The sequence below is a fragment of the Bubalus kerabau genome, chromosome 8 (assembly GCF_029407905.1).
Source record: "Bubalus kerabau isolate K-KA32 ecotype Philippines breed swamp buffalo chromosome 8, PCC_UOA_SB_1v2, whole genome shotgun sequence".
NCBI lineage: Eukaryota > Metazoa > Chordata > Mammalia > Artiodactyla > Bovidae > Bubalus > Bubalus kerabau.
In genome coordinates this window covers 110,432,511-110,576,689 of record NC_073631.1, presented here as the reverse complement: position 1 = coordinate 110,576,689, position 144,179 = coordinate 110,432,511, and the positions used below count along the sequence as shown (strand labels likewise).

The 144,179-nt window shown below is 43.2% G+C and overlaps 3 protein-coding genes and 1 long non-coding RNA gene across 8 annotated transcripts; 2 read left to right on the top strand and 2 right to left on the bottom strand.

The window, feature by feature from the left end:
- Positions 1 to 15,562: 15,562 nt before the first annotated feature.
- On the bottom strand, positions 15,563 to 16,516 carry LOC129658724 (olfactory receptor-like protein OLF3). Its single transcript, XM_055589570.1, has one exon. It carries the CDS (start codon positions 16,514 to 16,516, stop codon positions 15,563 to 15,565), a length of 954 nt encoding a protein of 317 aa, XP_055445545.1.
- A 25,529-nt stretch (positions 16,517 to 42,045) lies between these two features.
- On the top strand, positions 42,046 to 93,403 carry TCAF1 (TRPM8 channel associated factor 1). Of its 4 annotated transcripts, XM_055591189.1 has the most exons (10): positions 42,046 to 42,169; positions 53,891 to 54,036; positions 68,159 to 68,792; positions 80,692 to 81,686; positions 81,956 to 82,053; positions 83,582 to 83,795; positions 84,103 to 84,342; positions 85,821 to 86,158; positions 87,921 to 88,171; positions 90,467 to 90,569. In XM_055591189.1, exons 3-10 carry the CDS (start codon positions 68,173 to 68,175, stop codon positions 90,525 to 90,527), a joined length of 2,817 nt encoding a protein of 938 aa, XP_055447164.1. In that variant the 5' UTR covers positions 42,046 to 42,169; positions 53,891 to 54,036; positions 68,159 to 68,172; the 3' UTR covers positions 90,528 to 90,569. The 4 variants fall into 4 exon arrangements, with proteins under 4 accessions (XP_055447164.1, XP_055447165.1, XP_055447166.1 ...); XM_055591190.1 differs by lacking the exon at positions 53,891 to 54,036 and having other exon boundaries at positions 42,056 to 42,169; XM_055591191.1 differs by lacking the exons at positions 42,046 to 42,169; positions 53,891 to 54,036; positions 90,467 to 90,569 and adding exons at positions 56,066 to 56,180; positions 90,598 to 93,403.
- A 9,361-nt stretch (positions 93,404 to 102,764) lies between these two features.
- Positions 102,765 to 105,088, bottom strand: LOC129658723 (uncharacterized). Of its 2 annotated transcripts, none has more exons than XR_008717502.1 (3): positions 104,236 to 105,088; positions 103,617 to 103,925; positions 102,765 to 103,156 (listed from the first exon to the last, which is right to left on the bottom strand). It is a non-coding gene; the product is annotated as an uncharacterized LOC129658723 (long non-coding RNA). The 2 variants fall into 2 exon arrangements; XR_008717503.1 differs by having other exon boundaries at positions 102,765 to 103,145.
- A 5,723-nt stretch (positions 105,089 to 110,811) lies between these two features.
- TCAF2 (TRPM8 channel associated factor 2) lies at positions 110,812 to 129,074 on the top strand. Its single transcript, XM_055591187.1, has 8 exons — positions 110,812 to 110,909; positions 114,209 to 114,842; positions 118,137 to 119,128; positions 119,382 to 119,476; positions 120,725 to 120,938; positions 121,252 to 121,491; positions 123,504 to 123,841; positions 126,422 to 129,074. The coding sequence occupies exons 2-8, from the start codon at positions 114,220 to 114,222 to the stop codon at positions 126,662 to 126,664; spliced, it is 2,745 nt and encodes a 914-aa protein (XP_055447162.1). The 5' UTR covers positions 110,812 to 110,909; positions 114,209 to 114,219; the 3' UTR covers positions 126,665 to 129,074.
- Positions 129,075 to 144,179: the final 15,105 nt, after the last annotated feature.

The window sequence follows — 144,179 nt, the reverse complement described above, 5'->3', positions numbered from 1 at the left end:
TGAACTTACCAGATGTGTGATTGGGTTAGAGATTTAAACTTTTATGTAGAGAATGTGATCAGATTTTATAATTAGGATGTGTATTTAAGGTCAAATGTAAATAATTCATGAGGAAGTTACTTTTTGAACTATTACTGGTGGCAGGACTTTAACAGAATAGGTACTGGTGTGGTTGGAATCTAAGCTCCTCCCTTGGAGAGAAAGAAACGTACTTCCCTCACTGCACTTCACCTTACACTCATCATTAGCTGGTTGTCCTAAAATACAAATATAATTATACCTCTTTCACGCACCAACAAATCTTGTGATGTATAACTGCTTACAGAATTAAGAACATCATGGGCATGGAGTGTCTGAATACTCGTTCATTAGAACTTGACATGTTTTTTATTTATTAATTTTAGCATTCATTATCATGCATGCTTTTTAGGGCAAAGCATTTTACTAAAATAACCTGTTAATACTTAAATACCTTTCATGGATATGTCAGCTAGTTATTTTTAACCCATCAGTGTGTGTGTGTAAATATATATATATACACACACACACATCTATCTATATAGGCAATTCCTTGATTTTAAAGTAATTTAAATTCAAAATAATTGATATCAAAATATTTCTATTTTCTACAGTCATGGAAACCCTTTTAAGACTCCTGGCAGACTAAGAATATAGAAATAACATCTGTAAATGTATAGCTGAATAAAGAAGGGAAATGGACTTGTCTGATGGTTTTCACATACCTGCAATAAACACCATCTCCAACGTTAGTGTTACCTTGGATCAACTTTCAGCTGAATAGAGCTAGAGTCCTAGTGGGTCTCAGGATGCACAATTAAATAACTGGTAAATAGTGTGTGTATATCTAAATGCTTGATGTCAGAAAGCTAAAGCTTGATATTTTCAACTCTAAACAGATTCTAGGGATATGATGCTATCCGTAAACATGTGTTGTTCATTGATGTCAACAGGTAAAATGGACTTTTGTGGGTATTTATTCCCACAAAATAATTGTTTCTTTTCTTAATAGAAACAACAGAGAAAAACCCTCCTCACAAGGAACTAGGAACACAGCTCTTGTTCAAAAGCCAGGTTTGAAGATAAACACAGTTAAGAGTTGGTCTTGTTAATGCTTCCTCCCCCACAAGACAGTCTGTGTTCTTTTTTCAGTACTTGTCCCAACTCTAGTTGCTTTATCTTTCTGCAGGTACCTAATGGTCCTTTAGGGCTATTAGCATACATGCACGCAATGCTTCTTTAATGATAAGGAGCTATTTTACATGCTTAGGCCATATCTTCCTCACACTACACCTCTCAAAATGTTTTGAGTTTTCTTTGTCTAGTCAAAAATAAACAATCCAAGCTACCTGCTCAAGACATAGTGTTGACGAATGACGTACCCCTGTGGTTCATCTTAGACATGAGCAACACAAAGGAAGGACTTCTGCATGCCTGTGCTTTATGGTCTGTGGTGGATGTAGGGAAATTATTGTGACACAGTAAGTGATATAATATGAAGATGCCATTGAAACATTCTGTTACGAATTATCTCCGTCTTGCCCAATTATGAATTCTTGAAACTCAAAAATTAGTAATTTATTCCTTTTCTGTTGATATTATCCTGAATTTTTTAGATATAATTAGCATAAAATGGAGATTTTAAGATGTGAATTACTTGATCTCGTGACTCTTTAAAATAGATGATGCAAGAAGGAAAACTGAGATGCTTACAAATGGAGAAGAGATGAGGAACAATATAGAAACTAAAGGAAAATCAGCTATGAGGTTTGGAGAGCAAAGACCAATTATTCATTGCTAAAATATACCCTTTGGTGACCCTAAGTAAAAGTATCTCCATGTGCCTTGTCCCATTAGTCTGTTTATTAATACTGACAGTAAATACTACCAAAATGCCTTCTCTCTATGACAGAGAAATGGAAATAAAAAATTAGTTTTGAGATTCCCAGTACAACTCATTTTCCATGGCCTAACAACAAATTAAAAAGTTCAACTTTATTCAGTTGTGATTCACCTAAGAATTGTGTTTATTTAAGCTTAAAGCTCAGAGAAGGCAATGGCACCCCACTCCAGTACTCTTGCCTGGAAAATCCCATGGACAGAGGAGCCTGGTAGGCTGCAGTCCATGCTAAGGGTCGGACACGACTGAGCGACTTCACTTTCACTTTTCACTTTCATGCATTGGAGAAGGAAATGGCAGCCCACTCCAGTGTTCTTGCCTGGAGAATCCCAGGGACAGGGGAGCCTGGTGGGCTGCCATCTCTGGGGTCACACAGAGTCAGACACGACTGAAGTGACTTAGCAGCAAGCTTAAAGCTATTTGATCTTCAGTGTTGGCATTCTTGACAACCTTGGCTGGGACAAGTAAGAATCCTGAATACAAAAACACATTAAGGTAGCTCTCATAACCTGCCGATGTGTTTCTTTCATGTTGATCAAAATGACTCAGCGCCCATACCTCTATAAAGCTGAAGATTCCATGGACGCTTTCATAGACACTGTCCATACTTTCATTTAGAGAAATTTTCTCTGACTCATGACTGAAGAGTTGCTTGATGTAGACAGCGAGCATATCATACCTAAGAAGGAATATTTGCATCATCTTACTCTGTAGAAACAGAGAACCCATGGTCTTCAGGGTGGCTGATATCTCAAAGATGGGTTTAACACACTGAAAGAACAATTAATTTATTCTCATTCAGGTCCTGTGATCTCCTTCCAACCTGATTTGGTGACCTGATTTCACACAATCTTAGACCAATTATGAGACCCCATTTCTCAAACATGTGCAATCCTGACATTCACCTTTGGTTATATATTTCATTATAGCCTCAATGGATAAATCCTCACCTTATTTATATCTCTTGTCTTTCTCCCTGTTACTAACACCAAGATTTTCTTTTGCAGGGTAATTCCAGCTGTCTCCAAATCTCCACAGTGCAGTCTCTACAGACAATTCTTGAGGAACCAAGCCTGAGATGAGCTGGGAGACTTAGATCCTAACTCCAGTTCACTGTTCTGAGTTCCTAAGGTCTCTGCATAAGCCATTAATTGTCTTATATCTTAATTTATCTGTTATTAAAAAGGAAAACTATATCTTGGGTACAAAAGCATTCAGAAAAATTGAAATATGAGGCTTTAAGCAATTGACAGTTATCTTTTCTGGAAATATAATGTTCCTACTGTCTGCTAGTTAATATCAATACCTAACTAAAAATTTTATACTTTGGGGCTTCCCTGACTTCATCTTTATGTCAGTACTAAACCTTAGAGTTGAAAAGTTTGCAGAAAAAAAATTGTACATAAGCCTAAAACTTAAGCAAAGCAGTTATTTTAATACATTTGCAGCAATACTTAGGGTGAACAATTTCACCAGTCATGTTACATATCCTTGACCCAAAGTCTCTAACAAGTCACATCACTTCTGTTTCTATATTTTCTAAACCCACACTCCCACATGCTGCTGGTGACTCTCAAACATTAATCAGTGTCTGACAAAATATACATTTATGCTACCATCTGTGTCTAAGTTGATGTGCAGAGTTTTCTCTTCCAACAGAGGGAAGGACCATATAGAATAGATACTCCCAAATTCCTTGGGCTCCAGTAAGTCACATGGGGCTAATTGTGACTGTGAGGGACACTACTGGGAGGAAGTTGACAAGAGCTCCGAAAACAGCTCCGACACAGACCTAATGAGCTTTGGCAGCCAATTCACTGGCAACACAGGGCCAATGGATTCCCCTCAGGGGCCCCGTGCATTAGAGTGGTAATTGCTGCCCTTACTCCCAGTTCACAAGGGCAGGGCCTCCATGCTGCCCTTCTCCCTGTGGAAAGCTGTTCTCCATCCTTCTCCCACCAACATCTTCATTATAGCCCTGCTGCTGCTGCTGCTAAGTCACTTCAGTCATGTCCGACTCTGTGCAACCCCAGAGACGGCAGACACCAGGCTCCCCCATCCCTGGGATTCTCCAGGCAAGAACACTGGAGTGGGCTGCCATTTCCTTCTCCGATGCATGAAAGTGAAAAGTGAAAGTGAAGTCCCTCAGTCGTGTCCGACTCTTCGCGACCCCATGGACTGTAGCCCACCAGGCTCTTCCGTCCATGGGATTTTCCAGGCAACAGTACTGGAGTGGGGTGCCATTGCCTTCTCCGCATTATAGCCCTAGGTCATTCTAAAAAGTCAAAGAAGCCAGCTTACTGAGGTTTTAGGATGTTCTCCTATAACCCAAAACAAACTTTAGCCTTCAGTGTCCCAATCTAGGAAGAACTGACTGGGGCTGCATCTAGATCTAGTGTAAATACCAATTCTCCCCCTTTGAACTCCAGATGCCCTTATTTCTTCTTCTAGAAATGGGAGAGATGTGCTTCAGTCCCTGATGTATGTGCCGTCTAATTGGTTCTGTGAGCATGGCCAGGATGATAGACATTCTAGTACATGTCTCATGATGCTACTTAAGCTCCAAAAGTGATAGCATCACGTAGGCAGATTTGAAAACCCAAGATACGGAAGCAATCTAAGTGTCCATCCACAGACGAATGGATAAAGAAGATGTGGTGTGTATGTATATATACACAATGGAATACTACTAATACATAAGGAAACAAAATTTTGCCATTGCAGTAACATGGATGGTCTTGAAGAGAATTATGCTAAGTCGTCAGACAGTAAAAGACAATATTGCATCATGTAGCTTATATGCAAAATCTAAAAAATACAACAAACTAGTGAATGTACCAAAAATAAGTAGATTCATGGATATAGAGAATAGCCCAGTGATTACCAATGGGGAGGGGCAAAATAAGGGTGGAAGAAAAGCAGGTACAAATTATTGGGTGTAAGATAGGCTTAAGGATATACGGCACAACATGAGGAATAGAGCCAATATTTTGTAACAACTGTAAATGGAAAGTAACCTTTAAATTGTATAAAAATTAAGATAATCACCTATAAGCCATTAAATTATATTTATATTAAATAAAATCTAAATATACAATAAATTGACAAAGGGAGTTTTAGCAATTAATTTAAAAAAATGGAAAAGCAATAAGGTTGTCCAAAATTCTTGACAAAGAAGGATGAAACTTCTACACTTCTTCAAATTTTATTTTAATTAAAGTTTATATTTGTAGAGATTGTAGATTAACGTGTCATAAGAAATAATACAGAAGTACCTCTTATACTGATTTACCAGTTTCTCCCAATGGAAGCCTCTTGCAAAGCTACAGTACAATATCATAAGATAGTATGATAAACAATGTAATTATGTAATTATAGTCATGTGGTCAGAGAAGGCAATGGCACCCCACTCCAGTACTCTTGCCTGGAAAATCCCATAGATGGAGTAGCCTGGTAGGCTGCAATCCATGGGGTCGCTGGGAGTCAGACACGACTGAGCAACTTCACTTTCACTTTTCACTTTCATGCATTGAAGAAGGAAATGGCAATCCACTCCAGTGTTGTTGCCTGGAGAATCCCAGGGATGGGGGAGCCTGGTGGACTGCCATTTACGGGGTCACACAGAGTCGGACATGACTGAATCGACTTAGCAGCAGCAGCAGCAGTCGTCATGTGGTATGAATAATATAATATGATAATGTAGTAATATAATATCACAACATACTGGCATTGATACAGTCAAGATACAGAACATTTCCTTTACCACAAGAATCCTTCATGTTGTCCTCTTATACTTATAGCCACATCTGTTTCTGTCCAGCCTTTACCCTCTCCTTTTAACCTCTAGTTATTACCATCTGTTCTCTCTAATTTTAGCATTTCAAGAATTATATATAAGTAAAATCATACGTATATTCCTTGAGGACCATGTTCTTCATCAGTAACTTGGAATCACACACTGCCACATAGTGATCATAGGCCATCACTGCCAGAGGGAAAATCCCAAACTTACCCAAACCTGTTGCTGCTAAGTCACTTCAGTCATGTCCGACTCTGTGCGACTCCATAGACGGCAGCCCCCTGTCCCTGGGATTCTCCAGGCAAGAACACTGGAGTGGGTTGCCATTTCCCCCTCCAATGCATGAAAATGAAAAGTGAAAGTGAAGTCTCTCAGTCGTGTCTGACTCCCAGCGACCCCATGGACTGCAGCCTACCAGGCTCCTCCGTCCATGGGATTTTCCAGGCAAGAGTACTGGAGTGGGGTGCTATTGCCTTCTCCTTACCCAAACCTAGGGAAGAAAATAACTGGGCTTCAAAGCTCCTATGTAGAATTACTTGATGTTCTGCAAGAAAATGTACCAGCATCTGAGGACCAATGCTTGTGGTATAGAGATATCAGCAACAGAGAGGTTGCTGAGAAAGAAATACATGAGTATATTAAAAAGAGTCATGCACCATGATCATCTCAGGAATGCAAGGATAGTTTGATACCCATAGCTCCAACAATAAAAAATTTTAGTAACTACCTGGTTATGGTTATGGTGATGGATGGTAACTGCGCTTATTGTGGTTATCATTTTGCAATATATACAAACACTGAATCACTACACGGTACAACTGAAACTAATATAATGTTGTGTGTCAATTATGCCTCAGTTTTAAAGATAATTTAATCACCAAAATTTTTTAAGTAATAAAGTAAATAAAAATATACCATTCGGATGCAAATTGGTTATGCTAGAAAGGTTGTGTGTGTGTTGAGGGGTGGAGGGAGCAGTAGGACATATGTGGGAATTTTCCGTACTTTCTGCTTAACTTTGCTGTGAATTTAAAACAGCTCTAAAAAAAATCAGTTAATTAGTTGAGATTGTTCTAACTTCCACTTAGGTTGCAGAAAGCTAGAAAGAGCATTCAGATCAGATCAGATCAGATCAGTCGCTTAGTCATGTCCGACTCTTTGCGACCCCATGAATTGCAGCACACCAGGCCTCCCTGTCCATCACCAACTCCCGGAGTTCACTCAGACTCACGTCCATAGAGTCAGTGATGCCATCCAGCCATCTCATCCTCTGTCATCCCCTTCTCCTCCTGACCCCAATCCCTCCCAGCATCAGAGTCTTTTCCAATGAGTCAACTCTTCACATGAGGTGGCCAAAGTACTGGAGTTTCAGCTTTAGCATCACTCCTTCCAAAGCAATCCCAGGGCTGATCTCCTTCAGAATGGACTGGTTGGATCTCCTTGCAGTCCAAGGGACTCTCAAGAGTCTTCCCCAACACCACAGTTCAAAAGCATCAATTCTTCGGTGCTCAGCCTTCTTCACAGTCCAACTCTCACATCCATACATGACCACAGGAAAAACCATAGCCTTGACTAGACAGACCTTTGTTGGCAAACTAACGTCTCTGCTTTTGAATATGCTATCTAGGTTGGTCATAACTTTCCTTCCAAGGAGTAAGCGTCTTTTAATTTCATGGCTGCAATCACCATCTGTAGTGATTTTGGAGCCCAGAAAAATAAAGTCTGACACTGTTTCCACTGTTTCCCCATCTATTTCCCATGAAGTGGTGGGACCGGAAGCCATGATCTTCGTTTTCTGAATGTTGAGCTTTAAGCCAACTTTTTCACTCTCCACTTTCACTTTCATCAAGAGGCTTTTGAGTTCCTCTTCATTTTCTGCCATAAGGGTGGTGTCATCTGCATATCTGAGGTTATTGATATTTCTCCCAGCAATCTTGATTCCAGCTTGTGTTTCTTCCAGTCCAGCATTTCTCATGATGTACTCTGCATAGAAGTTAAATAAGCAGGGTGACAATATACAGCCTTGATGAACTCCTTTTCCTATTTGGAACCAGTCTGTTGTTCCATGTCCAGTTCTAACTATTGCTTCCTGACCCGCATACAAATTTCTCAAGAAGCAGATCAGGTGGTATGGTGTTTCCATCTCTTTCAGAATTTTCCACAGTTGATTGTGATCCACACAGTCAAAGGCTATGGCATAGTCAATGAAGCAGAAATAGATGTTTTTCTGGAACTCTCTTGCTTTTTTGATGATCCAGCGGATGTTGGCAATTTGGTCTCTGGTTCCTCTGCCTTTTCTAAAACCAGCTTGAACATCAGGAAGTTCATGGTTCACATATTGCTGAATTGGTTCCATCTTGACAGAATGTGGTCCACTGGAGAAGAGAATGGCAAATCACCTCAGTATTCTTGCCTTGAGAACCCCATGAACAGTATGAAAGGCAAAATTATAGGATACTGAAAGAGAAACTCCCCAGGTCAGTAGGTGCCCAATATGCTACTGGAGATCAGTGGAGAAATAACTCCACAAAGAATGAAGGGAGGGAGCCAAAGCAAAAACAATACCCAGTTGTGGATGTGACTGGTGATAGAAGCAAGGTCCGATGCTGTAAAAAGCAATATTGCATAGGAACCTGGAATGTCAGGTCCATGAATCAAGGCAAATTGGAAGTGGTCAAACAAGAGATGGCAAGAGTGAATGTCGACATTCTAGGAATCAGCGAACTGAAATGGACTGGAATGGGTGAATTTAACTCAGATGACCATTATATCTACTACTGCGGTCAGGAATGCCTTAGAAGAAATGGAGTAGCCATCATGGTCAACAAAAGAGTCCGAAATGCAGTACTTGGATGCAATCTCAAAAACGACAGAATGATCTCTGTTCGTTTCCAAGGCAAACCATTCAATATCACAGTAATCCAAGTCTATGCCCCAACCAGTAATGCTGAAGAAGCTGAAGTTGAATGGTTCTATGAAGACCTACAAGACCTTTTAGAACTAACACCCAAAAAAGATGTCCTTTTCATTATAGGGGACTGGAATGCAAAAGTAGGAAGTCAAGAAACACCTGGAGTAACAGGCAAATTTGGCCTTGGAATACGGAATGAAGCAGGGCAAAGACTAATAGAGTTTTGCCAAGAAAATGCACTGGTCAAAGCAAACACCCTCTTCCAACAATACAAGAGAAGACTCTATACATGGACATCACCAGATGGTCAACACCAAAATCAGATTGATTATATTCTTTGCAGCCAAAGATGGAGAAGCTCTATACAGTCAGCAAAAACAAGACCAGGAGCTGACTGTGGCTCAGACCATGAACTCCTTATTGCCAAATTCAGACTGAAATTGAAGAAAGTAGGGAAAACCACTAGACCATTCAGGTATGACCTAAATCAAATCCCTTATGATTCTACAGTGGAAATGAGAAATAGATTTAAGGGCCTAGATCTGATAGATGGAGTGCCTGATGAACTATGGAATGAGGTTCGTGACATTGTACAGGAGACAGGGATCAAGACCATTGCCATAGAAAAGAAATGCAAAAAAGCAAAATGGCTGTCTGGGGAGGCCTTACAAATAGCTGTGAAAAGAAGAGAAGCGAAAAGCAAAGGAAAAAAGGAAAGATATAAACATCTGAATGCAGAGTTACAAAGAATAGCAAGAAGAGATAAGAAAGTCTTCTTCAGTGATCAATGCAAAGAAATAGAGGAAAACAACAGAATGGGAAAGACTAGGGATCTCTTCAAGAAAATCAGAGATACCAAAGGAACATTTCATGCATAGATGAGCTCGATAAAGGACAGAAATGCTATGGACCTAACAGAAGCAGAAGATATTAAGAAGAGATGGCAAGAATACACAGAAGAACTGTACAAGAAAGATCTTCATGACCCAGATAATCACGATGGTGTGATCACTGACCTAGAGCCAGATATCCTGGAATGTGAAGTCAAGTGGGCCTTAGAAAGCATCACTACGAACAAAGCTAGTGGAGGTGATGGAATTCCAGTTGAGCTATTCCAAATCCTGAAAGATGATGCTGTGAAAGTGCTGCACTCAATATGCCAGCAAATTTGGAAAACTCAGCAGTGGCCACAGGACTGGAAAAGGTCAGTTTTCATTCCAATCCCAAAGAAAGGCAATGCCAAAGAATGCTCAAACTACCGCACAATTGCACTCATCTCACACACTATTAAAGTAATGCTCAAAATTCTCCAAGCCAGGCTTCAGCAATACATGAACCATGAACTTCTAGATGTTCAAGCTGGTTTTAGAAAAGGCAGAGGAACCAGACATCAAATTGCCAACATCCGGTGGATCATCGAAAAAGCAAGAGAGTTCCAGAAAAACATCTATTTCTGCTTTATTGACTATGCCAAAGCCTTTGACTGTGTGGATCACAATCAACTGTGGAAAATTCTGAAAGAGATGGGAATACCAGACCACCTGACCTGCCTCTTGAGAAATTTGTATGCGGGTCAGGAAGCAATAGTTAGAACTGGACATGGAACAACAGACTGGTTCCAAATAGGAAAAGGAGTACGTCAAGGCTGTATATTGTCACCCTGTTTATTTAACTTCTATGCAGAGTACATCATGAGAAATGCTGGACTGGAAGAAACACAAGCTGGAATCAAGATTGCTGGGAGAAATATCAATAACCTCAGATATGCAGATGACACCACCCTTATGGCAGAAAATGAAGAGGAACTCAAAAGCCTCTTGATGAAAGTGAAAGTGGAGAGTGAAAAAGTTGGCTTAAAGCTCAACATTCAGAAAACGAAGATCATGGCATCTGGTCCCATCACTTCATGGGAAATAGATGGGGAAACAGTGGAAACAGTGTCAGACTTTATTTTTCTGGGCTCCAAAATCACTGCAGATGGTGACTGCAGCCATGAAATTAAAAGACGCTTACTCCTTGGAAGGAAAGTTATGACCAACCTAGATAGCATATTCAAAAGCAGAGACGTTAGTTTGCCAACAAAGGTCTGTCTAGTCAAGGCTATGGTTTTTCCTGTGGTCATGTATGGATGTGAGAGTTGGACTGTGAAGAAGGCTGAGAGCCAAAGAATTGATGCTTTTGAACTGTGGTGTTGGGGAAGACTCTTGAGAGTCCCTTGGACTGCAAGGAGATCCAACCAGTCCATTCTGAAGGAGATCAGCCCTGGGATTGCTTTGGAAGGAGTGATGCTAAAGCTGAAACTCCAGTACTTTGGCCACCTCATGTGAAGAGCTGACTCATTGGAAAAGACTCTGATGCTGGGAGGGATTGGGGTCAGGAGGAGAAGGGGACGACAGAGGATGAGATGGCTGGATGGCACACTGACTCTATGGACGTGAGTCTGAGTGAACTCTGGGAGTTAGTGATGGACAGGGAGGCCTGGTGTGCTGCAATTCATGGGGTCGCAAAGAGTTGGACACGACTGAGTGACTGATCTGATCTGATCTAAAGCAAGAAACTTTTCAGTGAACTACAAAATCATAACTACCTGTGAAATCATTGGTTAACTGAGATTTCAGGGCAGCCAAATAGCATAAATCTCAAGAAGGATAAGTCCATCCAGGAAAAGGTAGGATGTGAGCTCTGACTTACATGGGTCACAGAACACAAGGGAAATAGGCCCCCAAACTAGTGAGTGAAAATTGAATCAGCAAATTGCTAAAGTTCAAGCGTGGGGTATGGTGAGTATAGAATGGCTGAGAGCCATGGCAAAAAGAGGAGTTCCACCAATTCTCAATGTTTTCTCCACAGATTTAGGACAGTCCTTGCAAGAATGTTTGCAGGAAGGTGAAAAACTAGAGAAAGCAGAAAGCCTTCTCCCTGGTGCAGGTCTAAGAGAAGGCAGCCACAGACACTGCAGTGAGCAGAAGGAGCTCTCCAACCACCAATCAGCACAGAAACACAAAACTCAAACCCAGCTCATCCCATGACTGTGTTGATTCTCATACTATCTATAAAACACGTGTCAAACTGAAGAAATGTGTACATTTCAAGGCACTATACTATTTATGTTAGAGTCTATTATACTATGTGACAAACATAAGCTGTAAATCTAAATTAAAGGTCAGAGGAAAAGGCAAAAAAAAAAAAAATGTAAATGTCACTGAATAAAAGGTTAACAGAAGAAAATATTCTGAAATGAAAGAAAATAATCCAAAAAGATATTTTTGGATTACAGGAACTATAACACAGGGTTTAAAATAAGACTCATACATAAGTTAAAAGGTCCAGAAGAAAGGATAAACATTGTCATAAATTCTTGAGAAATTTCAATATCGAACTGAAAACTACACAGAGAAATTAAGTTGAAATGCTAGGTGTGAAGGACATAGTCAAAGAACTAACGACTACTTATGAGTAGACTTAATAGAATCAAAAAATGATCAGTAAGAAAAAAGATGAACTGATAGAAATTAGCAAAACTGAAGCACAAAGAGGAAAAAATTATAATGATAAAAAGAGAAACGACTCTTCCAGGCCTGTGGGAAAATAGCAAGCTAACATGTGAAATTGGAAAATCCCAACAGAAAAACAGAGATAGAAGGAATACAAGTAATATTTGAAGATATAGTGACTGAAAAAAAATAGTGAAAGAAATTGAAAGCACAAAACCAAGAAATCAGCAAAATAGGGAAAAACAAAAACATGGACATATGATATTCTATCTAAAAGGTAAATGAAGATCTAGAAGGGAGCCTGAAATAAAGTTACATCACATACAGAAGTAGAACTGAAAGTAGAATGCTTCTCAGAAACTATGCAAAACAGAAGACAAGGAGGGATAAAGTTAAAGTCTGAGGTAGTGGTGGTGAGTGTGGGGGGCTGTCATCAAAGAATTCTTTGTGTAGAGAAAATATCTTTTGAGAATAAAAGAGAAATAAAGACCTTTTCAAATAAACCTGAATGAATATTTTCCAGCAGACCTAGATTTCAAGAAATGATAATGGAATTCTTCAGGGCTTCTTGAAGAAATAATCTCCATTATAAGGCAGGAAATCTAAAAGATAGGATTGTATATTGTATTGCATCAAAAATTAAGAGAGCTATTGAAGATTACTGGGGTCATGGGGAAAAACTAAGTGTCCAAGCTGAATAGGTTCTGTGATAAACTGAATAATGACCAACATCCTGAAGATGTCTTTGCCCTGATTATCAGAATGTGTGAATATCCTGCCTTTTATGTTAAAAGTTATTTGCACATGTTTTAAATTAAGGATCTTAACATGGAGGCTATTCTGGATAATCTTAGGGGTCCCACATAGTAAGATGGATCTTTAAGAGAGCACAATGATGGGAACAGAGACAATAGAAAGAGATGTGAAATGGAGGCAGAACCTAGAAGGGTGGGATGGGGTGGGAGGGGGGTCCATGGGGAGGGGACATATGTATACATATAGTTGATTTATGCTGATGTATGTATGGCAGAAACCAAAACAATATTGTAAAGCAATTATCCTTCAATTGAAAATAAATAATTAAAAAATAAAATTTCTAAAATAAATACATACAAATAAAAATATGGTAAACTGTGCTAAAAAATTAAAATATGGTAAACTGTGTTTGAGCCCTGGGTTGGGAAGATCCCCTGGAAGAGGGCATGGCAACCCACTCCAGTATTTTTGCCTGGACAATCCCCATGGACAGAGGAGCCTGGCGGGCTATAGCCCTTGTGGTTGCAAAGAGTTGGACACGACTAAGCGACTAAGCATAGCACACAAACTGTGCTTAAGGCATATGGGGGGGAAAAAGAAAGTGGAGGCAGAGGATCAGACTCAGAGAAAGGTTTACTGTGCTGCTGACCTTGAAGCTGGGAGAAGGGGTGACAAGCAAAGTGGAGGCTGGTGCAGGCAAAGGGGTCGTGAGATGAAGACTGCAGAAGAGTCACAGATATCTCAACCAGGCATAGAAATTCCCCTTCTTAAAGCACCGTGTGTATAATTGACATGCGTATACTTGTATTTTCCACTAATTTTCTTCTACTAGCTCCCCACTGGTCTCAGATGAAGTCAAAAGATAATCTTGCATTAGTGCCCTCTGTACCCTGATACTTCCTACCTGCCTGCTTCACCCTCACTACTGCCTCCATCTTCTATCTTCTCTGTGCTGCAAGTGAGGCTGTGGGCCATTTCTGAACTTCCATGCTCTCCCAGCTCTGCACCTTTCCCAAGCTGTCTGCACCTTGGTTTGGACTGTTGTCATCTGGATAACTTTCCCTTACTTTTCTGGTCTCCACTTGGACCCTTTCTCTTTTTAAGGTACAGTTAAATATCAACTCTGTTTGAACACTGAGATCGTGTGTTCACAAGTAGAACTGCACATCAACTGACTCAAAGAAGAGACAATGGAAGAAAGAACTTTGAGAAGTCTTCAAGGGAGTATGAAGATGAGCTGCTATTGTATTCTTTCTCCCCCTTTCCCTTTATTTCTTGTACAATTACTACTTCCCCTCTTTTATTTAGGCTTTCTCTCAGAGGTGAGGTCTACTCTAAACTAATTCAGCTCAGTAGATTTACAAAGATGAGCTAGGGCCCTGTTGTGTGGAGGAGGAAGGATGGAAGAACGTGTTTCTATGGAGACGGGAAGCTGACATCTGCACAGCTGACTCGACCCTCGTGGTTCACCAAATTAAGTCTGTCTTATTTTACATCAGTATTGGATGAGGAATCTTTCTTTTAGATTAAATACATCTTAAAAATTTTATACATTATTTCAAATTCTATGTGCCTATTTTGTGTCTAAAGTCTAGGAAAAGAGCTAAGATACTTTTCAGAGGTTGAAGAGTTTTAACATTTAAATGGTGCCCTGTCAAATTCTTCATAAACTGTGAAGCTAAATTACTCTCAGTTCATATTACTATCAGAAAGAGTTTGAAATGTAGCTGTTCCTGGGCCAATCCTAGCCATGTGTATATTCACCTTTAGTCATATTTTATCCAGGTAAAACAAGACCTTTACTTGACTATTCTGAGTCACCTCTGGGACCCAAAGGCTGAGTTTTATCTCCAGATCTCAAAGGTCAAGCTCAAAAACATTTTTAATCAGCCTTGATAGCAACACTCTCCTCACAACAGTAATTCATATAATTACTGGATATGGATATATATCCCACACATTATTTTTAGTGAGTCTAAAAGGTAAAAATGCTTTTGTTCCCAATGAAAACACAATAAAGCTGTAAAAAATTTTTGGATTAATAAGGACCAGTGATATTATGAGCAAAAATACTATGAATATTTATACACAAGTCATTTTGTAGACAATTTTCATTTCTCCTGGGAAGATTCTTGAGAGGAAAATTGCTGGGTCATGTGGTAAGCATATGGTTAATCTTATAAAAAATTGCCACTTTATACCCTTGACAGAAATTGCCACTTTATACTCTTAACAACAATGAGTTCACGTTGCTCCATATCTGTACCAGAACTCAGCACCACCAATATTCTTAATTTTAGTCATTTGAGTGGGTCACCTGGTTTTTAAAAAAGAGTTATGCATTTGGAAGTCAAAGTACATATTTCTAAATTTAAAAAGAGAACAAATAGTCCAAAGTAAGATCCATCAATAGGCCTATGATTACAAACAAAATTATAAAGCAAAACATAGTATTTTTTTCATTATTCTAGGGTCGTATGAATGGAGACTGATCAGTTCTATTACAGTAGTGCTTTATTTCTCTAAACATGCTGCCATGACATAGAGATATGCCCATGTCCCACACTCTAACCCAGCATCACCAATTCCTGGTTGCCAGGGCAATGAATTTGAAGCTTCATATCAGAGTTAAGTGGGGGAACACACAGGCAAAGCTTTTTTGTCTAAGCGATGCTCATGATTTATCAAGTCGCCACTTTTGATGTTAATCCAGATAATTGTCCTAGAAGTTTCTGCCAGGCCCCCTTCACCTCCTTATTCCTTAGACTGTAAATCATGGGGTTCAGTACAGGCATCAAAAGGGCATAGAAGACAGAGATCAGCTTCTCCTGAAGCACAGAAGGGCTGGAATTGGGCTGGATGTAAGTGAAAATGGTCATGCCATAGCACAGGACAACCACTGTGAGGTGAGAGGCACAAGTGTGGAAGGCTTTCTTTCTCCCCACTGTGGACTGGATCTTCAGGATGGTGGAGATGATCCTGATGTAGGACAGGAGGACCAGGCAGAAAGGCGTCATCAGCAACACAATGCTAGAAACCATGATGGCCACCTTGTTGGAGGAGGTGTCCACACAGGCCAGCCTGACCACAGCTAAGAGTTCACAGGATATGTGATCAATATACTTGTTCGTGCACATGGGCAACTGAAAGGTGATGGTGGTCTGCACGAGAGAGTTGACAGAGCCACTGACCCAGGATGTGACGGCCAGCCTAGCACAGAGCCCTCCGTGCATGATGACTGAGTATCTCAGGGGGTCGCACACAGCCACATAGCGGTCATAGGCCATCACGGCCAGGAGAACAAACTCAATCCCACCCAGGCCCAGGGAGAAGAATAACTGGGCTGCACAGCTCACGTAGGGGATCCCTTTATGTTCTGCAAGAAAATGCACCAGCATCTGAGGAACGATGCTTGTGGCATAGGAGACATCAACAAGGGAGAGGTTGGTGAGAAAGAAATACATGGGAGTGTGGAGTCGGCTGTCCAGTCTGATCAGAAGAACAATGAGGACGTTCCCCAGCAGGGTCAGCAGGTAAGTGACTGAGAGCAGGACGAAGAGAGTGACCTGAGTGGCCCAGTCACTGGACAAGCCGAGGAGAATGAATTCTCTCACCCAAGTCTGGTTATCTGCTTCCATATAAAACAGGATTATTAATCTGCAGAGAGAGTCAGAAATAACAGATGCTATTGAATTAAAGAATCATCTGAATAGCTTCTTAGAAGAATGCTTAACATAATGATTGGCCAACCTTGACCAGATATTCTAGACCATTTATGGACCAAGAAGACAAGCCTGATTGTACTATGTATTATATCTACTCTACATAAGAGAGAGGCTAGCACTTTCCTCTGGACATGATGTGATCTCATAGAGTCAGTTAAAGCCTTGGAAATAATGCCGAGCAATTTTTGGAAGCTCTAAGTTACTGCAATTTCCAGAAAGGGGAGAAGTGCAGATGACAATGGGAAGTAAAATGATTAACAAGGAAGATAAACATGGTCTGAAGTTCGCAGACTTCCCTCTATGTATCTACTACACAAAATATGGTAAAATGTATAAATAAAATATTTTTAAAGGATTTGTAAGAGGCAGATATATAACAAGTAAGACTGGCAAATGCTAGAAAAATCTGGAATTTGGGAACTTGAATGTAAATCTTTCTTTATGACTTACTAGATGCTTGATTGGGTTAGAAATTTAAACTTTTGCATACCAAATTTGATAATGCTGCATAACTTAAAAGTGTATGTATGCTTGAGTGTAGGTAACATGGGAAAAGTATTTTATAAACTTACTTGTCATCATACTTCAGTAGTAGCATACTACCAGGTATAGCATGAGCTGTGCCCTGTGAGAGACAGAGTAACAAATGTTGTGCTTTCCTCATATTCTCTCCACAGTTAAAATAAACGAAGCAGAACCTTGAATAGATATGAAGTCTACGAAGTTGGCTTGAATGCTTTGAAACTCCAGGAAATTATGAGTCTCTGAGATTTCGTGTCTTCCGTCTTTGGAAGGGGAAGAGGGCTATTTTATCTTGTTCTTTTTATTTTTCTACCCTATTTTTTTACTTATTCTGACTTGCTCTTTTTATTTTCCTATACATATGTATAGGAATATACATAACCTGTATATATGATCTAGCATGTATATACGATTTCAGTAAAACTGGTAGTATGAAAATAATTTCTTAAGCTTCCTAGTATTAAAAGAGGAAAACAAATCTTAACTTTTGTTGAGTATTTAGCAGATCTGCATAATAAGTAGACACTTGGTTTTTGAATGATTTTGCAAGCATGGATGAAGTGCCACCATCTTTCCTGGATGTTGGAATTTCAATCGTGAATATTACCCTTCCCCTCTGCTCAAACTGTAGTGCTGGAGAAGACTCTTGAGCAAGGAAATCAAACCAGTCAATTCTAAAGGAAATCAACCCTGAATATTCATTGGAAGAACTGATGTCAAAGCTGAAGCTCCAATACTTTGGTCACCTGATGTGAAGTGCTGATTCACTGAAAAAGACCCTGATGCTGGGAAGGATTTAAGGAAATAGGGGAAGGGGCTGGCAGAGGATGAGATGGTTAGATAGCATCACCGACTCAATGACATGAGTTTGAACAAACTCTGGGAGGTAGTAGACAACAGAGGAGCACATTATCTGTTCCCCTTTGTGCTGTACAAGCTGCCTGGAGAGCATGCAGCCCAAGTCTCCCTGTGCTCCTCTTTCTCACTGGCACACCTCTCTACTACAGCCCTCACATGACTACAAATGAAGGTCAGCATCACATCTGAGGGAAAGTGTGACTTTTAAAAGCCTAACAGTTCCTGCTTTGAAGCTACAATTGACCCTTGAAGAATGAGGAGGTTAGGGGTGACCAGCCTCAGTGCAGTTGAATATCCAAGTGTAATTTACAGACAGCCCTCTGCATTCCCATTTCCTTCACTTCAGCAGACTCAGCCATACTTTCATAATGCAATGCTGTACCATTTACTGAACTGTAGTATTTACAGTGAAAAAATCTGCATAAAAGGAGACCCACACAATGCAAAGCTGTGTTGCTCAAGGGTCAACAAATTCCTTTTGAACCTCTCTGATTCAGCCTGTGCCTACTGGAAAGCAGCCGATACTCTTTCACCAGACTGATCATTCTAAATTGCAAATTTAATTATAGCCTTAAATAGCTAACAGGTCTTCGGATATGTAATTGCTTACAGAATTAAAACACCCTGAGTAGGAGAATCATTATATTTTACATTAATTGTAGCATTCAATGTCCTGTGCATGTTTCAGAGCAAAGCATTCCAGGGAGGCCTGGCGTCCTGCGATTCATGGGGTCGGGACACGACTGAGCGACTGATCTGATCTGATCTGAATACTTAAACACTTATCATGGATAAATTGGCGAATTACATGTAACCCATCAAAGAGTGTGTTTATTTTTAAAATAAAGAGTGCGTTTATTTTTTTAATTGTTTTGGTTTTAAGATTACTTAAATTTTAATACATTGGTATTCAAATATTCCTGGTTCCTATAGTCATAAAGTCCTACCTTAGACACCTAGTAGATTAAGAAAATAGATACAGCATCTGTATTTATTCCTTTTACATTGAGTGTCTTCTTTGTGAACTGTTTAGACATAATTATTCTAAATAGGATTTTAAAATATGAATTAATTGAATTTATTGTGCTCCTTTAAAATATGTCATGAAAGAGTAGAAAACTGAGACCCTTAGAAATGGGCAGGGTGGGGGGGGTTGTTGATGAGGGACACAGAAATTATAGAAAAATCAGATATGACCTTTGGAGAGCAAAGACCAATTATTCATTGTTACAATATAACCTTTGGTGACCCTAATTAAAAGTATCTCTGTGTGCCTTCTCCCATAAGTCCAGTTATTAATATAACAAATAGAACCAAAATGCCTTCACTCTATGACAAAAAAATGGAAACAGAAAATGAGTTTTAAGATTCCTAATACAACATATTTTATGTAACTTAATACAACTAACTAGTTCAATTTAGTCAGTTATGATTTTTTGTTTAAATTTTTAAAAAGTGTCCATTTAAGCTTAAACCTATTTGATTCTAAACAGAATCTAAGGGATTCTAAACAGTCTTGGACAGGACAAGTGAAAGTCCTGAGGACAGAAGCAGAATTCTCAACTGTGGATCCCACATGCTTATATACCTGCAGATATGTTCCTTTCATGCTGATCAAAAAAAATGAGTCATACCTTTATAAAGCTGAGCTGTCCAGAGAAATGGCACTTTCATTTAAAGAAAGAGTTTTCCGACTTGTGATTCAAGAACTGATTGATGTAGACATTGAATGTACCCATCTTGAGAAGTAATATCTGCGTCATCTCCATGTAGGGAAACAGAGAGCCCAGGGCCCTTCAGGTGGTTGATATCTCAAGAATGGGTTTAACCTGTGGCGGATTCATTATGATATTTGGCATAACTAATACAATTTTGTAAAGTTTAAAAATAAAATAAAATTAAAAAAAAAAAAAAAGAATGGGTTTGACATGCTAAAAGATCCCTTAATTGTTTTTTCTCTTTGGGTTAACCTCTTAAGCCTGATATGGTTACCTGAGTTTTCACTTAATCAAGTCCAATGTCTTAAATTCAGCTTCTCAAACATGTGCAACCTAGCATTCACTTTTGGTGAAATATCTTTATGGTTTCATCATGAGAATTCTCATCTTCTTTATATGTCTTGTCCCATTTCTAAGACTAGAGTTCTCTTGAAGTCAAGTTCCCTCTCTCGGGCAAGTCACCACAGTGCAGTCTCTGCAGCTAATTCTAGAGAAATCAACCCTAGGGTGAGAGTTAGGAGACCAGCCTAGACCTAACTCCAATTCACTCCCTGCATGCTAAAGGTCTTTGATTAAACCATTAATTGCTTTACATTTTAATTTGCCTGTTATCAAAAGGAAAAGCATAGTATCATGAGTATCAAACCCTTCACAAATAATTGAGACTGGAGGCTTTAAAGCAATTTATGTTTTCTTGTCTAAACATGTAATGTGCTAATATTCCTACCATCTGTTTGTCAATACTAATATGTAACTCAGGGTTTCATAATTCTAGGTTTCCTCCTTAAGTGTCTTCATCTCTTTGTGAGTTCCAAACCTGGGAGAAGTCTGTTGAAAAATATTATATCCAAGCCTCTTGCCTTTGCAAAACAGGATTATTTTACTATATACTTTTGTTATGACACTTAGAATAAGAAGAGTTCGCCAGCCATGTTTCATATCCCTCCCATCCCTAATCTAAAATCTTTAACAAATCACATCAATTCTGTTTCTATATCTTCTAAACCCACACTTCCACATGACGTTGATGTCTATCAAACATTAATCAGTGTCTGACAAAATAAACATCTCTGCTACTGTTTATGTCTACGTTGATCTAAAGAGTTTTCTTTTCCAATAAAAGGATGGACCATATAGAATAGATACTCCCAAATTCCTTGGGCTCCAGTAAGTCACCTGAGACTAACTGTGACTGTGAGGGACACTACTGGGAGGAAGTTGACAAGGGCTCCGAAAACAGCTCCGACACAGACCTAATGAGCTTTGGCAGCAGCTTCACTGGCAATGCCGGACCAATGGATTCCCCTCAGGGGCCCCGAGTATCAGAATGGTAATTGCTATTTCCGCTCCCAATTTAAAAGGGCGGGGCCTCCATGCTGCCATTCTCCCTGTGGAAGGCGGTTCTCCATCCTTCTCCCACCAACATCTACGTTGTAGCCCTAGGTCACTCTAAAAAGTCAAAGAAGCCAGCTCACCAAGATTTTAGGATGTTCTCCTGTTACCCAAACCAAACTTTAACCTTCAGTGTCCCAATCTAGGAAGAACTGACAGGGGCTGCCTCTAAATCTAGTATAAATACCAATTCTCCCCCATTGAGCTCCAGATGCCCTTATTTCTTCCCCTAGAGACAGGAGAGATGTGCTTCAGTCCCCTAATATATGCACACATGGTCTCGTGGGTTCTGTGAGCATGGCCAGTATGACAGACATTCTAGTACATGTCTCATGACACTCCTTAAGCTCTAAAAGCAATAGTATCACATAGACAGATTTAAAAATCCAAGATACAGAACCAATCTAAGTGTCCATCCACAGACAAACAGATAAAGAAGATGTGGTATATATGTATATGTATATGTATATATACACAATAGAACACTACTCAGCACAAATAAAACCAAAATTTTGCCATTTGCAGCAACATGGATGGTCTAGAAGAGCATTATACTTAGTCAAGCCAGACAGCAAAGGACAAATATTGCATCAGGTTACTTACATGTGAAATCTAAAAAAATACAACGAACTAGTGAATATACCAAAAAGTAAGCAGACTCACAGATATACAGAACAAACCAGTGGTTACCAGTGGGGAGAAGTGGGGAGGGGCAGTATATGGGTGTAGGAAAAGGAGGCACAAATTATTGGGTGTAAGATAGGCTTTTCCAATGAGTCAGTTCTTCACATCAGGTGGCCAAAGTTTTGGAGCTTTAGCTTCAGCATCAGTCCTTCCAATGAAGATTCAGGACTGATTTCCTTTAGGATTGACTGGTTGGATCTCCTTGCAGTCCAAGGGACTCTCAAGAGTCTTCTCCAACACCACAGTTCAAAAGCATCAATTCTTCGGCGCTCAGCCTTCTTCACAGTCCAACTTTCACATCCATACATGACCACAGGAAAAACCAAAGCCTTGACTAGACGGACCTTCGTTGGCAAAGTAATGTCTCTGCTTCTGAATATGCTATCTAGGTTGGTCATAACTTTCCTTCCCAGGAGTAAGCATCTTTTAATTTCATGGCTGCAGTCACCATCTGTAGTGATTTTGGAGCCCAAAAAAATAAAGCCGGTCACTGTTTCCACTGTTTCTCCATCTATTTCCCATGAAGTGATGGGACCGGATGCCATGACCTTCATTTTCTGAATGTTGAGCTTTAAGCCAACTTTTTCACTCTCCACTTTCACTTTCATCAAGAGGCTTTTTAGTTCCTCTTCACTTTCCTCCAAGGAATAAGTATCTTTTAATTTCATGGCTGCAGTCACCATCTGCAGTGAATTTGGAGCCCCAAAAAATAAAGTCTGACACTGTTTCCACTGTTTCCCCATCTATTTAGTAGATTTTTTTTGGAACTTTCTTGCTTTTTCGATGATCCAATGGATGTTGACAATTTTATCTCTAGTTCCTCTACCTTTTCTAAATTCAGCTTGAACATCTAGAAGTTCATGGTTCATATACTGTTTAAGCCTGGCTTGGAGAATTTTGAGCATTATTTTGCTAACGTGTGAGATGAGTGCAATTGTGTGGTAATTTGAACCTTCTTTGGCATTGCCTTTCTTTGGGATTGGAATGAAAACTGACCTTTTCCAGTCCTGTGGCCACTGCTGAGTTTTCCAGATTTGCTGGCATTTCACTGATGCTGAAGCCCAAACTCCAATACTATGGCCACCTGATGCAAAGAACTGACTCATTGGAAAAGACCCTAATGCTGGAAAAGATTGAAGGCGGGAGGAGAAGGGGACAACAGAGGATGAGATGGTTGGATGGCATCACTGATGCTATGGCCATGAGTTTGAGTAGGCTCCAGGAGTTGGTGATGGACAGGAAAGCCTGGCATGCTGCAGTCCATGAGGTCACAAAGAATTGGACACAACTGAGTGACTAAATTGAACTGAAGATAGGCTTAATGACGCATCAGCAGCAGCACAACATGAGGAATATAGACAATATTTTGTAACAACTGTAAATGAAAAGTAACCTTTAAATTGTATAAAAATTAAGATAATCACCTATTTAAGCCACTAAATTATATTTATATTAAATAAAATCTAAATCTATAAAAAGTTGACAAGAGAATATCAGCAATTAATAAAAAAATGGAAAAACAATAAGGTCATCCAACATTCTTGACAGAGAAGGATGAAACTTCTATGCCTCTTCAAACTTATTTTAATTAAAGTTTGTACTTAGATTGTAAATCAATGTGTCACATGAAATAATACAGAAATATCTCTTATACCCTTTGACCAGTTTACCCCAATGGTAACATCTTGGAAAGCTACAGTACAATATCATAAAATAGTATGATACATAATGTAATTATGTAGTTATAGTCATGTGGCATGATTAATATGATAATGTAATAATACAGTATCACAACATGGTGGCATTTATATAGTCAAGATACAGAACATTTCCATCACCACAGAATCCTTCATGTTTTCCTTTTATAGCGACATCTATTTCTGTCCAGCCTCTACCCTCTCCTTCAGTTCAGTTCAGTTCAGTCGCTCAGTCTTGTCCAACTCTTTGCGACCACATGGACTGCAGCATGCCAGGCCTCCCTCTCCATCATGAACTCCTGGAGTTTACCCAAACTCATGTCCATTGAGTCAGTGATGCCATCCAACCATCTCATCCGCTGTCATCCCCTTCTCCTCCCACCTTCAATCTTTCTCAGCATCAGGGTCTTTTCAAATGAGTCAGCTCTTTGATTCAGGTGGCCAAAGTATTGGAGCTTCAGCTTCAACATCAATCCTTCCAATGAACATTAAGGACTTATCTCCTTTAAGATGGACTGGTTGGATCTCCTTGCAGTCCAAGGGACTCTCAAGAGGCTTCTCTAACACCACAGTTCAAAAGCATCAATTCTTCGGCTCTCAGCTTTCTTTTTAGTCCAACACTCACATCCATACATGACTACTGGAAAAACCATAGCCTATACTAGACCAACCTTTGTTGGCAAAGTAATGTCTTTGCTTTTTAATATGCTGTCTAGATTGGTCATAACTTTCCTTCCTTAACCTCTGGTTATTACCATCTGTTCTCTCTATCTATAGTTTTAGCATTTCAAGAATTATATATATAAATAAAATCTTACAGTACATCAATGAACAAAGCTAGTGGAGGTGATGGAATTCCAGCTGATCTATTTCCAATCCTAAAAGATGATGTTGTAAAAGTGTTGCACTCAATATGTCAGCAAATTTGGAAAACTCAGCAATGGCCACAGGACTGGAAAAAGTCAGTTTTCGTTCCAATCCCAAGGAAAATCAGTGCTAAAGAATATTCAAACTACCATACAATTGCACTCATTTCAAATGTTAGCAAGATAATGTTCAAAATCCTTCAGGCTAAGCTTCAACAGTACGTGAACCATGAACTTCCAGATGTGCAAACTGGACTTAGAAAAGTCAGAGGAACTAGAGATCCAATTGGCAACATCCATTGGACAATAGAAAAAGCAAGAGAATTCCAGAAAAATATCTACTTCTGCTTCATTGACTAGGTTAAAGCCTTTGATTGTGGTGGATCATCACAAACTGTGGAAAATTCTTAAAGAGATTGGAATACCAGACCACCTTAGCTGCCTCCTGAGAAATATGTATGCAAGTCAAGAAGCAACAGAACCAGATATGGAACAATGGACTGGTTCCAAACTGGAAAAGGACTATATCAAGGCTGTATATTGCCACCCTGCTTGTTTAAATTATATACAGGATACATCATGCAAAATGTCAGGCTGGATGAATCACAAGCTAGAATCAAGATTGCCAGGAGAAATATCAACAACCTTAGATACGCATTAGGTACCACCCTCATGACAGAAAGTGAAGAGGAACTAAAGAGCCTCTTGATGAAGGTGTAAGAGGAGAGTGAAAAACCTGGCTTAAAACTCACCTTTCAAAAAACTAAGATCATAGCATCTGGTCCCATCTCTTCATGGCAAATAGATGGGGAAAAAAATGGAAACGACAGACATTATTTTCTCAGGCTTCAAAATCACTGTAGATGGTGACTGCAGCCATAGAATTAAAAGATCCTCACTCTTTGGAAGAAAAGCTATGACAAACCTAGACAGCATGTTAAAAAAGAAGAGACATCATTTGCTGGTAAAGATCCATCTAGTCAAAGCTGTGGTCCAAATCTTCTTTATGGACCATAAAGAAGGTTGAGTGCTGAAGAATTGATGCTTTTGCACTGTGGTGCTACAGAAGACTCTTGAGAGTTCCTTGGACAGCAAGGAGATCAAACCAGTTGATCTTAAAGGAAACCAACCCTCAATATTCATTGGAAGGACAAATGCTGAAGCTGAAGCTCCAATACTTTTGGCCACCTGGTAGGAAGAGTTGACTTATTGGAAAAGACTCTGATGATGAAAGATTGAGGGCAGGAGGAGCAGGGGGTGACAGAGAATGAGATGGTCGGATGGCATCACTGACTCAGTGGAAATGAATTTGAGCAAGCTCCAAGAGACAGTGAAGGACAAGGAAACCTGGAGTGCTGCAGTCCACCGGGGTCACAAAGAGTTGGACACACCTTAGGGACTGAACAACAACAACAAAGGCTGGCACTAGAAGCAGTAGCAAGTCCAGTTTCTAGAATCAGTAGTGATGACACTGCCCTAGGGGTATCTGCAACACACAATACACCATCCAGGCTCAGGGAAGACTTTGGCGTGGTGTCCTTACCAGACCAGTTCTGCAGAATGAGTTTTGACCCTTCTGCAAGACACGGGTCAACTCCAAGACTGATTCTCAGAGACTCTATGAGTTATTTTGTACCCCTTAATAGATGCATTTTCAGCTTTAATTAGCTGGAGTTTCCATCTGTTGCTTGGCCTCCCCTATGGCTCAGCAGAAAATCATCTGCCTGCAATGCAGGAGGCATGGGAGACACAGATCAGATCCCTGGGTCAAGAAGATTTCCCTGGAGGAGGAAATGGCACTCCACTCCAGTATTCTTGCCTGAAAAATCTCATGAACAGAAGAGCCTGGTGGGCTACAGTCCATGGGGTTGCAAAGAGCCAGACACGATTGAGTGACTAAGCATGCACGCAATTTCAGCTATCAACACTGGATGAGTATGACATGTGGAAACTTGGTAAACAACAGGAGTGCGATAATGACTGGTTTTTTTCTTCTTTCCAGTTTTCTGTTAACATGCTATAAGAGAAGAAAGAAAAAAAAATAAACAATGAATTTCCTTTTTTGTCTATTTGATTTTTCTTTAAAAAGCTTGTGCCCAGGCTATAACTACAGGGAGGAGACCCTCAAAGAATGTCAAAAAGATTAACCCATGGAACTTCAAGGCTTCAGTCTCAGGTCACTGTCCTGCCCTGACCTGAATGCACCAACATGAGCATAACTTTGACCTATAAAAGGATGACTCACACAGATAATCAGGAAAAGTACTTCAAACTATCTGTCAACACCTGCCTTCTGTCCCTGCCAGAGTCAATTTCCTAGCTTAAGCACCAAGAGCTAAGTGGAATTGGTTTTGGTTTGCTATTTGGCCTGCTTTTCTATCTGCCTTCATTATCTGATAAAATCTTTAGTATTTCCCACTCTCAATCTCCTCAGTCTTTTTGTCCCATCTGCTTGAAACCCAGAAGATAGCTTCTTAGATTTGTAGAGACGTGCCTTTCCTAAACGGAGAAGGCAATGGCACCCCACTCCAGTACTCTTGCCTGGAAAATCCCATGGATGGAGGAGCCTGGTGGGCTGCAGTCCGTGGGGTCGCTAAGAGTCAGACACGACTGAGCGACTTCAGTTTCACTTTTCACTTTCATGCATTGGAGAAGGAAATGGCAACCCACTCCACTCTTCTTGCCTGGAGAATCCCAGGGACAGGGGAGCCTGGTGGGCTGCCATCTATGGGGTCGCACAGAGTCGGACACGACTGAAGCGACTTAGCAGCAGCCTTTCCTAAAATCATGAAAACACCCATGAGTAGTTCTTTCCGGTTGTTGTTCAGTCACTCAGTCGTGTCTGACTCTTTGCAATTCCCATGAACTGCATCACACCAGGCTTCCCTGTCCTTTTAATTTTTTTTCTACAGGCATATTTCATTTTACTGAGCTTCCCAGATATGCGTCTTTTTAATAAATTTAAGTTTTGTGGCAACCTTGCATCAAGCAAATCTATTGGCACCATTTTTCCAACACCAATTGCTCATGTTGTGTCTCTGTGTCACATTTCACTAATCTTTGCAATATTTTAAATTTTCCATTATTATTATATTTATTATGGGAATCTGTGATCAGTGATCTTTGATGTTATTACTGCAAAAAGATTATGATTCTCTGAAGACTTAGATGGTGGTTAACATCTTTTAAGCAATAAAATTTTTTAATCAAGGGCGGGAAAGCCTTTCTTCTTTGGCTTCCCAAGTGATTCAGTGGTAAAGAATCCTCCTGCCAGTACTGGAGATGCAGGTTCAGTCCTGGAGTTGGGAAGATCCCCTGGAGTAGGAAATGGAAACCCACTCTAGTATTCCTGCCTGAAAAATTCCATGGACAGAGGAGACTGGTGGGCTACAGTCTATGGTGTCTCAAAGAGTTGGACAAAACTGAGCACGTGTGCACACACACACAAACTTTTTTAAGACATAATGCTATTGCACACTTAATAGACCACAGTATAAGGTAAACATAACTTTTGTGTGTACTGGGAAACCAAAAAACTCATGTTTTATTTTTTATTTGAATATTCACTTTATTGTGATGGTCTGAAACTGAACATGCAATATCCCCAAGATACACCTGTATTTGTTTTGAAAATTTTTGTATTTTCTGTATTTTATCAATAGAGCAGGGATTTTTGCTTGTTCAGTAATATTTCCCTAGGGCCATAACAGTGAAAGAGTGCAAAAATTAAAATTGTATGCTGTTAGGGTGTATGTGACTGTAAAGGGGTGGCATGTGGAAGCTTTGTACTGATGGAGCAGTTCTGTATCTTGACTGTGGTGGTTACATGAATATACACATGTGATTAAAAAAAGCACAGAATTATATATACACACACACAAATGAGTGCATACAGAACTGATGAAGTTGGAACAAGCTCTGTGGATTGTACCAATGTCTGTTTCCTGGCTGTGATATTGTACTATAACTACATAAGAGGTTACCGTTAGGGAAAACTGGGTGAAGAATACACAGAAACTCTCTGTAAATTTTTTTACAACTTCCTGTGAATCTACAATTATTTCCAAAAACTTATTTTTAATAATTGATTAACTAAGTGCAATTTGCAAATATGTTTTTAAAAAGAGGAGAAGGCAGAAAAATTTTAATGTTAAGAGTAGCTTTCTTTGGATCTCATAATGAGGGAAGATTTCTTTTTATCTTTCTACCCTTAAATTCTTAATGGAAATATTTCACTTTGGGCTTTAATTTTGGGTTCATACCATATTTTTCCTTTAGATATTCTTTGAGTTTCCTGCCACAGAAGGAAGCCTTTAATAATCTTTGAAATTTAAAGATATAAACCCTCTCTCACCCCCAGCCCTAAGCTGAGCCCCAAATTGCACTAACCTGAGAGCCCATGCGTGGAACATGGTGAACCATGTGGATAATTAGGGAAACTGCTAATTATAGTCCCTTTAGACAGCCTTTTTCCAACTGCTTTCCTGCCTTCTTCCACTGCAGTCATCACATTCTCTTACTGGCATTTGAAGCTCGTTGCAAGAACAGGTTTGATTTTGTGTTAGTATGCCTAAAGGAAATATTTTCTTCTTGCCCCACCCACTCAAACAGAGTTCTGTGAGCAGGTAGGTGCATGGTGTTCCTAATGCCATTGGGGAGCCCAAGCCCATGACTAAGTCTTTCCATTCCTAGAAGGCAACTCAATTTTTATTGTACTCATTTATGTATTTTAGTGCAAAACAACCTCTTCCTTCTCCTGTGTGCTCCTTTACCTGAAAGCCCGTTGTGATAATTTTCAAAAGCCTGTTGAAACTCACCTCCAACTGTGCCGATGACTCTCGTGGTACTTCAGTGAGAAAGCCATGTTGGCCTTGATCCTTTAAAAGAAAAAAAAAAAACATATTTTAACAACACTAAAATATTTTTTAATAGTTCTGTAATTTCTTTTCACTCAGCTCTATGAGTTTTTAAAGCATAAGGGCCTCATGAGCTGCATCTATAAATCTTCTTGAACCAGAAGTGTCTCCACAGCAACGCGCCAGCTCCTCAGGCCTCAATGAAGCCCGGCAGGAATGAAAGAGGTTTCTATGGGCAATAATTCTCCTTTTAACTCTCTTTTCCAGACACTGATGTATAGAACAGTCTTTTGGACTCTGTGGGAGAGGGAGAGGGTGGGATGATTTGGGAGAACGGCATTGAAACATGTACAATATCATATATGAAACGAGTCGCCAGTCCAGGATCGATGCATGATACTGGATACTTGGGGCTGGTGCACTGGGACAACCCAGAGGGATGGTACGGGGAGGGAGGAGGATTCAGGATGGGGAACATGTGTATGCCTGTGGCAGATTCATGTTGATATATGGCAAAACCAATACAATATTGTAAAATTAAAAAATAAAAATAAATAAATAAAAATAAATAACTCTCTTTTCCTACTTTTTAAACCCTGCACTCTTTATCTGTCTCCTCATTGTTTCTCTGACAATGAATCTCCTTTTAAGCACATTCTGAACAGGAACAGAAGCACAGACTGAAACGTTTACCTCTAAGAATTTCAGGAACACAGCAAGTTGTCTAACAGGTGTCAGGAATGAGAGGACAGATGGACAGTTCCTTGGGTGGGGGTGGGGAGGAAGGCAGACAGAGCACTTCTGTGGCTGGAATCTCAGATCTTTCTGAATGTGTGGGACGCAGGAAGGTGTGTCCATGGGTTAAAGACTCTGTGAGCCCAAAGCAGGCAAAAGTTTTCTTGATCATCTGTTTCTGTTTTACTCTCTTTGTGTTACTCTTGTGCCTTATTTCTCATCTCAGTATCTTGCAGTCCTGAAATATTCCCTTTTTGCTCCACAGTGTGAAAACTGAGGTCCAGAGAAGAAAAAGGACAGAATCACATAGGTATTAAGGACAGGACACGGGCAGGAGTTTCCAAGTTCACTACCTCCCACCTGCTCTCTCTACTTCACAACCGCTGGAGCTGAGTACTCTCACCCACTGGTTATACCTGTTGGAGGGACTGGAGATGGTGATCACCACCCAGCACTCATGCACGTGGCATCCAGACCCAGGCGCAGTCTCCACTCATGATGGCAGACATGGACACAGCTTTCCCCCCTCGTCTACTTTGGCCATTCCACTTTCTTCCTACTCTCCCATCAACTTTTTTATCTCTTTTAAGAATTAAAATTGCATTTTATATATGATTTCCCAACAACCTGTTTTAGACAAATAGTTCTAATACATAAATTCTATTTTGTTTTTATAACGACTAAAAGGATTTTTCTAATTAGTCTTCCCTATAATGGGCTGTGTAAACTTGAAGAAATATACTTTCTGTACATTAATGTTTATGTTCAAAGTGAGATATTGGAAACCAATGTACAGTGTTCCTAGATATAAGTTAAAGAGAAGTGATACTGTGTATCAAGAAAAAAAGGCAAGAAAAGTGTTCTAAGTAATCACATGAAGACAGCTAACAGGAGAAGGCAATGGCATCCCACTCCAGTACTCTTGCCTGTAGAATCCCATGGATGGAGGAGCCTGGTAGGCTATAATCCATGGGATCGCTAAGAGTCAGACACGACTGAGCGACTTCCCTTTCACTTTTCACTTTCATGCATTGGAGAAGGAAATGGCAACCCACTCCAGTGTTCTTGCCTGGAGAATCCCAGGGATGGGGGAGACTGGTGGGCTTCCATCTACGGGGTCACACAAAATCGGACACAACTGAAGCAACTTAGCAGCAGCAACAGGACCTCAAAACTGCATAAATACAAATAGAACTAGCTCAGAGACCTTAGATATGTCATTTCCACCATATTTGGAAACAATGTTTGTGGGGTTATAAGTGGAATGAACTAAATTAAAACAGCATTGGAGGATGGTATTGTAAGAGAACCAAATGGATTTTTGCTAAAGAAACAACTTCTCAACTGCTTAGCAGACATCACCTTAATCAAGTAATGAACATAAACATTAGTAAAAGGAAAAATCAAAATCATGGAACATCCAATAGAATGAAGAGCAGTATCACTTCTGTGATACTCTTGCCAAGATGCAGCACCTGAAACTATCACAAAGAAATAGCAGAGAAAAGCAAAGTGAAAATATATAAAATTCCTGGTATAGTCTTCAAAGGTTTCAAGGTCATAATGAGAGAGACTGAAGAACTCTTCTAGACTGAAGAAGACTAAAGGGATAATGACAATTAAAAGCAATGCCTTGTACCATTTTACATATTCCTTTATATTTCTAATAAAATGATAATTGGGTTTTTTTCACATTTTAAAGGATCCAATATCAAAAGAAACTACCATCTTCTAAGCAGAGGAGTGTAAATTTACCCATCTGAAATATAGGCCTTAATCACCTTGCCATCTTTGTTGAGTTTTTCACGTATATAGTAACATGAGAAGTTGAATTTTAAATTTAATTTAGAAGTCTAATTGTAGTTACATTTTTCTTCAGAGATATTGCCCTGAAATTTAACTTTCAATAGAAATTTTAATTGAAATGAAGTTTTTGTTTATATAGAATAAAATTTAAGTCAAGGTATGGAGAATAAATTGATCATAAATGAAGCAAGTGTGCATAACAAGAAAAACTCAGAAACTCCCATATTTTCTTGTAAAGCAACAACCAAGTGCTTTATAGGACCTAATTCAGGTAGATTTACACAGAGAGACAGAGATGCATTTCGTTTTATCATCAAGATGCATGCAAAACCATTTCTAGCCACATATTCCAGGTAATAATCTCACTTTAAAAAGTAGGCACTGCCAAATCCTTCAGAGGAGATAATGGAATCCCCAAGGGTCAAGGAAGGTTAGCTGATCAATAATGAATAGGGCAGGACTTTCATTCAAATGCCCAACCTCTATTTGGGCTTCTCTGGTGGCTCAGACAGTAAAGAATCTGCCTGCAATGCAGGAGACCCAGGTTCAATCCCTGAGTTGGGAAGATCCCCTGGAGAAGAGAATGGCTCTTGAGAGTCCCTTGAACTGCAAGGAGATCAAACTAGTCAATCCTAAAGGAAATTAACCCTGAATATCATTGGAAGGACTGATGCTGAAGCTGAAGCTCCAACAGTCTGGCTAACTGAAGTGAAGAGCCGACTCATTGGAAAAGAGCCCGATGCTGGAAAGACTAAGGGCAGGAGGAAAAGGGAGCAACAGAGGATGAGGTGGTTGGATGGCATCACTGACTCAAAAGACATGAGTTTGAGCAAACTCTGGGAGATAGTGAAGGACAGGTACACCTGGTGTGCTACAGTCCAGGCGGTCGTAAAGAGCCAGACACAACTTAGCGGCTGAACAACAACAAGCTTTATTTAGCAAAATCATCCAATGGACTATTAAGACTTTGCTTAGCTTCCTGTGAATTCTGCCCAGGAGAGTAAAGTCTGTGATCTCATGCCCATCCAGTCTTCATGAAGAATAAAAGTTGAGATGGCCTCTCTACCTGCATCCTCTCCTGGCCCAAGTGGTGCGTCTTGCCGTCTCAGTCCTCTCTGCCTTTAGAAGCAAAGATACACCAGCAGTTTAACCTGTCGGTCTGTCAGCTTCAGACAGACTGACATCAAACTCTGGAACTGCACCTTGGGTCCAAGATGCGGCCTCAGCCATTCTATCCTGAGTCTCATATTTCTCCCTGGCTTTGGCTTCCTTCTCTTCCACTTCAATTATACATTAGCAAAAAGAACCCCAAATGGCTTCCAGGCTGGTTATGCCAGCAAGTCATTCAGTTGTGTTTGACTCTAAATGCCTCCTGGCTGTGCCTTGGATGAATCAGGCCACATTTTTAGGGCCTTTATGATTGCTACAGAAAATTCGGTATAATTTCATTTCATAATTAGAATTTTATGCCCATTCACTGATAGAAATCTGCATATACATTTTCTCAGTCCTTCCTATTTTAGATATCTGTATTCTGATTTAAGGAGAAGGCAATGGCACCCCACTCCAGTACTCTTGCCTGGCTAATCCCATGGACGGAGGAACCTGGTAGGCTGCAGTCCATGGGGTTGCTAAGAGTTGGACATGACTGCGAGACTTCCCTTTCACTTTTCACTTTCATGCATTGGAGAAGGAGATGGCAACCCACTCCAGTGTTCTTGCCTGGAGAATCCCAGGGACGGGGGAGCCTGGTGGGCTGCTGTCTATGGGATCGCAGAGTCGGACACAACTGAAGTGACTTAGCAGCAGCAGCAGCATCATTCTGATTTATATACCATCTCATTTCTTTAGCATTTCTTATCTCAGAACACTTCGGTGGAGAGTGGGAATACAGAAATTCTGTTGGATTGTGACTTTGTTTCTGGGAATTTAGAGAGCATTCATAGAATTGCAGATCTTAGTACTGAGGGGCCTTCAGAGACCATGGTCCTGCCCCTGACTTCAGGTAAGATCTCATTATCCCCACTAGAAGCCAAGAGAGCTCAAGAGACCTGCCTAGAGTCTCAGAATAAAGTTTCGGGGCAGTTAGAATTAATCCAATAAAATTAGGCCATTTGATCACTTCCATTGCATGTGAGTATCCATGGTTCTTGTCAGACCCTCAACTTCCTGAGAACCAAGGGCATTTCTGTACAGGTTAATGCCATTTTCTGATTTTCCTAATGGTTTTCTTTCTAGTTCCGAGAATTGCAAAATGACAGTGAGGGAGGGGATGTATCCTAATTAGAAAGGTGACAATGGAAGAGGGAGCCAAAAAAAAAACCGTCACCAGGAAGGAAAAGATAAGTAAAGGACTGAGTGTGCTCCCCAGGTGGTGCTAGTGGTGGAGAATCCCCCCCACCCAATACAGGAGACATAGTGGGTTCAATCCCTGGGCAGGGAAGATGCCCTGGAGGAGAAAATGACACCCCACTCCAGTATTCTTGCCTGAAAAATCCCAGGGACAGAGGACCCTAGAGGGCTACAGTCCATGGTGTGGCAAAGAGTCTGACAGGACTGAGTGACTAAATACACACACACACACACACACACACACACACACAACGGGCTGAGTAAACTTTGATGCCTCTCTGGACAAACCCCTGCTTTAGGCAGAAGACCAGGCCCATGGGGAGACTGCAGAGAACCTGTCCTGAGGGTGCAAGCTGGAGGGCAAGGGAATGGGGAAGAGTGACCTTCATTTTCAACCCAGCTGGAGGGCTGAGGGACACAAAGCCAAGATCTCATGGCAAAACAGAGCAAAAGCAGGAACAGGACACATTAGACACAGAAAATATTAACACCAGTGTGTGGCTGCAATCTCCACTCACTTCATTCTCCTACCAGGATCCTGGCAGCAGAGCAAACAAAAGGCAGCTCTGCTCCTGGGCACCTGCCCTCAGCACCCTCTTCTCTGAGAAAACCAAGGTCTGAATCCAAAGCCCCATAAGCAGAATTTGTTTCCACAGAGGCTCTCTGGGGAGACAGAGGCTTCAGCTGCAGCCCCCACCACAGCTCACTGCACAGCCTCAAAAACACCCCCTTGAAGTATCTGGGCCATTTTTAACCAGTGTTCGGCCCCAGAAGGGTCACTGGCACAGCCCATTAACAATTTTCAGGCAAAAAATAGAATCTGGTTAATAAGATAAAGCCTAATATTTTTTCCCTTTTGTGCTGAGTCCAGTTTCACATGCTCACAGGGGGCCACATGTAAAGGTCTTATACTCGGTTCCTCAGACCAGAGCTCCTAGTGTGGAACGGCTACCACCATCAGCTCAGCTCTGTGGCAGTGTGCAGAAGCACTTCACACGGCACTGCAGTCCAAGATGGCAACCGGGGACCGTGTGCAAAGAGGCTGCTCACAACACTGCAGTCCAAGATGGCGCCAGGAGCCGTGTGCAGAGACTGCCTTGCCTGGCGCTGCCATCTGGAGCCTTGTTCAGCAGGTATTGGGTTGGCCAAAAAGTTCGTTCAGTTAAGGAATACATTGTTCAACAATGGTCTTGGTTAAAATGAAAAATGTGTCTTTTATTTTTACTTAAAACCCAGCAAACCTTTTGGCTAACCCAATATATGAACTGCAAATCTGATTTTAAGCTAGTAAATCTTCATAACCTCCCCATGCTGCTGCTGCTGCTAAAGTCACTTCAGTCGTGTCTGACTCTTAGCGACCCCATGGACTGCAGCCTACCAGGCTCCTCCGTCCATGGGATTCTCCAGGCAAGAGTACTGGAGTGGGGTGCCATTGCCTTCTCTGAACCTCCCCATACCCTGGTTTATATTAGAAAATATGCCTTTCTCTCATTTTAGGCTCTATATGTGTTGGACTCAGAAGAAAAGAAAGGAAAGGAAAGCCCATTAGGCCACACATGTTTCTATCTGTACCAAAAGGGATCTCAGGTAATATGTAGAAAGCTTATATAAGGTTTAGAAAAGAAGACAGTCCACTGGAAGTCCAGAAGAATACATTTATATTGGGTTGTTGAGAGTATAAATATATAAAATATTTCTAGAGGATAAATTGGCACTAGGTATCAAAAATCTTCTAAATGCCATGTCTTTTGGCTCCTTACTTCTACTGCAAGGAATCCATCCTATAATCAGAAATGCAGATCAAGATGTAAGTAAAACAGATGCTTTTAACAAGATTATTTTGACTAGCAAATTTCTGGAATCACCTAATTTCAAAATGGAAAATAACTAAGTATAATTTCAGTAAGCGGAACTGTTATACAGTTATCAAAAATATATTTAAAGAATGTTTAATGTCATGGGGAAATTGTGGTGAAAAGAATACAACATAGAACTGCATACCACACACACAATAATTTGTTTCATAAGTATCTGAACATATATAAATTCAAGAAAGATACCTATATAGATATAGATAAATTAAAAGTGATTAGAATGTTAACCATAGTTATCTTTAGTACTGGGAATATATTTAGGTGACTTAAATATTTTTGTTCTCTGATTTTTTTATATTTTCCCAATTTTCTGTAATGAACAGGATAGTTTTGTAATCATGAAACATATGTTATTTCAATATGATAAACCAAAATATCGACAAAGTTTTATTTGTGTTCAGATTCTAGAAAGTTAACACAGCTCTAGTACTAAGCCTGGCAGACTTAAAACAAGAAAAGCAATCCATAGACCAATTTGTCCTCGGTTGCTATTCCACAGAACTCCGTCCCACATATTTTAATAGGTACACCAGAAATAAAAGTTCCATTTTTAAATAAATATAAACAGCTTATTGAAAATAGAACTTACTACAACAAAGGACATACATTCCACAAACGTAAGAAGTTAAAATATGGAAAGCTACTGGATCAATTAGAAAAAACATAACAAATTGAATAAGATGCCTCACTCATTCCGGATTTTATATATTTTAGTATTCGTTGTTTCTGTTCAGTCACTAAGTCGTATCTGACTCTTTGCAACCCCATGAGCTGCAGCATACTAGGCTCCTCTGTCCTTCACTATCTCCCAGAGTTTGCTCAAACTCATGTCCCTTGAATCAGTGACGGTATCTAACCATCTCATCCTCTGTCATCCCCTTCTCCTCCTGCCTTCAATCTTTCCCAGCATCAGGGTCTTTTCCAATGAGTCAGCCCTTCGCATCTGTGGCCAAAGCACTGGAGTTTCAGCTTTAGCATTAGTCCTTGCCCAGGGTTACATGCCTGAAATCTAGGCCTTGAATCTGAGGGAATGAGTACCTGGCTGAAAGCTAGTTAGAAGAAACTGAGTGGATCTGGAGCTTCCCACGCTCCCAGCCCCTGGTAGTACCATCATCAATAACTTCTATAAGCCAGGAAATGTCCAAGAGTGGATCCCAGGAGCACCCCAGCCTGAACACTGGCCAAAAGAGTGTCAACCTTTTTTTTTGATCCTGCTTTAAAATAGGTAACTTTTCTTCCCTTAGAAGGATGCTAGGTCATTTTTTCTTTCTCCAAACCACTTTACTTGAATTTCCAAATGGGATTTAGGGAGAGAGAGACAGCAAGAGAAAAGAGACTGCAGACTATATATTTGAGTGACTAGGAGAAAAATGACTCATAAGACTTTTTACAATTAAAGTAAAAAGTGTGATCACTTGAGAATTTTATAAAAGAAAACAGATGTTTTCCAGAAATGTGCTGGTTCACATAAATGCTCACTTCTGTTAGATGGTAACTGGAGGAATTTCCAAGTAAAAATGGCAGAAGCAGGCCAGGTCCCAAAATTCCCTTCCATCAATATTTAATGAAATTAACTTAAAGAAAGATGTAACAGCACAAAAGAAATATTTCTTAACATACAGCAAAGAAGGAATGGGGCACAACCTCATTTCACAAACTTCTGAAAGTGAACATAATTTAATAACAAATGCATTGCCCTTGCTGTATACCAGGCTCTCTTCAAGTCACGTCTTACATAAAAATAGGTATTTGAAGCCAGGTTCTAGATCCTGCCTCTACAAAAAATTAGATTCTGATTCATCCTGGAATGATGCTTAAATGCTACTCTCACTCACGTTTCCAACAACCCCATCACTGAGAAATTGTACTAAGGAAAGAAGGTGAGTGTACCAAATGCTAAGTATTCTCACTGATATTACCTAGTTCTGAGTCTGTGGAATGACATGGGAGTAGCCTGGGAAAAAGTCTGAGTACAATCTGAGAGGTAGAAACTTCTCTCTACCTCCACCATGGTCTTGGCAAAGAACAAGGAAACTTGTGGCACTCAAGGCCTTCCAGGGTTCAAACATAACATGCTCTGAAGAGAGGACATGCTGAGCCCAGTGGAGGAAATACTGGTGCAGAACACTTAGCAATATTCAGATGTTCTTGTTGTGGTGAAACATTTACCTGAGTAGTTCTTCAGCTTCTTTGTTGAACTCAGTTTAGGCTAAAAATAATACTGTTAGAGAATGAATGTTTGTGTCCCCCAGAATTCATATGTTGAAATCGTAAACACTAATGTAAAGGTATTAGGAGGTGGGGGCTTTGGGAGCTCATTAGGTCATGAGGCTGGAGACCTCAAGAATGGGATTACTGCCCTAGGAAGGGGATGAAGAAATCTGAGCTTTCTTTGCCATGTGAGGACATCAAGAAGACACTATGAACCAGGATGAGGGTTATCACCAGACACCAAATCTACTGGCAACTTGGTCTCAGATTGCCCAGCCCCCAGGACTATGAGAAATTGTTGTCATTCAGTTGGTAAATCGCGTCCGACTCTTTGCAACCTGGTGGACTGCAGCACTTCAGGCTTCCCTGTCCTTCACTGTCTCCCTGAGTTTTCTCAGATTCATGTCCATTGAGTTGGTGATGCTATCTAACCATCTCATCCTCTGCTACCCTCTTCTCCTTTTGCCTTCAGTCTTTCCCAGAAATAAATATCTTGCTTAATTCACCCAGTTGATCTTTGTAATAGCAGCCTAAACTATCTAAGACTGATACCTTTTATATTAAAAATACTATGTACAATATGATCCTCTTTATTATTTTTCCTTTATGCCCATCTCTTTATGCAATGCATTGCTTTCATAAAAATAAGGAAGTCATTATCTTAAAAAAGAGATGGCACTTAATATTTCTTAAAAAAAAAAAAATTCTCCAATTTAATCAGTCTTCCTCCAGTTTTCTCCCATCCTCCCACTGTTCCTAATTTAATTATATTTATTTCTCAGTGAAGTTCTTACTTAAGACTGAGAAAACTTGATTTCAACCCACAAAATATCCCAAGCATAAGCTTTAAATTTTTTCTTCAGTGGTGTTTGTAATAATTCAATTTTAAACATCTATTTCAGTCCCTATAAAATTTCATAGGGAGGGTCATATGAGGAGATGAGGAAGGCAATGGGGAGAGAAGGAAGCAACCATAAAGACTCTCCAGGAGTAGATTTATTTATGAGTTTTATCCCAGACTAGAGTGCAGAGTTACAATCAGTGTACTGAAATCTCCCTTTCTGCTGTACAACATAGATCTCTAAGGGGTGGTGAAGGGGAAAACAGCACAAGGAAACACAGGGAGTAAGACCTGCCTTGAGTTCATTCTTCACTTCTATAAAGAGAAGCCCCTGTGAGGGGCTTGTATTCAGGAGTTCCAGCAACAGAGCCATGTGGAGGCTGGAAGCAGTTGAGGCGGGTACATAGTACTGGACAGCAAGCTCCAGATGAGTAACTCAGGGGAGGGTGGGGCTGTATTAGAGCTCTCCAGAGAAACAGAACCAATAGGACAGACAGGTGAATGGATGGATAGATAGACACATAGATACATAGCTGAAGATTTATTTAATGTTAGGAATTGCTCCCACAATTATGGAGGCTGGCAAGCCTAAAACTCTGCAGGGTGAGTCTGGAAGCCGGAGGCCAAGAGAGTTAATGGTTAATTTCAGTTTGAAAGTCAACAGGCACAACACTCAGGAAGAGCCCACATTTCAACTGGAGTTTACAGGCAGGACAAAAAGCCACACGTCCCAGTTTGAAGGCAGGAAGAATTCCCCTGACTCAGGGCAGGGTCAACCTTTGTGTTTGCATTCACAACCTCTGCTCCCTTCTCCTTTGCCTCCTTTACTGAAAGCAGGCAAGACTTTGGCACGTCCCTGCCCAAGTCTGCTCTGGCGTTGAAGGGCAGACTAGGGGACATGACTTCTCAGAGGTTTCCAGAAGTGAGCAACCTGCCACCCAGGCCCAAAGAGGTAGTTTCTGACTACAGAGTCCTTTGAGGGTAGAAGGAAAAGCCAATGTCTGGGCAGGTATGTGCAGTTGAGAGGTGGGGCTGCTGGGGGACCTGGTGGATGCAGATGGGTGTTGAGAGATTGCAGACTTAGCCTTGAGCTTTCTCTCTCATTCTCTCCGCCAAGACAGCTGCATTTCTCTCTTGCCATATCCCTGCTCCTCTCAAAAATGGACAGCACACAGGCAACATGTCTGCTCACCCATACTCTCCCCAGACACACCTGCAGAGTCCACCATTTCCGGTTGGGGTTGTTTTTGCTGTGCAATTGGTCACAGAGTTTCAGAGTTAAAATATATCATCCAATTTCTACCTTTACATTAAAAAAAAAAAAAAAAAGGAATACTGAGACACAGGCAACAGAAAGGGTGAGCACGGGTGGGGATGGAGTATGATCACAGGGTTTCAGTACAAAATCCCTGAGGCCAAGATCACTGGCCCTCCAGGCTTTAGGGGATGTGCGTGTGTGTGTGCGTGTGTGTGTATGTGTGTGCGTGTGTGTGTCTTGGGGGCTGGCAGGAAACAGCCAGGGAAGCCTGTGAACCTCCTCCAGCTTGCAAAAACACAAGCAGACTACACAGACTTCAGCCAGCAAATTCCTGGCCAACGGGGACCCGGCTGTTCTGCTCAGCTCCTCTCCTCCCCCTGCTGCTGCCCCTCACCCCGGGCCCCTCACCCCTCCTCCTCTGACGTCACCAGCATGCCCTTTGCTGACTGGCTCTGGGCCTGGGGAGGAAAGGAGGGTGAGGGGAGCTCTGGCAGACTGGGATCTTATACTGACCGCCCCTAGGAGTTTAGGAAGTCCTTTCTCACATATGTCACGTGTATGTCAACAACTCTGAGCTCCGAGTAGCAGCAGACTTTTGAGTGGAAGAGAACAAGGCAAGTGTTTTGATAACATGTTCTACCTACATAAAAAAAATTATCTGGGGGACAAAGATGAACAATGCAAAAAGGAGGAGATGAACAGAAAGACCGAAGGGAAATGAGCATAAAAAAGGCAGTAGAATTTAGAATTGAGGGAGGGCTTTTGGATCCAGGGCACAAAGGAACTAACAGGTCAAACTTGCTCAGAAATAAATAGAAGAGAAGAAGCAGAGAACAGGATGTGACGACAGAAACAGAGGTCCAAGGGATAAGATTGTTGCCTGATGGAGCAAGGGCCCCAAGCCAAAGAATTTGGGCAGCCTCTCAAAACTGGAAAAGGCAAGGAAATGCATAGTCCGCTAGAGGCTACGGAAGGAACAATGAGCCCTGCCTACACCTTGATGTACCTAGCGAGAGGCTCGCTCACTCTCTGGACTTCTGACTTACAGAGCTGCAAGATAACAAACGTGTAGTTTCAAGGCACTGAGTTTGTGGTCACTTGTTAGGGCAGCCATAGGAATGGAATGCACACCCGGCTAGTAAGTAGAAGATTGAGGCAAGCACTTCAGAGTCCAGGTTTTCAACAGCCATGTCTTTCTTTCTCTGCCTCATGCCCAGTATCTGTCACCTATCCGTTGGTTAGCAAAAATTTTTCTTACCTTCCCTTTTATTTGCTTTATAAGACAACTCGTGACATTTTAAAACTATTCAGTGGTTATGAAGATAAGTATCAATAGTCAACTTCCTCATTCTTATCCCTTCTCTCCATAAAAGCAAAGTGAGATTGATTTCTTCTTATGGAAGAATGTAACTATACCCTCCATTTTAAGGCAACTTAATTCTTTTAATTAAAAATATGCCTAGGACTCATAGACTTAACTTGCCCTTGGAAATAATTGTGCATTATACTTTATGATAATGCATTATCATTTTCAACCGCTCACTAGTTCATAGTCTGACGGATTTACAGCAAATTGCCCTGCTGCACTCCCAGGGCGGGGGCATGGGTCTCTATCCTGGATGTGAGGCTGCATCTTCCTGCAGAAACTGACACAAAGCGGGACCTCTGCGATTCGGGGCGGTGGGCCAGGCTCCGCCCCCACCGCCGCGGCCGCCAATCAGCTCCCGGGACAGCCTCGTTTGCGTCCCGCCCTGTCCTTTCCACGTCCCAGGACTCGGTCAGCCACCCAGTCCCTTTTCGCCTGAGGCGCTCTTGCCCCCTGGGAACTGCGGCCGCCCCCTCCTAGCCGGTGCCCTCTGCCCCCAACCCGCGCTGCAGGGAATAGCGGGGCTAAGGGTGAGTGTGGGCCCACGATGGGTTCTGGACAAGAGAGGCCTGGAGGTGACACAGGCCACAGCGCGGGTGGCCGCGCGGGGAGACGGGCGACCTGGGGGGATGCCCGGGACGTGCGTTTGTGTGGGTTCCGGGAGGCGTGGGGACTGCCACGGGGCCTCTGCGGTCTTCGAGGGGAGGGCAGCGGACGAGTCCACTGGGAGTTGCTTGCTGTTTACCTCTCGGCCCCTTCCATGGTGAATCCCAACGGCTCCATCTCAGTCCCCTTCTTGCTGCAGTGTTTTTCACCCTTGCTTGTCTGGAGATAAGGGACCCCCTGATTTTCTTGTGCTTTTTTTGCGCTCCCGCAAGGAGCCATGGAGATCTGAACCGAAAGGACCCTTGGAGGCGATGCATTTCGCCTCCTGGGGACTTGCTCTTGAATTCTTTGGGGGTAGCTGGCTTCTGCAGAAACCCAAGGTTAAAGTCCTCTCCTCCCCCAAGTGCTCCAGGCGGCATCCGGAGCTGAGTGTGTCTGCAGCAGAGGAGGAAAGGGCGAGAGGCGAGAGAGTGGGTGCGGGGATCCGGGTGGACAGCTTCGCCTGCAATGCGTTGGGCCTGAGGCAGTCAGTGCTGAATTCAGCAGTTCCCAGGTAAACATCCCCCAGCTAGCCACTGAGTTGGCTCATCCTGCAATGGCGAGGCCTTTCGTATAGGAGAAAAAGATTTATGAATCAGATAATCTTGGAAACTTCTTGGAAGAAGTGCCAGTCCCAACTAGACTTAAAAGGGCAAAATGAATCTGTCTAGCTGACCAACCACCCATCCATCCTTCCATTCCTCAAAATATTTACTTGTGAATTGACTTAACTTCAATACTTTGCTTTCTTTTTTTCTTTGGTTTGATTTTTGTAAACATTAATAAAAGGTGTGCTTACATGCTAAGTCGCTTCAGTCATGCCCAACTCTTTGCGACCCCATGGACTATAGCCCTTCAAGTTCTTCTTTCCATGGGATTCTCCAGGCAAGAACACTAGAGTGGGTTGCCATTTCCTTCTCTAAATAAAAGATATATAAAACATACAAAGTGAATGCCTGACCTTCTCCTAGGTCAAGAAATAGAACATAGCTTAGAAGCTCCTCTGTATCCTCAGTCATGCCCATCCTTCTCTCTTCTCTGAGATATAATATCTATCCTGACTTTTGTATTAATCATGCCCTTGCTTTCCTTGATTGTTTTTTAGTCACTTAAGTTGTGTCCGACTCTTTTTCGCATGGACTGTACCCCACCAGGCTCTTCTGTTCAGGGGATTTCCCAAGCAAGAAGACTGGAGTGGGTTGCCATTTCCTTCTCCATGGGATCTTCCCAACTCAAGGATCAAACCCGCATCTCCTGCATTGACAGGCAGATCTTTACTGCTGAGCCACAAGGGAAGTGTCTAATATATTCCAAAACCATATATATGTGTTGGCTTTCCCTATTTTTTACTTTCATATTAATGGCATTATACTATATGTATTCTTGGGTTTTTGAGGTTCACCCCTGGTGATGATTTCTTCATTTTCACTGTTTATAGTTTGAGTAGCATCACCAGCTCAATGGACATGAATTTGAGCAAAGTCTGGGAGATAGCGAAGGACAGGGAAGCCTGGCATGCTACAGTCCATGGGGTTGCAAAGAGTTGGACACAACTTGGCATTGAACAGCAACATACTTTATCCATTCTACATTTATTGGCTATTGCTCATTTGGGATTTGTATTATTAATAACTGTCTATTGCTATGTAACAAATTACACCAACACTTAGCAGCTTAAAACCAAAACAAACAAACAGAAATGCTATATCTCACAGTTTCAATGGGTCAAGAATTCAGGAGGAGCTATGCTGGCAGTCTGACTCACTGTCTCTCACTGGCTATAAGCAAGATATTGGCTGGGGCTATAGTCATCTCAAAGCTGGCTGAAGGAAATCCCCTTCAAGCTCACCTAATATGAGTGTTGGCAGACCTCTTGGCCTCACTGGCTTTGGTTGGACACATCAGTCTTTTGCCACATGGGCCTCTGTATAAGACCTAGTCATACCATGGCAGCTTGCTTCCACCAGTGTGAAGGCTTCCAGACACAAAGGCAAGACAGAGTCTTTTTGTAATCTAAATTCAAAAGTGACATACCATCATTTTTGCCATCTTCTTTTTATTGGAAGTGAGTCAGTAGTTCCAGCCCAAACTCAAAGTGAGAAGGTTACACAAGACCTCATGAATATCTGGAGGCAGGGATTGTTAGGTCCCATTTTCCATCGTGGCCCAGAGAGTAAAGCATCTACCTTCAATGCAGGAGATTGGGGCTCAATCCCTGGGTCGAGAAGATCCCTAGAGAAAGAAATGGCAACCCACTCTAGTATTCTTACCTGGGAAGCCCTATGGACAGAAGAGCCTGGTGGGCTACTGTCCATGGGGTCACAAAGAGTCGGATACAATTGAGAGACTAACATATACACACACACATACACTACAAGGGATATTAATAAATAATGCCCTCTAACTATCTTGTACGTGCCTTCTGGTTCACTCTTGTTCCCTAGAGTGTACACTTAGGTTATACTACTGGGTTATAAGATTTCTTTATATTCAACTTTATTAGGTGATTGATAAACTGTTTCCAAAGTGTTAGGCCAGCTTGCACTCTCCAGCAACAGACGAGAGTTCCTCTATTTACACATATTTGTCACAATTTGGCATTATCAAATTTCATTTTTAGCCAGTTTAATAGGCATGAAATAGCATTCTATTTTTATTTCAATTAGCATTTCTCTGATAACTAATGAAACTGACCATATTTTCATATAATGATGAGCTATTGTGCTTTCTCTCTGGGAAATTCTGCTTCCTGCCTTTTATTCATTTTCATATAGGGTTGTTTGTCTTTCTTATTGTCTTATTGGAATGCTTTCTTTATACAATCTGGATGTTAATCAATACCTAGTTAACTGTACATGCTGCAAATATCTGCTTTTAGTTGGTGCTTAGCTTTTCTTTCTTTGTATGTCTTTCTATCTCTGCCAGTGAATTAAGTTTGAATTTTAATTTCAATTTTACTTTACTTTTCTCTAAAAACTTTTAAAGTTTTGAATTTGGTAATGTCGTAATCCACCTGAAAGTTTCTTGTTATACTATTTACTCCATATGAACAATCAACTGTCCCAGCACCAGTGATCTATATGAATCACATTTTTCGTATATGCATGAGTTTCTTTTAAACTGCCTACTCTCGTTCTTTATCTATTTGTCTAACTCTACCAATACAAAATTGCTTTTAACTACAGTAGTTTTATAATAAATCTTTAAATCTGGTAGGAAATATTCTCCTACATCCTTCTTCTGGTTCAAGGGATTTTTTAAAAATAAATTATTGGAGCTTTGACCTTCCATATAAATATTTAAACAAACTTGTCATGTTCTTCAAAACAGGAAACAAGCAAGGAGTTTGAATTTTTATTGATATTGCATTAATTCTATGTATCAATTTGGGGAGAAATGGCCTCTTCAAGGTGAAGTTTTCCATCTATGAACTTGGTATATAATGCCATTTATTTAGCTTATCACTATTTTTTTTTAGTGTTTTATATGTTTTTTAATATTTTTCATTGTTCCCTTTTGCTTACTTCTGTTAACTTTATTTCTAAGTACATTATATTCTCACTGCTATTATAAATATTTTGTTTTATAAAGATTATATTTTGTAGCCCATTGTTTGCTTCTGGTGTATAGAAATCCAATTTCCTTTTATATATTGTTTATGTATCAAACATGATAACCTGCATTAATAATTCTAAATTTACCTATAGCATCACATTTGCTACAAAAGCAGTCATATCTTCTGAAAATAATAACAGTTTTGTTTTTTCTTTTCTAATCCTTACACTTTCAGTTTCTTTTTCCTGTCCTATTCATTGGCTAGGACTTCCAGTGTAATGTTAAATAAAAGTATGTTGCTGTTCAATGCCAAGTTGTATCCAACTCTTTGCAACCCCATGGACTGTAGCATGCCAGGCTTCCCTGTCCTTCGCTATCCCTCAGACTTTGCTCAAATTCATGTCCATTGAGCTGGTGATGCTACTCAAACTATAAAATTAGCTATATCTCACAAGATTTGATATGAATATTTTGCTATCATGCTTTAAATATTTATCATTTCCATTATGGCTTCTTGTTTGAGCCATGAATTTTTTAAAATGTGTATTTTAGTTTACAATCTCTTCAGAAAGAATATTTTATCATCTTCTTGTTTCATCCTTAAGATAATAAAGTAAAAGATGTCACTATATCAGCCTTAAATATTGCATTCAGGATGGTTATTTTGTAAATGCTTTGTCCAATGATAAGAAAGTTCAGTTCTTCTTTTGGTAAGCACTTTTATTGTGAGTAAATGTTTTGTTGAATGCTTCTACTATGGGTATTGATTTTCTCATATTAATTTTTTCTCTAAGTATGTTATTTTGGTGAGGTTCAGTATTCAATTTTTAATATTAAATCAACTTTACATTCCTGGAATAAACTATGCTAAATATGTGATAACTTTTATATGTAGATATAATGATAAACATTAGATACTTGCATCTATATGTGGAAATTGAGATTAGCCTGTAAATATTCTTTATGGTACTAACCTTACCTTGTCAATACCTTTTCATAAAATAAGATGAGTAGTATTCTCACTGTTGCTGTTTTCTGGGGGAATTTGTGCAAGATTGGAATTATCTGGTCAAATATTGCTTCATATCACCAGCAAAACACTCAAGGTTTGGAATTTAGTTTGTCAGAGGTCATTAAACTTGTTCATCCAATTACTTGAAGGATTATAGGACTATTTAGGTTTTCTTATGGAGTCAGTTTTCATGAATTGTATTTTCCAAAATATTTAACCAAAATTAATGCAACAGATTTGTTCACATTTTCTCTCATTATCTATTTAAATATTTTCTATTTTTATGACTGCCTTTTCATTACTAATGTTTATATATTTCCTTTCTCTTTTTGGTTTGATTAATCTTGCCAGAACTTGGAATCCTTTGTTCACATACACATACATCTGTTCACATACACATACAAAAAAAACCCCTGTCTGTTCTCTTAATTATTGTTTATTTTATTACTTCTTCCTGCTTTCTTTGAATTTCTCTATTATGTCTTTTCTGAGCTTTTAAGGTGTATGCTTAGCTCATTAATTTTGAGCTGTTGTTCTTACATAAGCTCTTCAGGCTATAAATTTGTGTCACTGCTGTTTAGCTATATCTCACAAGATTTGATATGAATATTTTGCTATCATGCTTTAAATATTTATCATTTCCATTATGGCTTCTTGTTTGAGCCATGAATTTTTTAAAATGTGTATTTTAGTTTACAGTCTCTTCAGAAAGAATATTTTATCATCTTCTAGTAAATGTTGTCTAGCTAATTTATAATTAATTCAGAAAATTATGATACCAATTCCTTTGGACTATTGAAGTTGGCTTTATAACCTAGCAAATTGTCAGTTTTATTTGCTTGAAAATAATGTGTGGCCTCTAATTATATAATGTCTTACATATTCCTTTAAAACAAGTGTTTTAATTATGTAATCCATATGTGCCATACCTTCACCAATTTTTTATCTGCCTGAATTATCAATTACAAAAACAGATACATTAAAATCTTTCACTGCTATGGTGGATTTTAAAATTTCTCGTTGTAGATCTGTTTATCAAAAGTTCTTGCACAGCATAGGAAACCATAAATAGAATGAAAAACAAACCCACAGAATGGGAGAAAATATTTGCAAAACATGCTACCAACAAGGGATTACTTTCCAAAACACAAACAGCTCATTCAGCTTAATATAAAAAAAAAATCTATTCAAAAAATGGACAGAAGATCTAAATAGATGTTTCTCCAAAGAAGACATACAGATGACCAACAGGCACATGAAAAGAAGCTCAACATCACTTATTATTAGAGAAATGCAAATCAAAGATACAATGAGATAGCACCTAACACCAGTCAGAATGGCCATAATCAAAAAGTCCACAAACAATAAATGGTGGAGAAGGTGTGGAGAAAATGGAACCCTTGATTGCAAAAAGCACTGCAATGAACACAGGGGTGTTCATTGTATCCTGTATCCTGTCAAACCATGGTTTTCTCTGGATATATGCCCAGGAGTGTGATTGCTGGATCATATGGTAGCTCTATTTTAGCTTTTTTAAGGAACCACCATACTGCTGTCAATAGTGGCTATACCAATTTACATTCCCACCAACAGTGCTTGTATAGTTTACCATTTTCTTTTGGTGAGAACAGTTAAGATCTACTATCTTAGCAAATGGAGAAGGCAAGGCACCCCACTCCAGTACTCTTGCCTGGAATCCCATGGACGGAGGAGCCTGGTGGGCTGCAGTCCATGGGGTCGCTAGGAGTCGGACACGACTAAGCGACTTCACTTTGACTTTTCACTTTCATGCATTGGAGGAGGAAATGGCAACCCACTCCAGTGTTCTTGCCTAGAGAATCCCATGGACAGAGGAGCCTGGTGGGCTGCTGTCTATGGGGTCACACAGAGTCAGACACGACTGAAGCAACTTAGCAGCAGCAGCAGCATCTTAGCAAATTTCAACTATGTTATACAATATCATTAATTAATAGTCATTGTGCTATACATTTGATCTCCAGAACTTACTCAACCTGAATATCTGAAATTTAGCAATCTTTAATCAATATTTCCTCATTTCCAACCTCTCCCCAGCTCCTAGTAATCGCCATGCTACTCTCTGCTTCTGTAAGTTCAACTGTTTTATATTCCACATATAAATGAAGTTGGTACAGTATTTGTCATTCTGTGTCATTCTGTGCCTGCATTATTTCAAAATTTAACAAAATGCCTTCAAGGTTCATCCATTTGTCACAGATAGCAAGATTTCCTTTTTTAAAATAGCTAAATTAATTCCATTGTGTATACATACCACAGTTTCTCTATCCATTAATCCATCTGATAGACACTTATCAGATGGATTAATGAATAAAGTTGTTTCCATATCTTGGCTACTGTGAATAAAGCTGCAATGAATATGGCAGTGTGGATATTATTTCCAGATACTGGTTTTATTTTCCTTTGAATATACACCGAGAACTAGGCTTGTTAGATAAGATGGTAGTTCTATTTTTAATTTTTTGACAAGTCTCTATGCTGTTTTCCACAATTACTGAACCAATTACACTCACACCAACAATACACAAGCTTTCCCCTTCCTCCTCACCCACGCCAAGCCTTGTCATCTCTTGCCTTTTTGATAGTAATGCTTCTAACAGGTGTGAAGTGATGTCTTGTGGTTTAGATTTATACCTCCATGATGATTAGTGGATTTGAGTACTTTTCCATATATCTGTTGGCCATTTGTATATCTTCTTTTGAGAAATGTCTTCTTTTGAGAAATTCAGGTCCTTCGTTTATTTTTCATTGAACTACTTATTTTCCTGGCATTGAACTGTTTGAATTCCGTATGTATTCTGGATATCATTAACTCCTTATTGGATATATGGTTTGCAAATATTTTCTCCTATTCTGTCGGTTGTCCCTCTACTCTGTTGCTTCCCACCCTGTACAGACACTTTTTTGTTTGACATAGTCCCACTTGTTTACTTTTGCTTTTATTGCCTGTGCTTTTGGGGTCACATCCAAAAATTTATTGTGCAGCCCAGTGTTAAGCTTTTTCCTATGTTTTCTTCTAGTAACTTTACAGTTTGGGATCTTGTGTTTGAGTCTGTAATGCATTTTGAGTTGCTTTTTGTATTTGGTATGAGGGAAGCATTCAACTTTGTTTTTCTGCATGTGAATATCCAATTATTCCAACACCGTTATTGAAGAGACTATCTTTTCCACATGTGTGTGCTTTGCACACTTGTTGAAGGTCAGTTGACTGTATGGTTACAGGATACAAAATCAACTTAACAAAAATCGGTTGTGTTTCTCTGCACTAACAGCAATTTAGCAATTTCCTGAAAGAGAAATTTTAAAAAGAATCCCATTTATAATAGCATCAAATCAGTAAATCTTTGAGAACCACTTTAACCAAAGGCAAGTAGGTGGCTCAGTGGTAAAGAATCTGCCTGCCAATGCAGGAGATGCAGGAGACACAAGTTTGATCCCTGGGTAGGGAAGATCCCTTGGAGTAGGAAATGGCAACCCAGTTCAATACTCTTGCTTGGAAAATTGCATGGATTGAGGAGCTTAATGGGCTACAGTCCATGGGGTCTCACAGAGTCAGACATGATTGAGCACACACCCAACAACAACAATTTAACCAAGAAGGTAAAAGATCTCTACACTGAAAACTGTAAAATGCTGATGAAAGTAATTGAAGACACAGATAAAAAGATATTCTCTTTATGGATTGGAAGAATAAATAATGCTGAATTGTCTCTGATTGCAAATTTATATATAGAAAAGCTTAATAAATGAATTTAGTCATCTGCAAACAGACATATCTATAGACAAAAATAATTTAACTTCTTTCCATTTTGGATGGCATATGTTTTTCTTACCTTGTTTCTCTGGCTAGAACTTCGAGTACTATATTGGGAAAAAAAATGAGAGAGGGACCCCTTATCTTGTCCCTGATCCTGGAGGACAAACTTTCAATCTTTTACTCTTGAGTATGATAACTATAGGCTTGTTATATATGGCCTGTATTATGTCGATGTATATTCCTTCTATATCCAGTTGGTTCATAATTTTTGTCAAGGAGGGTTGTCGCCCTCCATCTGGGTGACAAAGTCAAATGCTCTTTCTGCATCTGCTGAGATGATTTTATACTTCATTTTGTTAGTTGAAATGATTTCCAGATATTGAAAAATTCTTGCATACCTCTACTAAATCCTAACTGATGATGGTGTATGATTTTTTTAAGGTACTGTTGGATTCACTATGGTAATGTTTTATCGAGGATTTTTACATCTATATTCATCAAGGATGTTGGCCTGTAATATTCCTTTCTTGTAGTCTTGTCTGACTTTGGTATCAGGGTATGTATAAGGCTCAATGCACAAATTCCAGTGTATCTTGCAGCTGTGCTATTGTTATTGAATATTTTTACGCTTTTATATCCCATAAAATGCTTTTGTTTATTCAAATAGTCAATATTGACTTACATTTGCCTATGTATTTACTCTTTCCAGGATTCTTGATTCCTTCCTATTATGTACTTCCATCTGGGGTCATTTTTATTAATCTTGAAGAACTGCTTTTTATATTGTATTGCTAGCAAATTCTCTCAGCTTTCGTTTATCTAAAATTGTCTTTATTTTGCCTTCACTTTTTGAGGGATATCTTTGCTATGCATGGAGTTTTAGGTTGGCAGATTACCTTTTTTCTTTTTTTAAAGCAATACCACTGTGTTCTGGGTTTCTATCATTTCATTTGAAAAGCATATGCATTATTGTTCCTCTAAATGGAAATCATCCTTGATTTCTCACTAACTTACAGATATCCTCTCTAAGATTGGTTTTTAGCATTTGACTATAATCTGCCTAGGTGTCGTTTTCTCTTTATTTATTCTGCTTATGGAATGAGGAGGGTTTTTTCAATCTGAGTTTTGATGTTTTTCAGCCCTTTGGGGAACTTTCCGTCATTAATTATCATTATATTGCTTCTGTTTCATTCTTTCTCCTTTTCTTCTGGGAGCCTAATTACATGTCATCACCTTTTACTTTGTCTCATAATTCTTATTATATTCTTTCTATATCTTTTCGTCTCCTTATGCATCATCCTTTCTTTCCTCTGTGTGTTATTTTTGAATAGTTTCTACTGATTCCTGTTGCAGTTCACCAATTCTTTGGTCATGTGTATTTGAATTCCTGATTTCAATGATTATTTTTATTTCTAAAATTTCTATTTTAACATTTTATCAGTTTTAATTCTATACTGGAATTCTCCAGCCTGTTTCTCTTATTTTTGAACACATTCCATTAATCACAGTTATTTTAAATTCAGTTCCTGTCTAAGAACTCAAATGCCTAAACCACTTGTAAGTCTGTTTCTATGTTTTGTTTTTTCTCTTGAGTTCTTTACAATTCATCCTTATTTTTAGCCTCCTTCTAAATTTTTGATTAGACACAGACATCACGAATGAAAAATCAGGAAGTTCTAGTTGATGTTATTTTTTTCCAAAGATGATTTTATTTTTTTTGAGGTGGGAGACAGATAAAGTAACAGAAGATTACTTTGACAGTATCAAAGGTTAGTTTATGCTTTCTTAGAACTGATCCATTTCAGATTTTTCTTCTACCCAAGAGCATAGACCTTACATCTTATGCATTGTTCTTATTCATATGCCTTGGTTTTTCTCACCTCTCAACTGAAAGCAGAGAGTGTTGGTAAGAATCACTTTGATGGGGCTTGATCTCCATATTTCCATAAGACTAGAACTACTGAAATGACTGCTCAGTTGATTGGCATTTTGGCCACTATTTTCTGCAAGTTTTTTGGGTCTCTCCCTGTGCATGCATAGCTTAGAAATCAGTCAGTGACTTAGGGAAATTTGTACATAGATTTTTAGATTTACATCTCTGAGGTTTCTTCTTGTCTGAAATTTCACCCTTTGAGTCCCAGTTCATTTGGTAATCTTGAACCAGTAAGACTGACACTTCCTGCTTGGCCTCAATTATCCTGCATTGTGAACTGGAAAATGCTCTAAAAGAAAAAGCCATAGCGAGTGTACAGTTCATATCCTGTGTTTTCCTTGCTTCAGGATTGTAGCATCTCAAGTTCTGTTTATATTGTTTGCTCTTCAAAGTCTTCCCTTGTTTCCTATATTTTACCCAACTTTTATTGCTGTTTTTAATGGAAGGGTTGTTCCAAACAAGGAATTTTCTCAATGATAGAACTGAAAGTCTCTCACCATTTTGTCTTACATCTCAGATTATTTATCTAAGATTATTTTATCACTTCTTGAGATATATCCTTTAGAATTTCTTTTAAAGCAGACCTTTTGGTGATAAATTCTCAATATTTGTTGGTCTGAAAACATATTTAAGACTCTTATAATAGAAGATAGTGACAGGCTGGCGGTAGGGGTGAGAAAGCAGGGAGGGTAGGTTTTGGGTAGCTTCCAGGATGGTATGGTGCTACTTTGAACATTTTAGTACATGTCTTTTGGTGACATATGTATGCATTTCTGCTGGATATATACGTTGAGTGGTTTTACCAAACAGTCTTATTTTTTTACTTCAAAATATTTTTTTAACGTTTAAAAAAATACAAAATTTCTAGAGGAAAAAAAACTACCTGTCAACCCTTCCCACTTCCTAAGGTAGCCAAATATATCCTTATTTTTCCTGTTAGAAAAACAGAAACATACCAAAGTAGGATCATTAATGTTTCATTGAAACAGCTTTATTATTTTATATAAAGATCTATCATTATTTATTAACCAACTCGCTGGCTGGTAAACAGTCTCATGGATTTCTTTTTTGACAAATTGCCCTGCCTCCCTGCCAGGGCTGGGGCAAGGGTCTCCATCCTGGATCTGAGGCGGCATCTTCGCACAGAAACACACAAAGCGGGGCCTCTGCGGTTTGCGGGGGTGGGGGGGGTGGGGGGGGTGGGGGTGGGTTGTCGTCCAGGCTCCGCCCCAACCGTTGCGTCCGCCAATCAGCTACCGGGACGGTCTCCTTCTCCCTCCCCCATTCCCACTGCGGCCCACCTTCACCCGCAGGTTCCACCGCCGTCTCCCCCAGTTATCAAATCCTGGACTGTGTGCCCCCTCTCCGTGTCACATCTCTGCAGAGGAGCCCCTTCCCCCTCTGAAGTAGCGGGTGTGGATATTGCTGGACAACGGGTGAGGATATTGCTGGACAACGGGTGAGTCTTGTACAGATAAGGTTTCTGGCCACGGAGCACAGACGGAGGTCCCTGCGGCTGGGCTGGGCTGGGAGAGGGAAGCGGCCGGGGGCGTGGGGACAGTGAGTCCAGCGGGGCTAAGAAAGCGATCGGGTTTTCGGCCTGAGACCACTTGGGCCTAAAAAGCCAAACATCTTTCAAAGAGGATTCCCTGAGGTTTCTCCATGTTTGTTTATGGCTTTTTTTTTCCTCTCCTACTACTCTGGCTCTTATTTCTTTAGTGCTGTATTTCTCGTCCAGAAAGGTAGCCATCAAGAGTCTAATGCATCCTTGCCCTTTCCAAACATTTTTCATAATAGACTCTCAAAACAACAGATAAGCACAGAAAACAACACAGCAGATTTATCAGATCACCTTTCCTTCAGCTCCCTCTTTCCCTCTCAACGTCAATCCCTCGCTCCCTCTGTGTATCTCTTTTTAAGAAACAATACGAGGTTTAAAGCCTTTTCCCCACCAACTCTCCCACCGCCATCCTCAGAGGTAAGTTAGGTTGTATCCCTCCCATGTATAGTTTTGTCCTTCTATTATTTATTTGTATGTAAGTAATATATGCATTCTTGTTTTGAATTTTACATTTTTTATGAAACTCGGTGTTTTGGGGTTTTATATTGGTGCTACTAATCTTGGTATTTCAGACCCAAAAGGGTCTTAGCAAACAAGTCAGCCACCCTCCCTGTTTAGCTGAGAACCCTGGCCCCTGCAGAAGGTAAAAGACTTCCTTGCCATCACCCCTCCACTGAGCAGGATCCTGAATTTGGGATCCCTTGATTTCTGGTGTTACCAGAAATTTCTGGTGTTACCTCTATGTAAATCCTGCCAGTGAGCTCACCTAACACACATGATCCTATTGAATATTGTTCATACAATTTAATTTAGGAAAAGGGGGTTGAAGGGAGATGGGGAGAGAAAAAATGACTTGGATTTGGACCAAAATCTTACTCAAGGTTAAAAGGTATGCATTTTCCTGAAACATTGTATGCTATCAAATGTTTGGATGACCAGAGTATTTATTTTATTTAACAAGCATTCATAGTCTTACTGTTTGCCAGACATTGATCTAAGAACTTTCTGGTATTCACTCACAGATTTAAGCCTTGGACTGTGACATAGGTACCAATTTTATCATCCCCATTTTATAGGTCATGACACTGAGGCACAGAGAATTAAGTAACTTGTGCAAAGTCACCTAGCCCATAAACTATAGCACTAAGATGGATTCCAGATCATCTGGTGACAGTCTGAGTTCCTAACCATTGTATAGTAACACCTGAGCTCGGGGAAGTCACCACACAAAGTAGGAACTTGCAGTTCTGAGAAGGGACAAGCAACTGTCAGCTGGTCATCAGAAAGGACTTCAAGAAAGAGAGAGGATTTGAAAGGTACACAGAATAAATTTCAGCCAATTTTGGTAGCTTGACATATAATATATTCTTATCTTTAATTTACAAAAGTAACACATAACCGTGCATATGATGCAGAAGTATGTAAAAGTTGCCCTTCGATATTCCTCGGATTAAACAATATTAGCAGGGAGAGATGAATCTGTCCTTTCACGCGCCATAATACAAATATACGCAAGACTGCTTTTTATTATAAAAACGAGAGCCTATTCAACAATTTCTACCACTTTTATTTTTCCCTAGGCAATATGCCCAGTACTTTCCTCCTACGAATTGGAGATTTAAGCTTTTCATAAGAACTGAATAATATTCTGTAGGCTGTATCCTATGGTTTGTTCAGCCTTTTCCTTTACTAATGAATAGTCAGAGAAGTATATGTCTTTATTAAAACGGCCACCCCCACTGTCCGGATGGGGGCCACCGCAATGCCAAGCCCACTGGGCCGGCGACACAAAGAAGTGCTGTCCCCTGCCAAGCGTCGCCCCTCGGGCTCGCGGCCCCGCCCAGGAGGAAGCGGGTTGGCGGGGTGGGCGGCGGGGAGGAGACTGGTCGGGAGCCCCTCCCCTCCTCCCCCTCGGGCTCCGCCCAGCTCGCTCGCCCAGAGCTGTTTGCGAGGACGTGCCTTCCCCGCAGAACCAAGGGCCTTTCTGTGCACGCATCCCTGCTTGCTCCAGCTGCCTCCGTGGAAGTTGCAGGGGCGACCTGGTGAGTGGCCCTCTCCCAGCATCCCGCAGGCCGGACCGGGGAGGGGGGTGGCCGTGCTCTGAGATCGGGTAGGGGCAGGCAGACGCCGGAGGCCGAGGGGCGCGGGCCCGACGGGGGACAAGGTTGCGGGTACCTAAAAAGAGGGGCGGACCCCCTCGCTGTTGCGTCCCCCTTCCTGTGAGTGATTGTTCTCGGCTCTCGGGCTCTGCGTCCCTCCTGCCGCATTGCTTCTCTCCGGGTTCTGACATCTGATGTTTGTTTAATTGCTTTGTGTGGTCGAGTTACGCGCAGGCCTGGCCTTAAGAGAAACAAACAGCCTCTCATCCGCAGCTTTATCGGCTGAGCCTGCCGTAGCCCCTGGGTGGTGGCAGGGCTTGCTCAGGAACACACCGGGAGCTGGGGATGGAACACCACTTCTGTCCTCCTGCCCTTTGATCTTTGCAAACACCGTCTCTGGGTCTGAGATCCCTCGCCCACTCGCATTGCCCCTTCCCCCCCTCCCCCGAGACTGGTTGGGGTGTGTGTGTGTGTGTGTGCGTGCGCGTGTGTGTCTAACAGGGGCGGATGATCTGTGTCCCTCCAACCCATCCTAAGCTCCCTGCCCTCAGGCCTGGAGAATTCCATGCCAATGCACTCGAGCTTTCCGTGGTCTCCCCTCCCCTCAATCCTCCGCCTCCTGCTTCCCCCATCTCTACCCCCTCTCCACTCCTCTGACGTCACCGACATGCTCTTTGCTGACTGGCTCCGGGCCTGGGGAAGAAAATCTGGCCGACCTAGAGCCTAGAAGGGGAAAGTGGGAGAGGGATCCCACACCAGAACTTTAGTGCTGACAGCCGCCGCAGAGCTAAGGACTGACCTCTCCCACACTGTCCATGTGATAGACACCCTGGAAAGCAGGCTGATCAACAGTAAGAAGCGGCAGGTAGATTTAAAAACAAAAAACTCAGATCTCATTCCTGGGCCCATACTCTTCCATTACTGGATTTTCCTGGGAGTTACCGAGTGAGAAAAGTGAGCAAATATGAGTGAGAGAAAGACACAGAGCCCCCGGAGGGAACTTGGGGATTAAGAAGAGAGTGCATTAAGGTTGAACTGGAAGAACAGAAAAAGCAAAGTCTTGAATGCCTACATTTATGGAGATGGGGAAGGAATTGATTCTGGAAGGCCACAAGAGTCCCTTGAAAGATATTAGTAATGGTCTGTCTTTTAGGCTAGGTGATTGGCATAAGGAAGTTTAATTTTGTGTATTGTTCTATGATTATTTTAACATCGTATTCTTCCATGTGCATTAGTGTGTGTGTGTTCAGTGGTGTCAGACTCTTTGTGACCCTTCTAACGATAGCCCGCAGACTTCTCTGTCCATGGGGTTTTCAGGCAAGAATACTGGAGTGGATTGCCATTCCCTTCTCCAGGGTATCTTCCTGACCCGAGGATCAAACCCACATCTCCTGCATCTCCTGCACTGGCAGGCAGATTCTTTACCACTAATACCATCTGGGAAGCCCTCTATGTGCGTTACATAGTCTTTTAAATGTATGGATTAAACCATTTTAAGTGAAAATCAAATCAATAGATTGAACTGGTAATATCTAAAACAGAATGTGAAAGGTGTTGAACCCACCCTGATTATGGCTACTATTAGCAGAAGATGGTGGACACTGGAAAAGATATTAGACATGTAAAGAAAAAGAAACAAAAGGTTGATGGTAAAAATGGACCAAGACCTGTAGAGTTGGTGTCTGTGATATGAATCATTTTTCAAGGCCAGAGTAGCTATATGCTGTAGAAGTGATCCCAAGTTTGCCCTTCATACCCACATCCATCATTCAGTAGAGTACCTGTTCATTCCTGGGGGTGGAATCCAAATATATAAAACACGTCCCCTGACCTCAGATACTTACTCTACTTTGGGGACTTAAAATCAAGCTATAATGTAGGTGTGATACAGTATCCAAAGCTAGCCCTCTACCTTCTCTCTCTTACAGATACAGCTCTTAAAATGAGACCCTGTGCATGTACCATGGGGCCTCTTTGTAGTAGAGGCCAGGGACTTATAAAGCTCTATCCCCTAAGTTACAAATTGTGCCCAAGATACCTTCTGCTTTAGAAGTACCTTGGGTTTCATTACCTAGTGGGCCTGGAGAAAGCAGGGAAAGCAGGATCCATAAGGAGAACCAAAGATGAAGAACTTAAGGGGAGAAATAAGGATTCCCCCAGGCTGTGTCCACCTGTGCTCATAAAGCTAGGGGGGCAAACAGGAATTCAAACACAAGAAGGAAGCGTTTGGTTTAAAAATCATGTGTTGGGGTCACTGTTAGCTGGTTAAAGCGGGGATGGAATTAGCTGCAAAGTTCAAGGAACCTCCACAGAGGAGGAAATCAGATTTATTGGTGGACAAATGCATAACTTATCAGGAGATGAAGAAAGATGTTTTAGGATGAGTGAAATAGAATCAGTTGATGAATCTAATCATTTATATATTCAATTGTTTAATGGGTTTACTTGATTGAATTTGTATTATCTGTGCTATTTTGGGGCTTTGCAGGTGGCACTAGTGGTAAAGAACCCGCCTGCCAATGCAGGAGACATAATGAGACTTGGGTTTGATCCCTGGGTTTGAAGATCCCCTGGAGGAGGACATGGCAACCCACTCCAGTATTCTTGCCTGAGAATCCCATGGACAGAGGAGCTGGTGGGCTGTGGTCCATAGGGTTGCAAAGAGTTGGACACAACTGAAGTGACTTAGTGTGTATGCACATGCTATTTTTAATTATTATAGTAATACATACAACAATTCAAAGGAAGTAGATGCTCCTCAGAAAAAAGCTATGACAAACCTAGAAAGCATATTAAAAAAGCAGAGACATCACTTTGTTGACGAAGATCCATATAGTCAAAGCTATTGTTTTGCCAGTAATCACGTATGGATGTGAGAGTTGGACCATAAAGAAGGCTGAGTGGTAAAGAATTGATGCTTTCAAATTGAGGTGCTAGAGAAGACTCTTGAGAGTCCCTTGGATAACAGGGAGATCAAACCACTGAGTTCTAAAGGAAATCAATATTCATTGGAAGGACTGATGCTGAAGCTCCAATACTTTGGCCACCTGATGCAAAAAACTGACTCACTGGAAAAGACCCTGAAGCTGTGGAAGATTGAAGGCAAAAGAAGGGGGCAGCAGAGGATGAAATGGTTGGATGGCATCACTGACTCAATGGACAAGAGTCTGACCAAATTCCAGGAGATACAAAGCCAGTGATCTAGGACAACCCAGAGGGATGGGGCAGGGAGGAGGGGGGTTCAGGATGGGGAGACACATGTGCACCCATGGGTGATTCATTTTGATGTACAGCAAAACCCACCACAATGTTGTAAAGTAATTATCCTCCAATTAAAATAGATAAATTAATAAAAAAAAAAAAAAACTCCAGGAACTAGTGGAGGACAGACGAGCCTGGTGTGCTACAGTCCATGGGGTCGCAAAGAGTCAGGCATTACTTAGTGACTGAACAACAACAGACTTGTATAAGGAGAAAGAATACTGTTCACCTCTTCCTTTCCTATGCAGTCAGTGTTAGCTTGTTAAAATGTGGCCTCCATAGATTTTCAGGACGAGAAACCCAAGTAAGACCGTAGGTGTTGCAAGTGGGCATGAGAGGGCAGACACACTGAAACCATAATCACAGAAAACTAGCCAATCTGATCACACGGACCACAGCCTTGTCTAACTCAGTGAAACTAAGCCATGCCGTGTGGGGCCACCCAAGACGGACGGGTCATGGTGGAGAGCTCTGACAGAATGTGGTCCACTGGAGAAGAGAATGGCAAACCACTTCAGTATTCTTGCCTTGAGAACCCCATGAATAGTATGAAAAGGCAAAATGATAGGATACTGAAAGAGAAACTCCCCAGGTCGGTAGGTGCCCAATATGCTACTGGAGATCAGTGGAGAGATAACTCCAGAAAGAATGAAGGGATGGAGCCAATGCAAAAACAGTACCCAGTTGTGGATGTGACTGGTGATAGAAGCAAGGTCCAGTGCTGTAAAGAGCAATATTGCATAGGAACCTGGAATGTTAGGTCCATGAATCAAGGCAAATTGGAAGTGGTCAAACAGGAGATGGAAAGAGTGAATGTCGACATTCTAGGAATCAGCGAACTAAAATGGACTGGAATGGGTGACTTTAACTCAGATGATCATTATATGTACTACTGCGGGCAGGAATCCCTTAGAAGAAATGGAGTAGCCATCATGGTCAACAAAAGAGTCTGAAATGCAGTACTTGAATGCAATTTCAAAAACAACAAAATGATCTCTGTTCGTTTCCAAGGCAAACCATTCAATATCACAGTAATCCAAGCCTATGCCCCAACTAGTAACACTGAAGAAGCTGAAGTTGAACGGTTCTATGAAGACCTACAAGACCTTTTAGAACTAACACCCAAAAAAGATGTCCTTTTCATTATAGAGGACTGGAATGCAAAAGTAGGAAGTCAAGAAACACCTGGAGTAATAGGCAAATTTGGCCTTGGAGTATGGAATGAAGCAGAGCAAAGGCTAATAGAGTTTTGCCAAGAGAACACACTGGTCATAGCAAACACCCTCTTCCAACAACACAAGAGAAGTCTTTACACATGGACATCACCAGATGGTCAACACTGAAATCAGATTGATTATATTCTTTGTAGCCAAAGATGGAGAAGACCGGGAGCTGACTGTGGCTCAGATCATGAACTCCTTATTGTCAAATTCAGACTTAAATTGATGAAAGTAGAGAAAACCATTAGACCATTCAGGTATGATCTAAATCAAATCCCTTATGAGTATACAGTGGAAGTGAGAAATAGATTTAAGGGACTAGATCTGATAGACAGAGTGCCTGATGAACTATGGAATGAGGTTCGTGACATTGTACAGGAGACAGGGATCAAGACCATCCCCAAGAAAAAGAAATGCAAAAAAGCAATATGGCTGTCTGGGGAGGCCTTACAAATAGCTGTGAAAAGAAGAGAAGCCAAAAGCACAGGAGAAAAGAAAAGATATAAGCATCTGAATGCAGAATTCCAAAGAATAGCAAGGAGAGATAAGAAAGCTTTCCTCAGTGATCAGTGCAAAGAATTAGAGGAAAACAACAGAATGGGAAAGACTAGAGATCTCTTCAAGAAAATTAGAGATACCAAGGGAACATTTCATGCAAAGATGGGCTCAATAAAGGACAGAAATGGTATGGACCTAATAGAAGCAGAAGATATTAAGCAGAGGTGGCAAGAATACACAGAAGAACTGTACAAAAAAGATCTTCATGACCAAGATAATCACGATGGTGTGATCACTCACCTAGAGCTAGACATCCTGGAATGTGAAGTCAAGTGGGCCTTAGAAAGCATCACTATGAACAAAACTAGTGGAGGTGGTGGAATTCCAGTTGAGCTATTTCAAATCCTCAAAGATAATGCTGTGAAAGTGCTGCACTCAATATGCCAGCAAATTTGGAAAACTCAGCAGTGGCCATAGGACTGGAAAAGGTCAGTTTTCATTCCAATCCCAAAAAAAGGCAATGCCAAAGAATGCTCAAACTACTGCAAAATTGCACTCATCTCACACGCTAGTAAAGTAATGCTCAAAATTCTCCAAGCCAGGCTTCAGCAATACATGAACCGTGAACTTCCAGATGTTCAAGCTGGTTTTAGAAAAGGCAGATGAACCAGAGATCAAATTGCCAGCATCCGCTGGATCATTGAAAGAGCAAGAGAGTTCCAGAAAAACATGTATTTCTGCTTTATTGACTATGCCAAAGCCTTTGACTGTGTGGATCACAATCAACTGTGGACAATTCTGAAAGAGATGGGAATACCAGACCACCTGATCTGCCTCTTGAGAAATTTGTATGCAGGTCAGGAAGCAACAGTTAGAACTGGACATGGAACAACAGACTGGTTCCAAATTGGGAAAGGAGTATGTCAAGGCTGTATATTGTCACCCTGCTTGTTTAACTTATATGCAGAGTACATCATGAGAAACATGGGGCAGGAAGAAGCACAAGCTGGAATCAAGATTGCCGGGAGAAATATCAATAACCTCAGATATGCAGATGACACCACCCTTATGGCAGAAAGTGAAGAGGAACTAAAGAGCCTCTTGATGAAAGTGAAAGAGGAGAGTGAAAAAGTTGGCTTAAAGCTCAAGATTCAGAAAACGAACATCATGGCATCTGGTCCCATCACTTCATGGGAAATAGATGGGGAAACAGTGGAAACAGTGTCAGACTTTATTTTTCCAAAATCACTGCAGATGGTGATACAGCCATGAAATTAAAAGACGCTTACTCCTTGGAAGGAAAGTTATGACCAATCTAGATAGCATATTTAAAAGCAGAGACATTACTTTGCCAACAAATGTACGTCTAGTCAAGGCTATGGTTTTTCCAGTGGTCATGTATGGATGTGAGAGTTGGGCAGTGAAGAAAGCTGAATGCTGAAGAATTGTTGTTTTTGGACTGTGGTGTTGGAGAAGACTCTTAGGAGTCCCTTGGACTGCAAGGAGATCCAACCAGTCCATTCTAAAGGAGATCAGTCCTGGGTGTTCATTGGAAGGACTGATGCTAAAGCTGAAACTCCAAAACTTTGGCCACCTCATGCAAAGAGTTGACTCATTGGAAAAGACCTTGATGCTGGGAGGGATTGGGGGCAGGAGGAGAAGGGGATGACAGAGGATGAGATGGCTGGATGGCATCACCGACTCGATGGACGTGAGTTTGAGTGAACTCCGGGAGTTGGTGATGGACAGGGAGGCCTGGTGTGCTGCGATTCATGGGTCACAAAGAGTCGGACACAACTGAGCGACTGAACTGAACTAATAGTCAAAGCTATGGTTTTTCCAGTTGTCATGTATGGCTGTGAGAGTTGGACCATAAAGTAGGCTGAGCACCAAAGAATTGATACTTTCGAACTGTGGTGCTGGAGAAGACTCTTGACAGTCCCTTGGTCAGCAAGGAGATCAAACCGGTCAATCCCAAAGAAAATCAATCCTGAATACTCACTGGAAGGACTGATGCTGAGGCTTAAGCTCCAATCCTTTGGCCACCTGATGTAAAGATCCAAGTCATTGGAAAAGACACCGATGCTGAGAGAGATTGAGAGCAGGAGGAGAAGGGGATGACAGAGGATGAGATGGCTGGATGGCATCACCGACTTGATGGACATGAGTTTGAGCAACTCAGAATACAGTGAAGGACAGGGAAGCCTGGTGGGCTGCAGTCTGTGGGGTCTCAAAGAGTCGGACATGACTGAGCAACTGTGCAACAACAGTAAAATTCCTAGTAACAGACTTATGTGTTTCTGATACTTAAGAACATGGACTGCAATACTAGATTTCCTGGGATTGAGTGGTTAATTGATCTCTTACCACTTATGTGACTTAACCAAGTAGCAAATCCTCTGGCCATCAGGTTTTCTGTTTTCTTTGTTGTTTGGTTTTGGCTATTTTTAAAATTGGAATAGTGTTAGCACATACCTTACTGGTTTATTGTCAGAATTAAATAATGTATATAAAGCATTCATAATGAAGCTTGGAGCCTGGTAAGCACTATGTCGTTACTACGCCTAAAATTACTAGTACTACTATTATTAGTATCTATCCATATAAAAGTGGGTTTGTGTCCTACATATTGCAGTGATTTGAAATTTTTACTTCACATGTATCTGGGACATTCTTCTAGGTATGAAAACTGGATTTAACTCTATTTGTAATAGCTTTGTAATACCGATTATCATACTTTACTCGAACATTTCTCCCTCTCAAAACTTGTCTTGCCACATTCACAGCATTGCTATCATATCAGGGCTGACACAGTAGCCTCACTCACAGTGCAGGAAAGGGGAAAACTGACGGAGAGGGCGTGCTCCGGTGTTTCTACCCAAACCCCACTCGCCTCAGGCCACCACCCCTCTAGCCCAGGAACCAACTCAGCAGGAAATCACCCCTCTTCTCCCTTGTTCCCTACTTTTCAAACCTCCAGGCCACCTGTCCATGCCTTTGGTCACTTCTCCACAGATACTTCTTCTCCCATGAACCAGCTTAGAGTACAGCTAGAGAGAAAATTACAAGTCCCCTGCTCTAGGCGAGTTTGGAGTATCAACACTACCGGCAGTGTGGCAGCTGTTGCAGAGTGTGTATGGGTGGTGGGTGCACCCTAGGGTCTCACGGTGGGCACCATGGCCTGTCTGGGGGCTACGGGGAAGTTGGATCAGCGATCCTGCACCCTCAGGAGTCGATAACTGGTTCTGGGAAGCCTTCCTTGTCATCTCTCCATCTCCACGTCTCGGTTTGTCGTGTATCTATCTACATTTGTAGTTTTGTGTAGCGGTGAGCAACCTTGTACATGTGTCTTTAATACTGCTGCTCTGATTTTTGTAAGAAAGGTTATTAGGTTTGCTGGTCTGAGGATGGGCACACCTTTGAAACTGAGTTGCCCCTGTCAGATTGCTTTCAGATTCTTAGGCCTTTCACAGACCTTGCTAGTGTTTCCAAAGCCTCTGGGACATTGGGATATCAATTATCTTCATCTTCTCCTCCTCCTCTTCCTCTTTCTTCTTTGCCCCCTACCCCACTTCTTTTCATATAAGCTTATGGAAAAACATATACGTTATTTCAATTTCCTGTGAGATTGAGCATATTTCCATTGATTAATTGGCTATTTAAGTTTCCTCTTCTGGACGGCAAAGCGTTTGTCTACAATGCGGGAGACCCGGGTTCGATCCCTAAGTCGGGAAGATCCCCTGGAGAAGGAAATGGCAATCCACTCCAGTACTATTGCCTGGAAAATCCCATGGACAGAGGAGCCTGGTAGGCTACAGTCCATGGGGTCGCAAAGAGCCGAACACAACTGAGCGACTTCACTTTCGACTTCACTTTCTGCGACCAGCTTCTCTTAGAAGGGGAGGATTTCGGTGGCTTGAAAGATGTGGGAGTGGGAACCGGAAGAAAGAGAATGGAAAGAGAATCTCAAGTTAAAGCAGGGCAGGCCCAGGAAAGCCAAGTATCCTGGAAGCTGATGGAGACACGCTGGAAAGTGAGGAGCAACCAGACCTGGAGGCCTTAAACCCCAGGAGGAAGCTCAGATTTTCCCCTGTGGGCAAAGATGAAGCTCTGGGTCTTCTTTTCTGGGAAATAATACAATCTGTGACTGTAGAAGAATAAAGGTGAGAACAGATACTGATGACATAGAAGCCAGATGCTTTTGTCCAGGAATGAATTACTGAGGACCTAAACTAGGTTAGCGGAAGCGTGTGTTGGAAACCATGATGGACAACGCTATGGCCAGCTGGATGTGGAGCAGGAGGGAGAGGAGACACAACTGTGACTCCTTGTGATTGCTGTCCCAGCTGTTTGTGGACCCCAGGAGGAGCAGGGGCAGGACAAGCCCTTATTAACCAACTGTCTGCTGATTGTATCTTCTCTGTGGGGTGCAGATTACTCTTTAACAACTAGGGACCTCGAGCTTATGGAATATACCCAAGAGGAGCTAATTTGGAGGGGGAAAAGTTAAGACTTTGTAGTTTTGAGACAGTTACAAATGGCAGAATGTGCTTTCAGTAGGGGTCTTGCATTTATTAGTTATGTCAGGACCAGGGCCTTTGCATCTGTGGCTTGGGGAAGGCACAGACAAGGGCTATGCCAAGGATTTTTTCAAGAACCCATCAAAATACTTAACTAAAGATAATCAGTAGTGTTAGTATTGGCTCTAAAATATGAAACCTGTAAAAATCAAAGTCAATAAATACTTAATCCAGTGTTGGTAAAAATCTAACATTAGATTTTTTTCACTTTATAAGAGTTTCCTATTATACACATACTTAAATAGTTACTCTTAATCAAGTAATTTTAAGCAAAGATATATATATATACACACACACACACACATATATATGTATGTATAATAATTGATACTCATATACATATAAATATATATATATTTATATATATATGGGCTTCCCTGGTGGCTCAGAGTGTAAAGAATCTGCCTGCAATGCACAAGACGAGGGTTCTACCCCTGGGCCGGGAAGATCCCCTGGAGAAGGGAATGGCAACCCATTCCAGTATTTTTGCCTGGAGAATCTCATGGACAGAGAAGCCAGGGGAGCTACAGTCCATGGGGCCGCAAAGAGTCTGGGTGACTAAGCACACACACATGCATTTATATGCATTTTATATATATGGTAGTTTGTTGTTTAGTCGCTAAGTTATGTCCGACTGTTTTGCAACCCCATGGACTGTAGCCCACACAGTGTGTGTGTGTGTGTGTGTGTGTGTGTGTGTGTGTGTGTGTGTGTATGTGTATAAAATTACTCTTAATCTAGTAATTTTAAGCAAAGATATATATACACATATATCTGCATACACATATATATATAATATACTCTAGATCAAGTAATTTTAGGCAATGTATATATATATATAAAATAAATAATGGAAGGGCACTTAACCAATGCTATTCCTTTCATCTTCAAAACAATCCTGTGTGGTAGATGCCATTTTTCCTACTTAATGAATGAGGAAACCAAGTCTGAGAAGTGTTGCCTGATCTCAGTTAGTAAACAGCAGAGCTGAGATTCAAACCCAGACAGCCTAACTCCAGAGTCTAAGCGTGTATTAATAATTGCTTTGCCATCATACCTTGAGTGAGACAAGGAAAAAGAGGTAAGGGCCAAAGATAAACACCTAAGGAATCTCTGCATTTTCAGAAGAGGGAACGGGAGGCCAGGAAGGAAGCGGTTCGAGAGGTTGCAGACAATGAGGCTGGCCACAAGGTTAGAGGTGGTAAGAGCCTCAGGGACCAGGGAGCAGCATTGTCCAGAGCCACTGAGTGGTCAGTGAGGATGGTGAGGCCTGGTTGTCCTGACTGTTAAACACGTCTGTCCATGAGGGAAGTGCTTCAGTAAAGGGCACATAGAGGAGGTCAGACTGCAGAGTGACCTTAAGCAGGGAGCTCAAGGTGAAGAAGCAGAGGGTTTTTGTGACTGCGCATCCATCGACATATACACCTTTTGCTGCTATGTCTGGGTGCAAGTAATAATCTGCTATCAATTCATAATGTAACACTTTCTGCTTTTGGCTTTCTGGGCCCACGCTGAGATTAATATGATCAGTGTGAGCGCCGAGTGGGCTGGAGTGGGGGTGGGGAGACAGCACGCTGCACCACTGTGTTGCTTTCCTGTGGTTGCTGCAGTAAAGTGCCACAAACTGAGTAGCTTAAAACAACAGAAATGTATTCTGTGGCAGTTCTAGAGGCTTAGATGTTTGAAATCCAAGTGTTGACAGGTTTGGTTCTTTCTGGAAGTTCTGAAGGAGAGTCTGTTTCATGCGTCTCGCCTACCTCTGGTGTTCACCAGCAGTCTTTGGCATTCCTTGGCTCATAGAGACATCACAGAGACCCTGATACCTGCCTACGTGTTCTCATAGCCTGTGTATCTCTCCCTGGGTACCTGTGTCTCAATTTCCTCTTCTTTTAAAGGCTCCAGTCATTAAATTGTGTGCTTAGTTACTCAGGCATGTCTGACTCTTTGCAACCCTTTGGACTGTAGCCCACCAGGCTTCTCGGTCCATGGGATTTTTCAGGCAAGAATCTGCCAAGACTCTATTTCCAAATAAGGTCATACAGGTACTGGGAGTTAGTACTTGAACGTATGTCTTTGGAGACACAGTTCTGCCTTTGTTCTTTACTTCTGTTTGTTTCCTTCTGTGACAGAAATGCGTGGAGCTCACTTAGTTTGACAGTATGAGTGTTAATGGACAGGGCACAACAGGGTCTCCTGGGTTGGAGACACCGACAGCCCCGGTGAGTGCTTGAGGCTGTTCACAGCGTCGGTCTCATCTGCTCAGCGGGAAGAGCTGCCCTAGCTAGGGAAGAGTGAACTGCTTGGCTCGTTTGTTTGTTTACTGATTCTTCACCAGGCTGAGTCTTTGCTTTCCTCTCTGCAGAAGCCGGTCCAGCCATGGCGACTCCGTCCGCTGCCTTCGAGGCCCTTATGAATGGAGTGACAAGCTGGGATGTCCCCGAAGACGCCATCCCGTGTGAACTGCTTCTTATCGGAGAAGCCTCCTTCCCGGTGATGGTGAACGACATGGGCCAGGTCCTCATCGCAGCCTCCTCCTATGGCCGAGGCCGCCTGGTGGTGGTGTCCCACGAGGACTACTTGGTGGAGGCCCAGCTCACTCCCTTTCTCCTCAACGCAGTGGGTTGGCTTTGCTCTTCCCCTGGGGCTCCCGTGGGTGTGCACCCCTCCCTCTCACCTCTGGCCAAAATCCTGGAGGGCTCTGGAGTGGAGGCAAAGGTTGAGCCGGAAGTGAAAGACTCCCTGGGCGTTTACTGCATTGATGCCTACAATGAAACCATGACTGAGAAGTTGGTCAAGTTCATGAAACGTGGAGGAGGCTTGCTCATTGGAGGCCAAGCCTGGGATTGGGCCAACCAGGGCGATGATGAAAGGGTTCTCTTCACGTTCCCGGGGAACCTCGTGACCAGCGTGGCCGGTGTGTACTTCACTGACAACAAAGGGGACACGAGCTTCTTTAAAGTCTCTAAGAAGATGCCCAAGATCCCAGTCTTGGTGAGGTGAGTGCATTAGCCCAGTGGGACATTGGTCCCATATTAAAAAGCAGACAAATGTCTCCTGTCTTCAGGCTACTCCAAGGCTAACAGAAGAGAATTTGGCATTCAAACGTAGATTCATCATAAGTCAACCAGAGTGTTAAAATACCCTGAGACACAGGAAGGGCAGGGTCCCTTGTTGCTGCTACATTTTCAGGCCAGATTACTTAGCTCTTGGATGGGAGAAACTCCTTAGTAACCATTGTGTCCCCCAGCATCTAGCTTATAAAATGTATAGTGTAGTGTAGTAGTGTTACTCACTCATCGTGTCCCACGCTCTGCGATCCCACAGACTGTAGCCCACCAGGCTCCTCTGTCCATGGGATTCTCCAGGCAAGAGTACTGGAGTGGATTGCCATTCCCTTCTCCACAGGATCTCCCTGACCCAGGGATCGAACCCCGGCCTTCTTCATTGCAGGCAGATTCTTTACCATTTGAGCTACAGGGAAGACCTAGTAAAATGTATATATTGCTGAATCTCAGGGTTGGCATGACTGATCCAAGAAGGTCATAGGTCAAGGTTGCTTGCAAATGAAATATAAGGAAAAGGAAAACAAACCAAGTCTAGAGAGCTTTCAGAAAGGTTTTGAAATATCCAGCCAGATGGGATTAGGATGGAAGTAAGAGCTAGAGAGTGTTGGAGAAAACTCTTGAGAGTCCCTTGGACTGCAAGGAGATCCAACCAGTCCATTCTGAAGGAGATCAGCCCTGGGATTTCTTTGGAAGGAATGATGCTGAAGCTGAAACTCCTGTACTTTGGTCATCTCATGCGAAGAGTTGACTCATTGGAAAAGACTCTGATGCTGGGAGGGACTGGGGGCAGGAGGAGAAGGGGAAAACAGAGAATGAGACGGCTGGATGGCATCACTGACTCGATGGACGTGAGTCTGAGTGAATTCTGGGAGTTGGTGATGGACAGGGAGGCCTGGCGTGCTGCTATTCATGGGGTCGCAAAGAGTCGGACACGACTGAGCAACTGAACTGACTGAAGAGCTAGAGAATTCAAAAGCTGAGATACAGAAAGGTGGCACATCTTTAATCTTAGAGATGATTTTATCTCTGGGAGCAAAAGACATGATGATGGAGAATGAAGGAGGCAGGTGATGGATTCAGGGACAAGCTTCATGGAAAGTTCTTTGAGGACATCACCCATTGTGATGTTCCATTGGAATGTGAATGGAATGAACCTATTCCATTCACATTGTCCTCCAGCACCTCATACGGTATTGAACATGGTTAGTAGGTGTTCAGTAAACACGTATTAGATGGATGATTGGATGGATGAAGAAAGAGATGAGAAGCTGGAGTAGTCCTAGCAGTAGAAAAATCACACCAGGCCATGCCTTATATTGTACATGAAAACTCTCAGCATCCTTGGAGCAAAAAGCATAGGTATTTCTGATGGGTGCAGAGTGAGGTGAGGGCGGACTGGGTGAGGAGGGCACACCAGATTTAGTATAGAGACTTTGGGGAAGATCTGTGGCCTCTCCTTGGCATGGCACTCCTGGAACACCCCACAGCTCCATACTCACATGTGCAGTGAGGAAAGAGTTATTCAGAGACACAGAGATTGATCAGGTTGATCAAACTTCTGTTTACAAAGATCTCCATTCTAAGGAACAGCAAGGTAAAACCTGAGCCTCATTCCATTAACAGCATAATCCCCTTTAGTTAAGTTAGTTTCCTTAAAAGATGTTTTTCTCTATCAAAATCATACCTGTTTTTTCTTTGGTTATGTCTGTATCTCTCTGAATCTGAAATTTTTTCCTTTTTGGTTAAATCATGTGTGTGTGTGCATAGAAGTGGACCCACACATTTCAAACCTGTGTTGTTCAAAGGCCAGCTGTATTTTTGAATTATGATTATTCTTCATGGCATACTCTTTTAAACTACTTTTTCAATATTGCTGGATCCTTACTTTCTAATTTTTATTTTAAAATTATTAAATCATAAACCCACAATGTAACTGTTTTCATCTCTTTCCTATTCATTCATAATTTTATACCCTTGTCATCTTAATATACATGCTGTTTTGAATTCTGCTCATACACATTTTTCATTCTGTGTAATTATTAAAATTATAAAATAGATTACATTTTATGTAATCTTTAAAAATATAAAAACAATTATATATTATTACATTCTGTGTAATCTTTAAAATTGGCAATTATGTGAATGCCAGTATATACCTCATTTATTTAATCATTTGGTTTCTACTGAAGATTTGGATCTTTCATCAGTCATCTTGTAACTATGTAATACTGTATTACATATCGTCAGTTCATTTTAGAAGTATCAGACAACACTAGACACCAACATGCTTCTATTAGAATTCAGTAACAGAGGTTCTTTCCATCACTGGCCATCAAGTTCACATTGAAAGTCCCTGTGGATTTAGTTACTCTGCCCAAATGCCTTGCTATTTATTTTTAAACCCACATTTGAACATGCAAGTGTGAATTAAGATAGCTTTGACTTTGTTACTTGCACATTTCTTATTAAAATACATTCTAAATAAGATCTTAGGGTAAACTTTCTAAGAGTAAACTGTCCACAGGCCTTATCAAAATGAATCAAATTTTCAACAGAAGAAATTACTACTTTTATGATCATAAAAATAAAACCCTAAGTGATAAAGCCTGATGATCCACTTTTAGGCTGGTAAGAACAGCCACAGATGTCAGGACACAAGCCTCAGAGTCACTGCCCTTACTTCCTGCCTAGAAAGCACCATGGTCTCCTTGTAGGGTACCAGCCACCATGTGGCAGGAGGAGAAAGGGACAACAGAAGATGAGATGGTTGTATTGCATCACCATCTCAATGGACATGAGTTTGAGTAAGTTCCAGGAATTGGTGATAGACAGGGAAGCCTGATGTGCTGCAGTCCGTGGGGTTGCAAAGAGTCAGACACGACTGAGCGACTGAACTGGACTGAAGCCACCACGTTGCCTATATGACCACACCACCGGGACTCTGTTTGCTGAGCAGTGTCTACTCTTCCTTCCACTTATCCTCACTGGCCTCCACTGTACCTCCAGCTCTGAAGGCAATGGCTGTTGTACTTTGTGTACAGAGCCACCTTCTTTCTATTACACATTCATTCAAACAAATACTGGATCCACTGTCATAAACACAGCCTCATTTCAAGACTCAGGATTCTAGTAAGAGATATCATATCTACTGGGAAAAGCACCATTTTAGTGGAGGCCAGCCTTTGGTTCAGTTCAGTTCAGTCACTCAGTCGTGTGTGACTCTTTGAGACCCCATGAATTGCAACACACCAGGACTCCCTGTCCATCACCAACACCCGGAGTTCACCCAAACCCATGTCCATTGAGTCGGTGATGCCACCTATCATCTCATCCTCTGTCGTCCCCTTCTCCTCCTGTCCCCCATCCCTCCCAGCATCAGGGTCTTTACCAATGAGTCAACTCTTCGCATGAGGTGGCCAAAGTACTGGAGTTTCAGCTTTAGCATCATTCCTTCCAAAGAAATCCCAGGACTGATCTCCTTTAGGATGGACTGGTTGGATCTCCTTGCAGTCCAAGGGACTCTCAAGAGTCTTCTCCAACACCACAGTTCAAAAGCATCAATTCATTGGTGCTCAGCTTTCTTTATAGTCCAACTCTCACATTTGGTGGCTCAGATGGTAAAGTGTCTGCCTACAATGTGGGAGACCCGGGTTCAATCCCTGGGTCAGGAAGATCCCCTGGAGAAGGAAATGGCAATCCACTCCAGTACTCTTGCCTGGAAAATTCCATGAACAGAGGAGCCTGGTAAGCTACAGTCCATGGGGTTGCAAAGAGTCGGACAGGACTGAGCGACTTCAATTTCTTTCTTTCTTTCACTCACATCCATACATGACTACTGGAAAAACCATAGCCTTGACTAGATGAACCTTTGTTGGCAAAGTAATATCTCTGCTTTTTAATATGCTACCTAGGTTGGTCATAACTTTCCTTCCAAGGAGTAAGCATCTTTTAATTTCATGGCTGCAATCACCATCTGCAGTGATTTTGGAGCCCCCAAAAATAAAATCAGCCACTGTTTCCACTGTTTCCCCATCTATTTGCCATGAAGTAATGGGACAGGATGCCATGATCTTCGTTTTCTGAATGTTGAGCTTTAAGCCAACTTTTTCAGTCTCCTCTTTCAGTTTCATCAAGAGGCTCTTTAGTTCTTCTTCACTTTCTGCCATAAGGGTGGTGTCATCTGCATATCTGAAGTTAATAAGTTCCTAAATAATGTCTGTTGCTTGCTCTAAAACCTTGAGCAACAGATAAGCCTCATCTTTAAAGTAGGATTAATAATGACTACCTTTATGAGTGGTTGTAAGAATTCAGTGAATTAAGAAACATGTTCAAAGTACCTAAAATACTTTAATTGTTTTGACATCAGCCTTCATGTTACGGTATATAAGCATATGAGGTCATGAATATCGTTTCCAACCATTGAGATATACCTGGCATCCATCGTTATGCTTCTTTGCCCCAAGTCATGTGTGCTGCCCCAGTTGTATAAGCTATTGATATTTTAACTGATACTTTTCCTATTTCCTCCATCAAACTGAGGCAGCAGCAGCAGGACCAGCTGCCATGTTTTATCCTCTTTATGCATTTAACCAAGCAAAGACTAGACACGGAATTGGCTTTACCAATAAAGAGATTTATGCTGATTAAACATATTATTAGATAATCAGTCTAAGGGAGGTTCTGGGAGATTCAACCACAATAGTTTGCTCTGTTTTTGGATAAGAAGGCCCTTGTCCCATTTTAACACAAATCTCAGGCTTCTGTTAAGAGTTCTTGTTCTGTGTTTGTTCATTCATCCATTCATTTAGGCCAGCATTTTTGTTGAGTATATGCTGTAATCTCAGGCATTATTTCCTATTTCAAGAAAATTATTTCCAGAGATCTGAGAATCAGAAGTGCAGAAACATCTCCAATAACCAGCTTGGAGGAAATACAAAAAGCAAGTACCTGTTGTAGGAAGAAGGCTGTGATATCTAGGTTCAGTAGAACTCAGAAACCTGAGGTTGCAGCTAGCAATTTACACACCGTGAGTTAGCGTGTGCTTTCCACTCTTTCTCCCTTTAAATGGAAAGTACTTGAGTATAATAGAAGGTCCTTGTCCTCATTTCAGCTATTACTCCATTGAGAATGGTTTTCAGTCTTCAGTGATCTGTGTATATTCACAATCATTAGAGATACGAGAAAAGAATGTAGAACAACAGTCATGCTTTGAAATACCACATGCTCCAAATTCCTTGGCTTGAAAACACTCCTATGAAACCTGAACTGGCAGACATTAGAAATTGATGCCCAGAGAAGGCAATGGCACCCCACTCCAGCACTCTTGCCTGGAAAATCCCATGGACGGAGGAGCCTGGTGGGCTGCAGTCCATGGGGTCGCTGAGAGTCGGACACGACTGAGTGACTTCACTTTCACTTTTCACTTTCATGCATTGGAGAAGGAAATGGCACCCCACTCCAGTGTTCTTGCCTGGAGAATCCCAGGGACGGGGGAGCCTGGTGGGCTGCCGTCTATAGGGTTGCAGAGTCAGACACAACTGAGGCGACTTAGCAGCAGCAGCAGCAGAAATTGATACCATATATAGATAGATAGATAATCTCCACTTCATTTTGAAAGATAGTCAAGGGATATTATATATAAAACAATCTTTTGAATTCCAGATTAAGAAGATTTCAGAATTTTGAAACGTGACTATCTATGTGAAATAAGTAACCTGCCAAATTACTGAAGATAATCAACATGACTATGAGTCCCCAAGTAGTTCTGAAAACAATTGAACTCAGGTCTCCTGCATTGCAGGCAGATAAAATATCTGAACAGATATTAATAAACTTATTTGTAACAAGGATCCACAAGTCCTTGGAAGTCATTGCTAGGATAGATAGAATGCTAACTGCCAACGTTAAGTCAGGTCATGACCCAGCGAGGTGGGGTGAATATACATACCTACCAAACCTTGCACTTCTTACTACATTCCTAGCCATTTATAATAAAATTGTATTAACTGGTTCTCACAAAACTAGAAGTTTTTAGAGAGTGAATTCAAGTGGGAAGATGTGCCACTTTAGAAAAGAAATTGCTAAATCACAATTCCGTTTTCTTTTCCTTTTTATAAACATTTTCCCTTCTGCAATTTCAAAATAAATGCTTACTGGGAAAAAAAGAAATAGTCCCAAAGGATGAAAAGTAAAAAGTGAAAGACCTTCGTCCCCCACCTCTGCCTCCTACTAATTCTTCTGTCCAGAGGTAATCACTGCATACAGTTTGCACTGCGGCATTTTTGATACTAACTCTACATGAACTCTTTCAGAAATAAGAGGAGAGGAAAGTTTTTGTAATTTGATTTATTAAACCAGTATTTCTCTGATACTAAAGCCAAAGAAAGACGTTGCAAGACAAGAAAACTCAGAGCAGTGTCCCTCATGAACATAGATGCAAAAATTCTTAATAAAATATTGTAAACAGATTACAATATGTAAAAAGGATAATACATCATGACAAATAAGGCTCATTCTAGGACTGCTTGGCTGGTTTAACATTCAGATATCAAATTAATTCACAGTTTATTTTCTTAATGCAAAATAAATGAGAAACATCATATAATTCAATAGTTGCACACAGACAGAAAAAAAGAACTGACAAAATTCAATATCAAATCATGATAAAATTTCCACAAAGCAGAAATAAAAGGAAACTGCTCAGTGTGATGAGTCCTCTTTGAAAAGCTGATAGCCAAGAGCATACTTTCTGGTGAAATACCCTCAGATTGAGAACAAGGCCAGGAAGGATATTTTTATATAACATCGTACTTAAGTTTCTAGCCAGTGCAGTAAGGCAAGTAAAAAGGCATAGAGGTTAAATTTAAGAAGCACACCTATGTTTTTTTGCAGAAAACATGATTTTCTATGTAAAATATTCTTAAAACTCTGCAAAAAAAAAAAGCCACTGTAATAATTGAGTTTAGCAAGGTTTCAGGATATAAAGTCAATATACAAAAATAAATTATATTTTTATATAGTAGTAACTGGTCATTGAAATTAAAAATACAATATCTGTTAAGACAGGGTCCAAAATCATGAAATACTAGCAAATTTAACAAAATGTGTCATACAACATGTATGCTGAAAACCACAAAACATCACTGGGAGAAATTAAATAAAACCTAAAGAAATAGTGAAATACACCATGTTGATGGACCAGGACACTCAGTATTTTTAAGATGTCAGTTTTTCCCCAAATTAGCTATAGATTCAGTGCAACCCCAACCAAAGTTCAAACTGGTTCTAAAATTAAATGCAAATGAAAATAACTAACATAATTTCCAGATTTACTGGAAAGCTAAAGTGATCAAAACACTGTATAATAATGGTCAATCTTCTGTTATCACCTCTGATTGGAGGTCATAATTAGAATGCTTTCATCACCCCTAGAGAGTAAAAGAACAGGGAAACCCGGCATGCTGCAGTCCACGGGGTCGCTAAGAGCTGGGCATGACTGAACAATGGACCACAGAGATAATGAAAGACTCCACTCTTAGTTTCTTTCAGTGCATGTGTGGTTTCATTTGTAAAATTTATATCTCTGATACATTTGAAAATTTTTCTATGTATTTGGGTGATGTACAGGTCCAGTTCCTCTTTTCCCAATAACATAAAATGCCACCTTTTATTATACATTAATACCCATATTTGCCATGTTGCCTTTAATTTTTTAACAAATGTACATTTTTCTGTCTGAGTTGACAATTAACTTGTTTTTATAATCTACCTTTTCACTCAGAACAAGAATTCCATTTCTCCCATCCTTACACTTTTCTGTGCTCACTCCTTATTACCCAAGTTGTTTTGAAATCATCTGGTTTTCTGGTTGTAATTTAGTTTTGCCTTAGCTTTGTTTCTTTGTTCGCTTTGTTTTTAATATTGTGTCTCCTATTAATTCAGAATGATTTCTTGCCAATCACATCAAATATCACAAGAACTTTATCAGCAGTTTTTCAGCATTAGTTATACAATACATTGGCACTTTTGCCCAACATTGCTTCGTGTAGACAATCTGTTCCTATATTGTATTCATTTTTGTTTCTCTAGACCTACAGCATAACCTCAAGTAACTTCTCTGAAAAACTTAAGTGAATGGTGAGTTTCAGTAATCCTTTTGACAGTTGCAGTATTCCCTATGCGGTGAAGAGTCTTGCTGCAGCTATGTATCATACAGAATATTTTCATTGCACTGAAATACTATTTTTAGGGCACTGATTTCACTTTTTTCTTTGTAGGTAATTTGGTTTTTGCTTTTCTTTGTACTTTAAAGCTCATAAACTTGCTATGAATTGACCAGACCTTCTCTATTTCATTTATACTGATTTGCATTCAGTTCAGTTCAGTTGCTCAGTCGTGTCCAACTCTTTGTGACCCCATGGACTGCAGCACGCCAGGCTTCCCTGTCCATCAACAACTCCTAGAGCCTTCTCAAACTCACGTCCATCAAGTTGGTAATGTCATTTCATTCTAAAAACTCAAATCTTTTTTTCAGCACAAAGAAATTTTCATCAAATTAAATGTTTATTTCTTCTTTGTTCTTTGCTTTTGGAACTTCTTGCTAGCCATTAGTCTTCTTATCTATCCTTCATTTTCTCTTAATGAATCACTTCACTCAACCTGCCTGTTGGTTTGTTCATAGTCTTCAGCTACATCAATACTTATTTTTCTGCCCTTGTATTAAATAGGGTTGTCTGTTTGGCAGTTATATTTTTATTCTGATTATTAACTTTTTATAGCAGCCTGTCTCCTTTTTTTTCCTGCAGAGAGATAATGTATCTCAAAACTCTCCAATGATCTACAATATTTATTTAGGACCTTCTCCAGTTATCACTTATTTTGGAGGGAGTTGGTTTTCCCTTTGTTTAGATTGGTGCTTATATTTCATGCTATTTATTTTCATCAAATATTTTTGATTTCTGTTTAAGTGTTAAATGGCATTGAATTTCTAGATTGGTCATTATTGGTTACTGAAGTACATTTTCTCAGGACAAATGATAACCCCTGTTGTTTTTGTTTTCTTGATCTTCTCTTTCACTTATGTGTGCTTCCAGATTCTTCTTTTCTCTTAGGTTTCTGATCAATCTTATTTTGTTTGGTTTATCTTTCCTATTAATTCCTCCTGTCCCAGTTTGCTGACTGCACCCTTCTTGAAATCTAGTACTATCATGGTTTTATTCTTTTTTATGTAACTTTTGTTTCATTTCAAAACAGAGAGGGACAGGAAAAGTCAAAATCCACTTCAGGTTTTTTAATGAAACGATCATTTGTCTTCCCCTGCGCATAAGTCGTGGCTGTTGGAAATAACAGACAAAATGACAATGTCCCAGCCTCATCGGTGAGCAGGGCCTCACTAGGGTCCTGCTGATTAAGCCTACTATTGACACAGCGTCTGGGTCTCAACTTGGCACATTCAGTGTTTCTCATTTTGCTGTAACAAGCTAGTGTATAAACCTTAATGCCAGTGTAGATCACCTTTTCACTGACTACACTTGTAAGACAGTTAATTGCTTGAAATTTATGAGCAGAACTCATTATAAGAACTAAAACATTTTTTACTTAATTTTGTATGTATAATCTTTGTGTATGTTTAATTTGCTGATTTTATTATATATATATTATTAATATATATATATTAATATTAATATTAATTGGGTTGCCCTGGTATCTTAGATGGTAAAGAATCCTCCTGCAATGTGGAAGACCTGGGCTCAATCCCTGGGTTGGGAAGATCCCCTGGAGGAAGGCATGACGACCCACTCCAGTATACTTGCATGTAGAATCCTCATGGACAGAAGAGCCTGGTGGGCTACAGTCCATGGAGTCACAAAGAGTCAGACACAACTGAGTGACTAAGCACAAATTATTATTAATTATATACAATAATAATTTTATTTATTAATAGATAACATTATATACAATATAATACAATTATACATTGTATTATATATTGTATTGTATTTTATATATTGTATATTATTTATGCAAATATATTATATACAATGCAAGTATTTATATATAATAATTATATTAATATATATAATAAAATCAGCAAATTAAAGATATACTAAGATGTTGCTGGAGAAATATAAATGTCACAAAAAATAGACCACCCTGGCTGCTCTATAAAGAAAGAATGACTTCTTTCTTTAGGCAAATGATCGCTAGAAGCAATATTGTAATCACAAGGTTGTCTGGTGATTTTGGAATCAGAGCAAAAACAGCTGGATGAGTGCTTTTAATGTTAGTGCTTCAAGGAGCTGGAGAGCCATCTTGTAGGGTGATGCCTTTATTTCAGGAAAGGTTTGGGCCTGCTAAGAGAACTGTAGTTTCCCCATCAGTTAATTACAGCTCTGCCAACCACAGAGATACTACAAACACAATACTACAAACATGCCACTACCTGACTCCCCTTTTTCAGTGTTTCCTTACAGCTGCCTCTGACCATACAGTCACACAATCAGTGAGAGGGGCTTAACCAGCTCTGGGATCTCAAGCTTATAGAGAGAGATCACTCTACCTCATTCCCTTCATAATTCCACTATCCAGGGCTGAATCCCCATTTTGGGGTTATAGGTGTTTACAGTATAAAGGAGATAGAGAAAGCTTCTGACATAGGCATCAGAAGGGGGCAGAAAGAGTACCCGCTTGCTAGTGTTAACAATGAAGTTATATATTCCAAAGAATGTCTGGAGGTTGTAAAGACCTCATCAGACCTACTCCCATAATTTACATTTTAAGATAACAGAATTAGCCAGAAGGTTTAATCCAAAGACTGTCCTCAGGCAGGATACATTATTGTTATATAATCCTAAGGAATGTGGAGAAAGAAAAAAAGTTTGTCCTTTCTTCCTCCTTGAGAATTCCAGACCCCTCTCTCCTTGGGGACCCCTAGACTCCCTATCAACCTGCCTAGGAAATGACTCTCTCAGTGTCCTGAAGCCTTATAGGAGTTTGTTACCCTTAGATAGAAACAGTTGAGGCTTCCCCAGTGGCTCAGCAGGTAAAGAATCTGCCTGCAATGCAGGAGATGCAGGTTCAATCCCTGGGTCAGAAACATCCCCTGGAGGAGGAAATGGTAACCCACTCCAATATTCTTGCCTGGAGAATCCCATGGTCAGAGGCTCCATCCAAAGGGTTGCAAAGAGTCAAACACAGCTGAGCATGCACACACACAGAGACAGAAACAGTTGGTGATGAGAAGAGCCTTACAGCATGGATATGTATCACTCCTGTTGGGCCAGAAATGAATGTATGGAATTCTGGGTGTAGACAGTCAGTCCTCTTGGGTTCAAGTAACAGGAGGGTCTCAAAAGAGTTGAGGCCAGTCAGCTCCCTGCCCTACTTTTTGGGATAATAGTGGTTCTTCACTCGAGCCACTAACTAACTCAGCTCTCTGTTAGCTTTATTTGCAGAAAGTTAGTGGCATGAAATTATAAACAAGCCCCCTTAGAAGAATGAAACCATGATTTCTCCTTCAGTTCTTTATATAGTGCTTAAAAGGCTGAACAGACACTTAAATCCAGACTATTGAAGATACAGTATTGAGTAAACCCAGCAGGCCTTTGGAAGGTTAGAAGATTTCCTTTGGAAGGTTAATACACAGAGAAGGATAGAGCAGGATCAATGTCCAGGCCCTCTGTCTTCCCTCCAAGTCTCCACACCCAGGGAGCTCAGGTCTGTCCTAGTTCTCTCGCAAGAGCTAAAGATGATATTCTTAAGTCTACCACTTGCTACATGCTGGGTGCTGTGCTGAGCACTTTGTAACAGAGAACATGTGTGTCTTTTGCAGTTGTGAGGATGATCTCTCCGAGGACAGAGATGAGCTCCTGCACGGGATTTCTGAGCTGGACATCACCAATTCAGACTGTTTCCCATCCCAGCTACTAGTGCACGGGGCCTTAGCCTTTCCCCTGGGGCTAGATTCCTACCACGGCTGTGTCATAGCGGCTGCCCGCTACGGCCGGGGCCGGGTGGTCGTGACTGGCCACAAGGTTCTGTTCACCGTGGGTAAACTGGGCCCCTTCTTGCTCAACGCCGTCCGCTGGCTGGACGCGGGCCGCAGAGGCAAGATCGTGGTACAGACGGAGCTGAGGACTCTGAGTGGGCTGCTCGCCGTGGGGGGCATAGACACCAGCATTGAGCCCAATCTGACCAGCGATGCCAGTGTCTATTGCTTTGAGCCCGTGAGTGATGTAGGAGTCAAGGAGCTGCAGGAGTTTGTAGCCGAAGGCGGGGGCCTGTTTGTCGGAGCCCAGGCCTGGTGGTGGGCCTTCAAGAACCCAGGCGTGTCCCCTTTGGCACGGTTCCCCGGAAACCTCCTCCTCAACCCCTTTGGCATTAGCATTACCAGCCAAAGCCTCAACCCGGGGCCCTTTCGTACTCCCAAGGCGGGGATAAGGACCTACCACTTCCGCTCCACCCTGGCTGAGTTCCAGGTTATCATGGGCAGAAAGAGAGGGAACGTGGAGAAGGGCTGGTTGGCCAAGCTGGGTCCGGACGGCGCGGCTTTTCTGCAAATCCCCGCGGAGGAGATCCCCGCCTACATGTCGGTACACCGGCTTCTAAGGAAGCTGCTGAGTCGCTATCGGCTCCCGGTGGCGACCCGTGAGAACCCGGTCATCAACGACTGCTGCCGGGGTGCCATGCTCTCCCTGGCCACGGGGCTGGCTCACTCGGGAAGCGACCTATCTCTGTTAGTCCCCGAAATTGAAGACATGTACAGCAGCCCCTATCTGCGCCCCTCGGAATCTCCCATCACCGTGGAGGTCAACTGCAACAACCCGGGTGAGGAAGGAGGGGTGGATGGGAGCCGGGCAGGTGGGAACGTGGGGGGATGACTTCTGCAGCTCAGCTGAGGTCTGGTCACCTCCGGGGCCATCTCAAGCCTCTGCCGTGCAAATCTCAACGAGGACGAGGTTGGGATTTTAGGGAATGCTTGGAAGATGAGAGCCAGGGCGGCAGGGAGGCAGAGCTGCTGGAGGGACTCTGGGAGCTGGCTGCAGATGGAACTGTGTCGGGTAGGATAACGCCTGCTCTTCCCTGACTCTTGGCAGGCACCAGGTACTGCTGGATGAGCACCGGGCTCTACATACCCGGAAGGCAAATTATTGAGGTCTCCCTGCCTGAAGCCGCCGCCTCTGCTGACCTGAAGGTAAGGCATGCCCTATCCCCCCACATAACACAGAAGCCAGATGCTCCTGCTTTCGTAGTCGACACCCTACTGGCAATGTTGTCGTTTAGTCTCTCAGTCGTGTCCGACTCTTTGCGACCCCATGGACTGTAGCCCACCAGGCGCCTCTGTCTATGGAGTTTTCCAGGAAAGATGACTGGAGTGGGTTGCATTTTCCTCCCCAATTGGCAATACAGGGCATGTACTTCTGCCCCTTTACTTGCTTAGGATGAAACAGCTAAGGGGCAGAACATCTAACTGATTGATTTAAATGTATGGATTTGATACATTTCAGAGCCCCAGGGCACAGCCCTGACCAACTTCTGGCTCAAATCTTGTGCTTTTAGCTTAAATGTCACAGGTGGGGAGAAGAAAGATACCAGATGGATGGTGCCCTAAAATACAGTGGCATCTAGTAAATCTCAGTTCACATTTCATCCCATGTACATCTCACATGGAAGCATGAGGTGCTACACACTCAGGCTTCTTCCCTGGGACGTCACACACTTGCCCAGTCCACTCCGGCTCTGTCATTTTCACACACACACACACACACACACATCCTATTTGCAAAATTCAGATACCGTCCTGCTGTGTCCCCCTTGAGGGTCATTGTGATGGTTAGCATCTATTTTGTGCCTGTATGTATCCTGGACGGAGAAGGCACCCCACTCTAGTACTCTTGCCTGGAAAATCCCACGGATGGAGGAGCCTGGTGGGCTGCAGTCCATGGGGTCACTAAGAGTCAGACACGACTGAGCAACTTCACTTTGACTTTTCGCTTTCATGCATTGGAGAAGGAAATGGCAACCCACTCCAGTGTTCTTGCCTGGAGAATCCCAGGGACGGTGGAGCCCGGTGGGCTGCTGTCTCTGGGGTCGCATAGAGTCGGACACGACTGAAGCGACTTAGCAGCAGTAGCAGCAGCATGTATCCTGGAACTTGTTTAGCATAAACCCTGGAAAACAGTCCCAGGACACCTCTGAGGACAGGGGTCACTCCACTGGCCCAGGAACAGGGGCCTTGGAAAACAGGAAGAACTGAATCAATCCTTCACCGCATCAGCCAGTCACACTGCTTCCTCCTGGGCCTTCTCTCTGGTCAGAAGGCAGGATGCCCTCTGCCCATTCCCAAAGCCAGATTCACTCCCAGGGAACAGCCAGCCTAGGATTCTCTGTTACAGAGACACCAAGGGACTCTGTATGGGAGTGCCTCTCCCCGGAATTAGCATCTGCGTCATACCTGGTGCCCCTCTGGTCTGCGTCTCAGCAGGACCCTTAATAGAGCTGTTTGACCCCTTGCCAGTAGATTTACAGAGTCTGTTCCATACAACCTTGAGGGATGGTACAATTTCATGGGTTTTGAACACAGGGCTTACAAATGGTGGGATGCTTGGACTTAGCTGGGGTTCCTGGACCCATGACCCTTCCTGTCCCCCTGTCCTGGGCACTTTCCCCTTCCGCCCACACGTGCCCCAGGGTCACACTCCTCGGGGATCTCTCTGCTCCAGATACAGATTGGCTGCCACACCGATGACCTGACCAGGGCCAGCAAGCTGTTCCGAGGCCCCCTGGTGATTAACCGCTGCTGCCTGGACAAATCCACCAAGTCCATCACCTGCCTCTGGGGGGGCCTCCTGTACATCATCGTGCCTCAGAGCAGCAAGCTGGGCACCGTGCCCGTCACGGTTAAGGGAGCTGTGCGTGCTCCCTACTACAAGCTAGGTGAGTGGATGCCTTGGAGTGAACCCCAAGGCACAGGGAGAGCTGGGGTGAGGAGGCCCTCTGGGGCTGCCTGGTGTAGGAAGAGAGAGGTTTGGACTGGCAGAGGGAAGGGAGGTCTGCTTCCTTAGATTTGAGGCCAAGGAGATAAAGACCAAACCACATCACATCCCTGGGACCTTTGTAGAAAAGGTTAGAGGGGTTTGTGGTTATTGACGGCCTTGGTGTTCTCCTGGAGGGGTTCAGGTGGTATGCATTAATGGGAGGGACTTGGGAAAGTGAGTTTCAAGCCCTGTGGCCTGTCTTCCAGGGGAGACAACCCAGGAAGAGTGGAAGCGGCAGATCCAGGAGAACCCAGGTCCCTGGGGAGAGCTGGCCACAGACAACATCATCCTGACGGTGCCGACCGCGAACCTCCGCACCCTGGAGAACCCTGAGCCGCTGCTTCGCCTCTGGGATGAGGTGATGCAGGCCGTGGCCCGATTGGGGGCCGAGCCCTTCCCGCTGCGTCTGCCTCAGAGGATCGTTGCAGACGTGCAGATCTCAGTTGGTGAGTGCCTGGGGCAAACCTCTGTGCATGCTGCCCCCTCAGGGCCTTGCTTTATCAGGTGGCGCTAGCGGCAAAGAACCAGCCTGCCAATGCAGGAGACGCGGGTTTGATCCCTGGGTTGGGAAGATTCCCCTAGAGGAGGAAAAGGCAATCTGCTCTAATATCTTTGCCTGCAAAATTTCATGGACAGAAGAGCCTGGTGGGCTACAGTCCATGAGGTCGCAAAGAGTTGGACATGACGGAAGTGACTTAGCACATGCGATGTAATCCTTGCTATTTAAATAGAAAGGGAAAAAATACATTAAAAAGGAGACTTGGCTGTCTCCCCCAGCAAAACATCAGAAACCACCTAAGTGTCCAACAGTTACAGGATGGTTAAGTAATGTACTTTCGATAGGCACTAGGAAGACATTTAAAGAGATATTTTGATGGCATAGCAAAATATGATGAGATTAGTTAGTGAAAGTCGCTCAGTTGTATTCAACTCTTTGTGACCCCATAGACTGTAGCCTACCAGGCTCCTCTGTCCATGGGATTCTCCAGGCAAGAATACTGGAGTGGGTAACCTATCCCTTCTCCAGGGGATCTTCCCAACCCAGGGATCGAACCCAGGTGTCTAGCATTGCAGGCAGATTCTTTACTGTCTGAGCCACCAGGGAAGCGTTATGTGACACATAAAAAGCAGGTCCTAGAACCATATGTACATGAGTCTGAGCAAACTCCGGGAGATGGTGAAGGACAGGGAAGCCTGGCATGCTGCAGCCCATGGGGTCACAAAGAGTCGGACACGACTGAGTGACTAAACAACACACAACTGTATGTACACAGTATGTTAAAATGTGTAACAGTTTTAGTCAGCATGTCAAGAGATCTTATCCAACAGTGGAAATGGTGCAGACCATAAGGGCTGGGCTTTCACAGGCATTCGTCAGGGGACTTTAGGGAGTGGAGAAAGATAGCAGAGGGCCTCTTCCTGGGTCACAGGGGTTGGGAGAAAGCACTGAATAAAGGGCTATTTGCCAGTGGGTCAGGAGACCTGCAAAATGAAGAGCGTGTGAAAGTTAAAGAACCACAGAAATCGCCTCTGGACCCTAGTGCCCTTGGCGTACTCAGATGATCACTGTAAAGAGGTGCCAGTGTGGACAGCTGCATATGTAAATAATGATAGGTGAACCACTAGTTCTTAATTTTGAGGAGAAGAGTATAATGACAGGTCCACATGGACAGGGCACTCTCAGAGAAGCAGAAAAAAATTGAATAGTAACGTGAACAGTGATCCCAAACCTGCCTCCGTATCTATAGCCAGTCAGAGTGAGGACGAAAGCATTCTTACAGAATGAGGAGATAAGGAGAAAAGCCCGGAAGGGTCTGGGTTTGCCTTTCTGAGCATTCTGGGTGTTTGGGGAGACACAGTACAGAGGAGAATTAGGTGGGTGGGGAGCGCCCTGACCCTCTCCTCCCCCTCCTGCCTTTCCCAGGCTGGATGCACGCAGGCTACCCCATCATGTGCCACCTGGAGTCGGTGCAGGAACTCATCAATGAGAAACTCATCAGAACCAAGGGTCTCTGGGGCCCCGTGCACGAGCTGGGCCGCAACCAGCAGCGGCAGGAGTGGGAGTTCCCCCCGCACACCACCGAGGCCACCTGCAACCTGTGGTGTGTCTACGTGCACGAGACAGTCCTGGGCATCCCTCGAGGACGAGCCAACATTGCTCTGTGGCCCCCGGTTCGGGAGAAGAGAGTCCGAATTTACCTGGGCAAGGGTCCCAATGTGAAAAACTGGAATGCGTGGACGGCCCTGGAGACGTACTTACAGGTACTGGGCCAGCATCGGGGGGGTGCGGTGGGAGCCCCACTGGTGGGGGGATCCTGGGCAGACAGTATCATGGTGCCCGGGGGTCACCTCTCACTAATCTGCCCCTCACCCCCAGGCTGCGGGAGGCTCTGACAAAGTCCAGGGGTGAAGATCCTAGTGGATGATACCCCCAGAGCATCCCTTTGCACCACCCGAAAGCAGACGTAATTGCATCAGCCGCACCATTCACCCTGGGATTTTGAAGAGATTTATGAGAGTAGATAGCAAGCTCTGGGAGGTAGCGAAGTACAGGGAAGCCTGGCGTGCTGCACTCCATGGGGTCGCAAAGAGTCGGACACAAGTGAGCGACTGAACAGTAACAGAAAGTGGTAAGAAAAGTTAAAAACGGTAGAGGCAAAGGTAATACTACAAATACAGCTACTGTCACGGCTCTAAACCCAGGCATACCTGAGACTGCAACCAAACTGCTGTCTGAATAGCTCCATGAAGCCAGCCACACTTCCGTAGGCATACATACACATACACAATGTGTGGGATAGGAGCTGTTTTTTTTTTCCCTAGGTGGGTAAACTGTCTTCTCATTATGACTCGTCTGTGCCTCAGTTTCCATGTTATAAGCAAGCCATGATTCCTCACTGGACTGGATGTGGGGTTGGACCCTCCCTTTCAGTTGTCACCCAGCACCCAGTTCCAGCCCCTCAGTCCCTGGATCCGGTCCCAGCTCACTAAGGAGGGTTTTATCACCTTGGATCCTGGAACTCAGCCTCAGGCCAACCGCACCCTCTTCTGGTCCCTGCACCTGCTCAAGTTCTCACTGTTGATCCCCTCCACCACGAAAACGACAGGGAGTCTGCCAAGAGACTGCTGTAACCCTGTGTTGGGACAGAACTTCCTCCTCAGTGAAGTCGAGTTGAGGTTGGAACTGCTAATGTCCCTCTGAGCTGTAATGGCGGTTCCAGTGGCACCGAGACGGCAGTCTTTACCTAAAATTCTGCCTTACTCTTAACTCTAGAAACCCAGACTATAGATGGTTCAGCAGGTTAAGAATCCGCCTGCAGTGCAGGAGACACAGGAGATGTGGGTTTGCTCCTTGAATTGGGAAGATCCCCTGGAGAAGGAAATGGAAACTCCCTCCAAGTATTCTTGCCTGGGAAATCCCATGGACAGAGGAGCCTGGCAGGCTACAGTCCACGGGGTCACAAAGAGTTGGACACAACTGAGCACAGGACACACACAGACTATATATTGTCCTCTGCTTCTCCTGGACTCACTGTTTTTCCTAAAGACCATTTGGTCACCTTGTAAATTGATAGAGACCTCCTGTTAGTGCACATTATGTCAGGGTCACGGTGGCAGTTCCCAGGTTGTGGGGGTTTAACTTTACAACTGTGAGAGACAATGGATTTTTGCACTTCAGCCAATTTCAAATCTTCATGTAATAACCTATTACTACTTTCATAGTCTAGTGAGACAGATGAATAATGATGTTGGTAGTAAATCCTGATATTAATCAGTGCAGTTTTGACCACTGGACTGTCATTCATTGAGGATCTGCTTTGTGTTGAGCCCTGTGCTGGCTCAGAGACCCTTCTCATCATCAGAATACGAAAGTAGCCCACGAGGTGAGCAGGGGAAAGAGGAGAGGGTCAGTGATGGGTATGAAGCTGAGGTTTAAGGGGTTAAAGGCATTCATTCATTCAAAGTGTTCGGTGGGTCTTTTGCCGATCAGATGTCTCAACCTGCTTGCTCCTTGTCTTTCCAGCTCCAGGAGGCCTTTGGGTGGGAGCCGTTCATCCGTCTCTTCACCGAGTACAGGAACCAGACCAACTTGCCCACAGACAACGTTGACAAGATGAATCTGTGGGTGAAAATGTTCTCCCACCAAGTGCAGAAGAATCTGGCTCCATTCTTTGAGGCCTGGGCCTGGCCAATCCAGAAGGAAGTGGCAACCAGCCTGGCCTATCTGCCTGAGTGGAAGGAAAATATAATGAAATTGTACCTCCTCACACAGATGTAAGGAGTGCCCAGCGAGGTGGCAGGTAGAGAGGTTTGGGGAGATAGGCAGAGATGGGGATTCACTCCTCGACCTCTGTCTCTTAGTTCTAGCCTTGCCCTCTCAGCTCATTGCCCCTAGATCCTAGTAGCATCTCCGGGGTTGGGTTAAGGACATAAAGTGGAATCAGAAATCCTCAGGAGCGTGGCCTTCCATTTATGAGCTCATTCCTCTGCTCTCGGCTATCAGAGTCCCTCCTGAGCCTGTGCTGGGCCAGTGCTGAGAGCTTTGGCCTCTGTTTCTGTGGGTCACTATCACCCTGAGGACTCCCTGGGACTTGATTTTTTTTTTTTATCATTTTCCCCCAAACCTGACCATAGAACTCAGTGGAAACACTAATTGACCATGATATTCAGACAGCTCCCTGAGAACTCATACATTTTGTGTCTTGGGTAGTTTTCCAAAAGCTTTGAAAAGCCATCTAGTGCCATTTCAAGAGCCCATATAACCAGGGTTAGCTCTTGGGAAAGTCGTTTTATCTCTGAACTCCCGTTTCATTGTGTGTGGGGTGAGGGTAAAGATCCCTGCCTCACGGGATTGCAGGGAACACCTAGACTGGTGACTCTGAAGAGGAGTGTGGACACCGGGCATGCACTCTAAGGGGTGGTTTTCTTTCGTGCTGGTCCACATTCTCTGCCTGCAGCCCAGGAGTTAAGGGAGTTAAGGTCATCGTTCCTCACAGTTGACCTCCTGCACCCAAGTCCTGGGTCTTTCACCAGTTAGTTATATGACTTTGGGCAAGCTCCTCAACTTCTCTGTGACTCAATCTCCCCTTCTACAAAGTGGGATCTATTTCATAGGACTATTGTGAGGATTAAATTTTAGTACCTCTGAAAGTGACCGTACCTGGCAGTTAGTAGGCGCTGAGAAAATGCCAGTGGCCGCTGTTCCTATCAGTTAACTCCCATCAGTTTAGACCAGGGTTTCACTTTGCAATGGCATTTTTACAAATGCAATGAATTAATCCTGCCCCACCCTACCCTCTACGCAGACTCAGAGGATTCTGGTACACTGCCCTATGCTCTAAAGGCAGGTCTCTTTATTCACGATGCGGTTTTTCAAAGCTCCTTGGGGTTTGGTCTCCTTCAATTCCATCTCTCCAGTACAATCCCTTCTTTGATTAAGCATGGAAATCACTTGAGAAGCCAGAACGAGACCATGAGGATGTTTGTGCTTAGCAAACAAGGAGCAGTGGTGGTGTTTGTGTTTCCATAGTGACACAGGTTCCTATTGCTGTTTGGCAGACAAAGTCTGTGTGCAAATAGAAATCTTTACTCTGGAATAAGATAACTGGATGTGGCTGACCCAGATTTTATTTAATTATAATGCATTCAGAGATTTTCTTAACTTTTCTTCCAATCTTTCTGAGAACCTCAAAATTCTTTGTAGTTTCAGCTAGAGCTGGGGCTTCAGGATAAAAGCTGTGTGCATCCAGCCAGTTTTCCTTCCTACGTCTTTTGATTTAGTTGCTTTAAGGCACTGTTTTATTTGCTTTATTAGGAATTGGGTGGAAGCACAGACAACAGGATTTGACATAGATGGTATTTTTCTTTGGATTCTTTTATTGTGTCATTTCTCAATACTAGAATTATTTTCCCTTCTCAAATATCTATCATATGGATTCTTTAAACATAGATGCTGAATATTCATTCAGCACTTAAAATAACTGCTGTCAATTAGTGGGCTGTTGTGTATGTGCCAAGAATAGGTTGTTTCATTTAATCCTCACAATAATCTTATGGAATGGAAATTTACAGCCCCCATTTTACAAATGCATGAACTAGACTTTATGGAGATTGAGTACATTGCCTAAGTCTTTATTGCGAGTCAGTGATAGATTTGGGATTTAAACCCAGGCATTCTGATTACAGAATGAGTGTTAGTAACTACAGTGCTTTGAACAAGCAAATAAATGAGTAAATGAAGAAATGAAGCAGCGAATAGAAAGACCTTCATGTCCTTACCTGCCAGCACTTTGGCTGCACGTACTTGCTTCCCAATGGACAGTGCTGGGACGGTCCTTTTAATATCAGCCCAGTCATCTGGGTTCTGGGATCGTCAGGTTTCAGTCCTCCCTAGGGCACCATAAAAGTGCTCTACTAGCTTATTGGATTTTCAGCGACTGGCTATTGTGGGGCAAAGCATCTTGACTCCCAAGTGTCCCAGACCTGCTATGTTCTCAGAAAGAAAATTAGATCCTCAGTCATTTAGAATTATTTTTATATTGATTCTTACCCTCTTTAATCCATTCTCAGCAGTATAGCCCCGGGGACCTTTTTACAAATGTCAAGTTGCCCATGTCACTGCCCTGTCTAAAAGCTTCCGGCGGGACTTTGAATTTAAGATGATGAACTGAACATGTAAGTTTACTTCCCTCCCTCCCCAGGCCCCACTGAAACTGAAGTCAAGAAACATAAAAGAGAATTGACTCATCTCAGCAAAGAAAACTGAAGGAATTTGGTTGTAAGCAAAGAAGATCTCAGCACATTCCTAGAAGAGAGAAAGTGGAAGGCACAATAATGAAAGAGTACAGCTCCTTGCAGGCAGAATATAAGCTGATCTGGACACATAACCCCAAAGAGACTTGGGCACCTGAAAAGTCTATTTACTAAAGAATTATGTCAGTTGTGAAATTGACTCCCCTCCCTTTCTACCCCAACCTTGGTGCACAGAACACAACCTACCATTGGTTTCAAGTCTGTTGTTATTGTGGTTATTCTGTTGGTGTTGTTTGTGTAAAGGAATCGAAGAAACTGCTTGAGGAGAGGTAGGAGTTGGTGCTCCAAAGTAAATTTCTCTTTTATGGAAATAAATGAGCCCCTAGCCTATTAGCTAATTCTCTGCTGACAGCCAAGATCCCTACTCAAGTAACCAAGTGCTTTCAGTCACAGAAAGACATCCTGCAGAAGCAGACAGACCACACAACTGCAGAGGGAGCCCAAGCAACTCTGTAAAAAACTGTCATATTGATTCTTCAGTGAAAATGGTCGGCTAGGAATTCCCAGACATTGAGCCTTAGGGGGAGTGGTTGGGGAAGGGACCAGGAAAGCAGCATGGATTCAAGAGATTTGGAAAATATAACAAATTCTGGGGGAAACAGAGTTAACATGGGAAAAACGATTTAAAATATCTGTATCTTTGGAGAGATGTGAGGTGCATCTGTAAGGTTAAAAACAGGATGCTACAAAGGGAAAACTTTGAAAATAAGGAGAACCCTTAAACTGAAATAAGGCTGCCAAAAATATTTAGTAGACAGACTCTAAGATAAAATTGAGGGAATCTTCCCAGATGTGGAGCAAAAGGAAATAGGAAATATAAAGGGGGGGGGGGGTGGGGGAAGACATAGACAATCAGTATCTATCTGTTAGGAGTGTCTAGAAGAGAGAACATAGAAAATGTTGTGAAGATAAAAACAATTGAACAGAAATAACTAAGTCTCCAAATTGAGAAGACCCCCATACAACCTACATCTAGACACAATCTTGTGAAATTTTGGAATATTAAGGATGGAGCAAAGATACTGGAAATGCCAAGAGAAAAGATAAAGTTAGGTCATCATGATTAGCTCAACTAAAAAGGGATGAGAAATAGATTGGGAGATTTTTCACCAGCAACACAATGATATAGGCCAATAGAGGAATGCCTTCACATCCAGAAAATCTCTGTACCCAAAATTCCATAGCAAGCCAAACCAAGGAAATTGTCTGATGTGCAAGTTTTCAGAACATCTACCTTCTCTGCACTTGGAAAGGAAGTTCTCTCTCACCTGCTAAGGAAGATCTGCAGCAAAATGAAGATGAAAATCAGGAAAGAGGAAGAAATGGAAACCAGAAGACAGTGAACCTCACCCAGGATGTCTCCCTCCAGAGTGACCATTATTCAACAGGAAGACTCACTCTAGAGTGACCATTATCCAAGAGACCCATTTCAGATAAGAGTACATGGTCTCAGACTCTCTGATTCTGTGCCATAGACATTATCCTTGAGAAGTTGGAATGTTTGAGAAATGGAGGAGATGCATTCTTTAACAAACACAAAGGAAAACAAAACAAAAACGTGTTAAATTCAAGTCCAATTATGAGATAATGATAACAAAAATTACTCATGGAATGTAAGAAGAGACTGGATTTGTCATTGGCGGTAGGTATATTTCATTCCAGGTGACATAGGAATCATGATATTGGATATGTTTGGAAGAAAATATCCTAGCTTCTACTTTGTTGTTGTTTAGTCGGTAAGTCGAGTCCAACTCTTTGTGACCCCGTGGACTGTAGCCCACCAGGCCCCTCTGTCCGTGGGATTTCCCAGGCAAGAATATTGGGGTGGGTTTCCATTTCCTTCTCCAGGGGATCTTCCCAATCCTGGGATCAAACCCAGGTCTCCTGCAATGGCAGGCAGATTCTTTACTGCTGAGCCACCAACTCTCAGTAAACAGTATTTACAAAGCCAAAATAATGTAGATACTATTTATTGGTATTCAGTGCTCTGATCAGCCTATAAACAAAACATGAGAGGCCTAATCTTTTATCCAGAAATGAAACTGAAAGTAACCTATCTTATAAAGGGAAAAAGAAAGCAGAAAGAGGTTGAGAATTCATTGAGGGAAGAGTGGTGGAGAGAAATGTAGAATTACTTGTCCATTCAAAATGGGGGTGAAAAGTCTACAGTTAATGGGACAAGGACTAAAGGATTAGTTACTGTTCAAAATTATAAATTAAAACAATAGAAGCATTAAAAGTGCATCTATCAAAAAGTTGGGAAAGGATAGGCAGATGAAAGGTGGGAATAGCATAAGTTAAATCCTTATCTTTTGTAATGGGGAATTATTAAAGATGGTCTAAAGTTAATAAGTCAAGAAATTATTGTTCAAACATATTATTTAATGTTAGGAAGTTAGTTAACAGAATATCTAAAAATAGAAATTGTTAAATGCATCACCTCTAGGGTATGGGACTAGTATTAAAAGGGTGGAGTGGGAAACTGTGTTTTTCATTTTAAGTCCTTCTGTACTATTTAATTTTTTACCTTATGCATGTATTACTCTGAGAAATTTTTAATAAACTCAAATAAAAATCCTTCCATGGCTACATGTTGACTAAGATACAATCCAATCAAAACCCTTAAAACGGCTTATAAGGCCCTCAAGTAACTGGATCCATCCAAGGTGTCCAGGCTCATCACATCTGAGTTCTAACCCATCTAACCCAGATGCCCATCACTCTCTAGTTCTAACCACACTAAATAACCTCCAGCTATTCAGACACACTTCGTCTTGCCTTGCTTCTACAGGTGTTCTACAGAAAACAAAGCCTGTCCCTGACTCACCATGTGTCTGCTGATTGAGTACCTGTTAAGTGAATGAATGTGCAACAGGGTGTTCATGAAAATCGCCAACATGCATTCTTTCTCAAGAAGGTACATGATGTTTGTCTCTTAATCTAGGAGCATTTCAAGACCCTGATGTAAGCTTTCCTGAACTATCGTTTGATGGTTTTGATAAGTTTTAGTTGTATATGAGACCAGATGATATCAGAGGGTTTCTATTCATCTGTCAGTATCCTTGGCATGTTCTTTGCCTTGTTGCCTCAACATTACAATTGATTTTCAGCTGTTTTTTTCTCTGCTCAGTTCAGTTCAGTCGCTCAGTCACGTCCGACTCTGCAACCCCATGGACTGCAGCATGCCAGGCTTCCCTGTCCATCACCAACTCCTGGAGCTTACTCAAACTCAATTCCACTGAGTCGGTGATGCCATGCAACCATCTCATCCTCTTTCGTCCCCTTCTCCTCCTGCCTTCAATCTTTCCCAGCATCAGGGTCTTTTCAAATGAGTCAGCTCTTTGCATCAGGTAGCCAGAGTATTAGCTTTTAGCATCAGCATCGGTCCTTCCAACGAATATTCAGGACTGATTCCCTTTAGGATGGACTGGTTGGATTTCCTTGCTGTCCAAGTCACTCTCAAGAGTCTTCTCCAACACCACAGTTTAAAAGCATCAATTTTTTGGCATTCAGCTTTCTTTATGGTCCAACTCTTACATCCATACATGACTACTGGATCCCTGCAGTTGAGAGAAACAGTCAACCATCCAGTGGACACCTTTGGCCTCCAAAGTTTCATGTCTACTGCTATGCCTAGTCTCTTGGTGGCTCTTCCTTCTTCATCATTTACTTTCTTCTACCGTCTACCTTCCAAGGCCAACTGGAGCACTCTAATGAGTACTGACCTTACTGCCAGTCTTCAGCAGCTGCATGTATTGGAAATCCTTCTTATTCATATTTCCTCTTCATAATAATATCACGGATTTACCTAGTTGCTAAACCAATGTCCCCACTCAAGGTCACAACCTCCCTAATGTATATACTTAACAGGCCAGTAAGTAATCAAATACTGCCCTGAGTGCATGCTGTCCCTTCAGTCGTGTCCAACTCTGCGACCCTGTGGACTGTAGCCCACCAGGCTCCTCTGTCCACAGGATTCTCCAGGAAAGAATACTGGAGTGGGTTGCCATGGCCTCCTCCAGGAAATCTCCTAGACCCAGGGATCGAATCTTATGTCTCCTGCCTTGGCAGATGGGTTCTTTACCAGTAGCGCCACCTTGCTGATAAAAGTAACACTTTCAGGACTCGTTCATGCCTATGTTCTTTATTCCTCCAAAGATTTTGGACCCCTGCTTGGCTTCCATTTTGAAACAGATTTCTTTCACTGACCCACATGATTGGAGTCAGTCTTCCAAGTACTGTCGAGAAGGGGTGGGGTGATCCTAAACTTCTCAGACATCTAGCTACACAAACACAATTCCACTTCTAATTCCAGAGAGTTATAGAAATGTCACTTATTTGGATTCTTGTGATTTAAATGCTATGAAGAGAAGCATTTCTTTGAAAGGAAATCTTGGGCAGTATAAGTTATTTCCAGTGTTCAAGTGTTATGTTAGGTGGTTGGCTCCATAGGTCTCATTATATCAGAAATGAATAAGTAAGTAAAATACAGATAAGGTATGCATTGACCAGTGATGACAGTGTCAGGAGCTACGGACTGTGTTAATACAAGTATGTACACCCGAGGGCCATCAGAAAGTTAACTCCATTCATCTGCACTATATAGGAACTCATATATAATTACTTAAGAAATATGTGCATGAAGGCATTAAATATTTCTTTGCATGAACTGCCTAAATTTGGACATGAAATGCACTTTACAGATTGCCAAAGCATTTAGAATAATTTGAGAACTGAGACAGTGCTGACAGGGTGGAAAGGAAGGCAAAATGATCAAGGTGGCAGTATAAAAACATTCAAATTAAGAAGAGGACCCAGAGAAATAGAGAGAAGATCCTCCCCTCCTCATCAACAATATAGCAGCCTGTACCTATGCCCACTCCTACTATCTGTGAAGTCTCTGATTTAAACAGGAGCCAATATAAGCCCATATGAATTTCACAAATAGACCAAAGAGAATATGAAAACCTTTATAGCTCTGAGTTCAGACTGGCCACCTGTCAAGATGGCCAGCAAACTCTAGCTTCATTGCTTTAAATAAATTGTTGAGTCCAGCTAGACGAAAGTGCGGTGTGGCAAAAAAATGAGAAACACTCAAGAAAGTTACAGCGGGGATCAGGGGACCAACACCATGACGGGGTGAAGGTGCCCAAATTGATCTCAAGTCTGCTTTATTATGCTTTCTGAGACTTGCTTGTATGTGTTTACATGAGCATAGCAGGACGGGTGGCCTTCAATGGTAATCCCGTGCAGTTAACATTTTCATATCCCTGTTTTTCTGCCTCAAGGACAAAGACCCAGTAAATCTCTATGTGCCTCCCAGCCGCCACAGCTAGGAACCTTCTGTTGATGGCTTTCCATCCCCAGGCGCACATCCTGCTTTCAAGATGTTTTTTGTTCCTTCTTGGATTCCCTCAGGAGTCGCATACTGAACCATGTCCTCTCAGCAAGATTGTTTAATTCTTTTGTTAGGCCTTTTAGTAGGCCTGTCTCCTACAATAAATATGCAGGAAGAAACTTGCCCTTGGAAATAGACCATGCTATAATTTGAATGTGTGCATACTCAAGTCGCTCAGTCTGAGCAACCCTATGGACTGTAGCCATAGGGGCCTATGGACTATAACCCACCAGGCTCCTCTGTCCATGGGATTTTCCAAGCAAGACTACTGGAATGGGTAGCCATTTCCTCCTCCAGGAGATCTTCTCAACCCAGGGATCGAACGTGAGTCTCCTGCATAGCAGGCAGATTCTTTACCTTTAAGCCACCAGGGAAGCCCCATAATTTGAATAGAAGTTATCATACATTTACTACAGAAATAAAAATGTAGTGAATGAGTCTTTCTTAAATACTCTCAAGCTGATGACTTTACCCTTTATTCAAAATACAACACAATTTTAATAAATAAACGAGCATTTTAATGTTAGGAGACACAACCACTTCTATTAGCCTGGGTCCTCCAAGAGGCAGAAGCCAGATAAGGTCAGGTATACAGGAGGTTTATTAAGCTTTATTCATGGAAACACTTGTGAGAGAAAATAGAGAGGGAGCCAGAGGAGAGTGGAAGGGCCACCAGACTGTGATGTCCTTGTAACCTCAGTGAAGGAGAGAGTGAAAGAAGGAAGGGCTTGCATTGCAGTGCAGGTCTCAGAAAGTTTTGTCAAGGCCTCTGGAGAGTCCTTGAGCAAAAGTCACCCGCCAAATAACGCCCCATGTCTCCTTAGTGTGCAGGCTCAGTTGCTACGTTGTATCAGGCAGATTTTTTACCCCTGAGCCACCTGGGAAGCCCCTCTCCTTAGTATCCCCACCATAACTAATCACTGGCCAGCAGAAGCTCCTGGGCAGTGTGGCCTTGGCGCCGAGGATTCTAGAACACATCAGCTGGGGCCGTCTGTCAACTGCATACCCGCTCCCTGCAGTTGGAGAGCTGAGCTGTGCGTTTTCACGGCCATCAAAGCACTTGTTCTTAAAACAGCCATGGACACCTGTTCTGGATCATTTCATTGACTTAATTAACCTCCCCAGTGACTCATACCAGTAAATGCACATAGGTGGATTCATCCATCTTTCTTCCTAAATTAGAGTGTGCCTAATCCTTCCCAAATCCTTGAGGCCCTTCAGGGAAAGAATACATGGGACCACGTTAAATTTAACTCATAACCAAAAATAATCGAAGCAGGAGGCCAGTGACTATTAATGCTAGCCCACAGTTGGAAAGCGCATGCGGGAAACTGGAATTACTGCGGAGATTTTTTTTCCTCTCTTTGACAGAAATGGACTGACGTGCCACTAGTAACAATGACAATGCTGATTTGTGTACAATTATTGTATATGCTAGACAATGAAGTATTATATTATTTATAACCCACAAACAGCCAGTCGTTGCAGTGCAAAGGGTATGTATTAGCATGCTTGGCTTGAGTTGATTCATATCTAACCTTGGAACTGGAACTAGCTTCATATCCCCCTGAATCTCATAGGGAAGAGGTGGATTATCTGAATAAAATTGGAATTGGGTTAGAAAGGACAAGCGAGGTGAAGTAGGAGATAGATGTTGAGGAGGAAACCTCAGTGTTTCCTACATGACATTTCTTAAAAACCTTTTCCTAGAAACTGGAAACTCAATCCAAACTTATTATCATACCAGCCAAAATCGCTTAAAACCTGGCCCGGCTCTGTAGAACTACCACTTTGGATATGTCTTGTTAACAAGCTTCCCTCACCATGAACATTTTCTCTTTTTCAAACTAAGCTTTCCACACTCACACCTTCATGCTGTGGATTATGACAGCTTCACATTGTAATGCACATTTTTCCAAAGCTAAAAGCGACTGATCTGATCTGATCTGTAAGTTCTTTTCTGATACCCTGATTGGAAATAATTGCTTCTTCCTTTCTGTTCCCTTGCACTTAATTTGCAGCCAATTCAGCACCTAGATAAATCCATCTGATACCGTAGTTTCCTGTCTTCTCCCCTCCCTAGACTTACTGACCACAGCATCCTCTCCATCTCCTAGAGTGTGCCACAGGATATGTGCCCAGTGAGAATATGCTGACTTTCATAGACCAGTTTCTGTGTTCCCCTGGGTGGGAGGAAGGGCCTGAGGGTCCTCACCTTCACATGACTTAGTTGGACCCACACTGGTCACGATCTTTCATTTCCCATTTTTTTAAATGGACCCTTATGTTCTTCCTCATGTCACTTCGTTTCCGTTCTTCAGGCAGCCTTGCTCCCAAATGGTAGATGGTGGGCCTGCTTCTTCTGCTCTCTGACCCTGGAAAACCACCTTTGTTTGTTTGAAACCCTTTAATCTTCTCATTCATCCTTAAGAACAATATGGCAAAAAATATTAATAAATATAACTTCACCATAAAGACTGAGGCTGTTGTAAGTAGAAACTAGTTAAAACTTAAGAGAACAAACTCACAAAAGAGACCTTGAACTCAGCACCGACATGAAACTTGCCTGACCACCCTCAGTGTCCAATTCCCACTTTGCTTCCCAAAGCTCAGTTGTTTCCCGGTATGAGATCAAGAGCTCAACTAATCCCGCTTTACATCTGGTTTCCACTCTGAAATATTCAGAAATTCCCATCTGTCTTATCTGATCATCCTCTTTGTATAGGCTTCTGCATGTTCTTTCTTTCTGAAACCTGATTGCATTTGGTTCTCTGCCAAATAGGTTTCTACTAGTGACAAAAGACTTATTTACTCACTAATTCAACAGACATTTCTTGAACATTCACTATATACGTGTTTACTCAACATACACTTATGTATTCATTAAGATACTACATGCCAGAAATGAAACAGACTCAATAGTGGGCAAAAAAAGACAGACTTTACACTCAGCATACAAGCCGAAGAGAAAGAATGTTATCAAATGATTATACAAATGAATGTAAAATCACAGCCTGGATAAGATTTAAGAAACACACGTATTTAGTGTAGGCATATCAGGAGTAGGATTTAGTATAGTCTGGAGATTAGGAAAGTCTTTTCTAAGGAAGTGATGACCGAACTAAGATAAGAAAAAAAGAGTCATTTTCTACGAAAAGGAGATTGCACTTTGGTAGGAGGAAGTTTTGCAACTCAGTCAGTTCAATCGCTCAGTAGTGCCCAACTCTTTGTGACCCCTGGACTGTAGCCCACAAGGCTCTTCTGTCCATGAAATTCTCCAGGCAAGAATATTGGAGTGGGTTGCCATTCCCTTACTCAGCCATAAAATAGAATGAAATCTTGTCACTTTCAACAACATGGATGGACCTAGAGGGTATTAAACTAACTAAAATAAATTAGACAAGAAAGACAAATATTGTATGATTTCACTTATAGGAGGAACTGAAAAAGCAAAACAAATAAACAAACATAACTAAACCAAAAAAGACTCATAGATACAGAGAACAAACACGTGGTTGCCAGAGGGGAGAGGGGGTATGTGGGGGAATAGGTGAGGGAGATTGAAAGATACAAACTTTTAGTTATAAAATAAATGAGTCACAGGTATGAAATGTACAGCATGAGGAATATGGCCAATAAGTATATCTTTCTACAGTAACAGATGACAACTAGATTTATCAAGGTGATTATTTTAAATGTAGGCATCAGCTCCTCTGTCCATGGAATTCTCCACACAAGAGTACTGGAGTGGGTTGCCATGCCCTCCTCCAGATGATCCTCCTGACTCAGGGATCAAACCCATGTCTCTTTCGTCTCCCACATTAGCAGGCGGGTTCTTTACTGCTAGCACCACCTGGGAAGTCAGGTGGCAAGTTCCGCCACCAAATACTGTAACTTTTCTTAAATCGCTCTGTTATATAAAAACTACCATGATGTTGTAGATCACTTATAACTTCAAAAACAAACAAACTCATAGAAAAAGAGATCAGACTTGTGGTTACCAGAGGCCAGGTATGGGAAGAGGGCAAATTGGATGAAGGCAGTCATAACATAACTGGGAGTCATAACTCCCAGTTATAACACAAATAAGATATAATGTACAATATGATAAAGATAATAAACATGCTATACCTTATGTATGAAGGTTGTTCAGAGAGTAAATCCTAACTGTTCTCATCATACAGAAAAAAAAAAAATTTCTATTTAATTTTCCATCTATATGAGATGATGGATGTTCACTAAATTTACTGTGATAATCATTTCATGACATATATAAATCAAATCATTATGTTGCACACCCTAAACTTACATAGCACTGTACATCAGTTATATATCAATAAAACCGAAAGAAAAATAAAAACTATATTTAAAAAAAGAACTACAGTAGATAAAAAGTATTCTCCATTCTCAAATATCCTAGAGATAATCATGGTTATCAAGTTCTTCACACACACACACACACACACACCCCCCCCACAGCAGCAATAGCTGCGTATCTATATAAAAGCTTTTTCTAATAACATTAGCAAGATAATACTACACACACTAACCAACACATTTTATTTTTTAAGATTCTTTTATGAGAATCATTTTTAAAGTCTTATTGAATCTGTTACTTCTGTCATATGTTTTGGGTTTTTTACACTGTGAGTCATGAGAGGTCTTAGTTCCCCATCCAGGGATGGAACTCCCACCCGCTACATTGGAAAGTGGAGTCTGAACCACTGGATTGCCAGGCAAGTCCCATAACCGAAACATTTTAAACATTAAGCTTTTCAACATTTGCATACAAGTACTTGCAGATTTACTCTATTTCTTTTAACAGTAGGAAAGGGTTCCATTTGTGAGTTACAGATTGGCACTTGCCATCAGCTCTTGCCATCCACCTCTTCAAGGATTAAATCATGTGCTGCTACAGCTGCTGAGTTTCAACACCCCCTGAAGGAGTTCAGGGTGGAGAGCAGAAATGAGGCATTCTGTGCTCCTGGAAAACTGGCAGGACAAGTCTTCAGATAGGAGATATTTTCAGGAGCCGATTTTATGAGCCCAATTCTTGTATCTCCTCATCTCTAGAAAAGCACTAAAATCCTTTGTGATGATGCTTGTTTCTCATGACTAGCAGAAGCTTCACGAGACCACCAGAAGCTTTCTACAAAAAATATGTGCTTGACTGCATGTACTTGCCCTTTACCAGAATCACATACATTCTGCCCTTCCCCTCTACCTCTTTGAAACAGTTTCTCAGAGCTATCTGAGGTGCCGTCTCCCGGGCTGCAGTGCTCATATTGCTCCAAATAAACACTTAAGTGAAAACTCTAACGGTGTGCATCTTTTTTTAGTCAACACATTGTATGATGTAGACTAATTTAACCACTAACTTACTGACAGAACTTACTGATTAGGTAATTCTGAGTTGCCTTTTACTTAAAGAACAGGAATTTACTTCTCGTGGTTCTGGACAGTAGAAGTCCAAGATCAAGGTCCTGGCAGGGTTTGGTTTCCCTGAGGACTCTACAGCTTAGGGCCCTCACTTTCTCGCCATGAGCTCACACGGTTTGTCCTCTCTGTGAGAGCATTCCCAATGTCTCATCCTCTTCTCACAGGGACACCCGTCATACTGGATTAGGGATCCACCTCAATGGCCTCATTTTAATTCAGTCACCTCTTTAAAGACCTTCCCTCCAAATATGGTTACATTCTGAGGTACAGAGAATTGAGACTTCAACATGGAATTTTGGGGAAACACAATCCCGCCCAAAACGAGAAGCATTTCACAACATACTAAAATATGTACCAGCACTTCATTCCTGCTTCCCCCACTCTCAAAGAATTAAAAAAAAAAAAAAAAACCTGCTTTAAAATGCTGAAAGTATATTTTGGTAGAGATCCAAAGGGAAACAGACAAATAATACAGCATTATGTTGTTGTAACCACTCATTCTGGGAAACAAACTCACTCAGAAGGAAAATGCAGATAGTGGAGTGCGGTTTATTACACCGGCAGGCCCAAGGCAGAGTCTCCTCTTAGCCAAGGACCCTGACCAGTTTTTCTGAAAACCTTATATACCCTAAGTGTACGTGCCCAAACCCACCTCCCCAAATTCCCTGAAACTAGTCTGAACAAAGGAAAAGAAAGATATAATCAAAGTTAATCCGTGATTCTTATGCCTTAAGCCTAGGTAGTTAACAGTGGACACTTATCAATAGGCCTGTGGTCATACCCCATAAGCATAATAGAATTTATGATTCTCTTCAGTTACACAGATAATTAGGGTATTCTCTTAGGCAACAGAGAGTATAGGTACGAGCCCTGGGGCTCTTCCATCTGGGGGGGTCTGGTTTTCCAGCTGGTATGTCGTTTCCATAGATACTGGGCATACAGCTCAAAGTCCACAGTCCAGCCCAAGATGGAGTCCTGCTTTCAAGATGGAGCCTGTTCTGTCTGTTTCCTCCTTCATTCCCCACCTCTTGATGCTCTTTACTCATAGTATGAGCATCATTCATAGGGATATATTGCACCCTGACTCTCCGACCGCCAATTTGGGAGAACGACATCAACCTTTGAGTTACAAAGTTCATAATACATTGTAAAATAAAGGGTCCAGAAAGCAGAACTATCAAGGCAACTATAATAATAGTAAATATAGTTTTCCACCAATCACCGTTCACCCAAGATAGGACTGAAGTCCAAAAAGGAAGATTATCATCAGACATAACTTTTACCTGACCTTTCATGTCATCTAGGGTGGCTGATATATAGCCAGATAAATCAGGAATATATACACAACATTCAACTTTAATTATACCACAGGTCCCTCTTTGTGCTGAAACTATGGTTAGTCTCAAGATGATACCAGCAAGTCCTTGTAGCAGCAGTTAATTGTCGAGCTTCATCTCTTTTTCTTCTTTAAGATGATCTTGATTTCACGGGGATCAGTGGGGTCCTGTTGTGTAGTCCACTCAGCGTCCTCTGGGTCTGCGTGGCATGCTCTCTTCACCCTCATGTGGTGGATCCAGGGAGTAACACCTACAACTTCAACTGCAGTAAGGCTGGTCAGAACAACAGTATATGGACCCTTCCAATGTGGGGCCAAGGAGTCGTGTTTCCAGTCCTTCACCACACCTGATCCCCTGGCACAAATTCGTGAATCTGTTCCCCAAGGGGGAATGGCACCCTTTCTTGTACAAACTTAGTTACCTGATTTATTACCTTACCCAGTTGTTTCATCTGCTGTGAAATCTCATCTCCCCTTGCCTGAGGCAAATTTTTTTTACAATGGGAGGGGGCCTCCCATACACAATTTCGTACGGAGAATAGCCATGCGACCGTGGGGTCATCTTGAGTCTGGGCAGAGCCTTTGGAAGAAAGTCCACCCGGGAGCACTCAGTCTCTAAGATCCACTTGGAGAGTGTCTCTTTTAAGTGTCTGGTTGGTTCGTTCCACCATCCCAGAACTCTGGGGCCTATACGCCATATGTAATTTCCACTTGATATTTAGAGCTTTACATACCTGTTGAATTAAGTCGGGTACAAAGGCAGGGCTGTTGTCTGATCCTATACTGGTTGGGAACACAATCTGGGGATTATTTCTGGAAGCAGACAGCGAGCCACTTCATTTGCTTTTTCAGTTGGGGTGGGGAAGGCCTCCACCCATCCTGAGAAGGTACATACCATGAGTGTCAGCAGGGCTTAAAGTCCACTTAGAGTGCCTTTTAACTGTATTCCTGGAGGTTTTTGATCATGTCCCAGAGCAGTATTGCCTTTTTTCATTTTTGGTGGCCCTTTCTGCTTCAGCCAGCTGGTCTTGGGCCAGGGTATACTGTGAGAGAGTTAAAGTTAACTCAGGCATTTTTGAGAGTACAAAGGTTCTGATAGATCCCCCACCAGCAGGCCCAGATTTCTCAGCCGCATGTTTTGTGGATTTATCTGCTAGTCGGTTTCCCCCTGTTTGTGGGGTGTCTCCCTTTTGGTGACCCCAACAATGCATCACTGCTACCTTTTCAGGTTCCCATACAGCATCTAAGCGAGTCGAGATTTCTTCTTTGTTTTTAATGTCCTTTCTGTTGGTTGTCAGAGGACCTCGCTCTTTATATAAAGCCCCGTGTACATGTAAAGTAGCAAAAGCATACCTGGAGTCTCTGTAAATGTTTGTCTTCTTGCCTTTTGAGAGCTGGAGGGCCCGGATTAGAGCACGTAGTTCGGCCTGTTGAGCAGACCAGTGTGATGGCAGAGAGCTGGCCTCAACGATGGCTTCTTCCGTGACTACTGTGTATCCCAACAGTCGTCGTCCTGGTTTTGCCAGGCTGGTGCCTTTGTGTACAGGACCCACTCTGGGTCTGGGATTGGCTGGTCTCTCAAGTCAGGTCTGCTGGCATAAACTTCTTCTAGGATTTCCTTGCAATCACGTGAGGGCCCACCTTCTCCCACAGGAAGGAGAGTGGCTGGATTCAGGGCCTGACAAGGCTTAATAGTAATGTGGGGATTCTCACATAACAGTCCCTGGTACTGAGTAATCCGGGATGTCGACAGCCATTTATGGGGGTCCCCTCACAGGAGAGTGTTGACCTCGTATGGGACTTTTATGATCAAATCTTGGCCTGAAGTCAGCTTGGTTGCCTCCTGGACCAGTGAGGCAACCATAGCAACTGTCCGTAAGCATCCCGGCCACCCAGCAGCAACACTGTCCATCGGTTTTGAGAGATAAGCCACGGGTCTGTCCTGTGTCCCCATAGTCTGGGACAACACTCCCATAGCCACCTTGTCCTTTTCAGTCACGTAAAGAGTCAACGGCTTAGCAAGGTCTGGCAGGCCCAAGGCGGGTTTGGACATCATTGTACCGGGATTGAGTTCTATTACCAGTGGGACTTGTTTTGCAAGCCTAGGGGGGTTGTCTTCCACCCAGACCTCAGGGAATTGTTGAGTTAACTCTCTCTCTCAACTGCTCAGCTTGTCCAGTTTCCCTTCCAGGAGATTGTGCAACCTCCATTCATCTTGAGGGGTTCCCAAGAGGAAGAGTAAATAGGTGGTTGAGCCCACTTGAAGAGTGGGTCTTTCGTGGGGGGAAAGGTCACTTGTGGCCCCAATTTAGACAGCAAGTCTCTTCCCAACAAAGGCACTGGGCATTCAGGGATGTATAAAAATTAATGAGTCCCTTGGTGTCCCTCCATCTGACATTTTTGGGGTAGGCTAGAAACACAAAGGCTGCATTTATCACCATCTGAGACCCAGCAGCCTCTGGATCTATAAAGTCTATAGGTCTCGCACGGTCTTTTGTAGAACTCAGAGGGTGGTTTGCTTTCCCTTTGAATCACTTCAGAGGGTTTTACCATATTCATAGGTTTTTGGGGCCCCCTCTTGAGGCCTTGTAAAATAGCCGCCCGATATCTCGCCAGGTGGCCCCTCCCTTCCTCTGTGTTACAGTCCCCACTGGGCCTCTCATCTGGGGTGGCTGGTTCTGCCCACCACTGCGGGTTTGCAGTACCCTCAGGTGCCATTTCTCTTAACCATTTTCTGGCCTCTGTTAGGAGCTTGTATCTTTCCTCAGTAAAAAAAGGGAGACTAGTAGTTGGATTATATCATCCCATGTAGAGCAGTGGGCTCGGAAAGTAGTCTCCGTTAGCCTAATCATGGCTTGTGGCTCCCCCGAGTACAGTGGAGCGTGTCTCTGCCAGTTTAATATATCCGTAGAGGAAAATGGCTGGTAATACTAGGCTACAGGGGGCTGATGGTAGTGCCCCATGCGACCTGAACTGGAGGCTGTTGTAGCCTCTGAGGGGCATCTGTAGTGGGGTTCTTTCCCCCTGTTCCTTGGTGGAGCACAGCCTCTAATTCCTGTGTTTTCTTCTCCCTTCCCATCAGTACTCACTGGGAGAGGTGGATACAATCTAGGAGATCTCACTGGGGTGGAATCCTGGGGGCATTTACCAGAAGTCTCCATCTCTGGGACCAGAGCCTGCTGAAACTGTGGCTCTACGATCTCCGGGAGAGCTGGCAGAGGAGCAGCAGCTGCTGCAGGAACTTCACCTGGCCGTGGATCGGGCATGAAGGCGGCCTCTGGTCCTGGTGGTGCACTCACTGGGAGGCGGGTGTGTCATCATCCAGTATGGGGGAGGGGGCAGGTCATCCCCGTCCAAATCCTGTAGAATTTCTTTTTTATCACCAGTCAATTTTTGTGCCATTAATATTTTTCCCTTTCCCTTCTGGATACAGAACCTTGTCCCAGTAGGAGGGTCTTGAGTTAACCCTAGCCGCAAGTCAATATATGGATATTGGTCTGGGTGTCCTGACTCTCCTGTGACTACCGTATAGACTGTTTCCACTATTTTTAAGTTCATGGTGTTCTCTGGTGGCCATCCTACTCCCATAGGGGGCCATTCAACCTCACAGAACATGTGGAGGCAGTTAGGCGTCATCTTCACCCCATAGTCTCCTCTAAATCCCTTCTTTAAACTTTTAATCATGCACTCCAACACAGTTGCCTTAGATTCACTTCCCCCCATCTTGCTTACCTTCTTGGACTGTCTTCTAGTTTTCCTTTTCGTTCTGTCTATGAAGTTCTCAGTACCCTATGTACTTCTGATATTCCCACTCAATGAAACACTTATATTGCCATTCCATTTCCTTCCTAAATGGGGTGAGAAGAGCCTTACCTGCCAGATCCCAGAGGGAGAAGGGGGATCGGCATATCTTCACGTGCCGGTTGGCGTGGCCAAACCAGAACACCACGTGGTCCAAGACTGTTTCTCCCTTAACTTTTAAAGTCCATTCTGGCTTGGTGGGTTTGATCAAGTGTGGATGAAAAGACAGATGGGTTAAATATCCCACGTCCCAGGCCGTCTCCAGAAAAGCCAATTGGTACTCACTGATGTATTCCCCTCCTTCTAGCCTGATAATTCCGAAGGAGTCAAGAATTTCACAGCAAATGGGACACCTCCTCGGGGAGGGCAGAATACAAGCACACAAAGACCAAATTTCTTGTAACAACTCCCTGGCGATTGCTTGGTAATAATTTTCCCCAAGACAGCATGGACACCACCTCCTAAATGACATTCACAAATTTCCTTCCTAAGCTCTAACACACTCGTCAACCTGTGTACCAAGCAATCGCTGCCACCTGCCTATTCCAGGCTCCTGCAGGTCCGTCCCCCTTCTAGTCCCTCCCAGGGGGGTAATCAGGCCCCTTCTTCCACCCTGATGGGTGGGTTCCTCCTCACCTGAGCGCTCAGTTCCCCTGCTGCCGTCCACTACCTGCTAACACGAAAGGTCCGGGCATTGAGAAGCAGAATCCTTCCAGAAGGGCGAGGCGCCTTCCCCCCTCTAGAAGATTCGAGTCGCAAGGCCTTGGAGTAGTCCCAAATGGGATTTGTCTCCCCAAAGTGAGGAGTTTCCCGGCCAATGCACCAAATGTTGTAGCCACACATTCTGGGAAACAACCTCACTCAGAAGGACAACGCAGACAGTGGAGTGCAGCTTATTACACCGGCGGGCCCAAGGCAGAGTCTCCTCTTAGCCAAGGACCCCGACCAGTTTTTCTGAAAACCTTATATATCCTAAGTGTACGTGTCCAAACCCACCTCCCCAAATTCCCTGAAACTAGTCTGAACAAAGGAAAAGAAAGATACAATCAAAGTTAACCCATGATTCATATGCCTTAAGCCTAGTTAGTTAACAGTGGACACTTATCAATAGGCCTGTGGTCATACCCCATAAGCATAATAGAATTTATGATCCTATTTGGTTACACAGATAATTAGGGTATTCTTTTAGGCAACAGAGAGTATAGGTACGAGCCCTGGGGCTCTTCCATCCGGGGGGGTCTGGTTTTCCAGCTGGTATGTCGTTTCCATAGATACTGGGCATATACCTCAAAGTCCAAGATGGAGTCCTGCTTTCAAATGGAGCCTGTTCTGTCTGTTTCCTCCCTCAATGTTAAAGAGCAAAGAGTGAAAATGAACTCAGTCAGCACCTACTAACCCAATGTGTACTGAAGGCCAGGAGGCAGGGTGGAGATGAGATTTGGAAAGGGGTCCACCAGTGACCTTGGGAAAGAAACGAAATGGTAGAATCAGAAGCTGGATTTCGAAGTTTGAACCTCATTTTTGGCAAAGGAGAGGGTGACCTGCAGTGAAGAAATGACATGTTCTATACAGAGAGGCAAGAAATGGAGTTTAAGAGATGTGGTACACATACACCATGGAATATTACTCAGCCGTTAAAAAGAATGAACTAATGCCACTTGTGGCAACATGAATGGACCTACAGAGTGTCATGAGTGCAGTAAGACAGAGAAGGAGCAATATCTTATGACATCTCTGCAGCCATGAAATTAAAAGATGCTTACTCCTTGGAAGAAAAGTTATGACCAACCTAGATAGCATATTCAAAAGCAGAGACATTACTTTGCCAACAAAGGTCCATCTAGTCAAGGCCATGATTTTTCCAGTGGTCATGTATGGATGTGAGAGTTGGACTATAAAGAAAGGTGAGCACCGAAGAATTGATGCTTTTGAACTGTGGTGTTGGAGAAGATTCTTGAGGGTCCCTTGGACTGCAAGGAGATCCAACCAGTCCATTCTGAAGGAGATCAGCCATGGGATTTCTTTGGAGGGAATGATGCTGAAGCTGAAACTCCAGTACTTTGGCCACCTCATGCGAAGAGTTGACTCATTGGAAAAGACTCTGATGCTGGGAGGGATTGGGGGCAGGAGGAGAAAGGGATGACAGAGGATGAGATGGCTGGATGGCATCACTGACTCGATGGACCTGAGTCTGAGTGAACTCCAGGAGTTGGTGATGGACAGGGAGTTCTGGCGTGCTGCAATTCATGGGGTCACAAAGTGTTGGACACGACTGAGCAACTGAACTGAACTGAACTGATGACATCTCTTATATGTTGAATCTAAAAAGAAAGACACAAATGAACTTGCTTATAAGGCAGAAAGAGACTCACAGACTTAGAGAACAAACTTATGGTTGCAGGGGAGGGGAAGGATGGAGGAAGGATGGTGGAGGGATAGTTAGGGAGTTTGGGATGGACACATACACACTGCTATGTTTAAAATGGATAACAAACAAGGACCTACGGTATAGCACATGGAACTCTGCTCAGTGTTATGTGGCAGCCTGGATGGGACGGGAGTTTGGGGGAGAATGGATACATGCATATGTATGGCTGAGTCCCTTGCCTGTGCACCTTAAGCTATCACAACATTGTCTGTTAATAGGCTATACCCTAAAAGAAAACAAAAAAAAAAAATTTTTTTTAAGAAATGGAGTTTACCCAAGTGTATCTTTATCAAAGAAGAAGTTAGAAATAAACTTAAAAAATGAAAATAGAAAAAATGGAACTGGATAGGAAGATACTGGAGGAGGTACCACCTGTTTTACAAAGATTCGAGATCTGAGACAGAAGGGAATATGAGTGAAGTGTCGAGTACATGTGAAAATTCAATGAGGATGTGACATTAATGGATGCTTTTAAGTAATTTTTGTAAACAGACAGTCACGATCCTTTAAGAAAAACAGACACATCCGGTAACTCCATAAACAGAGCAATGATTTACATGTATAATCAGTGTTAGCCCCGAAGGAGAGACAGGTTATAAAATAGGGATCTAAAGTCCACATCTTTACAATCACCCTCAACTACACCCGTTGCCCCATCCCTACCGTCACTCTCTCCTTCTACAAACAAGACGAAACAAACTGCTACTGCTGCTGCTAAGTCGCTTCAGTCGTGTCTGACTCTGTGCGACCCCATAGACGGCAGCCCACCAGGCTTCCCCATCCCTGGGATTCTCCAGGCAAGAACACTGGAGTGGGTTGCCATTTCCTTCTCCAATGCATGAAAGTGAAAAGTGAAAGTGAAGTCGCTCAGTCCTGCCCGACTCTTAGCGACCCCATGGACTGCAGCTCACCAGGCTCCTCCGTCCATGGGATTTTCCAGGCAAGAGTACTGGAGTTGGGTGCCATTGCCTTCTCCGGACAAAACAAACAAACGACAAAAAATCCTTGAAAGTAAAAATAGTGTATCGACTGCGCAAAACTGCAAAATCAGATTCCCAAGCAAACCTGCGCCTCTTTAACCTTGATTTTGACCTTCCCACTCCTCTTGGGTAGAAACTCAAGCCGCAGCCCCTCTATCACTTCAGCTGGAGTGGACGTGTCTGGTGTTGTTAACAGGCACGCTTCCTTGCCAGCAAGCATATCCCTGGGCAACATTCCTGTCTACAGTTCCAGACGGTTCTGATGGAGCTCCATGGATCCCCGCGAATTCCTCCCGGCACGCGGTGCACGGCGGGAGACTGACCACCAGGGGACAGGCCCTCAACGCAGGAGCAACCCGGTGGGGAAGACGCGGAAGCCTCGGTTCTCGGGCGCCGCACCCGGGACTGGAGGGGAAGGGGCCCCGATCCACGCGGGGCCAAAGCCGACCCGGGTCGAGGGTCACGGTGTTGTTGGCTTGTCCGCCCCGAGTCTCTTATTGGAGACTCGGCGTGTGCTTTCCTCATCAAACGTGACAGAAACTTTGCCCAGCTCCCTCGCACACAGCAGGATCCCTCGTAGGGTCTGAGGAAGCGGGGGTTCTGACCCCCAGGGGTGTCCATGATCAGGGCTGCCCATCCCCCAGGGCACCTCCCCGGGTGCGGCGGGCGGGGCGGGGCCGCGGGGCGGAGGCTCCGGGAAGGACGCGCCCCCTCCCCGGCCCGCCCCGCTCCCCCGGCCTACAAGTCTGCGCACAGGAAGCGCCTCCGCATCTGTACCTGCGCCCTGGTCCGCTCCCCGCACCCCGCCCCGCCGAAGCGTGAGTTCGCGGGTCCAAGCGCGTCATTTGGGGGGGGGGTGGCTTCGGGCGGGGGCCGAGGACCTGGGGAGACCGGTGCGCCCCCAGGTGCCAGATGCAGGCCAGAGATCATTCCAGGCGGTGGGCAGTCGCGGTGTCTCTGGTCTCCTTAGGTTCACGTTCTGGTTTCCTCTCGCCCTTCCTTTCCCTATTTTCGTTGTCTCGAAACGCTTTCCTTTCGCCTCTTTGCATTTCTGGGTCAAGAATTTGACAGAAGATGTGTGGTTGTATGAGGGTGTGTTTGTGGGTGCGTGTGCATGCATGTGAACGTAGTAACAGTTGTAGTCAGAGTTCTGAGAACGTCTTTTTTCTCATTTCCTGTGGTTTTTTGGGGTTTTGTTTTTTTGTTTGTTTGTTTTGTTTTGTTTTTGGTGCTTTTCCTGTAAAACTAGGGAGGCTCAGATTCATGAAAGAGCTCACTTGTCTTGTCAGAGGCTTGACCTCAGACTTCCTGATCTCTCGCTGCGCTTTTCCATCCCAAACCCACATACTGAAATCATTCACCCTCTGGCTTTCATACTCCAGCTGGGGACTCGTACTTTTTTGTGAATTCACTTTCCTGCAGGCAGTATTCAGAATAAGGCGATAGATGGGTTGTTGTTGTTTAGTCACTCAGTCGTGTCCAACGTTTTGCAACCCCATGGACTGTAGCCCACCAGGCTTCTCTGTCCATGGGATTTCCCAGGCAAGAATACTGGAGTGAGTTGCCATTCCCTTCTCCAGGGGATCCCTGGATCAGGGCTCCAACCCAGGTCTCCCACATTGCAGGCAGGCTGTTTACAGTCTGAGCCACCAGGGAAGCCCCTCAGATGGGAAGGATAGTTAAAAAAAAAGAAAGAAAAGGAGCTGGAGTTTTATGAGGAATACTGGGCATGCTTAAGGAGCCAAGCCTTCTAGAGAATTGGTAGTGAAAGTGAAAGGAAAAAAAGTTTAGAAAACTGTGGAAAGCCCAAACTCTGCAGGCTTAAAATCCAGGGGGAGGCACCCAGCTTTTCCCACGGGAGTGGATGAAACTGATGAGGACGAGACGCTTGTGGAAGATTGTAGATGAGACTACAGAATGCATCTTAGGGACAGAAACCAGCTTGCTCTCCTCTGGATAAGAATGTAAATTGAAAGCAGTGGTATTTGATAAGTGGGAAAAACAAGGGCAAAATGGAGGTGGCTGACAGTGTATGGAAACAGGAGGGAGGAGAGTCCTTGGAAGGGAAGTGTTTGGTGCTTGTCAGTTTCGGTGGTTCCCCAAAGCCAAGCCTTATAGAAGGACCTGAGCACAGGTAGTTTACTTGGGAAGTGAGCCCAGAGCTGCACAGTGAGGACAAGGAGAGGAGGAAACCGGGAAGGACCCTGGTCCAGTAAAGAAGGATCTCTCACTAAGCTGTTTACCGCTGTGGGCAGCTGGAGCCCAATTCCTGGGGTAACCCATGAGGGGCTCCAGAATGCACCTAGGATGGCTCTACCCCAGGGGAAGCTTCCCCCATATCAGCTCACCGCCACTTCAGGGCTGCCCCTGGACCCTTGCCCAGGTGAGAAGGTCTCCCAGTGCCCAGGAGAGTCCTCCAGGGCTGTTGCTGGATGAGGTCTGGGGCACACAGCGCGCCTGCTACCTGGCTCTTGTCGCTTGGAGAGGCCAGAAAGCACAGCAGAGGGACAGACACTCGTGATTTCTGTTCTCCTTGCCTACCTGACACTGGACGTTTTTATCTGGATTCTCTTTATCTTCCAAAACAATCCTCCAAAGGATGTACTGTTCTCTTTATACAAATGGGAAGACTGGTGTATAAATAGTTTATCCAAGAGGAGCTGCTCGGAAGGGAAAAATGAACTCAGTTTTAGGCACACCAAATTTTCAAAGTCCTGGGAAACCTCAGAATGTTCCCCAAAGTAGAGGTAGGGAACTCCCTAGTGAGGGCAGACCTAATAAACTGGGAGGTGTTTCCCAATCATTTAGTCAGAGCTACCAGAACGAATTTTGTTTCTGAAAGGTCAACTGACCTTTTTGTCCAGAGAAATAATGTCCTGAGTCATCTCAGCTTAACTCTTACTTTGATCTTCTTGCTCCTGTGGAATCCAGCCCCACCCTCACACCACTCAGGTTCTGCTCCTCCAGCCCCCATGGGGCTTCTCTCTGTTAAAAAGCTCCCAGAGAGAAGGCTGCGGGGAAGGGATAGTTCAAAAGTTTTTAATGGATATGTCCACACTGCATATTTAAAATGGATAAACAACTACTGTATGACACAGAGAACTCGGCTCAATGTTATGTGGCAGCCTGGAGGGGTGGGGAGTTTGGGAGAGAATGGATACATGTATGTGTCTGCTTGAGTTACATTACCATCACTCTTTGGCTTCCCTGGTGGCTCAGACGGTAAAGTGTGGTAAAGTGTCTGCCTGCAATGAGAGAGACCCGGGTTCAATCCCTGGGTTGGGAAGATCCCCTGGAGAAGGAAATGGCAACCCACTCCAGTACTCTTGCCTGGAAAATTCCACAGACTGAGGAGCCTGGCAGGCTACAGTCCCTAGGGTCACAAAGAGTCAGGCATGACTTCACCTTCACTTTCTTTCACTTTCTCCATCACTGTTTACCTGAAACTTACCATGACACTGTTAATCGACTATACCACAATACAATGTAAAATAAAAAGTTAAAGAAAAAAGTGCTCGCTTGCAGCATTTCAGGTCTCAACTTAAATCTCAGGTCTTAGCTTCAATGTCACTCTCTCATGTGGGCCTTTACTGTAACCCCATCTAAAGTAATTTTCTGGTTGCTGGATATCACATCACTGTTTTATTTTCATCTAACGATTATTAATGGCTGCATTTTATCTGCTTGTCTACCTAATTATTGTCCTTCCCCTTCTCAAATATTAGATTCGTGAAAGCAGGGACCTTGTCTGTTGTGTTCCTTGCTGAACCCCCGGGCCTTCCACCACTCGGGGTACCTAACAAGTGGTTTTCATCCCAATGCATTATTTATGTATTTATTTATGGCTGCATAAAGTCTTAGCTGTGGCTTGTGGGATCCTCTCTACCAGCTCACTGTTGGGGCTCAAGGGTGGCTTATGGCCCTGCTGCATGTGGGACCTTAGTTCCCGGACCAGGGATCAAACCTGTGTTCCTTGGATTGCCAAGGCAGATTCTTAACCACTGGAATACCAAGGCAGTCCCTGAATGCATTCAGTTTTCTTTCTTTTTTTTTTTTTGCCCCACACGTTTCTTCCTTTGTTCTGACCAAGCTGAGTCTTTGCTTTCTCCTCCTGCAGCTCACTGAACCATGGCGACAACTCCTGCGGCTGCCTTTGAGGCCCTCATGGATGGAGTGACAAGCTGGGAGGTACCCGAAAGCCCTGTTCCCAGTGAACTCCTTCTTACTGGAGAGGCTGCCTTCCCAGTGATGGTGAACGATAAAGGCCAGGTCCTCATTGCGGCCTCCTTCTATGGCCGAGGCCGCCTGGTGGTGGTGTCGCACGAGGGCTATCTGCTGGATGCCGGCCTGGCCCCGTTTCTTCTCAATGCAGTGCGCTGGCTCTCTCCCTCTCCTGGGGCGCCTGTTGGCGTGCACCCATCGCTGGCATCACTAGCACACATCCTGGAGGGCTCCGGGGTGGAGGCACAGGTTCACCCAGAACCAGCAGAACCCCTGGAGGTTTACTGCATCAGTGCCTACAATGACACCATGACTGCGGAACTGATCCAGTTTGTGAAACGTGGTGGGGGCTTGCTCATCGGGGGCCAGGCCTGGTACTGGGCCAGTCAGCACGGTAGTGACAAGGTGCTGTCCGAGTTCCCAGGGAACCAGGTGACCAGTGTGGCCGGAGTGTACTTCACTGACACCTATGGGGACAAAGGCCACTTCAAGGTCTCCAAGAAGGTGCCCAAGATCCCTGTCCAGGTCAGGTAAGTGGTGTCCCTCCCGGGAGTCTGATGCGTGTCCACAATAAATCTGATCCTCATTGGTGAGCTTCACTTTAATACACTTGGTTTTCTACTGCTTTTCAGAACCACCAGAAAGAAAGGTAAAGACAAGTGTAATGCACTAAGGCACAGGAAGGGCTGAGTTCTCACTTTTCCTGCTGTCTGTGGCCAGAGCAACAATCGATCTGTTAGAAGTGCTTGTCTTATTCATCAGTCTGTCTGATGCCTGGGTTGGGCAGGGTGGGGGCTTCCCGGGTGGCTCCGTGGTACAGGCTGGAGCTATGCTAGGCCTGTTCAGCAGGAGAGCTGGGAGTCCTGATGGAGGGATGTCTGATGGGAACTGGAGCCCAAGAGAAGACACAGTGACGGCCAGAGACACAGCTTGAGGGAGACAAGTACCTTGGCTCCTTTATGCCTCCAGGCTTGGCCGGTGAACTGAACTGGAGTGAGGAGAGAGGACAGGAGTCGAGATTTCCATGATCAAATACTTTTAAGGACGGTTGTTGCCACTTAGGGAGCTGTACAGGACCAGGAAAGGAAAGATTAGAGGAGGTCAGAAGTTTTGGATGTTTGTGGTTTTGTGTAGCTCGTTAAATCAGTGACTCGCTATGCGTAGCCACGGGTAATAGAAGCCATGCTGTAGTGGACTGATCTTGTAGTTTATTTCTCTTCTGTAACAAAGTCCAGGCATATAATCAGGACTGTGGCATCAACTCCCTGCTTTATGATAACCCAGGTTCATTCATGCATATTCATTCGTTCCCTCTCTTGCTCTCTCTTTCTCTCTCCCTCCCAATCTCCCTCTATCTTTGTCTCTCTTCCCCTTTACCACTTCCATGATCCACACCTCTCCCTATGATGATGCTTCACATTTATCCTTATGATTTCAAGATTGCTACTACTATTTTTGGCAATATAATTACACCCCAGCAAGAATAAGCTATAATGAATATACCTGCTGCATATGTCTCTTTTAATGTAGATAGTAATATGCTTTCTGGGAGCCCTGACTATCAGACTTCTGTAATGTTTCAGTGGCCAAAATTAGCTTACCTGGCCAACCCTAGCTGCCAGAGGGCCTGAAGGGCTGAATATTTTTAAATGGGCACTGGCACCTCTGAAGAAGTCAAGATTCTGCTGTAAGGAAGGGCATGTTGTTCAGTTGCCAGGTTGTGTCTGACTCTGCAACCCCATGGACCGCAGCACACATGGCTCCTCTGTCCTCCACTATCTCCCGGAGTTTGCTCAAATTCACGTCTATTGAGTCGATGATGCTATCTAACCATCTCATTTTCTGCCACCCCCTTCCCCTTTTGCCATCAATCTTTCCCAGCATCAGGGTCTTTTCCAGTGAGTTGACTCTTCACATCAGGTGGCCAAAGTATTGAAGCTCAGCATCAGTCCTTCCAATAAATATTCAGGGTTGACTTGTTTAGGAATGACTTGTTTGATCTTGACTGGAGATCAGACCAGTCAAGGAAGGGCAGACACACATTTAGAAAGCAGTTAGCAGTGTCCTCAGCCCCAAGGCCTGGCACGCTTAGACTTGGCTCCCTCTGAAAGGGTTGGGAGGTGATGAGTTATTCAGAGAACCAGGGTGCATCTGATTCATTCCAACTTCTCTTTAAGTCTCAGGGACAAACAGGTAAATCTCACCAACTAATTCCTCTTAATAGTTCTGAAGGACTCCTATCCAGCAAACTAAACCTGTTTTCTTGTTTTTCTTCATCTACACCTACATTTCTCATCTCTGCCACGGAATCTGAAGTGCCTTTTGTTTTGTTTATGTTTTGAAAACATAACCAGAAGGTACCATTATCACATCTAAAAGAAGTAATAATTTCTTAATGTCATTATCCATTTCCATAATTGTCTTATTTTTTCACAGTTTTTTGAATTGATCTTTTAGTAAAACCCAAATATTTTGATAGCTTGATATGACTTCTATGTCTCATAAAATACTGAGTTTTCTTTCCAATCTTTTTATCTCTTGCTGTTTTTTTCTTAAGGAAACTAGGTACTTTGTCCTGAACAGTTTCCCCATAGTATAGAATGTGTTTCCTTGAAAAAAGTCTGTGTTTTGCTGACTGAATCCCTATAGTGAAGTTGAATAAAGTCCTTTGATCCCTGTATTTCTTGTAAATTAGAAGTTTGATCTAGATTCTACATCAGAGTTTGGCAAACTATGGCACGTGAGTCAGCCCCCTCTGTGTGTTCAGTTCAGTCACTCAATTGTGTCCAAATCTTTGCAACCCCATGGACTGCAGCATGCCAGGCTTCTCTGCCCATCACCAACTCCCGGAGCTTACTCAAACTCATGTCCATCAAGTCGGTGATACCATCCAACCATCTCATCCTCTGTCGTCCCCTTCTCCTCCTGCCCTCAATCTTTCCCAGCATCAGGGTCTTTTCCAATGAGTCAATTCTTCACATCAGGTGGCCAAAGTATTGGAGTTTCAGCTTCAGCATCAGTCCTTCCAATGAATATTCAGGACTGATTTCCTTTAGGATGGACTAGTTGGATCTCCTTGCAGTCCAAGGGATTTTCAAGAGTCTTCTCCAACACCACAGTTCAAAAGCAGCAATCCTTCGGCGCTCAGCCTTCTTTTTCTCAGTAACAAGTAGTAAATGCAGTCGTCACATTTAAGTGACACTTTTTAAAAAGAGTGCACGCTAAGTCACATCAGTCGTGTCTGGCTCTTTGTGATCGTATGGACTGTAGCTCACCAGGCTCCTCTGTCCATGGGATTCTTCAGGCAAGAATACTGGAGCGGGTCGCCATGCCCTCCTGCAGGCATGGCAGGATCTCGACCCAAGGATTGAACCCCTATCTCCTATGTCTCCTGCATTGGCAGGTGGGTTCTTTACCACTAGCACCACCTGGGAAGCCCTTTAAAAAGAGTGTATAAATCTTCAAGTGTAGTATGAAGAGTTTACTTGTAACACATTCCTAGATCAGAACTAGCATGTGGAGAGTGGGATTTGATGTTCTATACTGCCTTCTTTACAGAAATGTTACTCTGAAGAATAGAGGTACTTTTTAACTTCATTCATTTCTATGTTCAATAGTAAGCTTACCTCAGAGATACTGTGAGTTCAGTTCCAGACCACTGCAATAAAGTGAGTCATACAAGTGACTCAAATCTCCAGTGTTACTAATGAGAGTGAGAAAATTGGTGTGAACTGTGTAACCTCCTACCCTTCCAGATTTCTGTATTCAGTGAGCCGGTCTCTGTGGTTCCCCATCTGAGTGCAGCCCCTTTGTTCCTTTTCCAGGTGTGGGGAGGACCTCAGGCAGGATCAGCAGCAGCTCCTGGAAGGGATCTCGGAGCTTGACATCGGGACGAGGGGACTCCCCTCGCAGCTGCTGGTGCACGGGGCCCTGGCCTTCCCCCTGGGCTTAGATGCCTCTCTCCGATGCTTCCTGGCAGCTGCCCGCTATGGCCAGGGCCGGGTGGTGCTGGCTGCCCATGAGGGCATGCTCTCTAATCCCAGTTTGGGACCCTTTTTACTCAATGCTGTGCGCTGGCTGGCCAAAGGCCAGACAGGCAAAGTTGGGGTGAACACCAGTCTAGAAAAACTGCACACCCTGCTGTTGGAGCATGGTCTTGAGTGCAGTCTTGAGCCCCATCTGACAAGTGACGTGTGCGTCTACTGCTGTACAGCTTACAGCGACAAGGAGGCTAAGCGGCTGCAGGAGTTTGTGGCGGAGGGCGGGGGCTTGCTGATCGGGGGCCACGCCTGGTGGTGGGCCTCCCAGAACCCTGGCCGCTCCGCGTTGGCTGATTTCCCCGGTAACCTCATACTGAACAGCTTTGGCCTCAGCATCCTACCTTGGACCTTGGACCCGGGCTGTTTCCCGGTCCCTTCCGCCGACAGCCTGAACTACCACTTCCGCAAGGCGCTGTCTGAATTCCAGGCTAACTTGAACCTCGAGGGTGGCAACTTGGAGAAGAACTGGCTGGCGAAACTGAGAGTGGATGGAGCTGCCTTCCTCCAGATTCCCGCAAAGGGGGTCCCTGCCTATGCCTCCCTGCACCGGCTCCTGAGGAAGCAGCTGCGGCTTCGTCTTTCGGGATTCCCAGCTGTGAGCCGGGAGAACCCGGTGGCCGGTGACTCCTGTGAGGCGGTGGTGCTCTGCCTGGCCACGGAGCTGGCGCGCTCCGGCACTGACTGCTCCGAGCTGGCACAGGGGCTTGGAGCCTGGTCCTGCGGCTCCAATCTGTGCCCATCAGAACACACAGTGGAGATCGATGCACGCAACCCAAGTAGGCCACCAGGGGCCTGGCGGGGGACAGGCGGGGGGGCCCGTGGGCTCCGTGGGATATTGTAGGGGCTGAAGGTTCGGTGGGCCAGTTCCTTTCTCCATCAGGCACTTTCAAGGAGATGGGAGTGGGGTTCTGCTCTGGGCTTAGGTGGGCTTTAGGCAGGAAGCAGGGATGAGCTGAGGTGTGCAGGACAAGGCTGTAGCTCTGGGAGGCGGGGAAGAACTCAGCCTTTGCTGTGCCTTTTGTCACCCAGGCGATGATGCCTGGATGAGTACAGGGCTTTACCTCCCAAACGGACAACTTACAGAAGTCTCCTTGTGTGAAGCTGCAGCTTGCGCCGGCCTGAAGGTAAGGCTCGGACCCCACCACTGCCTCCTTTCATTCTCATCCAGCTCACTGCTCTTCTGCCAGAGTGCAGGAAGGCATCGTCCTACCCACGTTACAGGTGAAGCAGCTAAGCTTCTGGGAGCCTAAGGGAGTGACTCCCTGCAGAAGGAAATGGCTACCCGCTCCCAGTAGTCTGGCCTGGAAAAATCCCATGGACACAGAGGAGCCTGGCGGGCTGTAGTCCATGGGGTCGCAGAGAGGAGGACCCAACTGAGTGCGTGTGTAGAGCTCCTCACCTCAGACCGAGTCCTCTAAGACAAGCCCTCAACTCTCCACCTTCTGACGGGAATGTGGGGGAAAGGACACCGGACATATTCTGAACCGCAGGCATTTCCCAGCCCGGCCTTTCTGGGTTTTACATCTTTACCTTCATCCCTAAAGGGTGTGCATAACCCCATCACTCACAAAAATAGACCATGATGCCAAATTAAAATTGCTCCTGCCTCAATTCTGAGGGTCACTTCCTACCACGGTTAGGGTCTCTTGGAGGTCAGTCTCCCTTCTCGCGCTCACTTGCAGTAACCCTGAGAAAAGCAGTTCCAGGCCTCCAGACGAGATGCACTTTATCTGTCTGAGCAGGAAGGGAGGCCGGGATGAGCCCTCATCCCATGTCCCACTGTGTCTGATGGGCCTCCTGTCTGGCACGAAGAGCGGCCAAGGATTCCCTCTGCTTTATTCCTGGCATCAGAACCGCCTCAGGGGCTTGATCCCTGGTGTAGGAGCCCAAGTTCTGTCTAGTACAGAGGCACCACGAGCTGCCAGTCAGTATCAGCCTCAGGGTTATGTCTGGTCTGCCTGATGGTGGTCCACTGTGGTGGTGGTGGTGGTGGTGGTTTAGTCGCTAAGTCGTGTCCAACTTGCGATCCCATGCACTGTAGCCCGCTAGGCTCCTCTGTCCATGGGATTTCCTTCTCCAGGGGATCTTCCCAACCCAGGGATCGAACCTAGGTCTCCTGCTCTGCAGGCAGATTCTTTACCTACTGAGCTACCAGGGAAGTCAGTCCACTGTGCAGCTGTTTAAATCCCTAGAAATATGATTTTACGTCCTGTTCAGTGCATATGACTTTTAGAGTGCTACCATCTCATGGTTTGCATGCACCACTTACAGAAAGGGGAGGCTGGAGTTTTCTCAGAACCTCCCACACACAACCCCGCAACCACAGCCCAGGGAACCAGCTCCGCCCACGCGTGGTGCAATTCCCGTTCCAGTTACAGATTGGCTGCCACACCGATGACTTGATGAGTGCCAACAAGCTGTCTCGAGCCCCCGTGGTGACTCACCAGTGCCATATGGACAGGACCGAACAGTCAGTCTCCAACCTCTGGGGCGGCCTTCTCTACGTCATCGTGCCCACGGGCTGTAACCTGGGGCCCGTGTCCATCACCATCAAGAGGGCTGTGCCTGCCCCGTATTACAAGCTGGGTGAGTGGACTGAACGTGGAGGAGGAGAGCGGGGGATGCTGTGTAGTTGTGGGCTGGTTGCCAAGGAGCAGAGGCGAAAGGATTGGTGGACAGGAGAAGGGACTGCTGGAGATGGCAGTGGAGGCAGGAATGAGAAATCCCTGTGTCCATGGAGACTTCAGGGCAGAACACAGGGTAGGGTCTGGGGGCCCGTCCTTCTCTGCACAGCATGTAGATGTGCATGGTAATCGTCCCTTATTTCAGTGTCCTCCTCCTGGTCAGCTCAAGGGAGGTGGAGGAAGTGGGTGACAGGTTCCATGATGTTTATTCCCAGGTGAGACATCCTTGGAGGCGTGGAGGAGCTGTATTCAGGAGAGCCCGGCTCCCTGGGGAGAGCTCGCGACAGACAACATTATCTTGACCGTGCCGACTGCAGACCTGCGGGCCCTGGAGGACCCAGAGCCCTTGCTCCGCCTCTGGGATGAGATGATGGAGGCTATAGCCAGGCTGGCGGCCCAGCCCTTCCCTTTCCGCCGTCCAGAGAGGATTGTTGCTGATGTGCAGATCTCAGCCGGTAGGTGCTCCAGAGGGATGCTCCTAGCGGGTAGACACCTTTTCTTTACTATTTTGCATTTCTTTGGGCCTGTTGTTTTCTTTCTTTCATTCTTTCTTCCTTCCTTTCTGTAGTGTCCTTGTCTGGTTTCGGTATCAGAGTGATGACAGCTTCCTAGAATGGTTTTGGGTGGATTCTGTCCGCTTCGGTCTTTTGGGAGTTTGAGAAGGATCGGTATAAATTCTACTGTGTTTGTTGGGTAGAGTTCCTCAGTGAAGCCATCCAGTCCTGGACTTTTTGTTTGTACCAAGGTATTTTTCTATATATCGATTCTGTTTCACTTCTAGTGAGTGAGTGATCTGTTCAGATTGTCTGTTTCTTCTTGTCGCAGTTTGCACAGGCTGTGTGTTTCTAGAAACTGGTCCAAGAAACTTGTCCATTTCTTCTTGTCCAGGTTGTTGGCATGTAACTGTTCACAGTATTCTTCCCCCCCCCCCCTTTTTAAAATTTATTTATTTTAATTGGAGGCTAATTACTTTACAATATTGTATTGGTTTTGCCATACATCAACATGAATCCACCACGGGTGTACACGTGTTCCCAATCCTGAACCCCCCTCCCACCTCCCTCCCCATACCATCCCTCTGGGTCATCCCAATGCACCAGCCCCAAGCATCCTGTATCCTGCATCGAACCTGGACTGGTGATTCTCTTAGGATTTTTTGTATCTCTGTGGGAGAAATACCATTTGTTACTTTGATACTTTGTTTACTTGGGTCCACTTGGTCTTCTCCTGAGCCTGGCCAGAGTTTGTTGACTGTCCTTTCAAAAAACCAGCTCTTGGATTTATTGATCTTTTCCATTGTTTTTGACTCTATTTTAGTTATTTTCTGCCTGATCTTTGTTATTGCTTCCTTTCTGCTGACTTTTATTTTGCCTTTTAAAATATCCAATATGTGTAAGGCATAATTTTACTGGTAAAGTAAGGGGAGAAAACTGCAACTGAAGACATGGAGATGAAAAGATGTTTACATGCAAAAAGGTAAATCATGTTCACCTACAGGTTAAGAATTCACAGAAGGGTGGAACAGTCTCAGAAAAACTGGTACTAGGACTTCAAGATGCTGGTGAGGATTCTTTCAAGGAGAGGTTATAACCTCTGAGATATCTCCTTCAACCATAATTCAGATTTGCAATGAAAAGAGGGGGTAAAAAGACTTATACTAAGTATTTAGTGGTTTAGAGAAAAGGCAATGGCACCCCACTCCAGTACTCTTGCCTGGAAAAATCCCATGGATGGAGGAGCCTGGTGGGCTGCACTCCACGGGGTCGCTAAGAGTCAGACACGACTGAGCGACTTCACTTTCACTTTTCACTTTCATGCTTTGGAGAAGGAAATGGCAACCCACTCCAGTGTTCATACCTGGAGAATCCCATGGACAGAGGAGCCTGGTGGGCTGCCATCTATGGGGTCGCACAGAGTCGGACATGACTGAAGTGACTTAGCAGCAGAGAAAAGAAGGACATCTTTTGCTTAAAAAAGGGGGGAAAAATTCAAAAAAATTCCTTTGGCCGTATTTGTAATCTTTTAACAAAGGGAAAGATTTTCATTGTTAAAAAGCATTGTTGAATTTGGACAACAGTGGTTTCTACAAGAGAAGGAATAACACTGCCTAGCCTCAAGGATCTCAGATTCAGATACAAGACCTAATGTTGCAGACTGGCATGCAAAGGAAACTCACACGAAAGGAAGCACTGAATTATAGTGGGAATGGCTGTGTAAAGAATTAATATTCTTTGGGGCCAGAGAAAGTGGGAGCCGTTTAACTCCAGAGTGGAAGTATGGGAAGGAGGCTGGGCACTCTTTGGACCAAGTCAAGGCGGGGCATCAGCTTTCCAAATCAGCAGGGAGATTCTGGAATTATCGGGTGCAGGCAGGATGGTGAGGAAAAGTTACCCAGTGGAGAGAAACGAAGGGAGATGGGTTTGGGTGGACCCTCCCCCCGTGCCTCATTCTGCCTTTGCGTTCCCAGGCTGGATGCACTCGGGCTACCCCATCATGTGCCACCTGGAGTCAGTGTCGGAGCTCATCGATGAGATGGGCATGAGAAGCCTCGGGCTCTGGGGCCCCGTGCATGAGCTGGGCCACAACCAGCAGCGGAAGGAGTGGGAGCTCCCCCCACACACCACCGAGGCCACCTGCAACCTGTGGTCGGTGTACGTGCACGAGACGGTCCTGGGCATCCCCAGGGCTCAGGCCCACCCCGCTCTGAGCCCTCCAGAACGGGAGAATAGGATCAAAACACACCTGAAGAAGGGAGCCCCCCTGTGCGACTGGGGAGTGTGGACAGCTCTGGAAACATATCTGCAGGTACTGAGCAGAAATTCAGGGAGATGGGTGCCCCCAGGCCCTCCATCATGGGGCATCCCAGATCCCAGGAGCTCGCCAAGTCCTTTCCGCCCCCACCAGCCTGCCCACCACCTTCCCTGGCTGCGGGGTGGTGCCTCTCAGGTCAAATATCTCTAAAATGCAGATAATGACACCTGCCCCACTCACATCCTGTGCTTTTGTATATGTAAAAGAAAATGACAACTATTATGAGAAAAAAATAACTAGAGAGACATACAGTCTCTGGGTATATCAGGCAAGAGCAGACACTCTGAGTAAGACACCCCTGAGACTGAGTCATATCTCTCCCACTCACTGGCTTGTCCTTTGACCCCTAACGAGTGCCTCGGAAATGGTGATTGTCTTGCTTTGCTTTCCCTCACCTTAGTTTTATGGGGTCAAGTGAGTGTTGCATCCCTTCATAGTGTGAGGAGCAACTGCATCACAAGAAGACCTCTTAGGAGGTAACTGTCAACAAAATTGTCAGGTTTCCACCACCCACTTGAAGCCAAAGTGTCTTCAGAATGAATAAGTAAATAACCAACCCAACAGAAGAACACCAAAGTCTCGAAGTGAGTTGATTTCCTGTGACATAAGCAGAGATCCCTTTCCCCTCTCCCATCCTGCTTTGAAGTTTAATATTTTCAAGCTGTGAAAGCCATGCCCCAGTCAGATCTCCTGCTCTGCCTTCTTTCCTCCTGCCGTTGCCTTAGCCCAGATCCTCAGCATCCTCCTCTCTGCTCTGAAAGCCTCTTAAGTTTTTCCCCCATCTTGCTTCAACCACCTTCAATCCACCTTCCACACCAACTCCAAAATAATCTGAATATTCCATGGTTAAGTCCCTCAAGTGTGCTCCTTCACATTCAGAAGAAAGGGGAAATGCTTAGATGGGTCTTGAAGGCCGTTCATCATCAGACCTTCACCAACACCTCCAGCTCCCAGTTTCCCACCTCCTTGATTATCCTGCAGTTTACGGAGCTACTTCCCACTAGGAACGCATTTGCTGATTCGGCTTCTGTGTCTCCCCATGCTTTCCTCCTGCAGCTGAGACGTGCTGAACGTCTTGTCTGTTTCCTGTCACATCACCTGTCCGAACTCAGCTCTCTTGTCCTCTTCTCCCAACATCATCTCCTGGACAAGCCAGCCTCTTTTGTAATTTGTCTACTTATATATCCGTCTCTCCGGTTGACCAGGGACCTCCAGAAGGACGAGAGCCCTAATCATTTTGGCCTAGCGCAGTACCTGACACACTGCAGATGTTTCATAATGTTATATGTGTAATAATATGTTCAGTGTGGTGATGTATTAATACAGATGAGCAGGAGGACTCACAAGGCCACGTCAGTGAGGACACAGCCGTGAGATCACAGGGAAGCTGAACAAAGTGCGCCTGTCCCTGCGGTCTCATACCCCAGACTCAGAGGATTCTCCTCCATAAAAGGGGGAGATCTTGGAAACCCCAAGATCGCTGCTAGCTCTAAATTTCTGTGAAAAGTGAAAGTGAAGTCGCTCAGTCATGTTCGACCCTTTGCAACCCCATGGACTGTAGCCCACCAGGCTCCCCTGTCCATGGGATTCTCTAGGCAAGAGTACTGGAGTGGGTTGTCATTTCCTTCTCCAGAGGATCTTCCCAACCCAGGGATCAAACTCAGGTCTCCCACATTACAGGCAGACCCTTTACTATCTGAGCCACCAGGGAATCAAAACTTTCTATAATCTTAGCAAATAAGAGTTTCCTACCCATGGCTTTCAGGTAGGTTCTTCCCTATGAAGTATGAGTCACTCATATGTTGAACTGCTTGTGACATGCCTGCTAATTTCTTGTTTTGCTCCAAAGGCAGTGTCCCATAGAGAAAAACAGTAGCCTTGAAAATAGTCACAGGTCTGAGATGGCTTGAAAAAAAAGAAAAAAAAAGATTTTATTATGTCTGAAAGATATTGTAAGTTCCCAGATTTGGGGACCGAATTCCTATCTCAGTTGAGCTCAAATCTGTCTGATGATGCCTAAGTCAAGAAAACACTTGGGAACTGAGAATACTACTTCTTTTTAATTAAAGAAATTACAGATAACAGAGATAAGTGTCATTTGTTAAGGATTTACCTCTTTTCAGCAATTAGCTTCCTTGTGTAGCCCCCTACTAGATTCAAAGGGTACAGGGTTTGTGACCAAAAAGTGGAATGAGCCAACACGATCGTGTTTATGATCAGAAGTAAGATGGGGAGACAGGGGCAAGTAAAGAAGCACAGCTAGCAACGGCTTCCCAGATGGCGCTGGTGGTAAAGAACCCATTGCCAGTGAGGGAGACGTAAGAGATGCGAGTTCGATCCCTGGGTCAGGAAGATCCCCTGGAGAAGGAAATGGCAACCCATTCCAGTATTCTTGCCTGGAGAATCCCATGGATGGGGGAGCCTGGTGGGCTACAGTCCATGGAATGGCAAAGAGTTGGACACAACTGAAGCGACTTAACACACACACAGAAATCACAGGAAATGAGATTCACTCGTGAACACGTATGTATTTCACAGACTTACACCTCATTCTGCTCCTTCCTCCTTTTCCAGCTCCAGGAGGCCTTTGGGTGGGAGCCGTTCACCCAGCTCTTTGCTGAGTACCAGACCCTCTCTGACATCCCCAATGACAATCCTGGCAAGATGAACCTGTGGGTGAGGAAGTTCTCTGAAAAGGTGCAGAAGAACCTGGCTCCGTTCTTTGAGGCCTGGGGCTGGCCCGTCAAGGAGGAAGTGGCTTCTAGCCTGGCCTGTCTGCCTGAGTGGGAAGAAAATCCCATGAGGATGTACATCTAGACTGCGATGTCAACAGTGGGCACCCAGCAGTGTGTGTTTGGAACGGGGGTGACCACAGAAGGGCGGGGGTGATCACTCGCCCACTCCACCTCCCTGTGTTTCTTGCTAGTGCGCCCTGAGCCTGAATCCTCCTTTGCCGCCTGTCCTCAGGAAGTCCTTTAAGATGCTAAGACAAAATGAAACCAGCTTTCTCAGGAAAACACTGCTGTGCTTCTTTTCTCATATCTCTGCCTCTATGCTCACTGCTACCCAGAGACCTGCTTTACCATCCTCGCTCTTCTGCAGAGGATGTTTCTTTGAGTTTCTGCAAGCTCTTGGCTTCTAATTATGACCAATAATTTTAAAGACTCTGGATTGCATTGTAATCTGATATCACTCCCTCACCCCAGCTGGCCCTGAACATACCACTTATCTCCAGCTCTCAGAAGCTTTCTGATTGTTAAGAGAGACAGGCTGTTCTAATGGAGATCGCCGTGAACCAGCTTTGGTTCTATGTAAAGTCACTCAACTCTCTGTGCATCTGGATTCTTATTTATGACATGGGGATAAAAAACATGTTTGATCACCGCCTGTCTGCACATAAGGGAGCTCTTCAGCCCAGTTTTGTGTGGACAACCTGCGAACTGAATCTCCCTTCAGAGTCTACCTCTTTGACGTTTGCATTCAGTGCCTGAGTGCCGGAGTCCAGCTCCAGCAACCAGGGATTCAATCTGAAAAGATGGACGCTGTCGGCAAGAGAAATGAGACAGCCTCTCAGTTTTCTATGGACTGCCTGTTTATTCCAAGTTTAAGATTCTCTTTTATACTTTTACAAAAACATTAGGCCAGAGGTTTGACATTTTCAGTTCCCCCTCTCCCAGATTTATTATCTCCATAAATCACTGTTGCTCTTCAAACAGAGTTCCTGCTTCAGTGATTCTCTCGGAATCAGCCTTATCATCTATTATCTACCTCCTCTAATGTGTCCTATAGTTAACTTGTGATTACATTGTAGCTCATGCTATGTTCCTCAGTTTACTACTTATCTTCCTAAATCCTGTTTGCCCCTAACATCCTGAGCTCACTATCTCTTAAAAAGGCTTCTAGCTATAGTGTCTCTAAAAATTCCTAACTTCTATAAGCTATAGTAAAATATGCTAACTTTACAACAGTCCTTAAATCTTTAACTTCTAACTATTTTAATTATTTCTAAGCCCTAAATTCAGTAAACTTTGCATAAACATTCTCCTCACAAATAGGCTTCATATATCAATCCCTCCCATGACCTCAAGCTATGGCCTATGTGCTCATCCTGGAACACTTTTTTGTAAAAGTCCTTGAACAAATGTCAGTGATTAACTTTATGAATTATTTTCTGAACACAACTGCAGAAGGCTTTGTGCCTTCGCATGCTCCTCTTAAGAACAATAAGCACCTTAATATTCCTTTTCAGTCAACTCAGCCGAGGAGAGGAAAAGACAAGTCAGATTTACAAGGCCTAACTCCTTCATCCCAGGATCCATGCCTGCGGAATGAGGAGAGGGGGCTGGGGACCGTGCCTCCATTTTGTCAGTAATGCCTAACACAGCTCCCGACATCTCCCCCTTTTTTATTTTTTAGAGCATAGGTATGAAACTCAGTAGATAGAGCAGAGACACTTCGGCTGAGTATCCTGAAAAGGCACGGGGCTGTTACACAAATCAGAACTAACAGGCATAAGCACATGGCCGCATTAATCATTATTGTAGAAAAGGATCCTTGGGAAAGATCCCCCTCCAGATTTTCGAAGAGGGAATTAGAAAGCCATTGAGAGGAAAAGTCAGACTCCGCCTGTTTCATATTCTGAATATCTTGATGAAACTTAGAAATATCAATACTAAAATCTGAATGATTCTAGATGCCTAAAATATGATTTCTAATGCATTCCCAAGAGTGCATGGACTCATTCACTTGTAGAGGGGTAACGCACATCCATTTAAATTCAGCACGGCACCTTAAAGACAATTTAATTTTTAAATTTGTAATTTCTTGCCCCATAAGCAGAACTGCTTCTTCTAAAGCATTGACCTTATTTTCTATTTTCATATCTATAATTTCCTGCATAGTAAGAGCGACGGAGACATTTTTGGACAGCTGATCGACAAACGAGGCCATATGCAATTCTTTTGACAGGGCAACAGCAGAAACCGTAACTGATGCAATTCTGGCAATCAAAGCAGTTATTCCCACAACCAGAGCTGCAATGAATCTCTTAGGTCAAGAAATTAAGCCATTAAGTTCATAGAAAACTTTAAATGCATAATCATCAAACCATTGTCCCTCTAATTTTACAGGAACCATCAAATATGGTGGTTGCTTTACAATCATCACAGCCTTATAATTACTATAATCATTCTCATCAACATAATTTGATATAAAACAATCCACACATATAACATTGTAAACAGTTTCTTCTTCAGAAACTTCCAAATCACTCTGATTTCTGGCCAACAAAAAGGCATAGGGAGAATGCAAGCAGGCCCGTACGATATATCTTTGTTCATTTAAAGGTCTATGTAAAATCACAGGTGCCATAGCAGCCAATGCATTCCATAACTCAGGCTGCATGGGACCCGTCCCATCGAAGCTCACTAAAGGAGGAACCCATCCATTAACATGCCACCTAGTAATTACTAAAGGCATAGGGAGAAATGAATTATTCCACGTGGACCTATAAGGTTTTACATAAATTAAGTCCCATCGTTGATTCGAAAGATAGGGGCACCCCCATTCGGTCAGAAAATGTCTGGTGGCAGCAATGGGAATAGATAACTTTATGGCGTACATGCATTCTTTCCGAGGAAAGCCAGAAATTCTGCTTATGCTTTCCCAGGCCTGTAGTCCTTGTTCATCAGAGTCCGAAGTGGTGAGTGCACAGCTTGGATAGTCCTTTAAATGAGGGGCTGCCTTTTTTAAGGCATCACATAGTCTTTCTTGCGCCCCTGGCATCAGCAGCTGTAAAGACCAAAAGTCTCTCGTGTCATCGCTTCTCGGACAATCAGTAAGCATGCCTTTCAAGGAAGTGCTAATGCATCCATTCAAAACTGGAGCTGCTTCTTGTAGAGAGGAAGGTATGGCAAAGCAAATAGGTGGATAAACGGACACGCCTGAAAAATTGAAGGAAGTGCTGACCACTGTTTTAACATTATTAGGATAGATGGAAGCCCTGCCCAAAAGAAGAGTATCATTAACAAAAACACGAATGGGCTCATTCATCCAATCAACAGGCTGGAAAGAAGGTGGATTAGGCAAATAAGCCCAATGAACTTTCTGTGAGCTGGAGGGCCTTGGCTGACAAGCCAACACAGCAAGCAGAGTACCATAGGAGTGGCCTCATATCTCCCCCTTTCTATTAGTTCTTCAGCTCGCTGAGCGAGATGTTTTAGCTGGCCCCAAGTTGGTACCGTGCTGGAGGTGGTTGTTTAAGTACAATGATGGCGACATCATACTTAAGCTCTGATACTTAAGGTAAGGTACTTGAGGTGGGCAGAATACGGTTGAACTCGATCAGCATGTCTCCTGAAGCGCCAGGTGCCTGAAGCGATGTACTGGCGGTGAAGCCTCAGGTGAAGGGTCACTCGCCCTTTGGCGTTTCCTTGGCTCCCTCAGGTCTGGACTCGATGAATTTCTGGTCTCCCCATCTTTCCTCGGTCCCGGATTCCAGGACCCCAGGACCCCAGGACCCCAGGGATCTTAGTAACCTCAGGGGTCCAAACAGGAGAAGTGGAATCCTGTGGAAACACACAAGCATACCCTCTCCCACAAGTTAGCAGTGTGTCTGGCCCTTTCCACTCTCCTGTAAGGAGGTCTTTTCACCTAACCAGAGGCTGAGTCGTAGCCCCTTCAGGAGTCCAGTGTCTCATCATTGCAGTCTGCCCCTGTGTGTCCATGTTAAAATGATTAATTACAAACATAGCATGGTGTAAAACATGATGTGGAGAGGAACATTTAAATTCTCCCTGTCTTAATTTAGCTATCTGACTTTTTAAAGTCTGGTGCGCCCTTTCCACTATGGCTTGGCCTCGGGGATTATAAGGTATTCCTGTTGAATGCACTATAGAAAATTGCTGACAAAATCTCTTAAAAGCAGCAGAAGTATAAGCTGGGGCATTATCTGTTTTTATCTGTTCGGGGAGTCCTGTTTGGGAAAAACATTGAAACAAGTGCTGAATTACATCTCTTGTGGCTTCACCTGATCTAGCAGAGGCTGTAATAACATGAGAAAAGGTATCCAGGGTAACATGCACAAAGGACAGTTTTCCAAAGGCCGGGGTGTGAGTTACGTCCATTCGCCAGAGAGCCTTAGACCTAAGGCCTCAGTGATTTACTCCTAATGGTGGAGATGAATTAAATGTTGGGCAATTTGGACATAACTATTTGTCTAGCTGCTTCCCTAGGGATATGAAATTCATACCTTAAACCAGCTGCATTTTGATGGTGAATTTTGTGAGAATTTTTGGCCTTGTCAATCTTTTCATGTAAGTTTAAAGCACTTACTTTAGTTAATGCATCTGCCAAAGCATTTCCTTCATGCAAAGGGCCGGGCAAGCCGGAATGAGCTCTAATATGTCCCACAAAATATTTCTTATCTCTATGCTTAATTTCCTTCTGTAAACCAAATAACAAGGAGAAGATGGTAGTCTTATTTTCTGGAATAGTAGCAGTTTCAATATGAGGAAATAACCCGACAATATATCGGGAGTCAGTCAAAAGATTGAAGGTGTGGTCTCTTAAATGTTGAAAAGCCCAAATAACCCCCCTCAACTCAGCTCTCTGGGCCGACGTCTCTTCAGTTACCTGAACATGGGATTTTCCATCAATAATTGTGACTGCTTTACCATTAGAGGAACCATCTGTGAAAACCAAAATTGCCTCTTCTAGAGGTTGAATAGAAAATTTCTTTGGAAAAATCACTGGATGTGTTTTCAAAAAATGCAATAGGGGGCTTGAGGGCAAATGAAACAAAATTTGAGCCCTGAAATCTATCAGGGCAACTTGCCAATCATCACTATTTTGTAAAAGAAATTGCAGTTGATCCTTATTAAATGGAATCACTATATTTGCTGCTTCTTTTCCAAAAAGTTCCACACGTCTTTTTCTACCTTTTATAATTAATTGTGCCACCAAGCTGGGATAAGATAAAACTATTTTTCTTGGGGTCACTGGTAGATGGAGCCATTCCAATGGGCCTTCTTGCCACAAGCATCCTGTAGGTGTATGCTCTGCGGCGAGAATAATTAAGCCCCATCCTCTGGTAATATTAATCCTAATCAACTGATCATTTAAAGCCTGATCCACTTTAACAAGAGCCCACTCTGCCTCACTAGTCAACTTTCTCTTAGAACTGGGATTAGGATCACTTTTTAAGCAATCAAACAAAGGCTTTAAATCTGCAGTAGTCAGTTTTAAATGTGGGCATATCCAATTAATATCCCCTAATAATTTCTGGAAATCATTTAAAGTTAGTAAATGATCTCTCCAAAGGGGCATGACTCATGGTATGGGTATTTAATACCCTCCCTAAATAAGAAAAAGGAGGATTTACTTGTATCTTATCTGGAGCTATCTTTAAACCTCAGCTTTCCAAGGCCTCAAATCAATTCAGATAAAATTTGTTGCAACAAGGCTCTGTCCTTATGAGCTGCCAAAATATCATCCATATAATGTATCAAATATAGATCTTTATCTTTTCCTCTAACATTTTGTACAGCTTGGTCTACAAATTTCTGACACAAGGTAGGGCTATTTTTCATTCTCTGAGGCAAAACCTTCCATTGAAACCTTCTATAGGGCTGTTTAAAATTAGCTAAAGGGAGACTGAAACCAAACCATTTATAATCTTGATCAGCCAGGGGAATGGCAAAGAAACAATCCTGTAGATCTATAACTATGACATTATACTGAAAAGGCACAGCCACTGGGGAAGGGAGGCCGGGCTGGAGGGCCCCCATGTCTTCCATAGTTGCATTTATAGCTCTCAAATCTTGTAACAATCTCCATTTTCCTGATTTTTTCTTAGTAACAAAAATGGGAGTATTCCAGGGGCTATTAGAAGGCTCTATATGGCCGGATGCCAATTGTTCCATAACTAAATCCTCAGCTGCCTGTAACTTTTCAGCTGTTAATGGCCATTGCTCCACCCATACCGGGTCATCAGATTTCCAGGTAATAGGGTCGGCAGCAAGAGCAACAGCCTCTAGGATAAATTTGAATATCCCAGACCTTCTCTATTCTTGTTGGGAACTGCCTCTAATGGCCAAACAATTCCCTGCTGATCTTTACCAAGCCCCTTACCAGGATTATACCTCATTTGCAGCATTTGATTAGTAACCTTTTCATCTGGGCTATATAAAAGCATTCCCATCTGAGATAATATATCTCTCCCCCATAAAGAAAAAGGTAGTGAAGGAACTACATATGGACAAAAAGTGCCTTGTGCCCCCTTCTCGTCTGACCATGTCAAAATTTGTGAGCTCTAGAAGGAAATGGCAACCCACTCCAGTATTCTTGCCTGGAGAATCCCAGGGACAGGGGAGCCTGGTGGGCTGCCGTCTATGGGGTCGCAAAGAGTTGGACACGACTGAAGCGACTTAGCAGCAGCAGCAGCAACCGAAGGCACTGACCCTATTCCTACCAGGCCGGCACTGGTCAAGCGTGTTGGCCAGGACTAGGGCCAATCTTCTCCAGCAATGCAAGAGACGTCTGCTCCAGTATCTAACAGCCCTGATATTTTATTTCCTTGAATTAAAAGATCTCTTAAAGGTCTAGAAGCTGTAATTTCCTGCACCCAAAAAGCTAGATCACTGGATCCAAATCCTCTGGGGCCCCTAGCTTCAGAAGTCAAGGTTTTTCTTGTCTGATAATAAGGTAAAAGCAAAAGCTGTGCTATTCTTTGACCTTTATTAATTTGCACAGTTTTAGTAGGCAGCAAGATCAAAACTTTAATTTCCCTAGTGTAATCAGAATCTACCACACCAGGCACCACCGAAATTCCTTGAAAAGAAAGCGAGCTACGCCCCAGCACAAGTCCTACAATGCCCTCAGGTAGGGGGCCAGCCACTCCCGTTGGAATCGGAGTAACCGGCACGTCACGGGTTAATGCTGTTGCGGTGGTGGAACTGAGGTCCAGTCCTGCGCTACCTGGGGTTGATTGGCACGGCTTGTTGTCCCTGCTCGGCAGGACATTGCAGGCAAAAATGCCCCATTTGGCCACAAGAGAAACGTTTTTTATTTGTAGAATCATTTCCATTACGATTAATCTCTTTCTCTCTCTCTCTCTTTTTTTTTTTTTTTTTTTTAGCCTGGGTGAGGCCCCCCGAGGGGGTTTTCTCCAAGGAGCAGGCTCTGTATATTGTGCACGCGTCTGCTTTAAAAGCTCCCTTGTTTCAAAAAAAACTCTATCTTTTCTCAGCCGTAGCCAATGCTCTGGGAGGCTTTGGAGGCAAAGTGGGGAACTCCTGGGTCCTGGGAGGCGCCAGCGGAGGTGGCGGCGGTCGCCTTAAATCAGAAAGTGGTGGATAAATTTTTAAAGGTTTGCGTAGAGGGGGAGGGGGCTCGCCAGGGCGCCCAGCCGAAGCGTCCTGTAAGCCCTCTCTTTCCTCGGGAGTTAGAGCAGTCTCCCTCCTTTTCTTCCTCAATGGCAGAAAACATGATCTGCGCAGAAGGTGGAGACCCACCACCCACCGCTGTCGCCTCCCCCATAGGCTATCCCACAGCCTCATGACGAGGGTCTAGAACATTTCTAATCATATTCCACAGAGCAAAAGCATCTATAGGAACATTTTCTGGCCCATACAAAGTATAAAACAAATGTAGAAATGTAGACAGTCTTCCTGTGCTTACTTTAACGCCTCTACAGGCTAACATATGAAGTAATATTTCAATAAACATTTGTCTATTCTTAGATGCAGAAAGACCCATTCTTCTAGAGAATGTTCTTACTGATTCTGTACCCTCCTCACCCTGCCTAAACAGCAGAGGGGTGCCACCCACAGATACAAACCTAACCGTCCCGCTTTACATCCCCAGATTACTTACTCTTCAGTGTCCCCTGTTCTGGGAGCCACTTGCCAGAGTCCAACTCCAGCAACCAGGGATTCAACCTGAAAAGATGGACGGTGTCAGCGAGAGAAATGAGACAGCCTCTCAGTTTTCTATGGACCGCCTGTTTATTCCAAGTTTAAGATTCTCTTTTATACTTTTACAAAAACATTAGGCCAGAGGTTTGACATTTTCAGTTCCCCCCTCCCAGATTTATTATCTCCATAAATCACTGTTTCTCTTCAAACAGAGTTCCTGCTTCAGTGATTCTCTCGGAATCAGCCTTATCATCTATTATCTACCTCCTCTAATGTGTCCTATAGTTAACTTGTGATTACATTGTAGCTCATGCTACATTCCTACTTCCTACATTACTACTTACCTTCCTAAATCCTGTTTGCCCCTAACATCCTGAGCTCATTATCTCTTAAAAAGGCTTCTGCTATAGTGTCTCTAAAAATTCCTAACTTCTATAAGCTATAGTAAAATATGCTAACTTTACAACAGTCCTTAAATCTTTAACTTCTAACTATTTTAATTATTTCTAAGCCCTAAATTCAGTAAACTCCTTTGCCATAGACCTTCTCCTCACAAATAGGCTTCATATATCAATCCCTCCCATGACCTCAAGCTATGGCCTATGTGCTCATCCTGGAACACTCTTTTGTAAAAGTCCTTGAACAAATGTCAATGATTAACTTTATGAATTATTTTCTGAACACAACTGCAGAAGGCTTTGTGCCTTCGCATGCTCCTCTTAAGAACAATAAGCACCTTAATATACCTTTTCAGTCAACTCAGCCGAGGAGAGGAAAAGACAAGTCAGAATTACAAGGCCTAACTCCTTCATCCCGGGATCCATGCCTGTGGAATGAGGAGAGGGGGCTGGGGACCATGCCTCCATTTTGTCAGTAATGCCTAACGCGGCTCCCGACACTTGAGTGAGAGTATTTAGTGAATATGAATGTTGTGCCCAGATGTGGTGTCAATGATAGTCTTCAAGATCCTAGCCCATCCTGTGCGTCCTTTCTCCTGTCTCTGGAAGGATGTTGGGATATAACTTCACCCCAGGAATGGTGTAAACTCAAATGAGATGGTGTGAACTCAAGCTGGAGGTTACAACACTATTGGGGTTTGGTCTTCTTGGTTAGCTTCATCTTCGAGTCCTTTTGCTCCAGCCAAAGGTGAAAATCACTCTAGCAGCCCTACCAAGTCCATCAGCCTGTTGGTTCTTGGCACAAAACAGGCAGCTGGCTCCTCTGGTCACCGTGGAATCAAGGCACTGTGAGTCCTCAACAGCAGCAGTGCTGAGAGGGCTCCGATGGAGCAGCATTCTGCATTGTAGCAGACCGAGTTAATCACACTCACTGACGGCCCCGCAACCCAGAGTCCCCTGAACTTTCTTATCATCTCATTCCAGTCCATCCTGGCTCTTTGGCTGGGTGGAGTTCCAGTTAGAGATTCATCTCCAGGATTAGCAGAGTGTACACTGAGCCATTTTCCTCGAGCTTGGTTTTTAAACCATAGTTTTGTTGTTCTCAGTATCACTCCCTGGGCTTTGTCGAGGACACAGTGTCCCCTCAGGCAAACGGACCTGGGGAATGTCTTTCTCTGAAGCCCATCAGCACATCCTTCTCCCAATTCGAGGATAATTTCCTTTTATTTCATTCGTGTCCTTCGTCAGGTGCATTTCTAACAGAAAAAAAAGGTCAATAAACACTTGTTCTGTTATACAGAGTGAAGTCAAAAAGAGAAAAAAGCAAATATTGTATTTTAACACACATATATACGGAATCTAGACAATGGTATTAGTGAGCTTACTGCAGGGAAACAGCGTAGACACAGACTAGAGAATGGATTTGTGGACGCGGTAGGGGAAGGAAAGAGGCGAACGGATGGGTAAAGTAGCATCAACTTACATACACTATCAAGCGTGAAAGAGACAGCTGGTGAGAAGTCACTCTAGAACTCGAGGAACTGAGTTCAGCGCTCTGCGATGACCTAGAGGGGTGGGATGGAGGGAGTCGGGGGAGGTGATACATGCATAATTATGGCTGATTTGCATTGCTGTACGGCAGAAACCAGCACAACCCTGTAAAGCAATTTTCCTCCAATTATAAAATGGGAGAATAAATCAATAAATATTTGTTCACTGAAGGAACAGTCAGTTCAGTCAGTTCAGTCACTCAGTCGTGTCCAGCTCTTTGCAACCCCATGAATCGCAGCACGCCAGGCCTCCCTGTCCATCACCTCTTGAGGTTGGTAGTATCATTACCCCACTTCATAGATGAGAAAGGGAACACTCAGGGATGTTAAATAACTTCTGAAGTCACAAAGCCAGTAAGAGGAAGAGTCAGGGCTTTACTGAAGCCCATAGGAATGACAAACTCGTGGAGCTTTCTCCCATGGATAATATGGGATAACAACTCTCGGAGTTTACTCAGACTCACGTCCATTGAGACAGTGATGCCATCCAGCCATCTCATCCTCTGTCGTCCCCTTCTCCTCCTGCCCCAAATCCCTCCCAGCACCAGAGTCTTTTCCAATGAGTCAACTCTTCGCATGAGGTGGCCAAAGTACTGGAGTTTCAGCTTTAGCATCATTCCTTCCAAAGAAATCCCAGGGCAGATCTCCTTCAGAATGGACTGGTTGGATCTCCTTGCAGTCCAAGGGACTCTCAAGAATCTTCTCCAACACCACAGTTCAAAAGCATCAATTCTTCAGCGCTCAGCCTTCTTCACAGTCCAACTCTCACATCCATACATGACCACAGGAAAAACCATAGCCTTGACTAGACAGACCTTTGTTGGCAAAGTAATGTCTCTGCTTTTGAATATGCTATCTAGGTTGGTCATAACTTTCCTTCCCAGGAGTAAGCATCTTTTAATTTCATGGCTGTAGTCACCATCTGCAGTGATTTTGGAGCCCAAAAAAATAAAGTCTGACACTGTTTCCACTGTTTTCCCATCTATTTCCCATGAAGTGATGGGACCAGATGCCATGATCTTCGTTTTCTGAATGTTGAGCTTTAAGCCAACTTTTTCACTCTCCTCTTTCACTTTCATCAAGAGGCTTTTGAGTTCCTCTTCATTTTCTGCCATAAGGGTGGTGTCATCTGCATATCTGAGGTTATTGATATTTCTCCTGGCAATCTGGATTCCAGCTTGTGTTTCTTCCAGTCCAGTGTTTCTCATGATGTACTCTGCATATAAGTTAAATAAGTAGGGTGACAATATACAGCCTTGACGTACTCCTTTTCCTATTTGGAACCAGTCTGTTGTTCCATGTCCAACAGTAATGCCATCTAATACATAATGAACAGTCTTTATGCCCTAGGCTTGGTGAGAGGCATTTCCTATGAGTTATCTTGTATAATGTTCACCACAAACCTCTTGAGGTTGGTAGTATCATTACCCCACTTCATAGATGAGAAAGGGAACACTTAGGGACATTAAATAACTTCTGAAGTCACAAAGCCAGTAAGAGGAAGAGTCGGGGCTTGACTGAAGCCCATAGCAATGACAAACTCGTGGAGCTTTCTTCCATGCATAATTTTCCATTTAGAGAAAAATTCACCTGGAAAAATGGAAGTTCAATAAGGTTTGGGCTTATCCATGCTCATTATTGAATTTTTATTAAATATCAAATTTAGCCTCCAAAAATGTATCGGTACCTGATCTTCCGGTTGCCCTGGCATGTGATTAGCCTCCCTATATAGAGAGAAAGGATTTGAACTCAGGCAATTCAACTCCAGAACTGGTGTTCTTAGCCATGACATTAAGGATGAGTAACGGAATGGATAAAGCTGGGTTGAAGAGGCTGCCATAGAGACAAAGACAAAACCTGATTTTCCCCCAGGTGCCCTGGAGTAGAATCTAGCACCCTTCTCCTTCCTACAGGAAGACTGTGTCTCTGCTGCTGTTTCTAAGTTCAGAATTCATTGTGTGTAACTGGGACACTCCGAGTATTCTGTATTCCAGAGCACACTTGCTCTCAAGGATGTCAACACAGTTCTGGTGAATTGCCAGTAAATGCCATTTGCTGGGAGCTGTTCTAAGTACTTTTTATTTGTTTATGCTCACATCAGTCCTACAGAACAAGTACTATGGCTGTCTCCATTTTTCAGGGAAGGAAGCACATTTCCCCCCTGGAAGTTGTACTCAGGACCCACATTTTTAGCGAACATACTCAACGATATTACTGGGCCTGCCACAACCAGCCGCTCTGCTTGCATGGAACTACGTGTATGGCTACTGACTCACCACATGACCAGATGAAAACTACCAAAATTCCCTATTTGCTGGGCAGAAATTAAACTCGGACATAGAGAACAGACAAATGGACACAGCAGGGGCAGGAGAGGATGGGACGGATTGAGAGTAGCACTGAAATAAAACGCATCACCACGTGTAAAATAGATAGCTAGTGTGAAGTTGCTGGACAGCATGGGGAGCTCAACCTGGTGCTCTGTGCCAATCCAGAGGGGTGGGTGGTGGGAGGGGGTTCAAGAGGGAGGGAACCTCTGTATGCCGGTGGATGATTCATGATGATGAATGGCAGAAACCAGCACAAGTTTATAAAGCAATTATCTTCCAATGAAAAGAAATATTAAAAAAAAAAAAAAAAAACTACTAAAATCCAAACAGCTTATTTCTAGTTACTCAAATAGGAACTGTTTACCCATAAGGGTCGTTCAGGGGCTTCCCAAGTGGTACTAGTGGTAAAGAACCTGCCTGCCAATGCAGGAGATGTAAGAGATGCAGGTTCAATCCCTGGGTCGGGAAGATCCTTTGAAGGTAGGCATGGCAACCCACTCCAGTATTCTTGCCTGGAGAATCCCATGGACAGAGGAGCCTGGCAGGCTACATCCCATAGGGATGCACAGAGTTGGATATGACTGAGGCAACTTAGCACACACACATGCAGGGTCATTCATCCAAGCCACACAGCCCTCAATATCAAGACCCTGCCCTGCCCAGCCTGGAGAATTCTAAAGAGCCATGCTTCATGTAACAACTTGGTGGAGTCCTAGAAGGAAGCTTCTCTTAAACTCAGAGCTTTTGTCTAAGTGACCTTTGCTCACTCTTGCTGCTGCTGCTGCCTCTGCTGCTGCCGCTGCTGCTAAGTCACTTCAGTTGTGTCCGACTCTGTGCGACCCCATAGATGGCAGCCCACCAGGCTCCCCCGTCCCTGGGATTCTCCAGGCAAGAACACTGGAGTGGGTTGCCATTTCCTTCTCCAATGCATGAAAGTGAAAAGTGAAAGTGAAGTCGCTCAGTCGTGTCTGACTCTTAGCGACTCCATGGACTGTAGCCCATTAGGCTCCTCCATCCGTAGGATTTTCCAGGCAAGAGTACTGGAGTGGGGTGCCATTGCCTTCTCTCTTAAGGATACTTCCATCTTCATTTCTGAGAGTTATTGGATAAAGGAGCACAAAGCCCAAGGTCCTCTAGGTTATTAGATCCAATATCTGAAATATCCAGACTTCTAGCAAATTGGATAATTTACAAAGGAAACAAATTACTATAGGATTATTAAAGAAAGTAAAATAAAAAGGACTACTCCTCTATCTTACCCCACAAGCATAATATTGCCAACTGAATAGAAGGATGGATGGTTAATTTCCAAAAAAAATTAAAGAATTAGTGATTGGTCACACTAAATGGGACCAAAAAACCTCATCCTTGAGGTGAATATTGTTGAAATGAAACAATAAGCAATGCTAACAAGAATTAAAGTGATTCCTATCTTAAACAAATCTGAGTCTCTGCTCACTCTTTGTCTCCCCCTTGTGGCCACCTAGAAAACCTTGCACCGCCTGTGAAAGTAAAAGTCACTCAGTCGTGTCCGACTATTTGTGAACCCATGGACTACACAGTCCATGGAATTCTTCAGGCCAGAATACTGGAGTGTGTAGCCTTTCCCTTCTCCAGGGGATCTTCCCGACCCAGTAATCGAACCAGGATCTCCTGCATTGCAGGTGGATTCTTTACCAACTGAGCTATGCACCTCCTGACCATCAACTATAACAGTGAAATTATTCCAATGGAGGCAAACTCAATTTCTGTCTTAGTTTTAATTTAAAAAACATATTTATGTGTCTTTTCCCATGTAAGGACAGATTGGTCAATGTGGTCTTCACTTTTTTTTATATGGTCTTCACTTTTAATACCCATTTTAAAAAATCACCCAAATCAATTTGCTTGAACCGGAATGGCAGCAAATTCATTTACTCTTTAGCTCACAATGTTGTTAAAATGGAGGACTACAGCACGCCAGGCCTCCCTGTCCATCACCAACTCCCAGAGTCCACTCAAACTCATGTCCATTGAGTCAGTGATGCCATCCAACCATCTCATCCTCTGTCGTCCCCTTCTCCTCCTGCCCTCAATCTTTCCCAGCATCAGGGTATTTTCAAATGAGTCAGTTCTTCACATCAGGTTGCCAAAGTATTTGGAGTTTCACCTTAAACATCAGTCCTTCCAATGAACACCCAGGACTGATCTCCTTTAGGATGGAATTTAGGTTGGACTTTAGGTTGGATCTCCTTGCAGTCCAAGAGACTCTCAAGAGTCTTCTCCAACACCACAGTTGGGGCCCTAGAGATATCTATATATTCCAGACCACAGGGAAATATCTTCCCAAAGTAAACATTACCTTTCTATCACACTTTCTCTTCTAAGAAAGAAGTATTACTATACATAATACATATACATAATACGTATACATAATACAGAGGTTAGTAGCCTTATAACTAGAGGTAGCCCATTCAAGATTTGGGCAGGCTTGTCCAGCCTCATTCTTGGGGACCTGCCTAAATTAGTGACCTCTCACTGGCTTTCAGGCCAGCAGGGCTTGAGTACAGGATAGCCAAAGGGCTGCAGGAAACAGGGACTGCTTTAAAAGCTCGTACAACATCTCACGTGTTCAGAGATCCAGCACAGAGGTTTCTAGTGAGGCTGAACAGCTTTGCATGTATTAATTGGACATGTAGATTTTGTGTTTTTTTTTTGTTTTTGCTTTGAAGTGCCCATTTTATTCCCATGCATTTTTCTGTTGGATAACGCTGGTCAGCTATTAATATTTATGCAGCTGATAGCTTCTCCCACTCCAGGTTGCCCTTCTTAGGGTATCTTTTTTTCCTGAAACTTTAAACTTTTAACTTTGTACTGGGGTATAGCTGATTAACGATGTGTTAGCTTCAGGTGAACACTGAATGGGCTCAGCCACACACATACATGTACCCACTCTCCCCCAGACCCCACCTCCTATCCAGGCTGGCACAGAAAATTGGACAGTTTCATGTGTTACACAATAGGTTTAGGCTAGCTTTTGATTTGTTTTTGTTCAGTCACTAAGTCGTGCCCAACTCTTTGCGACCCCATGGACTGAAGCATGTCGGGCTTTCCTGTCCTTCACTATCTCCAAGAGTTCGCTCAAACTCATGTCCACTGAGTCGGTGACGCTATCTAACCACCTCATCCTCTGCCGCCCCCTTCTCCTCATGTTCTCAATCTTTCCCAGCATCAAGATATTTTCCAGTGAGTCAATCATGTGGCCAAAGTATTGGAGCTTCAGCTTCTGCGTCAGTGCTTCCAATGAATATTCTGGGTTGATTTCCTTTAAGATGGGCTTCCCCTGTGGCTCAGGTGGCAAAGAATCCACCTGCAATGCAGGAGACCTGGGTTCGATCCCTGGGTTGGGAAGATCCCCTGGAGAAGGGAAAGGCTACCCACCCCAGCATTCTGGCCTGGAGAATTCCAAGGACTATATTGTCCATGGGGTCTCAAAGAGTCAGACACAACTGAGTGACTTTCACTTTCACTTTCTTTTAGGATTGACTCGTTTGATCACCTTGCAGTCCAAGGGATTCTCAAGAGTTTGCTCCAATGCTGGAGAGGGTGTGGAGAAAAGGGAACCCTCTTGCACTGTTGGTGGGAATGCAAACTAGTACAGCCACTATGGAGAACAGTGTGGAGATTCCTTAAAAAACTGGAAATAGACCTGCCTTATGATCCAGCAATCCCACTGCTGGGCATACACACTGAGGAAACCAGAAGGGAAAGAGACACGAGTACCCCAATGTTCATTGCAGCACTGTTTATAATAGCCAGGACATGGAAGCAACCTAGATGTCCATCAGCAGATGAATGGATAAGAAAGCAGTGGTACATATACACAATGGAGTATTATTCAGCCATTAAAAAGAATACATTTGAATCGGTTCTAATGAGGTGGATGAAACTGGAGCCTATTATACAGAGTGAAGTAAGCCAGAAAGAAAAACACCAATACAGTATACTAACGCATATATATGGAATTTAGAAAGATGGTAACAATAACCCTGTGTATGAGACAGCAGAAGAGACACTGATGTATAGAACAGTCTTATGGACTCTGTGGGAGAGGGAGAGGGTGGGAAGATTTGGGAGAATGGCATTGAAACATGTAAAATATCATGTATGTAATGAGTTGCCAGTCCAGGTTCGATGCACGATACTGGATGCTTGGGGCTGGTGCACTGGGACGACCCAGAGGGATGGAATGGGGAGGGAGGAGGGAGGAGGGTTCAGGATGGGGAACACATGTATACCTGTGGCAGATTCATTTTGATATTTGGCAAAACTAATACAGTTATGTAAAGTTTAAAAATAAAATAAAATTAAAAAAAAAAAAAAAAGAGTTTGCTCCAGTGCCATAGTTCAAAAGCATCAGTTCTTTAGTGCTCAGCCTTTTTTATGGTCCAACTCTCACATCTGTACATGACTACTGGAAAAACCACAGCCTTGACTACACGGACCTTTGTCAACAAAGTGATGTCTTTGTTTTTTAATACACCGTCTTGGTTTGCCGCAGCTTTTCTTCTTTTATTTTCATGGCAGCAGTCACCATCCTGAGTGGTTTTGAAGCCCAGGTAAATGCTCTCACTGCTTGCACTTTCTCCCCTTCTATTTGCCATGAAGTGATGGGACCAGATACCATGATCTTAGTTTTTTGAATGTTGAGTTTTAAGCCAGCTTTTTCACTCTCTTCTTTCACCTTCATCAAGTAGCTCTTTAGTTTCTCTTCACTTTCTACCATAAGGGTGGTGTCATCTGCATATCTGAGGTTGTTGACATTTCTCCCGGCAATCGTGATTCCAGCTTGTGCTTCATCCAGCCTGGCATTTTGCGTGATGTACTCTGCATATAAGTTAAATAAGCAGGGTGACATTATACAGCTTTGTCATACTCCTTTCTCAATTGTGAACTGGTCAGTTGCTTCATGTCCGATTCTAACTGTTGCTTCTCAATCCACATACAGGTGTCTCAGGAGACAGGTAAGGTGCTCTGGTATTCCCATCTCTTTTCCACAGTTTGTTGTGATCCACACAAACTACTATACATACAATAAATAAGCAACAAGGATTTACTATATAACACAGGGAACTATATTCAATATCTTATAGTAACCTATA

Bases quoted from the DNA above. Each gene is read 5' to 3' on its own strand.
- LOC129658724 (XM_055589570.1), bottom strand. From the start codon at position 16,516: ATGGAAGCAGATAACCAGACTTGGGTGAGAGAATTCATTCTCCTCGGC.
- TCAF1 (XM_055591189.1), top strand. From the start codon at position 68,173: ATGGCGACTCCGTCCGCTGCCTTCGAGGCCCTTATGAATGGAGTGACA. The intron at 83,796-84,102 runs GTGAGTGGATGC...CCTGTCTTCCAG, and splicing joins TGCTCCCTACTACAAGCTAG to GGGAGACAACCCAGGAAGAG. The intron at 88,172-90,466 runs GTAAGGAGTGCC...ATCCATTCTCAG, and splicing joins TTGTACCTCCTCACACAGAT to CAGTATAGCCCCGGGGACCT.
- TCAF2 (XM_055591187.1), top strand. From the start codon at position 114,220: ATGGCGACAACTCCTGCGGCTGCCTTTGAGGCCCTCATGGATGGAGTG. The intron at 119,477-120,724 runs GTAAGGCTCGGA...TTCCCGTTCCAG, and splicing joins CAGCTTGCGCCGGCCTGAAG to TTACAGATTGGCTGCCACAC. The intron at 123,842-126,421 runs GTACTGAGCAGA...CTCCTTTTCCAG, and splicing joins CTCTGGAAACATATCTGCAG to CTCCAGGAGGCCTTTGGGTG.